This window comes from Sus scrofa, chromosome 2 (assembly GCF_000003025.6).
Source record: "Sus scrofa isolate TJ Tabasco breed Duroc chromosome 2, Sscrofa11.1, whole genome shotgun sequence".
Taxonomy (NCBI): Eukaryota; Metazoa; Chordata; class Mammalia; order Artiodactyla; family Suidae; genus Sus; species Sus scrofa.
The window spans coordinates 54304487-54448665 of NC_010444.4; the positions used below are offsets into that span (position 1 = coordinate 54304487).

Consider the following 144179-nt stretch of genomic DNA (forward strand, 5'->3'; position numbering starts at 1 on the left):
TACTTTATATTTACCCATTCTTCAAATATAAAACCTATAATTAAAACAGCATAACAACAACAACAACAAAAGACCAAAAAAAAAAAAAAAGGAGTTCCCGTCGTGGCGCAGTGGTTAACTAATCCGACTAGGAACCATGAGGTCGCGGGTTCAGTCCCTGCCCTTGCTCAGTGGGTTAACAATCCGGCGTTGCCGTGAGCTGTGATGTAGGTTGCAGATGCGGCTCAGATCCCGCGTTGCTGTGGCTCTGGCATAGGCCGGTGGCTACAGCTCCGATTCAACCCCTAGCCTGGGAACCTCCATATGCCGCGGGAGCGGCCCAAGAGATAGCAACAACAACAACAACAAAAGACCAAAAAAAAAAAAAAGACAAAAAAAAAAAAAAAAAAACAGCATAGATTAATTTTAAAAAGCCAAACATCAGCAGTACCCATTGTGGTTCAAATGTAAGGAATCTGACTAGTATCTATAGGGACACAGGTTCAATCCCTGGCCTCATTCTGTGAGTTAAGCAACCAGCATTGCTGAGAGCTATGGTGTAGGTTGCAGAAGGGGCTTGGATCCTGTGTTGCTGTGGCTATGTTGTAGACTGGCAGCTGTAGTACTGATTTGACCCTGAGTCTGGGAACTTGCATATTCCAAGTTTATTTTTGTGCATGGTGTAAAGGTGTGTTCTAGTTTCTTTGATCTGCCTGCAGCTGTCCAGATTTCCCAGCAATACTTGCTGAAAAGGCTGTCTTTTTCCCATTTTATATTCTTGCCCCCTTTGTCAGAGATTAATTGACCATAGGTGTCTGGGTTTATTTCTGTGTTCTCTATTCTGTTCCATTGGTCTGTATGTCTGTTTTGGTACCAGTATCACATTCTTTTGATGACTGTGGCTTTGTAATATTGCTTGAAGTCTGGAAGAGTTATGCCTCCTGCTTGGTTTTTGTTTCTCAGGATTGCTTTGGTGATTCCTGTTTTTTTGTGGTCCCATATATTTTTGGATTGTTTGTTCTAGTTCTGTGAAAAATGTCGTGGTTAATTTGATAGGGATTGCATTGAATCTGTAGATTGCTTTGGGTAGTATGGCCATTTTTACAATATTATTTTTTCCAACCCAGGAGCATGGAATATCTTTCCATTTGTTTATATCTTCTTGAATTTCGTTGATTAATGTTTTATAGTTAAGCCCTTTCCCTCCTTGGTCAGGTGTATTCCAAGGTATTTGATTTTTTGTGGTGCAATTCCAGCTGCATGCATATCAATGAAACTAGAACCCACCCTCACACCATGAAAAAAAAAAAAATTCAAAATGGCTTAAAGACTTAAATGTAAGACAAGACACCATCAAACTCCTGGAAGAGAACAGAGGCAAAACATTCTCTGACATCAACATTACACGTTTTCTCAGTCAGTCTCCTGAAGCAACAGAAATAAGAGCAAAAATAAACCAATGGGACCTAATCAAACTAAGTTTTTGCACAACAAATGAAACCAAAAAGAAAACAAAAAGACAATTTACAAAATGGGAGAAAATAGTTTCAAATGATGTAACTGACAAGGGCTTAATCTCTGAAATATGCAAACAACTTATACAACTCAACAGCAAAAAAGCCAATCAACCAATGGAAAAATGGGCAAAAGACCTGAATAGACATTTCTCCAAGGAAGATATACAGATGGCCAACAAGCACTTGCAAAAATGCTCAACATCCCTGATTATTAGAGACATGCAAATCAAAACTGCCTTGAGATACCACCTCACACTAGTCAGAATGGCCATCATTAATAAGTCACAAATAACAAGTGCTGGAGGGGCTGTGGAGAAAAGGGAACCCTCCTGCACTGTTGGTGGGAATGGAAGCTGGTACAGCCACTATGGAGAACAGTATGGTGGTATGTTAGAAATCTATACATAGAACCAACATATGACCCAGCAATCCCACTCTTGGGCATATATCCAGAAAAAACTTCTCTTAAAAAAGACACATGCCCCTGCATGTTCATTGTAGCTCTATTCTCAATAACCAAAACATGGAAACAACCCAAATGTCCATTGATAGATGATTGAATTAGGAAGAAGTGGTATGTATACACAATGGAATACTACTCAGCCAAAAAAAGAACAAAATAATGCCATTTGCAGCAACATGGATGGAAGTAGGGACTCTCATACTGAGAAATAAATCAGAAAGAGATAGACAAATGCCATATGATATCACTCATATCTGGTATTTAATATACAGCACAAACAAAGCTTTCAACAGAAAAAGAAAATCATCGACTTGGAGAATAGACTTGTGGTTGCCTGGGGGGGAGAGGGAGGGAGTGGGAGGGATTGGGAGCTTGGGTCAATGGATGCAAAATCTTGCTCATGGAGTGAATTTATAATGAGATCCTGCTCTGTAGCACTGAAAACTATGTCTAGATGCTTACAACACAGCACAACAATAGGAGAAAAAATTATGTATACATATATGTGTAACTGGGTCCCCATGCTGTACAGTGGGAAAAAAAGTGTGTTGGGGAAGTAACAATAACGAATAAATTAAAAAATTAGGAAAACAATACATGGATAAAGTTTTATGTCTTTGTTTTGGATCAACAAAAACAAATAACAACAGAAGAAAACAGAAATTCTGGAGTGAAATTATATAACAACTGAGCTGAAAATTTAATACAGAACTTCTATAGCAGATATGATCAAATAGAAAGAGGAATCCCTGAGTTCACAGAGAGATGATTTAAAATCATTCAATCACAGGAACAGCAATAAAACAAGTGAAAGAAAATGAAGAAACTCTATGTGATTTAGACATATATCTCATTGACTATTTTGAGAATCATAAAAGGACTAAAGAAAGAGAAAAGGGAAATGTTTATTTAAAGATGTCATGAGAAAAAATGTCCCATATCTGAAGGGAAATAAGAATATCCAGATTAATGAAGTCCAATGAACTCCAAATAAGCTTATCATCAAGAGATGTTCACATAGACACATTAGATTCATTTTGTCTAAAGTTAAAGGCAATAAACTATCTTGAAAATTGTAGCAGAAAAGCAACCTACCACATCAAAGGATGCCCCCTTAAGGCTATCAGTGGAGGTCTGAAAGAAGAACCTGGCAAGCTAGGAGAGCATGAGATGATAATTCCAAAGAACTGAAAGAAGGAAAAAGAAAGTGCCTGCCAATAAAGAATACTAGCTGAAGCTCTATTTAAAAAATGAAGGAGAAATATTTTCCCAAACACATAAAAGCTGAGAAAATTTAACACCACTGACATGACCTAAAGAAAATGCTAAAGGGACTTACACAAAGTGGAAAAAAAAGTTTACTATAGAAACCTGAGCACATGAAAGTATTAAACTTACTGGTAAGGACAGTATATAGCCAAATTTAGGACACTCTAATACTGTAATGATGGTGCATATAAATTGTTTTAGGACAGGTATGAAAGTTAAACCACAAATTATTAAAAAGAACTATTTTCAATATTCAATAATTTAGGAATGTTTAAATATTAGAAAATATTTGAAATAGTGACATCAATAGCGTTAAATATTAAGGGGGAAAAATTACAATATTGTATGCAATTAATTTTCTTAGTTTAAAATAGACCATTCTAGTATAGATAATTTATGTACATCTCGAGGTTATCACTAAAAAATACATACATAAATATTTATAATTTAAATATATACATCATATATAATATTCATATTTACATATGCATATGTATATCATATTTAATACATATATATACATATTTATATATTTTATGTAGATAAATAAGACTAAGATTAACGAATCAAAGCCCTCACCAAAAAATAACATAACATGATAAAGACAGTAATAGAGGCAGAAAGAAATAAAGGCACACAAAAGCAGTTAGGGAAAAATTTTAAAAGTAAGCATTTACATCTCAATAATTACTTAATAGATTCTATTGTCATATTAATAAGCATACAAAGAGACTGAATGGATAAACAAACAAATACAGAGTTCCTGCTGTGCAACAGTGGGTTAAGAATCCAAAGGCTGCAGCAGCTTGGGTCAATGTGTAGTTGCAGGTTTGATCCCTGGCCTGGTGCAGTGGATTAAAGGATCCAGCATTGCTGGAAGTGTGCCTCTGTGGCTCTCTTTCAAGCCCTGACCCCAGGAAATTCAAATCCCATAGGTGTGGCCCATAAAAAAAAAAAAGAAGAAAAAGATTCAAATGCATGTGGCCTAAAATAAGAGACTTATTTTAGCTTTAAGGGTACATGTTTGCTGAAAGTAAAAGATTAGAAAAAGATAACCCATGCTAACATTTTTTTTTAAAAAATAGGGCAACAGTGGCAATACAGACAAAATCATCTTTAAGTTAAAAGTGTCACAAGGGACAGAAATTATATAATGATAGATGTATCAATTCATAATGAGGATACAAGAATGGTAAATATATAGGTACCAAATATCATAACACAGAAATATATAAAGCAAATATGTCTAAAGGAAACATATAGAGAAAAATGATAATAACAAGAGATGACAGCCCCACTCTGAACTTAAGAAAGATCAATCAGAAAGAAAATCAGCAAAGAAACATCAGACATGAACAAAGCTATACATGAAATGGACCAAAAATCATATGCAAAACATTCCATCCAATAGCAGATGGACAAATCTGCAAGCTACATCATAGGTTAGGTCACAAAATAACTCTCATGAAATATAAGAAGACTGAAAAATATTCCTATTTCAAACCACAGTGTTATAAAACCAGAAATAACAAACAGAAGGAAAATAGAAAAAAAAAATCACTGACATAAATCACACACCTCTGCACTAGCAATGATTCAAGGAGGAAATCATAAACAAATGGTTTTAAAATGTTGAGACAAACTGAAATGGAAACATGGCATACCAAAACATATGGGATACAGTGAAAAGAATTCTAAGAGGGGAGATTATCATGATAAATGCCTGCATTAAGCAAAAAGAAGGGATCTTAAATAAACTACCTCACTTTATGTCTCAAGGAACTTGCAAAAGAAGGAAAAACAAAGCCAAAATTAGAAGAAATAAACATAAACTTTTGACTAGATAGAAGTGAAATGGAAAATTAAAAAAACACAATACATTATCAACAAAATAAATTATTTTGAATATGTAGATCTTTAGCTAGATTAATAAAGGAAGAAGACAAACGTAATAAAATTAAGGTGAAACAGGAAAACATTGTAACTGATGAAATTTAAATGGTCCTGAGGTATCTATGAACATTTACATTCCAATAAACTGGAATTACATTTTATTAATGTAATATACACACATATTCAATTAATGTACACAATTGCATTCAATTACCTACAAGAGAAGAGTTTTCTCAGAAAACTCAGTGTAGAATTGTCATGTGATACAGCAGTCCCATTCATGGGCATATATCCAGACAAAACTTCCATTCAAAAACATACATGCACCCCTATGTTTACTGTAGGACTGTTAACAGTGGCAAAGACATGGTGGCAGCCTAGATGTCCATCAAAGAATGATGTATATTGGAATACTAGTCAGCCAAAAAAGGAACAAAATAATGCCATTGCAGCAACCTGGAGGCAACTAGAGATTCTCAAACTGAAGTTCCCACTGTGACACAGCATAAACAAATCCAAGTAGGAACCATAAGTATGCAGGCTTGATCCCTGTCCTTGATCAGTGGCTTAAGGATCTGGCATTGCCATGAGCTGTGGTGCAGGTTGCAGACTTGGCTCAGATCTGGCATTGCTGTGGCTGTGGTGTAGCTCCAATTAGACCCCAGCCTGGGAACCTCCATAGGCTGTGGTTGTGGCCATAAAAAGTGAAAAAAAAATCTTATGCTAAGTCAAATAAGTGAAATATGTCAGAAATAGAATAGTGGATACCATTCGATATCATTTATATGGGGAATCTAAAATCCGGCACAAATGATCCTATCTACAAAACAGAAACCAAATCACTGACATAGAGAATGGACTTGTGCTTGCCAGGAGTAGGGAGCAGGATAGATCAGGAGTTTTGGAATTGTAGATGCCAACTATTACATAGGCATGGATGGACAGATGGGGTCCTGAAGTACAGCACAGGGAACTATCCAATCTCTTGGGATAGAACATGATAGAAGATAGTATGAGAAAATGGATGTATATATGTCTGACTGGGTCACTGCACTCTACAGAAGAAATCAACACAACACTGTAAATCAATTATACTTTAAAAAACAAACAAAAAACTCCTACACCTGAAAGCTCAGGAATGAATACCATTACTGGTAAATTCTACCAAATTTTTAATGAAAATTTAACATGAATCCTTTTAAAAATCTTCTAAAAATATGAAAAGAAAGAAATATTTCCAAACTCTTTTTTTGATGCTACCATCACTGTGATACAAAAGGCAGTCAAGGACTCTAAAAAAAAAAGGAAAATTATAGACCAATATTCTTTACGAGCCTAAATGAAATATTCCTCAAATAACACTAACAAAAAGAATTCAACAACACTTTAAATAATCATACACCATGGTCAGGTGAGATTTATCCCTGGGAGTCAAGCATAGCTCAACATATGCCAATCAAATGATAGATACATTAGCAGAAAGAAGGATAAAATATATAGGATCATCTCAATGGATGAAGAGAAAACCTTTGACAAAATTCAACATCCATTTATGATAATAACTCTCAGTAAACTAGGTAGGGAAGGAATGTACCTCAACATGATATAGGCCATATGCAACATACATAGCTAAATATTTCTCAGTGTTTCAATATATTATTACTAAATATCTATTGTCCAATAAGATTTGATCTAGACATTGAGGTTCTAAAGTTCTTGTTCAACATAAGCTGTATTTGATCATTAAATTATTTGGTAAAATTTACTTAAATAATTCACAATGTATTCACTCTCTTGTTTTATATATAGATAAATATTTATAAAACATTGTTTGATATAATTATATATTCAGTAATTACTGCCAATATAGTTTATAACACTCTATGTTTAACCTAGACAAAAATCTAAAGAAGTGTTTATCAGAAGTCATAAGACTGTATTTCTTTTATTAGATATGTGAATACTTGTATTTTATGTAATGGAGTTCACAACATTTAATATCACAAGGATAAATTCACATGACCAGCTTAGAATGAAGTGAATATTTATGTTAACAATTATCCCACTTATTTGTATTTAATAGTAACACAATGACTAGATGATTATAATTTGTATATTATGGTTAATCACAAAGTTAGGTGAAATTGAAGATTCAGTTCTGAGAAAAATGTGTTTTATGTCTTTCCTAATCTACTTATCTGTATTTAATTTTTGATCACTTTATTTTCAATTTTGTAGCGTTCTCATTGTGGCTTAGTAATAATCCTGTCTAAGATCCATGAGGATGAGGATTTGATCCCTGGCATTGTTCAGTGGGTTAAGGATCCAGCATTGCCATGAGCTGTGGTGTAGGTCGCAGATGCTGCTCAGAACCCATATTGCTGTGGCTGTGGTGTAGGCTGACAGTTATAGCTCCTATTTGACCCCTATCCTGGGAAATTCCACATACCACACCTGTGGCCCTAAAAAGGAAAAAATATATATTTGTTATTTCTAAATATCAGTTAACCTTTAGCTGAAGAGTTATCTATAAGTGGAATGGTCTCTAACATATTTAAAATGAAATAAACTCTCCAAAATGTGAATATTCTTAAGCATAAAGTATTAGATTTCACCAATTTATATCACATTGCTTGTCAATTTCTAACACAAATTTAATAAAATTAAAGCTTTTATTATAAAAATCGGAAAAGCTTAAGAAAGCATATGTATGTATTTTTACTCTTCTATTTAAAAAATGTGGGTGCACATTTACCACTAAATATTGTTTTCATCCATCTTTTTTTGTCTTTTTGTCTTTTAGGGCCACTCCTGTGGCTTATGAAGTTTCTCAGGCTAGGGGTCCAATCTGAGCAATAGCTGCCAGCCAATGCCACAGTCACAGCAATGCCAGATCTTAGCTGAATCTGCAACCTACAGATCACAGCAACACTGGATCCTTAACCCACTGAGCGAGGCCTGGGATCAAACCCGCATCCTCGTGTGTGGTAGTTGGGTTTGTTAACCACTGAGCCATGATGGGAACTCCTGTTTTAATCCATTTTAAACACACTAGAAAGCTGGGGCAATGATAAATATCACTCTTTAGCTTACTAAAATATTGGGTAGATTCTCTAAAACATGGGCAGGAATGTCTGCAGGAGTGAATATTGCACATGAAATGACAGTATCTTCAATAAATGGTGCTGGGCGAACTGAATAGTTACATATAATGGAATGAAATTAGAACATGCTATTACAACATACACAAAAATACACCAAAAATTAATTACAGACCTTAATACAAGACCCTACCCTATAAAACTCTTAAAGGAATACAGAAGACAGATCACTCTTTGTCATAAATTGCACCACCACACACCAATCAGTGTGACCATCATTAACAAGTCTATAAATAAAAAATGCTAGAGAAGGTGTGGAGAAAAGGGAACCCTCCTTCATTGTTGGTGGGAATGTAAATTGGTACAACCACTATGGAAAACAGTAAGAGGTTCCTTCAAACCTGAACACAGAACTGCCATATGATCCAGAATCCCCTCTCTTTGGCATATATCCAGAGAAAATCATAATTCAAATGTACACATGACCCTGAATAAAGCATTAGACCAGATGGACATAATAGATATTTATAGCAAATTCCATCCAAAAGCTACAGAATACACATTCTTCTCAAGCACACATGGAATATTCTCTAAGATGGATCACATCTTGGGTTACAAATCAAATATCGGTAACTTTATGAAAATTGAAATCATGTCAAGCATCTTTTCTGAACACAATACTATTAGACTGGAAATCAACAATAAGAAAATAACTGCAAAAAACACAAACACGTGGAGACTCAACAACATGCTACTAAACAACCAATGGATCACTGAAGAAATCAAAGAGGAAATTAAAAAAATTACCTACAAGCAAATGACAACAAAGATACGACACTCCAAAACCTATGAGATGCAGCAAAAGCCATTTTAAGAGGAAAGTTTATAGCAATACAAGCCCACCTAAGGAAACAAGAAAAAGCCCAAATAAAAAAGCTAACTTTACATCTAAAGCAGCTAGGTAGAGAAGAACAGACAAGACCTAAAGTTAGTAGAAGGAAAGAAATCATAAATATCAGAGCAGAAATAAATGAAATAGAAACAAAGAAAACCTTAGAAAAGATCAATGAAATGAAATGCTGGTTCTCTGAAAAGATCAACAAAATTGATAAACCCTTAGCCAGACTTATCAAGAAAAAAAGAGAGAAGATGCAAATCAATAAAATTAGAAATGAAAAAGGAGAAATAACAACGGACATCACAGAAATACAAAGGATCATAAGAGACTACTATATGCAACTATATGCCAATAAAAAGGAAAACCTAGAAGAAATAGACAAATTCTTAAAAAGGTACAATCTTCCAAGACTAAACTAAGATGAAATAGAAAAGATGAATGGACCCATCACAAGAACTGAAATTGAAACTGTGATTTAAAAACTTCCAACAAACAAAAGTCCAGGACCATAAAGCTTCATAGGAAAATTCTACCAAACATTTAGAGAAGAGATAAGACCTATCCTTCTGACACTATTCCAAAAATTTGCAGAGGGCTGCTCCGAAACTCATTCTATGAGGCCACCGTCACCCTGGTACCAAAACCAGACAAAGACTCCACAAAAAAAGAAAACTACAGGCCGATTTCACTGATGAACATAGATGCAAAAATCCTCAACAAAATACTAGCAAACCACATCCAACAATACATTAAAAGGATTGTACATCATGATCAAGTGGGATTTATCCCAGGAATGCAAGGGTACTTCAATATCCACAAATCAATGAATGTGATACACCACATTAACGAACTAAAGAATAAAACCCATATGATCCTCTCCATAGACACAGAAAAAGCCTTTGACAAAGTCCTACACCCATTTCTGATAAAAACACTTCAGAAAGTGGGCCTCACATGAAAAAATGCTCAACATCCCTGATTATAAGAGAAATGCAAATCAAAACTACCATGAGATACCACCTCACACCAGTCAGAATGGCCATCATTAATAAATCCACAAATAACAAGTGCTGGAGGGGCTGTGGAGAAAAGGGAACCCTCCTGCACTGCTGGTGGGAACGTAAACTGGTACAGCCACTATGGAGAACAGTTTGGAGATACCTTAGAAATATATACATAGAACTTCCATATGACCCCGCAATCCCACTCTTGGGCATCTATCCGGACAAAACTCTACTTAAAAGAGACACATGCACCCGCATGTTCATTGCAGCACTATTCACAATAGCCAGGACATGGAAACAACCCAAATGTCCATCAACAGATGATTGGATTCGGCAGAAGTGGTATATATACACAATGGAATACTACTCAGCCATCAAAAAGAATGACATAATGCCATTTGCAGCAACATGGATGGAACTAGAGAATCTCATCCTGAGTGAAATGAGCCAGAAAGACAAAGGCAAATACCATATGATATCACTTATAACTGGAATCTAATATCCAGCACAAATGAACATCTCCTCAGAAAAGAAAATCATGGACTTGGAGAAGAGACTTGTGGCTGCCTGATGGGAGGGATCGGGAGCTTGGGCTTATCAGACACAACTTAGAATAGATTTACAAGGAGATCCTTCTGAGTAGCATTGAGAACTATGTCTAGATACTCATGTTGCAACAGAACAAAGGGTGGGGGGGAAATGTAATTGTAATGTATACATGTAAGGATAACCTGACCCCCTTGCTGTACAGTGGGAAAATAAAAAAATTATAAAAAAAAAAAGAAAGTGGGCCTAGGGGGAACCTACTTCAACAAAATAAAGGCCATATAAGACAAACCTAGACCTAACATCATTCTCAATGGTGAAACACTGAAAGAATTCCTGCTGAGATCAGGAACATGACAAGGATGTTGCAATTCACCAAAGAAGACATAAGGATGGCCAAAAAACACATGAAAAGATGTTCAACATCACTCATTATTAGTAAACTAAATGTCCATCAGCTAAGTAATAAAGAAAATGAGATACATATATATAGTGTTATATTCGCCATAAAAAATGTCATTTGTAGAATACCCAAAAATTATCATACTAGATGAATAAGTAAGGTGGAGCAAGACAAATATATATCATGAGAGCACTAATATGTGGAATGTAATAATAATGATATAAAAGAATTTATTTACGAAACAGAATCAGACACAAAGATTTCAAAATCAAACTTAGGGAACCAAAGGGGAGATATAGGAAAGAGGGAAAAATTAGGAGGTTTGGATTAAAATGTATACACTACTATATATAACATAGACAACTAACAAAGATGTACTGTATAGCACCGGATACTTTCCTCAACCTTTTATAACATAAATGGGAAAAGAATCTGAAAAACAGTGGATATATGTATATGTATAACTGATTCACTTTGCTAAACATCTGAAAGTAAGACAGCATTGTAAGTCAACTATACTCCATTATATTTTCAAAAGGCATACAAATTTTAAATAAATGAAAAACAAAAAAAATAGAAAAGTATTTCTGTAACAATCTGATGGTTTGGGCAAAAATGTCAAAATCCTCAAATAATACACATATTAAGCTTGATAGTAGAACAAATGAAGATAGATACATACAAACAGATATATAGATAGACACATCTATACAAAGAGAGAAAATAGACAATTTCATGTACAATGGGGAATATATACGAGTGTATGTGTAAATTTATGTGTGTGTGTATGTTTTTACAACATAATTTACAAAAGGTATGCTGTATATTTTATGCTAAGTGTTGATTGTTCTCTCAATATCTACCTCTCTCTATATATGTATAGAAACAAAGGAACTTAATTGTTAAAGTCTTAAGTACAAATTGCTTATTTTGGCCTACATGATCAATTGGATTTACAGTGTTAAGTGTCATGATGTAAACCCTAGGACTGTACAATTTTTATTTATCAATTATTCCTCAATAAAACTGTAAAAATGTTTTTAAAAAATAAAAAATAAAATTAATGTAAATAGTCTATTCAATTTTTGTTCAATTTTTATTTTTTGTCTTTTCAGTGTCGCACCTCTGGCATATGGAAGTTCCCAGGCTAGGAGTTGAATCAGAGTTGGAGCTACTGGCCAAAGACACAGACACAGCAATGCAGGTTCTGAGCTGCGTCTGAGATCTACACCACAGCTTAGGGCAACGCCAGATCCTTAACCCACTGAGCATGGCCAGGGATTGAACCTGCATCCTCATGGATGCTAGTCTGATTTGTTTCCCCTGAGCCACAACAGGAAGTCCCCAATTTTCCCTTCCCTTTTGACAGTCTTAGTATAGCTATAATTGAATAGATCCTATAAATATTTAGTAAAATAAAGGAAGTAAAAAATAAGATGTCATAGTATAGTAAGTGTTGTAGTTAGAAAGCCAGGAATTTAAAGCCCCTATAATGACCATTTTTCCCCCTTAATACCTTATGGGAGATCATTGAACTCACTAAGCCTTGGTTCCACATTCTTATAAAAACACAGACAATAAAACTCATCTTTAAAAATATTATGGGGAGGAGTTGCCATTGCAACACAGTAGAAATGAATCTGACTAGGCTCTGTTGGGATGTGGGTTCAATCCCTGGCCTCACTCAGTGCGTCAGGGATTCATCATTGCCTTGGGCTATGGTGTAGGCAGACAAGCCTCGGATGCTGTGTTGCTGTGGCTGTGGTGTAGGCCTGCGTCTAGAGCTCTGATTATACACCTGGCCTGCGGACTTGTATATGTTGTGGATGTGGCCCTAAGAAAAAAGAAAAAAAAATTTAAAAAGAACTATCATGGGGGAGTTTCCATTGTGGCTCAGTGGTAACGGACCTGACAAATATACATGAAGATGCGCGTTTGATCCCTGGCCTTGCTCAGTGGGTTAAGGATCTAGCATTCCTGTAAGCTGCGGTGTAAGTCACAGATGAGCCTGGGATTTGGAGTTGAAGTGGCTGTGGCATAGGCTGACAGCTGCACTACGATTCAAGTCCAAGCTTGATAACTTCCACATACTGCAGGTGTAGCCCTAACAAGCAAAATAATAATAATGATAATAATAATAATAATGTGTACTAATCTACAGACATTATGCTAAATTAACATCTAAAAAGTGAAGGCTATGATTAACATACATGATTGTCAGTTTTTGGGGTTTTTTTTTTGTCTTTTTGCCTTTTCTTGAGCCGCTTCTGCGCCATATGGAAGTTCCCAGGCTAGGGGTTGAATCAGAGCTGTAGCCACCAGCCTACGCCACAGCCATAGCAATGTGGGATCCGAGCCACGTGTGCGACCCACACCACAGCTCACAGCAATGTCGGATCCTCAACCCACTGAACAAGGGCAGGGACCAAACCCGCAACCTCATTGTTCCTAGTTGGATTCCTTAACCACTGCACCATGACGAGAACTCTGATTGTCAGTATTTTGAGGCGTCTAACTTTTGATAAAATATATAAATGTGGTCTTTCAGGATGATTATTGACCATTACAAGATTTTACTTGGAAAAACAGCAAAAAATTGTCATCTCAGCACCAGAATGATACACAGATAATTCATTTCAGTCTGTAAAACCTCAAAAGGAGTCCTTATCTATATTTTGGCCTTAATTTATTTATTTCTAGATCTCTGTAAATGGGATATTCAGCTAAATTGACCCTTATCAGATTCCTTATTGGGGAAAAACGTGGAAAAATCTTTAAGAAAATTTTCTCTACTCTAAGTATTCCATACTTTCTAATCCTGCTCTTTCCTTCACTTCCTCTCTCAGGTCCAGGCCCACAATACTGCAAGAACATTTTGTTTGGGTTCCCTAGGAAGTGCTAGGACCTCCACATCTGTGCTGATTCTTCTGACCCTTAAACAATGGACATCAAAATAGAAGAGTCCATTCATGCTTTCTCAACTTTACATCTTATTTGTTCCAACACAGTAAATGACTAAAGTTTAATTTTATTTTCATTTATTATGCTATTTAATATCTGTCACTTTATCTCTCAATCCATCTCAATGGAACTTTGACATATTCATCTGAATTTCTCTCACTTGAACATGACAGATATAAATAAGCATATTTTACCAAGTCAGTGATTGAGTTCATATCAATTGCCCAGACCAAGGCAGACGTAAAATTATCTGTGGTTGTTAAAACATATAATAATATTCCTGAGATCACAGAGCTACACCCAAAGAAAATATTTAATATTTAAGATGCAGGTGTGTTCCCTAATTATATTATTTTACTAAATAATTACTTATTTATACATATTTATTGGTAACATTCTTCCTAGCTCATCAACCCTTGCCTGCATTCTCTAATTGTGTCTCATTTTAATTGAATCTCAGTCACCTGTGCTCTAGAGATTGTTGCCTTCTTAAAATCACCCTTGGGCAACTGACCAAAACTCAGTCACAAGGATCATTTTCCCAGAAGATTTAAAGGTGATGAAACAGCTATGTCCATATCTTTAGACAAAACAGAAAGTGATTGGCCTACTTCCACAACCTAAAAATGGTACTTTCATCATATGAAGAGGTTCTCAAAGCTGATCTGCATAAGAAAATTTGGCTAAACCATCTTAAAGACCTTGATTTGGAAAAATTAATGGAAGAAATATTTGTTCCCTCATAGGTTAAGGACATACAATACTCAAGAGTAAGTCCTTTGTGATTACTATTTTTGTCAATGTCCTCTAATTTCCTTACTTTCTGGTCATACTCTGTTTTTTCATGGCATTTTTGCTTTGATTTGTAGTTTTATTTTTGTTTTAGAAATGGACCTGTGTCATAATTGAAAGTGTGCTTAGAGTATCAATGAAATGACCCAACAGATTTTATTCTCTGAAACAATGAATACTTTCATTAAATGAATAAACTGGCCCACTAAAAGAATAAGAACAAGCACAGAGAATTCGTATCAAATGTTTTATAGTAGTTGCTATAATTCCTAGTGTTAAAATAGTTGTATCAGGAAGTGTGATTGAATCATGTTTAACATATAAAAATGAATCATAGCTAGCAGTTTTTTTCTTTGTATTGTTACCATTGATTTAAAATTCTTATTTTCAAATCTTTATATATCATATTCTTGGAAAATCCTCATAACCATGTATACAGAAGTTCCAGAGGAGCTGAAGGAGGAATCAATACTAAGGTAAACAAATAATAAGTTAGCCTGATTATAGCTAGTATTTATCTGTGCAAACAGATGATTTGATATACATATCCATTGTAGATTGATTACCAAAATCAAGGTAAGTCATACATAAATCATTTTATGTAGTTGGCTTTTTTTTCTATGAAAACTCTTAAGATCTACTCTCAGCAACTTATAAGTATACAATAACACTGTTAACTATAGTCGCTATGCTGTACACTGGATCTTTAAAACTTCTTCTTATAATTAAAAGTTTGTACCCTTTAACTCACTTCACCCTGCTCTAGCCCTGGCAACCACCTTTCTATTCTTTATTTCTTTTCCTTCCCCCCCTTTTATTTTTGTCTTTTTTTCCTTTTTCTAGAGCCGCAGCCAGGGCATATGGAGGTTCCCAGGCTAGGGGTCCAATTGGAGATACAGCTGCCGGCCTACACAAGAGACACAGCAATGCGGGATCCGAGCCGTGTCTGTAACCTGCAACACTGGATCTTTAACTGGCTGAGCGAGGCCAGGGATTGAACCTGAAATCTCATGGTTCCTAGTTGGTTTCGTTAACCACTGAGTCACCACGGGAACTCCCTATTCTTTATTTCTATGAAATGTATTTTTTAATTAGATTTCACATGGAAATGATACCATATCTCATTTATCTTCCTATACCTGGTTTATGTACATAGTATAATTCTGTCCAGGTTCATTTATGTTATAGCAAATTGAAGGATGTTCTTTTTCATTTTCTTTGTATATATTCTAAGAAAGAATAATATTTTTAAGTGTAATTAAAATATAATTAAACCACATTTTTATTAAAATATGACAGTTTTATCAAGAAATTACATTCATATTTTATCTGTTGAGATAATGTGTGGTCTGAACTGAAAGTACGCAAAATAGTCTAGTGAAGAAAGGAATTTTCAAATTGTAATTTTGTTACACAAACAAGAGAGTGCATCTATTAAGGTCAGTTCAAGCTAGTGAGTAATTTATTAACTTCCACAGGAAAGAAAAATAGTTGGTGACTTAATGTATCTTTAGTTCTATGTCGCCTTGTAGATTTCAAAAGCATGTCTTACCTTCTCACTTAATATTTTGGAAAATGGTGGGGTCGTAGATTCTCTATTAATATTTTCTTTACAGTCATTATTTTCTGAGCTTTAAAAAGTATTCATTTGTGTTTTTAAGAATTATAATTTATCCTTATTGGAATCAAGTACTTAAAATAAAGCAACAGTTTGTTTCATTCACTGAAATGCCAGTGTCTGGAATAACTTTGAAATGGATGTGGATGATCACTTTAAAAACTTTACTGCTGGATTAGAAGTTCCCATCATGGCTCAGTGGTTAATGAATCTGACTAGGAACCATGAGGTTGTGGGTTCGATCCCTGGCCTTGCCCAGTTGGTTAAGGATCCAGGATTGCCGTGAGCTGTGGTGCAGGTTGCAGATGCAGCTTGGATCCTGTGTTGCTGTGGCTGTGGCATACATAGGCCGTCAGCTACAGCTCCGATTAGACCCCTAGCCTGGGAACCTCCATATGTTGCACTGCAGCCCTAGAAAAGACTACCTACCTATCTATCTATCTATCTATCTATCTATCTATAGCTACATTAACACAACTTATACTTCTCTCATGTTGGCATGAGTTTTACTATTTTTGAATTATATGAAATTTATTAATTTAAGGTAACTGATAAAAAACATAATTCCTTTTGGAGCTAGTTATCTCTAAAACAGCATTGAGAAGAATGCTAGCAGTCAGTTATCTTAGAATATGATGCATGCACCTGTAAGCAAAATTATAAAAAGTTCTGGATGTATTTTGGGATTCAGAAGGTCAATCTAATTTTACACAGGGGAAAAATGGAAAATGTAACATCATATAAGATTATGTATACATTTTGCAAAAGCACTAAAATTTCATATTTCTGCACAATGTAAAATATAAATACTTGCTAAGAATAACACAAACTTGGAGAAACATGTATTTTATGATATGCTCTAGAAAAAAATAGATGAGAAAAGTAGATTCTGGGTGGGGAGATTTTGGTTCACAATGTGAGATGATGTTTAGGAAAGAAACATTTAAGGAATATAGATGAAATAACCAGATAGACTTCTGGCAGAACTATAATTACTCAAAACTATTTCAGAAATGACATAATTTTTGGAGCTAAAATTACAATAGAAATTACAGATAATACATTTAAAATAAATTATCACAATGAGAATGGGGAAAAAAGCAATGAAAAAAATTCAACAAGACCAAGACAAACCACTTTCTAGCTGAAAACCTAAGCTACCTGTAGGTAAAAGCATTGAGACAAAGTCTTCATTAGTAATTGTTCATATTATTGGAAATACTTATTTTTTGTGTGTTAAGAATATTTTTCTATATAGAAAACTTACCAAATTATAGCATGTATTACTAATTTGCACATGTGATGTTAAAATGATAAAACTGTAAATCAACTGACTAATAATTTTTTAATCTGCTAAAATAGTAATAATGTGTTAGGGAGAAATAAAGGTAAATAATAAGTAAGTTATGATTAAAATGTAAAATTTTCAGATTTTTGTTATGTTAAAAAAAAAAAAAAAACTTCATGTGATCAGTACCAAAATTCATAGTAATTCTATTTTTTAAAATGGTACCACCCATGGCATTTGGAAGTTCCCAGGGCAGGGGCAGAATCCAAACCACAGCTTGAATTTCACTGTAGATGCAGCAATTCCAGATCCCGTAACCTACTGTGTTAAGCCAGGGATCAAAACTACACCTCCACAGTAACCAGACATGGTACAGTAAGATTTTTAACCCATTGTACCACAAGGGCAACTCCTAATAGTAACTTTATCTTATTTATTTATTTATTTATTTATTTATTTATTTATTTTGCTTTTTAAGTCTGCACCTGTGGAATATGGAAGTTCCAGGCTGGGAGTTGAATTGGAACTGCAGCTGCTGGCCTACACCGCAGGCCCAGGAATGTGGGATCTGCACCGCAGCTGTGACCTACAGCACAGCTTATGGCATTGTCAGATCCTTAACACACTGTGTGGGGCCAAGCATCAAACAGATGTCCTCATTGATACTTGCTGTGTTCATTACCACTGAGCCACTATGAAAACTTTTGTTATTTTTTAATTCATTTTCTATTAATTTCCATTCTGTTATTGGGCTATAGTTGATTTACTGTGTTATGTGAAATTCTGCTGTACAGCAAAGTGACCCAGTAATGCATATATACACATTTTTTACTCATACTATCTTCCATCATGTTCTACCCAAGAGATTGGATATATTTCCCTATGCTATATAGTAGGACTTCATAGCTTAACTATTCAAAATGTAATAGTTGCATTTCCTAACCCCAAAATCCATGTCTATCCCACTTCCTCCCCCATCCTGCTTGGCAACCTCAAGTCTGCTCTCATGTCTGTGATCTGTTTCTATATTGTAGATAGGATCAGTTGTGCCATATTTTAGAATCCACGTGTAAACAAAGCCGTGTGGTTTGTTTTTCTCTTTCTGTCTTCATTCAGTATGAGCATCACTAGGTACATTCATGTTGCTGCTAATGTCATTATTTGTTCTTTTTCTGGCAGAGTAGTATTCCACCTTATGTGTGTACCATGTCTTTTTAATCCCTTCATCTGTTGGTGGATATTTAAATTGTTTCCAGGTCTTGGCTATTGTAAAGAGTGCCACAAAGAACATAGCTGTGCATATATCTTTTATGAAATTAAATTGTGTTCAATATATGCCCAGGAGTTGGATTGCCAGATCATATGGTAGTTCTATATTTAGTTTCCTGAGGAATCTCCATAGTGGTTGTAACAATTTACATTCCCATCAACAGTAGAGAAGTTCCCTTTTCCCCAACATTGTGCAGCATTTGTTATGTGTAGACTTTTTAATGACAGCCATTCTGACTGCTATGAGGGGTAATTGATTGTAGTTTTGATTTACATTTCTTTAATAATTAGTGATATTGAGCATTTTTCTCACATGCCCGTGGGCCATCCATAAGGTGTTTTTTTTTTGAGAAATGTCTATTTAGGTTTCTGCCAATTTTTCGGTTGGGTTGTTTGCATTTTTTGTTGTTAAATTGTGTAAGTTGTTTGTATATTTTGGGTATTAGGCCCTTTTCTGTTACATTTTTGCAAAGATTTTCTCCCATTCTGTGTGTTGTCTTTTTGTTTTTTCGATTTTTAGTGTTTTTCTGTGCTGTGCAAAAACTTTTGAGTTTATTAGGAGAAAGTAATATTGAAAAAGTAAAATGGAACTGGAGGAATCAGGCTATACTAAAAATACAAAACAAAACAAAAAACAAACAAACAAAAAACTAGCATTGAAGTAGTATGGTCCTGGCTCAAAATGAGAAATATAGTTTAATGGAACAGGATAGAAACCCCAGAAATGAACCCATTTCAACTAGTCTATGACAAAGGAGATAAGAATATACAGTGGAGGAAGAACAAGTCTTTACAATAAGTGCTGCAGGGAAAACTGGACAGCTACATGGAAAAGAATGAAATTAGAACACTCTCTAACACTGTACACAAAAATAAAATCAGAATGTAATTAAGACCTAAATGTAAGGCAGGTACTATAAAACTCTTACAGGAAAACTTAAGCAGAATGATCTTTGACATAAAAAATAGCAACATCTTGTTTGATCCATATCCTAGATATAATAACACTAAAAACAAAAATAAACCAATGGAATCTTATAATAAATTTAAATAGCCATGCGATTGTATAAGAAGTTAAATTTCTTTTTTTTTTTTTTGCCATTTCTTGGGCCGCTCCTGCGGCATATGGAGGTTACCGGGCTAGGGGTCGAATCGGAGCTGCAGCTGCCAGCCTACGCCAGAGTCACAGCAATGCAGGATCCAAGCCGCTTCTGCGACCTACACCACAGCTCACGGCAACGCCGGAACCCTGACCCACTGAGCAAAGGCAGGGATCAAACCCTCAACCTCATGGTTCCTAGTCGGATTCGTAAACCACTCTGCCACGACGGGAACTCCAAGAAGTTAAATTTCTAAGATGAAAACTACATTCAAAAGATAAACACAGAAATACGGTTACAGTTGTTTAACTTCTACTATACAAGATTTAACAATATTTACCTAAGGTTGAATAGGAGTGTAGAACAATGAATTGCAAATGGTATACTGGTAAAATTTAGTCTCTATTTTTTTCACATTACTGTATACAAACTTTCTTTACTAAAGTTTAATTCATCTAGACCAGTGTCTCTTGAAATAAATACTATGAATTTTATTTTCCTCCAAATTTTTGAGTAATACTTTGAGATAAATAGAGTAAATTTCTAGAAAAGATACTTTAAAATGATGCTCAAAATAAAAGTGGGGAAATTTTTGGGGGGGGCAGGGAGCAGCTTCTCCCATGGCATATGAAAATCACAGGCTAGGGAGCAAAACGGAACTACAGCTCACAGCCTATGCTACCACCACAGCAATGCAGGATCCAAGCTGCGTCTGTGACCTAAAAACCTACAACATATGTCACAGCAACACCAGATCCTTAACCATCTGAGCATGGCTAGGAATCAAACCCACATCCTCTTGGGTCCTAATCAGGGTTTTTACTATTGAGCCACATTGGGAACTCCCAAAAATGTGGAACTCCTTAATCTCAGTTTGTATGCTTATTTTTGAAGGTGGATTTGAAGAAATTATGGACTCCTGCTGATCCACCATCACCATTTTATAGAACATTAAGCTACACTGCAACTGTGTGTCATTATCCAACAGAACATGGCATAAAACACACACAAAAAATATAAAATAATCTTAAAGACTATCATTGAGAATCGACTCTGAAATTTTTATGTCTAGCCATCTATGAATTGATGAAATAACTGATGTTGATGTATAATTGATGCTGTTAAATAAAGTGATAAAGCTACATATTATAATCAGAGGATAGGATTGACAAGCCCTATCCTTAGCACTTGTTAAAAACACAGTAGTGATCATAAGCTGAATAGATCCCCAAAAGAATAATCACAGACTTTCCCCACATACAAACCACTTTCAAATAAAATATTTAATTTCATTAATTATCTTTTAAGGAAGTTGCATATCATATTTTACCCTTTGTTTTTTCTTTTTTACTTTCCAGGTCAACCATCATTTCCAAAATATGAGCAATTCTACCATGGTGACTAAATTTCTCCTCATAAGCTTTGCTGATACATGGAAGTTAAGGGTCCTGCACTCCATGTTGTTCCTTTTCATATACTTGGCTACCTTGTTGGGTAATCTTCTCATTGTCACTGCCACCACACTTGACCAGAAACTTAACACACCCATGTACTTCTTCCTCAGAAATCTGTCTATTTTAGATATGTGCTACATTACTGTCACTGTACCTAATGCCTGTGTCTATTTTCTCACTGGTAACAGAACCATTTCTGTGGCTGCTTGTGCCACCCAGGTATTCTTGGTCATTTACTTTGCCTATGGGAGATTCTGTTCCTCACCATTACGGCTCAAGACCGCTATGTGGCCATCTGCCAGCCACTCCATTATACAATTATTATGAACAGAAAAGTCTGTATCCAAATGACACTTGTCTCCCTGCTCAGTGGGCTTGCCTATTCAGGTGTGCACACAGGTAAAACATTCCAATTGACCTTCTGTCGGTCCAATGTGATCCATCAGTTCTTTTGTGATGTCCCCTCTCTGCTGAGGATCTCCTGCTCTGACACCTCCAGTAACTTCATTTTACTTCTTCTATCTGCCATTATGGTTTGTGGGATCTGCTTTATCTTCATTACTGTGTCATATATTAACATACTTAGAGCTATGCTAAAGTTTTCAATTAGGGAGCAAAGAAAAGCCTTTTCCACCTGTGTCCCTCATATACTTGTGTTGTCTATCTTTCTCAGTTCCATCATCTCTGTGTACCTGAGGCCATCAGTAACATCAGAAACTATCAAGGACATGATTCTCTCTGCATTTTATACCATAGTTCCTTCATTTTTAAATCCTATCATCTACAGTCTTAGAAACACACAGATAAAGGAAGCTGTAAGGAGATTAGTATTTTAAACATTTTATTCTGGAAAACAATAAAAATCTACTTCAGTTGTATCTTAATGTCACTGAATGAGATCCAACCTTCTATAAAATAACCTTTTTTCTGGGTTTTATGCATTAGATTGCTCACTCCAAAATCATTCTAGTATGACCTGTGTAATTAAAGTATAATCACTGTGTTATATTAGCCTTTCAATTTATTCTCTATAAAATTAGCAACTCTATTTTAATGAATGAATATGATCCAAGATATTTGATGAGAATCAAATTTTTGATTATATAGGTTTGTGATTCCTTAACTACTAAAGTTATCAATATAGCTTCAAGGAATCCTTGGCAAGTAAAATATGGATGTAATTTATCTGAAGTCAGTCAGTGTAATTTGAAATAAGCATATAAATAATATGCTGCATAATTGTAAACACGTAAAAATCAAAAATAAACAATAGTCTATAATATATATGAAATGAAAACCAATATACTATATATCTGGAAAGTAAAGAAAAATTCCACAAAATATAAATGAAATGACCTGTGATTTTAGCATCAATTAATTATTGATAGTGGAATTTCCTTTTATTTGCTGTTACAGTGTAGACTTTAATTCCCTTGTCTTTGTCTTTTTTGCAATTACATCAGCAAATCCATTATGAATGATCCATTTTAGGGTGAAACATTTGTTGCTGGGTTAAAGGTAAAAGTTTCTTTCTTATGTTCTATATGTTATTATTTTTTTTTCTGTTGTGTGGTATCAAGTCTGGCAGTTCTGTGATATGACCCCTATTTTGTGGTCTAATTGTCAACCTATTTCAATTATTAAATTAATTTCAGTTTATTTGGAAATCATAACATAAAATTATATCTCTATTTTCTCTTAATTTTTTATAAATACTTCTTCATCTTGGATAATTTTTCCTACACTTTTTGTTCCTAAACTACTATATGCTTTTGCCTACTTGGTTCATAACACCTTTTGTACATACTCAGGATTAAATTGTCTAAGGAATTTTGTATAACGGACAACAGCCAAAAACCTATTTTATAAATTCATTAAGTTGTGGAAGACATGACAATTTCAGAAAATATATTTTGACACATCGGCGACAAAAAATAAATGAGTATATTACTTAAATACATCTTAAAATAGCCAAAATATGCTGCCGTATCATTCTATGCTTTGTCCCTATGGATTTAATTACTCTGAGTAATTCATACAAGTGGAATCATAGAGTATTTGTCTTTTTGTGAATGGCTTATTTCACTTAGTATAATGTGCTCGTTTCATCCATCCTAAAGCATATGTTAGAATAGTCTTCCTATTTAAAGCTAATAATTTTTCTTTGTATGTAATCCACAGTTCCATTATCCGTTCATCTTTGGTTGAGGCTTTGTGCTATGTCTACATTCTGATTATTTTTCTGTATTAATTAATCATGGTCCAAGAATGTGGACTGTATAATTCATACTTGGTGAAACACACTTAAATATTCTACGAGGCTGAAGAGTTTATATTCTGAGAAAAATTCAAAGCTTTCTATTAAGCTTATTTTTTAAGGTTTTAAATTTCCATTCCTCTCTCCTGTAAACACACACACACACACATGCACACATCTTTTTTTTTTAGAAGGAAATATCCAGACATCATTGTTATAGAGAGGTTTACGAAGGGACCAGTGATTTGTAATGACTGTGTGGGGTTGTCATAACATGCATAAGGGTCTACTTTTACTCTTTCATCTCAGGCAAGAAGATTGACTATATTGACCTAGTACATTTAAATTTATTTATATATCCATAATTTCTCTTGCCATTTGCCTTTGTTCTCTTGCAGTTGTTAAAAACAGAGAGGGAGTCGTTTGGTTAAATAAATTTCTACTGATATATAATTGTGTAACCAGAATATCTTTTACTCTACTCTTTATTTTTTTAAATTGAAGTAAAATATAGATAACATAAAATTTACCATATTAACAATTTAAAGTGCACAGTTGTGTAGCATGAAGTACATTCATACTGTTGTGAAGCCATTACCAACATCTATCTCCAGAATCTTTTCATCTTACAAAACTGAAATTCTGGAACCATCAAACAATGGGTATTTGATTTCACAGTTTCAGTTATCAGGGATAGGGTGCCCAGTATGTGGTTCAACCCTGCACTTTCCAGGGAGTGTCTCTGATATCCCATTCCTCTACTAGGAATGCAGATCCCAATCTAATCACATCACCTCCTTTCCTACTTGATTAAGTGTGGATATTTCTTTATACCCTTGGTTGTAGAAGAACCTTTCTGTCATTCTCCAGTTTGTTTTCAGCAAATGTTGTGCCACATGTGGATGAATTTTTTGATGTGTTCTTGGGGAGAGATGTGTTCAACATCTTCTTATCACAACATCCTTAGATCTCTTTTTTTCTAGGTTTGCTTTGACTGCTATTTATGAGAATTTAAAAATGTAGCATTTCTATTTGTGATCACTCCTCTTTTTTACTACCCCCTTTCCCAAGAAATAAGAAGCAATGAAAATCCGTTTCTTGATCTCTCGGGAGACTTGTTCATGTGTTCAACATGTACACAAATGAAAAAATATCATGTATTTTTAGAAATTACCAGTGTATAAGTGTTCGAAATTTGAAATACCATATAAGCCTAGCCTAGATGATAGGCTGCTTCCTCTTTCAAGGGCTTATAGTGTGGAACCATATTATCAGAAGCACCAACTCCAAATGTGATAGCTACTTCTGAAGGATCTTAGCATCTTCATATTCAAATGAATCTAAATTTACAATAAAAGAGACTATTAGACATGCAAAGGACATTTGCCTCAGGTGTTACAGTACTGTCTGCAATGTTTTGTACATAATTTACAAAAAAATCCTGTCCTTTATGACTGTGATAGTCATGTAATAGTTATAAACAACATTATTAACTTTAATACCTTTTAGAAATATGGCTAGGTTTGTTTAATTTTGCATATTTTCCCTCGAAATTGCTTGAGTAGTAAAATTAGTCTAGAAAATATCAGGATTATAAGTATTATTATCAATTGTGTACAAATCAAAAAGGGGGAAAATTAAAATTGTATCAAGAGGAGTTCACGTTTTCTGTGAGGATGCAATTTTGATCCCTGGCCTTCCTCTTTGTGTTTAGGATCCAGTGTTGTTTCAAGCTGTGGGGAAGTTCACCCTAGCCCGGGAAATTTGATATGCCACAGGGCATAATCAAGCAAGTAAATTTGGAGTTCCTGTCATGGCTCAGTGTTTAACGAATCTGACTAGGAAACATGAGGTTGCAGGTTCAATCCCTGACTTCGCTAAGGGGGTTAAGGATCTGGCGTTGCTGTGAGCTGTGGTGTAGGCCACAGACGTGGCTCGGATCCTATGTTGCTGTGGCTCTGGCTGTAGGCCAGTGGCTATAGCTCCGATTCGATCCCTAGCCGGGAAACTGCCATATGCCACAGGTCTGGCCCTAGAAAATATTAAAAAGAAAAAAAAAAAAAGAAAGTAAATCTGAAGCATTTCCAACTTATACAATCAATATAGGAATATCTTGAAATATTTTATCATAATTTTCTTGATTAAAATGTTATTTTTCACACATTTTCTTACAGACTCTTTTGTCTGCTGGTTTCTTAGAAAATGGAAGAAAGTGTTCAAGAAAACAGGAACAAATGAATAGAATACAGAATTTACCAGTGATAAGTAAGTTGGAATTTGGCTTTACATATATAGCATCAGCTGACAAAGGCTTTCACCACAATACTGTGAGGCACTTAAGTGGAAAACTTTTCTTCACTCTTTTTTTTTTTTTGTCTTTTCTAGGGCCACACCCACTGCATATGGAGGTTCCCAGGCTAGGTGTCTAATCAGAGCTGTAGCTGCCAGCCTATACCAAAGACAGCAACAAAGCCTTGTCTGCAAACTACGCCACAGCTCCCAGCAATGCCAGATCCTTAACCCACCAAGAGAGGCCAGGGATCAAATCTGCAACCTCATGATCCCTAGTCAGATTCATTAACCACTGAGCTATGATGGGAACTCCTCTTCACTCTCTTCTTGTTGGAAACTTACAGTAGAAAATTTGCAAATATAAGACATAATAAGGAAGGTAAAGGTGTCACCACAAATTTCTATCACAAAGGCAGGAATTACAATTTCATTGCTGAAATGGTCAGGGCAGGATAGTATGAAGAACAGTGGCATCTTGTTTAGACTGAGGGTTCATGATCACAGAGGAGTGGAGGGACCGCCAGATTGTCACTTTGTGGTCATAGGCCATAACAGTGAGAGAAAGAGATGTTCAAGTTTCAAAGTGGAGCAGAGAGTAAAAAAAATCCTTTCTACCTGTGTCTCTCTACATCCGTGTGGTGTTTTTCTTCCTCAGCACTGGGTTTTACATACACCTGAGGCCATCTGAAATCTCTGCTGTGATTCAGAATACGTTCCTTTCTGATTTTGATTCCATAATTCCCCACTCTTCAGCACTATTATATACATTCTTAGAAATAAATAAATAAAATGTTCAATTAAGAAATTCATAAAATGAATATTTAATTCAAGAAATATGATGGAAATTGAAGCGGATCCTCCTAATTTATTGAGCAAAATTCTTGTTTTAGGTAATAAACTGAGATCAAAGTTTGGGATTATATTTGAATAATTTATGCCAATTAAATAGTGTCATTATCACATCTCATTTATCAAAATCTTTCCTTTGGAATGTTTTGAATTTTCTGAATATGCCACTAGGTAAAAGATCCTCTGTTGCAAATAGATGGTCCCTTTTTAACAAGTGGATAGCCCTCAAAAAACTTTTCAGTCTGAAAAAAAAACATTCTTAGAAATATTTATGTTAAGATTCTGCTTTATATTTTCAAATATATCTTCAAATATAAAATATATATCAAATATAAAATATATATCAAATATAAAATATATCTTCAAATATAAAAGCTTTTAATTAAAACAGCATAGGTTAATTTCAAAAAGCCAAACATTGGGAGTTCTCATTGTGACTCAGAAATAAGGAACCTGACTAGTTTCCATGAGGACACAGTTTCAATACCTGGCCTCACTCAGTCAGTTAAGGATCCAGCATTGCTGTGAGCTATGGTATAGGTTGCAGAAGTGGCTTGGATTCTGCAGCTGTGGCTATATTATGGACTGGCAACTGTGGCTATGTTGTAGACTGGCAGATGCTGTTCTGATTCTACCCCAAGTCTGGGAACTTCCATATTCCAAAAGTTGCACCCCCCCAAAAAATGAAAAAAGCCAAAGGTGATATTATAGAAGAGATTAAAAACATTTTCACTTAGTTGTTCATGAGTACATGTGAAGGAATTCCTTCCAGCTTGGATTACTTTTATTTATTTATTTTTCGATTGCTGTTGTATGACTTCCAAAACTATATTAAATAGTTTCATTAATATATTAAATAGTTTCATCAATAAATGGAAGTATACATTTTATATACATATAAAATATCCCCACATATCCCATCATAATAAAAAGAATACATGAAAAACAGCTAACATCATCGTAGGTCATGAAAGATGAAAAATCAGCTGATAGTCTTATAGGAGTTAACTTGTACACGACTCTTGGTTTTTCTATTGCTGTCCTTAGAATTCTCTCATTGTCTTTAATCAATAAATAAATTAATATTGTTAAAATTGCATCTGGAGGAGTTCACGTTGTGGCTCAGTGGGTTAAGAACATGATATGGTGTCTGCGAGGATGCAGGTTTGATCCCTGGCCTTGCTCAGTGGGATAAGGATCTGGTGTGGCTGCAACAGTGGCGTAGGTCACCCTAGCCAAGGAAATTCCACATGCCACAGGTGCAGCCATAAAAAGAAAATAAAATACAAAAAAATTGCTTGTGGTTAATATTTTTAGTAGAATATCATGATAAATAAATAGGAGTATTCCGTAGTCTAGAAAAATGGGTCAAATTCCATCTTTATATATATATATATATATATATATATATATATTTGAATATAACTAAGGCTTTACTAAATAATAAATGAGTAACTTCATGAAGGATTTGTTATGACTAAAATAATCAAAAAAGTAAATGTAAAAGTAATATGTGAAATGAAAAACAAATTAAATGTTAACCACCTAGCCCTATTAATGACCATCAGTCTTGATTAGAATTTTGTATATTTTAGTCTACTTTGAGATGTCTTATCCTCTTTTTTTTTTTTTTTTTTGTCCTTTTTGCCATTTCTTGGGCCGCTCCTGCGGCATATGGAGGTTCCCGGGCTAGGGGTCGAATCGGAGCTGTAGCTGCCAGCCTACGCCAGAGCCACAGCAACGCAGGATCCGAGCCGCGTCTGTGACCTACACCACAGCTCACGGCAACGCCAGAGCCTTGACCCACTGAGCAAGGGCAGGGATCGAACCCGCAACCTCATGGTTCCTAGTCGGATTCGTTAACCACTGTGCCACGACGGGAACTCTGAGATGTCTTATCCTAATGGAACTTGTAGCATCAGGAGATGGGAATTACAATCCTGTAGCAAAGGCTTCCTCACTTTATTACTCATCTGACCTTAGAGAATGCAAAACCCTTGAAGGTGACTCCTCTGAAGGCAAAGAAAGAGAATACCAGAAGAAAATTAAATGTTAAAAGACCTTCGCTATATAACGTCACATAATTTTTACAGTTTTTTAAACTGAATCTTTTAGATGAAAGATATTTTCAGGGATTACTAAAATATTTATTATATATTACATAAACAACACTGATTTTTACTTTTACACAAAGACTTAGCTTTTATTTTTATCAACATTTCAATTATTTTATTTTTTTATAAATAAAACTCATGGAAAGTGATATTTGATGGGCCAGTATTGGTTCTTGGATATTTACAAGATGAAGGGCACCAATTAACAGCAAGAAAAAAAATATTTCTGACCAATTTATAAGCACTAACCCATACTCACTATTGTCATTCAAATCAAATACTAATGATTCGTGTTATACCAAAATACCTCTATGATATTGTCTCATGGTAGAGGTTTGGTATCTCTGTCTATGATTCCTCTGTATCAGATGGCAACACTTATCGTAGAAAGTTCCTTAAGATAATGCAGTTTTTAAAAATAGCTTACTTAGGAGGAATCCCTTGTAAAATATTCCAAGGTTAAAGAACTCCATCTTTAAACTCTCTATCTGTGGATAACTGTATGATTCGTACAAAACTGGATAATAGTTGTTATTGTATTACAAATAGGAATAGATTATCCTAGGTGTCACCGGATAAGATATTTAGACTTTGTGCCAGGTTGTTGGTTGTGGTGATGTAAACAGGATTTATGCAAGCTTACTCTTAGAACATAGAGACAAGCTCATCAACAACTCATGGGCTGCAAACTTCAGGTACAAGATCAATGAGGAAATGACTGCTCCATGGCCTCCACCCCAACTGCAAGTTCATCGAGAGACAAAATAATGAGTACTTGATTATTTCTGGGGCTGATATAGAGTATGTGGTACAAATCTTAGATTTTAAGTGTGCAATGAAATGGAAGAGTGGAACAAATCTTCCTTTCTATAAATATTTCTTTATGCCTCTCTGTGCTTAATTTTAGTAAAACATTTACTCCTTTTTCTTAAAAAAAAAATAATAGTTTAAGAAAACCTTAGATGGAATAAGGACTAAAGGGCTAAATGAAAAACATGCACTGATTTTTATGGATGAAGACACTGAAGGCTGAAGAATTGGAGGTACTTGCCTTAAGGGAACATAGGCAGACTTGAGTAGGTCTTGTAACTTATAGCCTTGCTGTCAGTGGTGCAAGCATTTTACATATCACTTTTCTGTAAAAATTATAAAAAATACATGGGCACCTGCGTTCCTTGAATCCACTCTGCAAATTATTTACAAGCAATGTTTTTGTGATTGCCATATTGAAACACAGAAGAAACTCCCATCAGAAACAGTGGGTCTCCCTAGTCGTGGCGCTTATTGAAGTATGTGATTTCTTTAGGGGTCCTGGCAGGCAAAGTATATGGTTAACAAAAGGATTTGGTTCTGAATGAGTCCCTGGAATGGTGTCCCAGACAGTAATGAATATTTGATGAAACTGACTAACTGCATTAGCATTTTACTATCTAATAATTGTGTGATATATTTCCCTTTGATTTGATCATTCCAGCTTTTTGAAATGCTAACCACAATTTCACAATACAAAGAAGATGTAGAGACATATGTAAAGGTTTGCATTTATTTTCAAAATTGAACAAGCATAGTTAGGGCTTGCTTGAGAACGTCTCATGAGAAAATACAACTGAAGCTATAATTTGTATATAATGAGCAGACAGTGTAACAAGTGTGATACAAAAACAAAAAATATTTCCAGAGTATTCTATTCTGGAAACTTTGGCCTAGAGTAATCTTTTGAAACGGAGATATTGCATTTTAAAAATAGACATTGCCAAAGAGAATCCTAAATTAATACCTGAAACTTCAGTACTTTGAGAAGAAATATATAGATTAATGCACATAAGAATTGAAAAGCACTTTCTTATATAAAAAAGGATGCAAAAAGACTCTGTAGTCCTGCTCTCATTATGAAAGCCTGGATGTCAAAAATGGAAGAAAGGATTTCCCGTTGTGGCTTAGTGGTTAATAAACCCAACTAGTATCCATGAAGAGGCGGGTTCTAACCCTGGCCTTGCTCAGTCGGTTAAGGCAGCTACAAATCCGATTCAAGCCTGGGAACCTCCATATGCCATGGGTGCTGCCCTAGGAAGACAAAAAAAAAAAAAATTTTAAAAATGGAAGAAGTTGCCTCTGAGTGTTTCTAGAGGGCAAACAGAGGAGGTTTTACAAACAGCTTTTAATCCAAGTGAACAGAGAAATTCCTAGTAAAGGGGCTGTTGCACTGAAGTAGCATGGATCACACTCTAATTTGTCAGAAAGTTCACCAGTGTTATAAGCAGGGGAGGGCTGAAGATACAACCTTGAGATTCCATTGTCACTTGATTTAAAGTCTTAGGCAGAAGTTGCATCCTTCTCACTTAAAGTTGGGTAGGAAAAAATGATTTGCAACTATCCCTTCTCAATCAAATTTGTATTCCTTGACAAAAATAGGAGATACTGTTTGCAACTGTTTGCAAGCATGCAATAAATATATCACTTTAACTTAGTATGTGGTATAGTATAATAAAAAGTAATTTAAGTAAGCTTAAATATAATTTCACTAAATAAAATCATGTCAAATTTGCCCAATAACTTTTAGTTTTTTGTTACGGTCTCACAATTTGCAGGCCAAGCATAACTATGCTTTTCAAAGCCATTAGGTTTTCTCAAACTTAAATGTGATGCACGTGTTTTTCTGAGAATTTATACAATAAAGTATTTCCTTCCAAAAAGGAATATCTTGGGGAAAATACAGAATCTAAATGCTGAATAATCTCCACCAGGAGCGCCAGAGTTTATAGACCAGATATTCAAGAGGTATCTGCCAGAGTTTATAGACCAGATATACAAGAGGTATCTGCAATTCAAATTCATAGATTTTACTTGGACATGTAAATTGCTTAGTGAGAAATTGGGACTTTTCTCACATTTACCAGTAGTTTTGAAAGAGCAAATATGTATGTGTATAGTATTAGCATTTTACTTTACATTATATAAAATATTTTCACCTGTCATGCTGAGTTTCTTATTTGATCTATAGAGCTGTCTGGAATGTTATATCATCTAAATTTAATATAAATGAAAACTGAGGCTCAGAGAGTTTAGGGAGAAAAGCCAGTGTCACAGAATTGATTTATGTCATAGCCAGGAGAACTTATTTTTGCTGATTCAAAAATTTTTTTAGGGTGTACCCTTGGACTCAGCAATAACGAACCCATCTAGTATTCATCAAGATGTGGGTTCCATTCCTGGACTCGCTCAGGGGTTTAAGGATCTGAATCTGGCATTGCCATGAGCTGTGGCGTGGCTTGCAGACACAGTTGAGACCTGGTGTTGCTGTGGCTGTGGTGTAGGCTAGTGGCTGTATCTCCAATTGGATCCCTAGCCTGGGAACTTCCATATGCCCTGGGCGTGACCCTAAAAAAAAAAAGACAAAAATTTGTTTTACTGTGTATCTATTACATCATGTCTGAAGCAAATTTTTGATAAAGTCACTGAATCATTTCAGACACTTTCCAGTAATTCTCATTTGTACTAAATCATAGCAAAAAGCAATACAATCTGTGCCCAGCATAAAGTCAAGCATATCCTTCTCAAAATATCCCCCCATAATGAGATAGCAGATAAAATTAACCTAACTGGGCTTACTCTCATAAATTAGAGTTTTTATGTATAGTCAAGAAGGTAAGACCAGTTAGCTGCAAAATGTAGAAGCCTTTGTTATTACTGGAACTATAAAGCCAGGTAGGAAAAAAAAATAGTACGCCAGAAAAAAATGTTAAAGATTTAGGAATGAATGTGAATGGACAGCAAAGAGAGTTATTCGATTTGTAAAGCAATATACAATTTTCCTTCTGTTAGTGGTGACTTAGAACATGAAAAAATTAAACCTTAAATGTGGGAGGTGTGGAACTAATTAAAATATTAATATTTGGCTATTCCATAAATTGCACAGGATTTTTCCTTTAGATTCATATTTTAATGAGATCTATTAATTGAAAGTCAAACAGCAAAAGAAAAATGAGGCAGGTTGTAAATGATGATGAAGTTGTACATGGTGTCAGGCAAATTTGTGAGACCTGGTGCAAAGATTCTGAAATTATCCAAATAAAAAGGATAGATATGAAAAAGAGAGTTGTTTACTCTCAAAATCAGCAGTCCAGGTTATAATTAATGTGGTATTGCCTGATTCTGACTAATTTCACTAGTCACATTAATGATTACATATAATTAAAAATTTAACTATACATGTTTAATGATTCACACTGTTGGCATGTTTTATTTTATAATCACAATAAATGTCTAGTCATTTTTCTGGGCTATAAGAGCAAAAAATTATATGAGATTGCTTGGTCCAAAAATCCCTGCCATCAACAGCCTGTATGACCATGGGAATATTACTCTCAAATATGCCATCAGTGAAAGAGGGTTTTATAACTCATCACTTAAGTTTACTGTGAAACTCAATGTGTCAAGAGACATGAAGCACTTGGCACAAAGTAAACTCTCTGCAATATCATAATTGTTCTTAATAGTAATTTTTCTGTGCACTTGGCTCAAATGCTTTTATTTTAAATGTATTTAGAGGAGTACAGACTAGTTTGATCAGTTTAACTTCCAAACATATTGGTTGGAAAACCAATATAGCTTGCTCTGACATATTTAACATTAAACATATGGAAAACCATCTTTAACTTTCAAAAAGTTTGTTGTGGATTTTTTTTTCTTTATCATCATCTGAGATTGTATAAAACACAGTCAATGAGTTTTTCTTAATTACAAATTACTATGATATAATTCCAGTTTCCAAAAATAATAGATATAATATATATGTCCTCATGATAGTATCTCTGGATCTTAATTGTTAATGATAAATGCTAATGCCTACCATAATCCTAATGCTACTTACACATCATCCTAAAATGGAAATGTCTTTTAAAAAAATAAACAAAAATAATTCTGGAGCACTGAAAACCTCTTGTATATCTGGGTTTGCAAGAGTAATTTCCAATCCTCCCTTCACTTCATTCAATTTTGTCTGCCATGTAAATTAACATATAGCAAGAGAACATTGCCAGACAGTGATTTGTAGCTCAAATACGGTAATCCAGAAATACGGTGTATCACCCATATTTGTGGCTAAATGGCAGACATAAATATAATCAACAGCTAGTCCTGACATGTGAAGATGGAGGTGATAAAGATAATAAAGATAGGTGGAGAAGGATACCAGTTTAAAAGAATCCAAAGTAGTATGTTTGCACACACAGATGCCCACAGACTCTAGACAAGGATATATTTCACAACTTTATAGCATGATGTTCACCCTTAAATGTTGTTAACATGTATCACTGTAGTACAATATCATCTGCTGACATTATCTTGTCCAATGATTTTAAAGACTTCTTGATTTTAAATTATCAGTTTTACCTAAAAAACATACCAGGATAAATCAGTTGCTAAGTATCAGTAGCAAAGTAATACAAAAACATTTTTTAAATGTTTTCTACCAACTTTTAGAAATTTACTTCCTAAACATCAAATTCTATGCTCTCCTAATTCCCTGCAAAAATCATTTTTTTATGGAAATTCTAGGTCACAGATGTGGTATCATGGGATCAATGGAAGGGTACAACATATCTTCCGTGGATTTTACCTTCATGGGGTTGTTCAACAGAAAGGACATATCAGGCCTTCTTTTTGCCATCATCTCTACCATATTTTTTACCGCGTTGATAGCCAACGGAGTCATGATATTCTTGATCTGCACAGACTCACGCCTCCACATCCCCATGTACTTCCTACTCAGCCACCTCTCCTTCATTGACATGATGTACATCTCTACCATTGTGCCCAAAATGCTGATGGACTTTCTTCTGGATCAAAGGACCATTTCCTTTGTGGGGTGCACAGCTCAACACTTCCTCTATCTCACCCTTGTGGGAGCTGAGATTTTCCCTCCTTGGCCTCATGGACTATGATTGCTATGTGGCCTTCTGTAACCCCCTCCACTATCCTATCCTCATGAGCCGCCGTGGTTGTTGGATGATTATAGCAGGTTCCTGGTTTGGGGCCTCTTTGGATGGATTCCTTCTAACCCCCATCACCATGAGTTTCCCCTTTTGCAGTTCCTGGGAGATTAACCGTTTCTTCTGTGAGGCACCTGCAGTCCTGAGATTGGCTTGTGCAGACACAGGTCTCTATGAGACAGTGATGTACGTGTGCTGTGTTTTGATGCTGCTGATTCCTTTCTCAGTGGTGATTGCTTCCTATGCCCAAATCCTAACCACTGTCCACCGCATGAGCTCAGTGGAGGGGAGGAAGAAAGCATTTGCCACCTGCTCATCTCACATGACAGTGGTGACCCTGTTCTATGGTGCTGCCATGTACACCTACATGCTGCCACACTCTTACCACAGGCCAGAGCAAGACAAAGTTTTCTCTGTGTTCTACACCATCCCCACACCCATGCTTAACCCACTCATCTATAGTTTGAGGAACAAGGATGTGACTGGAGCTATGAAGAGGGCACTGGGCAGGTTCAAGGGTAAACAAAGGGTGTCAGGGGATACCTTTTAACACTTGGCTCTTTACCATGCAGATGGTCGTTGGAAGCCTCTGTGGTCAGTGTGGCCATGCTCTCAATGAAAAATTAAACTGGAAGGTAGGCTTAACTGTGCAGAAAACTATTATTTATAAAAAGTGTGTCCTCTTGGTATCCTTTCCTGTATCTCTTCTTTCCTTTTTTAATATCTTCAATTTCTCCTGCCCCATTCACATGTATTCGAAATAAATGCTCAGTGATTTCCAGAAACACAAATTAAAATATATTGCTCTGCTAGTTTGCCTTTTGGAGAGGTAAAATAAATTGCATGTCATTTTAAATGGCATGAACTATGTTAAGGAGTGCAGGAGGATGTACATTGAGGGTGTATGATACTGCTGTATAACTCTAGTTCACTGTTTAAGGCTAAGAAAATTATTTTTTTCTATTTTTTAGAGAAATACTCTGATCCAGCAGTTTAGGAAGACAGTTGAATAGCTAGCTATATGTTCCAATTTGTCAGGTGATAGGAAAGTCACTGAATGTATTTTTCTTGAAAACTTATTATTCTCATGACAATCGCTAGGTGATTTTTAAATTTTATGTAGAAACTCAGTGTATAATTTTGTTGTTATTAACACATTAGTAAAAAACATTTTTCAGATAAGTTAAAATTGGTGGATGAGAGCGAAGGATATTGCCCAGAGGAAACACCATGACAGGACTGGTGTCTGAAAGCATTTCGAAGATGTTGGAGAAATATACAGGGGTGTGAGTTGGGAGAATACTAAAATAATTTTCAAATATGTCACAAAGTCATCTAGGTTAAGCATAAATTAGCCAGGTGATAGAAGTTAGTTCATAGTTTATATCCTTTACCCACATGGATCCAGGACTTGAAGACAGAAAAGATATGGCAAATCATGTTCAATGTCCTATTTGATTATGTCAGATGTTCATTTTTAAGATCATAATCATATTGGCCAATCTGTTTAAAACTTAGCAATTTAAATACCTGTCCCTAGCAACTTCATTGTAAATAACGCAATTATTATGAGGTCCAATTTACTGATGAGAACAGTGAGGGTCAGGGATATAAGGGACTTCTTTAGGGTATGTTTTAAAATTATTTCCTTAGATTGTAGGTTTTTAAGAAATGCGATTGAGGGAATACTGCATCTTTCAGACACGGCTTCCTCATTCATTCATTCATTCATTCTTCATAACTATGAGAAAAATAGAGCACCTTCCACTCAATAAGTTTACATTACAATAGTGGAAAGACAATGAAAAGAAAACACAAGCAAAAAAACAAGCAAACAACTATTTTGTAATATCGTATGTAACAGCAACTATTAAAACTGAACATATCCATAACTTGTGCCATAGGAGGTACACACTTGAGTGAATTTCTAACAGACATGTATGCATAAGCTTCACCAAAAGCCATGTGATAAAAAAAATCAAAAGCTACCTCAAAATTCACCTGTGGTAAAATGAAAAAATAAATCATGAAATAATCAATACAATAAGAATAGATGTTTAAATATTACTAGCAGCAGTGGACTAATTTCAAAAACAATGTTGAAGCTAGTCAAAAAAGAGTGTTTATATAAAGTACAGACTCAGCAAGACAAACCTATTCATTGGGAAAATTAGTAGCTGAAAGGGAGCATAGAAAGTCTTCTGGGGTTCTGATAGTTTTCTATTTTCTTATGTGGATACATGATACACTCTTTACTTTGAAAAAAAATGGTCAAGTACAATTTTTTCTATTTCTTTTTTTTTTTTTTTTTTTTTTTTTTTTTTTTTTGCAATTTCTTGGGCCACTCCCGCGGCATTTGGAGGTTCCCAGAATTGGAGCTGTGGCCTCTGGCCTACGCCACAGCAATGTGGGATCTGAGCCACCTCTGCAACCTACACCACAGCTCATGACAATGCCAGATCCTTAACCCACTGAGCAAGGCCAGGGATCAAACCCACAACCTCGTGGTTCCTAGTCGGATTCGTTAACCACTGAGCCATGACAGGAACTCCAATTTTTTCTATTTCTGAGGATAGTGGGAAAGTTCCTTTTGGTTTTTTGTTTGTTTGTTTGTTTTATGGCCTCATCCAAGGCCTGTGGAAGTTCCCTGGCCAGGGATTGAATCTAAGCAGCAGCTGCTACCTATGCTGCAACTGCAGCAACTCTTGATCATTAACCCACAGCACCTGGGCTTGGGATTGAACACACCTCTGCAATGACCTGAGCCACGGCAATCAAGTTAACCCACTGTGCCACAGTTTGAACTCTAAGTTCCTCCTGATTTTGAGAGCTACTGTCTGTGTCAAGCTACTGATTTAAATGGCTTTTCAGTCCAGGGAAGGTCAACTTGAGCTAACTGAAGCTTCTGCATCGAATCCAAGCCCCTAACCCTCAGTTCAGTCTGCACTTTCCCATTTGATTGGAATCCTCAGGCCTTGGTTCTGTCCTCAGACTTCGCATTAGGGTTTGCTGGTAGTTCAGTCTGCAGTATGGAATTTGATTGGAATCCCAGTCAAAGTCCCATTTTTTGTAGTCTGCAGATTCAGACCATTTCTTAGTCCCCATTTCCACACTGGAAATTGCTAAGGGTATGCATAGGCCTACTGACTGGTCAATTCACAGTAATCTCCCTTTGGTTTCTGCTCATTTATTAAATGCACACATGAGGTAAGTTTGTTAGAGTGGGTCCACCTATTACTCAGACTCTTTGTTATGATAAGTTGGTAATGGAATGGGTTAAATTGACACAAGGCCACTGCCACCTCAAGAAAATTCCTCTGCAATGATGTATACTATAAAATATCACAAAATCCTCAACCTAATGTTATATGCTGTTTAGGTATTAGTTTGAGTTCAGTGCTCAGAGACTCCAGTCTTAACTAAGGAATTGGGATCCTCGAGCTGCAAAGACCTGAGCATGCCACTTTCCAGCACACCTGTTAATTTATGTCTAAGAACTGTGGTCCCAGAAGCTGTGGGTATCTACAGCAAATGATGATATCTTGTGAGAAAATCAAAAAGTACAAGGCCATTATAAGGAAGGTTCTGATGAGACAAGATCTTTCATTTAAGATGTGTGCTTAAAAACCAAGGACTCCAAAGTAAAATAAAGTAAAATAAAATAATGTTATAGCAATTCTGTTAGCACACAGACGCTTCCAAAAAGCTTCAAAACTCCAGAACTTCCCATGTGGCTTGCAGCAAAAAGCTTTAAAACTCCAAAATAGCTTCATTGAAATATTTGCTGCAAAACGCTAGTTAAAAATTAAAGATAGCAGTACTCTTGCGGGGAAGTGGGTTAAGGATCTAGCTTTATCACTAAGCAGCCCTGATTGCTGCCATTGTGCAGTTTTGAAATCTGGCCAGGGAATTTCAACATGTCATGGGTACAGCCAAAAAAAGAAAAAAAAAAAAAAATGCAGACAAATGTAGTACCTAAAACAAAAGACTGTAGAGTCATGTAATGCCTACTCCTTTCCTCTATCCTCCTTTACTTGAGTAACTCAGTCTACAGTTAAATAACAAAAAATAACTGCGAATTTTAAATATCTAATTGGTTTTATTCAGTGATTCATGAATCAAGCAGCATACAATATCATTTAGCTGATAGAAAGGAGCTCAGAAAATGTGTGCAAAATTAAAGATTTTTATAGGCAAGAGCTGAGGCAAGAATTATAGCAAGTAAGAGTAGGTAGTTTAGGGTGAGGTCACATTCCTTTAGGGGCCTGTAGCTCTCTCAGGCAGCTTACCTCACTAGTGTTGACCAAATGATTCCAGATTGATTAGTTTAAAATCCCATTCCTGGGAAAGGCTGAAACTATAATCAAATTAGGTATTAAGCTGGTGAAATGGGGCTTAGCATAAGTGATATCATTTGTTGTCTCTCTCTCTCTCTTTTTTTAAACAAATCCTATTACTCTGCTTAACTGAAGGATGTGATCAACATTTGAGACACTAACACTACTCCCAGCTACTGGCCGGATGTTCTTACAGATTTTGCTGTACTTCTGTGTGGTATTCACAGGCCATGCCCTCTTTTTTATTTTATTTTTTTTTAACTATCTGTGGTATTCACACACCATGACTTCAGGTTCATGTGTTTTAAGTCAGTCACTGTTCTTGTCCTTTTTCTAAGAGATAATTACCACTTCGGTGAGGTCTTTATTCAAATTATTTGATTTTGATTGACTTCAGTCTTTGGGACCATGGATCCAAGGTGTACCCCAGACACTGGGAATTATACTATTATAATAACTAGTCTCTCTGGTGCACTGTAGTCTCTCAAAAGCTTTGAATACAGGTTTGTGGCCACTAATAACTAAGAAAATAATCCTTCTAATACTAGACTATCAGAAAAAGGACACAGCCCATTTGAAAGGTTTGATTCTGGATAGGAGCTGAAACACTTCCCAACCAAAAGCAAGACTAAATGTAATAAATTAGGGAAAAATAAAATTGAAAATCTTTAATAGTTGCCTCATTTCCATTATTTCTGCTATCTATTTCATCATTGTTTTACAGCTACCTGTATATTGCTTCTTTCAACACATTCTTAACAAATGGATTGCTATTGTTGTGCAGACGCTGCTTACCAGAGCCAAATATTGGATGAAAATTTTTATCATCTCATGAAGCTGCCTAAACTAAAACTGTATATAAGATTGATTTAAACAGATATATGTAAACATTTCTAAATTCCATCAATTGTAAACTCCTAAGTTTTTTGACACTTTTCCCTTCTGTTTTTGACTGACGTCTCATTTTCTGGGTATTCAGAGCAAATCTCACATAATTGAGGGAACATGATGGGAGATAATATGAGAAACAAAAAATGTATGTACAAGTATAACAGGGTCACTTTGCTATACAGCAGAAATTGACAGAACACTAAAAATCAACTGAAATATTTGTTTTTTAAATCTCACATAATCTGCCATTCATCTACAGTGCTGTTTGGTTGGAATTTCTGAATTTCTGTCTTCCTGTGGTTAGCATCATTCCAGAAGACTGTGATGGTTGGCTAAACTGTGTCAATACACACAGAATAATTCTTTGCTTTGGTCTGAGGAGATTGGATATGATCTGGCTATCTGATGGCCAACTAGTTTTCCTTTTTGTTTTAATCTTCATAGCAATATCACTTAGATATATATATATACACCCCTAAAATAGAGCTCATTAGTGCCTATTTTTGAACTTAAAAAATAGTGTTACACTGAATATATTGCTTTGGCATTTGTTTCCTCTGCTGCATATTACATTTGTGATAGTAATCACTTTTTTGGTATAGATATTTATTATTTTTTCCTTAATCTTTGGCATTCCATTGAACAACTATATCCCAGTTTTTATATATATATATATATATATATATATACATTCTATGATTATTAGGTATATGTTTTGTTTATAGTTTTTGACTACAGGGAATGATTTTGCTATTTACATTTCTATACCTGTGTCCTCGTACAAAAATCAAAGAAAAACAGGGGGTATTCTTAACAGTAAAAATGATGGAAAACAAAGTTATCTCACCTTAAAATATATTACAATCTATAGTTCAAAAAAGCTATATCAATTTGTACTCCCTCTATCAGTGCAGTCTGCATTTGACCAAAATTTGGTATTAAATAAGCTTTTATTTTTTGCATATGACTTGGGTATAGAATACCACCCAGTATGATTTTAATATCTATTTTTGGATTTCTAATAAGGTTGAGTAAATTTTCAATGTTTTTTCAGTCACTTAGAATTCCTCTTTTGTAAAATGCCTGGTATTTACTCATTTTCTATTAAATTTCTACATATTTTAAAGATGCATAAGAATGTAAAAAGTAAATGTTTTTTGTTTTTTTTGTTTTTGTCTTTTTTTGTTGTTGTTGTTGTTGCTATTTCTTGGGCCACTCCCGCAGCATATGGAGGTTCCCAGGCTAGGGGTTGAATCGGAGCTGTAGCCACAGGCCTACGCCAGAGCCACAGCAACGCAGGATCCGAGCCGCGTCTGCAACCTACATCACAGCTCACCGCAACGCCGGATCGTTAACCCACTGAGCAAGGGCAGGGACCAAACCCGCAACCTCATGGTTCCTAGTCGGATTCGTTAACCACTGCGCCACGACGGGAACTCCGTAAATGTTATTTATTTTTATTTTAGTTCATTATACAATGTGCATTTGTGACACAGCCTTGTCTTTAAAATCTGTTTTATATAAATAAAATTATCAATATTTTGTTAATGTTAGTGCTTTCTGTTTATTGAATAATTCATTTATAACACTAAAGTCATGAAGATATTCTCTTATATTCACATTTTCCTCTTTAACCACCTAGACAGATTTGTATAATACAGGAAACATATTTTTAATTTTCCACATGAACAAATTTTCCTGCAAAATGAATTAATGCATTTTTCATTTTCTCTAATAGGCCGTGATGCCTTTGTCCCTTTTGAAATCACACTCTTCAAAAGTTTTCTCTCTCTTCTTGATGTCAGCCATTTCTGACCTCCAATTTTTTATTTTTTGGACTGGTTTTGGATTCGAGTCATCTGAAAACTCAGAATCTTTCACTACTAGACCACCAGAATTCCAGTCCCCCCATTCTTTCACATGAGCTCTCTATTCAGGATTCACACCTGATCACTTCAGTGACCTTCTTGTGGGTACATTCAATGATTAATTCTCAGTCTTCGTTGTATTTGACCCTTCCATAGCATTTGGCCATCAGTTAAGATGTGGGTGTTTTGTTGGTATTTGTTTCTGTTTAGTTTGGCTTCAAGTACACCAGATAGAGATGGTTTTATTCCTACCTCACTCATTCATTGTCTACTTTTCATTCTAATTTTTTTTCCTAAGTTTATATATTCCAGCTTACTTTGTAATATTGGAGTGCCTCCAGTTCAGTTATAGACCCTCTTATCTTTTCTGTATCTATTTTCTGATACTCTCATCTAGGTTCTTGGTTTATTTATATAATTTCCATAGAATGATGAATCCAGTTCAGACTTCTTTCCTGAACTCCAGACCTACCCATTCAATTGCTTACTTGATATGACCACTTGGGTGTCTACTGTCTTTTCAATTATGCCATTCATCACACTGAATAGATGTAGATTTTCCTAGGCATGCTGATGGCAGCTAATTCTTTCTAGTTTCCCTATGTGACCTCTTTGGAGTATCACTGAAAATTTTCCTTCTCTCTATACCCACATCCGATTAGTGAACACATTTTTTTAGTTCTATTTTCAGAAAACATCTAGTCTCTAGCCACTTCTGAAATAAGCTCCAGTTTTCTTAGTCTCCTAAGTGCTATTTCCAAGGCAGCTGCTAATGTGATGGCAAATCATATCATGTCACTTCTCGGTTGAAACAGTTTGCTGTTTTACTGGGAGTGCAATCTAAAGTCCTTGTGATTAACTGCAAGGACCCCTCCAATATGCCCTTTTACCATTATCACTTGATACCTGCTTCTGCTACTCTCTCCATCACTTACCGTGATCCAGCTTCCTGGTTGTATTGTTCTTTCTTGAACAGGCTAAGCACTATCTTACCTTGGGATTGTCCCATTGGATTTGCCCTCTGCCATTCTCTTTTCCCAATTATCTTCATGATGGCTATATTCCTTACATCTTTAAGACTTTGCTAAAATATCCCCCCTAAAATGCTGTCAATATTTCTATTTATTTATTTTTTTAGGGCCACAACGTGGCATATGTAGATTCCCAGGCAAGGGGTCAAATCGGAGCTGTAGCTGACAGCCTATGTCATAGACACAGAAACACCAGATTCAAGCAGTGTCTACAACCTACACCACAGCTCACAGCAACACCTGATCATTAACCCACTGAGTGGGGCAGGAATCTAACCCTCATCCTTGGGTAAATTACCAATGAGCCACAATAGAAACTCGTGGATAATAGTTTTAAAAGCAGCAAATACTACCTCATCCTCAATAATTCATTTCCTCCTTTACTCTGTTTTTTTCTTTTTTCTTTTTCCATAGTATTTAAAACTGTATATCACATTATACTGTTTTTGTTTGTTTTGTTTGGTTTCTTTCTTTCTTTCTTTCTTTTTTTTTTTTTTTTTTTTTTTTGTCTTTTTGCCTTTTCTAGGGCTGCTCCCGTGGCATATGGAGGTTCCCAGGCTAGGGGTCTGATCAGAGCTGTAGCTGCTGGCCTACACCAGAGCCACAGCAACTAGGGATCCAAGCCTCATCTGTGACCTACACCACAGCTCATGGCAACGCCAGATCCTTAACCCACTGAGCAAGGCCAGGGATTGAACCCAAAACCTCATGGTTCCTAGTCAGATTTGTTAACCACTGAGCCATAATGGGAAATCTTGTTTGGTTTCATTTTTATAGTTTTATTGAAATATAGTTGATTTATTATCTTGTGATAATTTATGCTGTACAACAAAGTAATTCCATTATACATGTGTACACATTCATTCTCTTTCAACTTCATTTCCCACATAGGTTATCCCAGAACACAGGGTAGAGTTCTCTGTTCTATACAGGAGGTTCTCATTGGCCAATCATTCCATATACCTCAGTGTGCATATGTCAATCACAAACCCCCAGTCCATCCCTCCCCCTACCTATCCCCTTAGGTAACCATACATTTTTTTAAAGAAGTCTGTGAGTCTGTTTTTGCTCTGCAAATAAGTTCATTTGTAACTTTTTTTTAGATTTCACATATAAATGATCTCATATGATATTTGTCTTTCACAGTCTAACTTCACTTAGTATGATAATCTCTAGGTCCATCCATGTTGCTGCAGATGACATTATTTAATTCTTTTTATGGGTAATATTCCACTTTATATAGAAAATTACAATTTGAAAAGATACATGAACCCCAGTGTTCATTGTAGCACTATTTATAATAGCCAAGATATGGAAGCAACCTAAATATCCATTGACAGAGAGATAGATAAAGATGTGGTACACATATACAATGGAATATTACTCAGCTATAACACTATTTTGTTCACTTAATTTAGAGATTTGTGTGGGCAAGGATTTCTGGAAGTGAAACCAATATCATGGGGAGAAAAAAGAAAAAATAGCTAAATAGGACTACATCATATTTTTAAACGTATTGGTATCAAATGATGCTATCAACAGAGTAAAGAACCAATGCACAAGATGAGAATGTTGATTTAAAAAAATGCTAAGATGCATCTGACCTGACTTCTCCAGGATCTCTTAGAGGGAATTTCCAGATAGTCATGGTGACCGCCAACACAACAGATCATCTTAACACTGGCTCTCTCTTTTTCTTGCTTTAACCCTCACTTCTCTTTCTCCCTTTGGTTCCCTGGATTACATTCTTCAAGAGAAACATTATAACTCAGTTTTTATTTTATAAGATCAAATTTCTGACAAGCTCAGGTGAAGACAGGTTATATATGAAACTAATTTAATAGCAGTTATCTCAAATTGGACCACAATTCTGAAAATGTAGAAGATACAGAAATTTTATAAAGTATCAAAATTAATTATAAAAAAACCCTCAGCCAACCATACTAGAATAATTGAATTATCTTTCTCTTTTCTTTATAGAAAACACCATTGTCTTATAAAGTGCAATCATAAAAGTTCCTGTCACAGCTCAGCGCTTAACGAATCTGACTAGCATCCATGAGGACACAGGTTTGATCCCTGGCTTCTCTCAGGGGGTTAAGGATCCAGCTTTGCCCTCAGCTGTGGTGTAGGTCACGGACAAGGTTTAGATCTGCATTGCTGTGGCTGTGGCTGTGGCCATTAGCTACAGCTCTGATTGGACCCCTAGCCTGGGAACCTCTATATGCCATTGGTGCCACCCTGAAAAACAAAACAAAACAAAAAGTATAATCACAGAATATGCAGCCAGAAATTGTTGGAAAAACGGTTATTAAAGTCATGTGTCAAACAATTAGATGGCAATATTATGTTGGTTGGGGCATTTATTAGCTTTTTCATTTTAAAATTTTATTGGGACATAGTTGACTTAAAATGGTGTATTAGAGTCAGGTTTACAGCAAAGTGGATCAGTTGTACATATATATTACATAGACTTCAGGCTCGGAAAATCTAAATTCCAACATTTATTTATCTACAAGGCACGGAGCATAAAATATGAATTGCATAATAAAGAGTCAACAGATAATGCAGAGTGAGAACATACAACACAGCCCCTTGGCCAAAGATATTTTTTCCCCCAAGGGTAGAGTGTAGGCACTTGTGAGAATATTGGAAAAGAGTGGGAAGGGAGCTTTATATTTTAAATAACTCAAAGATTTTGTTTTCTTATTGTTTTTAGATGTTTCAGTTATATATTTTGAATATATTTTATATATTTTGAATGTTTTTCAGTGCTAAAAGTTGCCTTATAACTAATTACAAGTTAAGGTAGGTATAAAATGTAGCATCTTTACCAAGAGAGTACTGCTTAGGCTGGATTTTTCTCCTTAACCGTGGTAAAGAGGAATGCATAAGGATTTGAAATGTAAAAAGTGAAGAATGGTCCAAAATAATGCCATGAAAAAAGGTTTTTTTTTTTTTTTTCTTTTAAGGTAATTAAGTGCAGAATCCCACAGCCTGATTTATCTAAGGACCACTTAATAACTGCAATTTGTTTGAAAATTTAAAGATTACAATTTTATGAATTAAAAAAAAAGATGAATGAACTTCTCACACTTTCATAAACTGTGTAACAGTAGATTAGGAATAAAGTGCCCCAGGGACTGATATTCTGATGTTAATTATTCTTCCAAATGAGAGTACTGATAATTCAAGCTCTCATTTAAATTGCTTGATTTTTTCTTGTGCCAGCCTACATAATGTAGCTGGTGCCAACTTTCCTTGTTCCATCTTTATTAGCCATTTAAGGAATTGGTTTGACCATCTCTAGGTTCTTAATCTATTTGCTTATTCTTGTCTGTTTGAAAGTACCTCACATTGATTGGGACTGGCCCCTAACCAAGCTAATGTAACATTTTGGTTGTTGAATCCATAGCCATTTGTGCCTTCATATACTTCCTTCTCTTCTTTGCTTCCATTCTGAATACCAGCTCTCAGATCGAAAGTTCTGATTAATGTCTCTTAGTTACCCACACTTACTTAAAAATTGCTGAGAAATTCCTACTTCAGTTCTGTATGATTTTTCTCTGGACAGTAGGTATTTGATCTTCAGTTCAGACCATCAGATCTGGGGAAGACTACAGTGTGAGGTAAGTAAATTTGAGGATGTTTTCATTAACTAATTATGTGATATTTGCAATAGTATCTAATTCTGGACTTACTGGGAAGCTATTTAAAATTAGGAGCCTATTAGGGAAACTTGAGGTTGATAGAACTCAATATTCAAATTATAGGTACTCGAATCAGTGTACTCAGAAATTTTATACCTTTTGATCTGATTTCTTTTCACAGACTCAATTCTCCATTGTATACATTAGGATGTAGGTGATTTCTCTGCTCAAGAAAATTCTATACAGATTCGTTTCACTGTAAGCCTTTAAGAAAGTTCACATTGTTGAAAAAGTTTATTCATTTATAAATTTTTGAAGTATTTATAAGAATAGTTTATCTAATTTTTTTCCACTATTCCATATCCTCAGGTAATTTATGAATATCTTTAACAATAATTTAGATAGTAAAATCTTCCATATTCTGCACTGAAAAACTGACCCATTACACTTTCTTATTTTATACATAGAAATTGAGACAGAACAGAAAATATGAGTGGTTTGCTCAATATCCATAAGTTTATATATGAAGATAAAGACAAGATGTGAAAACATGTTTATGATCCCAAATATTTTTTTTAATGTATACACTATTACACACAAAATGCCAAGAAAATAGATTTCAAGGGTGAGGATAGGAGAATGGCATCTTCTTCTATCTATTTTAATTTTTCTTAAGATTTAGTTGAGAAGGTGTTTAGGGCATTTTGGTCTGCTTTCAGAATAAAGGATATCTTTTGCTTTTATCAAAATTTCTCTACCTTTCTAAAGATTCTAAATGATTTCCCTTTAGAAGAAGGTTAAACAAGTTAGGAAAAAAAAAAAAAGAATTCCACAATTAAAAGTGAGGCTTTATATGAAAACTCTGCTAGGAAAGAAACATAATGGATTAGATTATAAAGAGGATTAAATGGCTTATACTGAGCACCAAATTTTATCTCTGTTTTCTCATAATTCCCATTTATGCCAGCTGTCATTATGGTCTATATGACTTAAACTCTTAGTGCTCTCAAACATCTTCTGAATTAAATGATCACTTAGGATTTTTCCAGTCTTACACAGAGTAGAGTTTAAGAAGAAGGTGGCAGTTTGAAAAACAAAACAAAACAAAAATGTAGCTATGTTCTATTGGATCTGCTATTGTTGGAGAGAAAAGATTTGGAAAGCACTGTGTGATATTTCAGAATTTAACTGTCACTGCTGTTACAGTTTTGCTTAAGACTAACCTAAAACACATCTGTTTTTTAAATATCCATATTTTATGCAAACATTTACATATGCAACATGGGTTGAAATCTGTTTCATTTGCATGTTGTTTCCTTTATCAGCAGAGAGAAGTGATGGACCTCAGTGAGATCATGCTTATTCTTCATTTGCATTTGGACTCCACATATTTGAATAAGTGGAAATTAGGGCTTCATAGCAAGATCTGAAAGGACAAATTTATATATTTGGCCTTGTAGAGAAAACTATAGTCCTAAAGTTTCCAAGACCAAAATAGATAATATTTTTATTAAAATACTTCACTTTGAAACATTTTGATAGCTTGATAAATACAATTAAATATATCTTAATCACAGACCTGTATCAGGAATAACTTTTGAAACAAAACCCAGTGGTTAAAGAGACAAAATCAATGTCTTAAGTAAATATTTTTGCACTAAAAATCAAATAAAGTAACAATTGCAAATAGTGGTTTGGGCACAATTGTTGCAATAAGTGTTATAGATGAAAGAATGTCCTTACCTATAGAGAAATGCTGATTTTGAGAAATCTCCAATATAGAAAAGGGCAAGGGTCATGAACAACGAAATACCAAAGGAAGTGATAGAAAGACAAAATATATGTACCTTAAGGGTTTTTTTTTTTTTTGGAACAAAAGAGTCACATTAAAGCAAGTTTAGATACTATTAGTGAATGCTGGAGGATATGCCACAAGTGTGTTCCATTGTTGTTCTTTCAGCACCATTGCTCACCAGCTTAATAACAATTTGGTGACAGACTTCAAAAGCCTAATAACCCATTTTCCATGACCTATGTCCATAAAATTAACCCCACAGTATTATACATCATAATCAAACTTAGAAACATTGTGAATGGCAACCAAGTGAGAAATAAGTAGCTAGCTGCATATTACTTTATTCACCATAATGATAATCTGTGTGAAAATAGCACTTTGACATAGAGAGGTATATTTAATAGTATAAAATACCATTAATATTTAATAGTATGTTGGTATTAATATACTATTTTAGTAATAATATGATGTTATTATATGTTAAACATACATATATGAATAAATTGAAAGTATACTAAGGTAAAAATTATGCATAGACATGGAGATAATAGAAATACTTATTATATGGGGGAATCAAGTGTTCCTGATGATTCTTTAATATTTTCTTATTTTCAAATATTACTTTATGTAGTTATATGCTTTGCATTTTTTTAATTTCAGGGAATTAGTCAATACTAACAGATTAGCACAAAATTGCTTTTAAAATCCAAGGAATTCTAGAGATGCTGAAATTTCTTTCCCTTTGTGAAGAGTGCTGGGGAAGATCTCTAGAGCCTCATTAGTGAGTTTCAGTGCTAGAAATAATCATGGTCAAGGCTAGGGATACCTGTGCCCTGAAAGAGAGATTTTGGGGCCCATTTGTCCCCCTCGGGCTTTAACATTTCCCATGGACCAATAGCAATTACCATGCTTAGTTTCTAGTAACCATCTACCGTCTTCTGAATTTATGGTGAAATAATGAGCCGAGTCCTCTAAGGAGCTTGTTCTTATTAAACTTCTGACAAGAAAGGCTGAGTGGGCATTTCCTTCTCTCTCCATGATACAAATTGCTGCTGAATGCTTGCTTTTAATTTTCCCAGTAGTTTCACACAATGAGGCCTGGGGAAGAGAGAAACAGAAAGACACACATCAAAAAGACAGCTGATAAAAACACTGATATAAAACGTGTAATATTTCAAGAATGAAAAAATCTACAATACAATGTGGGTCACATCAATAAGCCTGGCTAGGAATAGGCTTTAATAGTTATAGGGATATCCATCATGACTTAGTTTTGGTGAAATGCACAGAGCGTCCTTGGTATGAATTTCTCATGAAGCAGCCATTTAACTTTCATCACTTCCATCAAACTCTTGTCATAATAATCTGCCTTTGTCATGTCCTCCAATTATACACCAGTTGAGGAGAAGTCAAAACTATAAGCTTCTAATCAAAGGCATTCTTTTTTTTTTTTTTCTTTTCAGGGGCCATGCCTTCAGCATTCAGAGTTCCTAGACTAGGGGTCTAATCAGAACTGCAGCTGCTGGCCTATGCCACAGCCACAGCAATACTGGATCAGAACCACATCTGTAATCTATGTAATGCCAGCTCCTTAACCCACTGAGTGAGGCCAGGAATCAAACCTGCATCCTTGTGGATACTAGTTGGGTTCATAACCTGCTAAGCCACAGCAGAAACTCCCCCAAACCATTCTTAGAGTGTATCTGTGGACATATCTACTGCAAAGATTCTTATTTACCTCCACTCTAAGCTCCTGGAAAGAAGGAACCATGTCATGTACATTCTTTTAGGTCCTTTCACAACTTAAAACTGTGACTCGGTTCCTGCTATAGCTCAGTGGGTTAAGGACCCAACATTTTCTCTCTAAGGATGTGGGTTCCACCCCTGGCCTGGCTCAGTGAGTTGATTGAGGATCCAGCATTGTCACAAGCTGCGATGTAAATCACAGATGCACCTCCAATCCAGTGCTGCTGTAACCGTGGCATAGGCCTCAGCAAAAGCTCCAATTCGACCCCTATCCCATGGACTTCCAAATGCTATAGGTATGGCCATAAAAAGGAGAAAAAAATAACCATGACCCACACAGTGTGCCTCAAGAAGTATTTGTTAAATGAACGAATTTATATATACTTTAGATTATTGGAAAATAATGTAGCGCTCCTGCACTGCCACTAGTTAACTATAGTTCTATAACTCTGAAAAAGTCTCTTAATCTCTTTAAGTCTTACTTTTTTAAGCTATAGAATGGATGAATCAATCAGTGTTGCATAAAATTGTTGGAGAAGGCAAATTAATATTTATGGATTCATCACTAAGCACTGTTATGAATGTGTTCTTACCGCTTTCTTCTTTTTTTTTTTTTTTTTGTCTTTTTGCTATTTCTTTGGGCCCCTCCTGAGGCACATGGAGGTTCCCAGGCTAGGGGTCGAACTGGAGCTGTAGCCACCAGGCTACGCCAGAGCCACAGCAACGCGGGATCTGAGCCGCGTCTGCAATCTACACCACAGCTCACGGCAGCGACGGATTGTTAACCCACTGAGCAAGGGCAGGGACCGAACCGGCAACCTCATGGTTCCCAGTCGGATTCGTCAACCACTGTGCCACCACGGGAACTCTCTCTTACTGCTTTCTAATTTGCTATTATACCTGAACTTTTTGTTAAGTTCTTTCTAATATGGATTGTATTGGATTTTGGTGAACTTGCTTGGATGGAGCTATTTGGAGCCATCATATGTATTCGGGAAAAGGAAAAATCTTATAACAATGCTCTGCATTAGAAATCTGTGTTGGGAGCCACAAAGGTGATTTTAAATTTTCTAGTAGCCACATCAAAAATGTAAAAAGAAACAGGTTAAATTAATTAATTTAATCAATGTTATTTATCAAAGTAAATACAAAATATCATTTCAGCAAGTAGTCAATATAAAAATATTAATGTGGGAATTCCCATTGTGGTGCAACAGAAATGAATCTGACTAGTATCTATGAGGATGCATATTCAATCCCTGGCCTCACTCAGTGGGTTGGGGATCTGGCATTGCCATGAGCTGTGGTGTAGGTCCCCAGTGAGACCAGATCGCACACTGTGGCTATAGTATACTACAACAGCTATAGCTCTGATTCGACCCCTAGCCTGTGAGCTTCCATATGCTGTGGGTGTGGCACTAAAAAAGCAAAAAAATACACATGCACGCACATGCACATACACACTTATAAATGTGGTATGTTGCATAACTTTTTTCATACTAAGTCTTTGATTCTTAATATAATTTGTACTTGTAGCATATCTCCATTCAGAAAAGTCATGTTTGATATCCTCAACAGTCTCCTGTGGCTTGTGGTATCCTACAGGACAGTGCAGATCTGTATGATACACATAGAAAATGTCAAAATTCCCTATCAGATTATAAGTGTGTTAAAATATTATTTAAGTATAAATTTATATTTATATTTGCATATTTAATCATCAGGTTTAAATGAAAAGCCCCTCTTTTGGGAGACAAGACTCTCTAGTTATTTAAATCAGATTTTGCACCATTTTTTTTCTATTAAAACTATATATCAGTTATTGCTTTCATCTGTTTAACCATAATATGAGTTGTGTGTTATCATTCATTAGTTTTCTACTGAGAAAAAGGAAAATGAACACCATTTGACTCTACAAATTTGTGTTTTGATTGTCTTTCTTCTAATAATTTATGGATTATTTCTTAGACTTCAGAGATCTTTTTTTTCCCCTTTCAATGTGGAATCATTATTATTAAAATATCTAACACCTAATAAATATAAGCTAAACACTCAAATTTTACAATGTAGAAATATGTCAAGAATAATGTTAGGTTAGGTAAAATGAGCCAAGGTTATTATCCTCTTATATTCAAAGTGTATGATCCTGATTGATAGTTTTCAAGAACTAGACCCTAGTATAGAAGAAAAGTATATAATGTGGATTCCCCACTGCTTACATACCACTGTATTCTTATTCAATCATACAACTTTTATTTTTATCTTTTAAGACTATTATATGTTTCTATTGTACAGAATTATAGTTCCACATCTGTATACACTATATAGTAATCATTGCCACAAATCTAGTTACCATCCATCATCATTTAACTTTCCATACAACCTCCTTCTCTTCTAGTAACCACTAGTATATTTGCTTATGAGTTTGATTCCACTTTATTTGTTCATTGTGGGTCTTACAGATTTTATATATGAGTGCATATATCTTTCCAAATTAGTATTTTGTATTCTTCAGGTAAATCCTCAAAGTGAAATAGCTAGGTCACATGGTAGTTCTGTTCTTAAATTTTTGAGGAATCTTCATATTCTTTGCTATAGTGGATGCATCAATGTACAGTCCTACCAACAATGTACAAGGATTCTCTTTTCTCTGCAATCCCCCTACTATTTTTTATTCCTTGTATTATTGATAGTAATCATTCTAATAGGTGTGAGGTAATAGCTCATTGTGGTTTTGATTTGCATTTTTCTGATAATTAGTGATGTTGGGCATCTGTTCATGTGACTGTTGCTTATCTGTATCTTTGGAAAAATGCCTATTTAGATGCTCTATCTTTTTAAATTTGGTTGATTTTTTGTTGTTTGTGCTGAGTTGTATGAGTTCGTTATTTATTTTGGATATTAACCACTTATCAGGTACATGATTTGCAAATATCTCCTATTCAGTAGGTTGCCTTTCATTCTTAAGATGATTTCCTTCACTGTGCAGAAAAATTTGACTTGCTATAGTCCCATTTGTTTATTTTTTGCTTTTTTTTCCCTTGCCTTTGGAATCATATCCACAAAACATTGCTAAAACTAAAGTCCATAAAAGTATTGCTTACATTTTCTTCTGGGAATTTTATTATTTCAGGTTTTACATTCAAGTCTTTTATCCATTGAGTTAATTTTTGCATATGGTGTAAGATAGCAGTCTAGTTTCATTCTTTTCATGTAGCAGTCCAGTTTTCTCAGCACCAATTATTGAAGATAATGTTATTTCCATATTGTATTTCTTTGCTCCTTTGTCGTAGATTAATTCTCTATACATGTTTGTGTGTGTGTGTGTGTTTTCTGGGCTCTTAATTTTGTTCCATTGATTTATGTATTTGTTTTTTGTGGCAATACCAAACTGTTTTGATTACTACAGTTTTGTAATATAGTCTGAAGTCAGGTGGCTTGATTCCTCCAGCTCTGGTCTTCTCTCCCAAGATTATTTTGGCTATTTTGGGTCTTTTGAATTCCACATAATTTTTAGAATTATTTGTTCTATTTTTATGCAGTATGCCTTGGTATTTTAATAGTAATTGCATAAAAATTGTAGATTGATGCAAATCTATATTGGGGTAGTATGAACATTTTTTTTTGTCTTTTTGTCTTCTTTAGGGCCACACCTGCAGCATATGGAGGTTCCCAGGCTAGGGGTCCAATTGGAGCTGTAGCCACCAGCCTATGCCAGAGCCACAGCAACACAGGATCCAAGCCGTGTCTGTAACCTACACCACAGCTCATGGCAATGCTGGATCCTTAACCCACTGAGTTAGGCCAGGGATTGAACCTGCAACCTCATGGTTCCTAATCAGATTTGCTAACCACTGAGCTACTATGGAAACTCCAACATTTTAGCAATATCAATTCTTCTAATTCATGGCAACACAGGATCTTTTCTTTTTATGTATCTTTTATAATTCCTTTCATAAATATCTTACAGTTTTTAGTGTACAAGTTCTGTACCTCCTAGGTTATACTTATTCCTCTTTATTCTTTTAATTGTGATTACAAAAGGGATTTATTTCTTTATTTTTATTTTCAGTAACTTATTTGTGTATAGACATGTTACTGATCTCTATACAGTGAATTTATATATTGGAACTTTACTAAATTTATTTATTAGTTCTAACAAATTTTGGTGGGATCTTTAGGGTTTTTAATAAACAATATAATATAATCTTCAAATAGTGACCATTTTACTTCTTCTTTTGAAATTCAGATTAATTTTATTTCTTTTTCTTGCCTAAGTGCTGTGGTTAGTACTTCCAAAACTTCATTGAATATAAGTGATGATAGAGGGCATCCTTGTTTTGTTCTCGATCTTAGAGAAAAAGCTTTCAGCTTTTCACCATTGTGTATGATGTGGGTTTATCATACATGGTCTTTATTACATTGAGGTAATAAACTCTACATACTTTGTTGAGACATTTTTATCATAATGAATATTGATTTTTTTCTACATCTATTGAGATCATTATATGGTATCTAGCCTCCATTTTGTTAATATGATGTACCAATTTGATTAATTTGAAAATGTTGAACCATCCTTGCATCCCTGGAATAAAGCATAATTGATTGTGGTGTATGACTGTTTTAATACATTGTTGGATTTAGCTTGTTAACACTGGTAAGGATTTTTGCATCTATGTTCATAAAGGATATAGGTTTTCAATCTTCTTTCTTCAAGTGGTGTCTTTTATTTTGATACCAAGCTAATGATGGCTTTGCAAAATTTGCTGGGAAATTCACTCGTGTTAAAAGTTTTGGAAGATATTGAGAAGGATGGTTGTTAAGACTTCGAATTTCATTTTTTAGTAAAACCATCTGGTTTTGGGCTTTATTTTATTTTGTTGGGAGATTTTAGTTAGTGACTCAATAATCTTACTAATAATTGATTTGTCCAACTTTTCTATTGCCTCCTGATTCAGTCTGAATATTTTGTGTATTTCTAAGAGTATTTTCATTTTGTTTTAGTTTTTGCAATTTCTTGGCATGTAATTGTTCGTAACAGTCTCTTGTTATCTTTATATTTCTTTAGTATCAGTTGTGATTTCTTTTCTTTCACTTCAGATTATTTATTTATGGTCTCTTTTTCTTTGTTAGTCCCATATAAATGGCTTGTTAACTTTATCTTCTCAAATAACCAGTTCTTAATTTTACCAATCTTTTCTATTGTTCTTGTAGTCTCAATTTCACTTACTTTTACTCTGATTTTTATTATTTCCTCCCTTCTACTAATTTTGGGATTTATTTGGATTTCTTTTTCCTGTTTCTTTAGGTATATATTTAGAATGTATATTTGGGATGTTCTGCTTTTTTTTTTTTTTCTTTTTAAAAATTAAAGTACAGTTGATTCACATTTTTTCTTCAATTTTTGTTTTACAGCAAAGTGACCCAATCACACACAGTTCCCTATAGGATCCCATTGCCCATCCATTCCAAATGTTAGAGTTTTTATTTTTTGCTTCTTTAGATAACAGCTATGCTGTGAACTTCCATCTCAGCTTTTGCTATATCCTATACATTTTTAAGTGTTGTATTTCTGTTGTCTTCTGTCCTTAGCTTTTTTTTTAAATGTCTCCTTTATCTTATTTGATGGTGCATTGTTTGTTAAGTATCATATTGTTTGTTATTTTTCCACATTTTCCCCTCTTTCTTTTCTTGTGAATAATTTCTAGTTTTACTCCATTGTGCTAGAGATGGGAGTTAATATGACTTCAATCTTAAGAATGTTGAGACGTGACTCATGACCTAACATTTCATATGTCCTGATGAATATTGCAGGGGCACTTGAGAAAAGTGTGTATTTTGGTGCTTATGGATGAAATGTTCTATATATATATTAAGTGTATATGGAAAAATGTGAAGGTTAAGTCCACTGTTTTCTTACTGATTTTTGGTCTGGATGATTTTTGCATTGATGTAAGTGAGATGTTAAAATTTACTGCTAATATTCTATTGTTTTCAATTTCCCTATTTAAGTCCATTACTATTTGCTTTATATATTTTAGTACTCCTATGTTGGGTACATATACATTTATAAATGTATTTTATTATTGGATTGATCCCTTTATCATTATGCAATGCACTTATTGTCATTTACTAGTCTTTCTTTTAAAGTCTGTTTTGTCTGATATGAGTATAGGTAACCAACCTTCACTTAATTTCCATTTATATAAAATATTTTTGCCATCACTTCACCTTCAGTCTAAATGAGTACTTACTTCTGAAGTGAGTCTCTTCTGTGTAGCAAAATCAATTTTTTAAATAAAATATACTTACTTCCATTTTGTTAATTTTTTTCTGGCCACAACCCCAGCTACTGCTCTGGTACACTGGTGAGCCGGGCTGCCCCTCAGAGTGGCTGCAAGTTATGTCCATGGCAACTTCAGGGTGCTGGTGATTGATGTTATTGGTCAGCTGTCTGTGAGTTCCAGCTGAGGCCCAGGAGTGTGTGGGGCCCTCAGTAGGCTATGCCCACAGGTAATAACAAGTTAGATGAGAATTTATGAAATGGCAACTGCCAGCACCAGGATAGTCTGAGATCACAAAAACTGGATTTCACAGATGTTTCAGTCCCCCAGGTGTATCCCAAATATCTCCTGCCTCTCTGGTACATGCTTCAAGATCAGTAATAAAAAGGTCCATCCAATTTTCAATATGGTGGCTTTGGACTGTTTTTTGGATTGCATCTGCATGCAAGTCCTTTAAGAGCAAGCTTCCCATTCCCTGTAGTTATATAGTTTTCCTTGAGGTATTCCCCATTTTGGTTTTTAAAATCAAGTATTTGGGATGGGGCTTCTCTGTCCTATGCAAGATCTGAGGGTTGGGATATCTGATGCAGAGATAAAATTCCTTGATCCTCAGGAAAAAAAAAAAAATCTTTGAGATCCAGCCTGATGGTTGTTTGCTACTGCTGAGATGTGGTTTCTTTCTTTGATGTAACATTAATCTGTTTCTCCTGTCCATCTCAGTGATTTCCTTCTTTTTACCTTTTGCTATGGAGACTCTGTTCATCTAGTTTTTAGGTACCTCTCAAAGGGATTTATTCCACATTTGTTTTGCCCAGGAGAGGAGATGGGATTAGAATATCTCTATATTTCCATCTTGACCCCTCATTGTAATCTGTTTTATGTATGTCTACCTCAATGTAAGATTGTGCTTAAACAAAATTAAATAAATAAATACTCTGAGCCAATGGGAACACTTCCAAGTTAAGAAATAATAGTAAATCAAGAATATCATCCTTAAATGAATGATGGTATGGTGTGACATAATATAATATTTTTGTGGATGTCCTTCCAGGAAATGAAAAGTTTTGAGCTTCATGAATGAAGGTGGGTGGTCTACTTAGGAACCAAAGTTAAAAACTAATTTCTTAAAGAAAACTATAATGGGAATTAACTACAGGAAGTATTAGAAAAGTGGGCTATTACCCAATGAGAAGTGATTACTTTGTTTTGCTTTCTCTGTGGCCTCATCCCATTTTAAATAAACCTAATATTTTTCTTTTGGCACAGCTTTACCTACCATGTTTATCTCTTTTGTGTAACCTACAGTTATGGAGTGGGGCAATATAGTCCTGGGCTTGTTCAGCAATACTCGTTTCCCTTGGCTTCTCTTTGTCTTCATCTTCCTGGTCTTTGTCATCTCCGTAGCCAGCGACACCATCATGATCATCCTCATCCATGTGGACTCCCACCTTCACACTCCCATGTATTTCCTGCTCAGCCAACTTTCCATAATGGACATCCTGTACATTTCCACCATTGTGCCCAAGATGCTGGTTGACCAGATGGTGGGCCAGAGGGCCATTTCCTTTGCAGGATGCACTGCCCAGCATTTCCTCTACTTAACCTTGGCAGGGGCTGAGTTCTTCCTCCCGGGACTCATGTCCTACGACTGCTACATTGCCATCTGCAACCCTCTGCGCTATCCTGCCCTTATGAGTCTCAAGGTCTGCTTGTTGATTGTGTTGTTGGCCTGGCTAGGAGGGTCCATAGATGGCTTCTTGCGTACACCAATCACCATGCAGTTCCCTTTCTGTTCTTCTCGGGAAATCAATCACTTCTTTTGTGAGGTACCTGCCCTTCTGAAGCTCTCCTGTATGGACACATCAGCCTATGAGACATCCATGTATATCTGCTGCATTATGATGCTCCTCATTCCTTTCTCTGTCATCTCAGCCTCTTACACAAGGATTCTCATCACTGTTTATAGGATGAGTGAGGCAGAGGGGAGGTGAAAGGCAATGGCCACTTGCTCCTCACACATGGTGGTTGTCACCCTCTTTTATGGGGCCGCCATGTATACCTATGTTCTGCCTCACTCTTACCATACCCCTGAGCAGGACAAAGCTGTGTCTGCCTTCTACACTATCCTCACTCGCCTGATCAACCCACTCATTTATAGCCTCAGAAACAAAGATGTCACAGGAGCCCTACAGAAAGCTCTGGGGAGCTGCTTGTGCTCAGCGTAAATAACCACCTTCTAAAGAAACTATATTTGCTGCTAGAAGTTTGAAGAAAAGAATATAATATTTATTTTCAATCTTATTTTTTACTTTTTCTTTTTGGCCACCCTGCAGCATATGGAGTTCCTATGCCAGGAATCAGATCCAAACTGCATTTGCAATCGAGGCTGCAGCTGCAGCAATGCCAGATCCTTAGCACCCTGTTCTGGGTGTGGGATCAAACCTGTGCCTCAGGGCTTCAGAGAGGCCACTGATCCACATTGCACCACAGAGAGACTTTATCATCACCTTTGGATTTAAATATACTCTGCCTAAAAATAATGTCATCCTCATGTTAGCAATTGTGAGGCATTTTGGGATTTGGAAAGCTGACAGTGGGGTTTTTGACTATTTCATTATTTGAAAGCTAAGAGTGTTTTTAACAATAGATGGTTTTTAATTGAATGGGAATAAAATAGGTGTTTCAGTAACCATCTATCTGATTTTCAAAAACTCTGCCTTCCACTGGAGACTATGCAGTTGTCTGTTTCTTGCTATGTTCAGTCATAGGAAGAGAAATACTCATTTCTTCTACTCTTCTATGTTTTCAGCAGTCTCTTTTTAGATACTCTACACACTGACCACTTCAAAAACAACAAAATGTCAAATATGATTTTGATTGTATTTTGAATGTTATTTTACTATCTAATGGACTATTCTGCAAATAAGGATTATGGTCTTCCAAAACATTTAATTCAATCAAACTAGTATTGGCATAGTCATTATTTAAATAAATTTGGTTTGACTCTATGTAATTAATTTTTTCAACTGAATCCCATTAATGTGGTTAGTAGATACCAGTCATCAATTTTTGGAGTAGACTGGCACTTTTTTTTTTTTTTTTTTTTTGGTTTTTTCGCCTTTTCTAAGGCCGCTTCCGCGGCACATAGAGGTTCCCAGGCTAGGGGTTTTAATCAGAGCTGTAGCCGCCAGCCTACACCAGAGCCACAGCAACACAGGATCTGAGCTGCTTCTGCAACCTATACCACAGCTCGCGGCAACACCGGATCCTTAACCCACTGAGCAAGGCCAGGGACCAGACCTGCAACCTCATGTTTCCTAGTTGGATTCGTTAACCACTGCGCTACAATCGGAACTCCTAGACTGGCATTTTTACTTCTTCTCCATAAAATTTTGAGAAAACCATCCCATACTGGTGGATCCATTGTTAAAAAAAAAAAAAAAATGTGATTTTGAGGCTTTTGTTAACATAGATGGTTCTACATTATCATTCTTCTCAATAATCTGATTTAATAGGTACAATCAGGACAGTTTTAAATCACATATTTTTCAAGGTATTTAAATTGTCCAGTGGCCTAATATATCTCCTTTTCATAATAATGAGACTCTTTTGAGAAAAAAAAGTTTGATTTATTCTTTTGAGAATTAATATTTCTGTCTTTTTTTTAATTTTTGCTTTTTAGTGCTGCACCTGTGGCATCTGGAAATTATGAGGCTAGGGGTTGAAACGGATTTGCAGCTTCTGGTCTACCCCACAGCCACAGCAATGCAGCATACGAGCCACATCTGTTACCTAAGCCATAGCTCATGGCAATTCCGGATCCTTAATTCACTGTGCAAGACCAACATCGAACCCATAACCTCATGAATACTAGTCGGATTCATTTCTGCTTTGCCACAACAAGAACTCCAGTATTTTCCATTTGATATTTATTTAGCTTAATTTATTTAATCATTTGAATGGTCATAAGTAACCAATATACTTCTGAAGTAGAAAAAATGTATTTTTTTTTCTTTTCTATGCTTTTTCCTGCTTGACTAAAATCATTCTAATTTGTTCCTTAGTCTTTCTGTCTTCCTACCAATCTTGGAGTTTATTTATCTCAAACTTCATTACCTAAGAAGTAAATATTTTGCATTACAAAAATGGAAATATAATTATATATAAGCTCATTTAAAATATATGCATTCTGGAGTGGTTTAAAAATGCATAAATAAGTTAGCTGGGAAATGACATATGCTTCAGAAAATCCAATGCTTCCACATCTTGGAAAAGAAGAGGAGAGACATCTCATTATAGAAATTTCAAAGGCACCTTATTTTTCTATCTTGCATTTCCATATTGGTAAAAAATAAGATTTTTAGTGTCATTAAATATAAGCATCTGTCCTATTTTCCCTCAAAAACACACATATTAGAATCAGAATTTAGAATCAAATTTTAGATTCTACCATCATGCTTCAAAGTCTTAGGATATCTCAACTCAATACTTTAGTCTCTTTGAAATTTATTTTCTATCACCTGTGTCATGGAGAGAATGATTCAGACTAGTTTTGGAAGTTTTGGCTTTTTCTGATGTAGAAATAGTGAATATGCTTTTAAGTGGATTCTGGATAGGAAGGAAATACTGATATAAGGAAAATTGCGTTCTCATTAAAAAATGCTTTGGCATTATAACTCTTGTTAAGCTTTAACTCTATGCAGACAAATTTACTATGTCAGGTTTAGCAAATTAATTTAATTTCATGAAACCCTTCCTGTCAATGTATTAAATTATTCTAACCTAGCTTTTTTCCTCAGAGGCATACTTTTAAGAGAATATTAAATAATAGGTTCAAAGCAAATTTAGTTTTGGAAGGTGCTATCTGCCATAAGGTATTATTATAAATAACTCACCATTATAGAAAAGGGACAGTGAAACATCCTTCACTTACCTATTTCTAGTCCAGGAGTGGTCTTGCCTCTTGACTTTGAACTTAATGCAGAATTCTCTCTTGGAGAGCTGAGGCTACAGAAGTGACTGATATACTTTAATACAAGATCTTTGATGAAACATACAGACGATGTTTCAAGGACTAATGTTAGTCTGTCCATAACACAGCATTGTGATAAAATAATAGTCATTGACTGGTGTGTATTATGAAGGGCTTTATATCATAAGATTACTTGACAGTAATTTCTACATAACTTCATAAACTGAAGAAAACAGACAAGAACACCCTAATATAAAAAAGTATCTTCTTGGAATGAAACAATGTAACCACTTGTATAGAATTTGACATTACTCCTTTCTCACCCAGCTAATTAAAAGGGACCACATGTATATTTGCGTTTTTCTCCAGCTTAGTTTTAGACATACAGTTTTCAGTCAAATGATAAGTTGAATAAATAAAATAAATATCACATTTTTAATACTTTTCAACATCAGCTGTATTCTACCCTCTAGAGTAGTATTAAGCAAATCAAAGGCATATTTGCCTTTAGTGGGTTCTTATTTTCCTCAATTTTAGCTTTTTTCTCCCTCTTTTCTCTATACCTTCTTTTGTCTTTCCTGATTAATATCCCCCTACTCCTTTCCTAACAATCCATACCTCCCAATCCCTTTATTTCTTCTCCTTTACTCTCCTTTGCTCTTGTTTTTTACCATTCCTACTTTTTTTTTCCTGTTATTTTGACTATGCTTTAGCACTCACTGATGATGTTCTTCTCTAGTGCAGCATGGGATGTGAATTTTGCTAGATTGCCATGATATCTAGACACTTAGGAATTTTAGGGTCTTTTATTTATTTTTTGAAATTTACTTAATTTTTTTTTATGGCCACAGTGTGGGATGGCTAGGTGTCAAAAAGAAGCTGCAGATGGCAGCCTTTGCCACAGCCACAGCAACAATGGATTTGAGCTACATCTGTAACCTAAGCAATGCCAGATCCTTAGCCCACTGAGGGAGGCCAGGGATCAAACCTGCATCCTCATGGACGTTATGTGGGATCCTTAACTGGCTGAGCCACAATGGAAACTGCTAAAGGTCTTTTAAAAACAGTCTTCTGCAATGTCTTAATAATAATATGAGAGAGAAAAAAAGATGAAACTTTAATGTAGAGATGCTTTTAATGGAAATATACTTAACATAGATGTGTTTGTCTTGGTTAGATGTGCTTAGTTATGGCCAGAAGAATGTTTGAATAATGGAAAATGTAGGCAAATCTAATACTGCCTTATTAATTGTATGCTTGACATTCCTCTTTGGTTCTGCTTTATCAAAATAAATAATTTTTAGTTTAAAATAGATGGATTTTCCCCAACATTTATAATCCACTGTTCCATAGTGAGGCAGATAAATTTAGAGATTAATATTCCCATCTCTCAGCAGAGACCTTATTCTCAACATTTGATTATGCATCCCTCTATCTTGGGTGCCTGATCCTATATCTGTGCTTTGGATAGGTTCTGTCATTGCTTATGACTGCTGCTTTGTTATTTACATCAACAATTTTATTTAAAATGTAGACTTAAGTTTTAGTGATTCCCAGTCTTTGTTTAGAGATATTCCAGAGCACCTTCAATAGCTCAAGAGAAGTATTTTAAACATGATTTTATTCACTTTATTATTTGTAGCCAATAAATATATTAAACCTACCTTGGATAAGTGATAGGTTTCTTGTAGATGAAACAATCAGAATAAACAATGAAAATTTTAAAAAAAGGAAATATTATTTAAATTCTGCATTTTGGAAAATTGGGGTTTGCTGTAACCTTAGAGACGATTGTGCCAAACCTTTGTATTAATGATGAAAAAACAATCTCTGAGAAGAAAATCCCACTTCCAAAGACATACAGAAAATGGCAGAAGCATGGCAGTAACCCAGGTATCCTTCTTCCAAGTTCAGGATCTTTAGCACATCCCCTGAGGCTTTTTATCATTCCTCCAAGGAGATGCTTGAATTATATAATTTATGAGTCATTGTTTAGAGTTGATATTCTATCATCTCTGAGATTATTTCCTCCCAGTTCTTTGTGTCTCCATGGTTTTTACTTTCATGTTTGAGGTTTCAGTTTGGAAATCTAATATATGTCTCTATCTTTAAGGAAAATTAGAGTTAAACTCTTTAGAAAGGTAGAAGGAATTTCCTAAGAATATATTAATTTAGGACTTAATAATAAAAAAAAAAAATAGTGAGGATTTTTTCCAAAAAGAATGTGATCAGGATAGAGTAGGATAATCAAATAGTTTAAAAATCCCACTAGGGAGAGTTCCCACTGTGACACAGTGGATTAAGAGTCTAACTGTTGTGGCTCATGTTGCTGTGGAGGTGCATGTTCAATTTCCAGCCTGGGGCCAGTGGGTTGAAGGATCCAGTGTTGCCACACCTGTGGTGTGGGTCATTACTGGTGCTCAACTTCAATCCATTGCCTGAGTACTTCTATGGGCTATGGATGCAGCCATAAAAAAAAAAAAAAAAAAATTCCACTAGGGCATTAAAGACAGAAAAGAGAATTTTAAGGGAGTTTGGGAGACTGCTGTCAGCTAATGCCCATCCAAGAAAAGAATTCAGTAAACTAGCAAAAACACTACCTGTAAGAAAGCCCAAGTGCATCTAAATGCCAAACACACTCAAGCCACAAACCCTGACAGTTAAAACACAAGACAATAGATATGAGGTCTAATAAATATTGCTAGGGATACCATAAATGGTCCACAAAAAAAAAGTACGACTGTGTTCCTGGAGTATTAAATTTAAAGTTGTCATATGCTCACTGGGATAAACTGGGATGGCTGTTGACTGATAAATCAACCTCTTGGTAGCTGTAGCTGCTCAGGTATTATCAAACTCATTTAGGACTGAGAAGACCAATATCCAGCTGATCTTGGTGGGACTTTAGTGAGCAGTGTCACACTAGAAGGAAAAGTATATTCAATGCTATTTCATATCTAATTGAAAGACTTTTACATTTATAGATAATTCCAATAAAAAATCTTTAAGAAGAATTAGCTAGTTAATGAATAGTATTCTAAATTGTTGGAATTTTTTCATCTGTAATACAGAGGGTATGAGGTATAAGATCTATGCTAATAAATTTCTGATGTTTAGAAATTGTATAAGTAATATAAAGCTTGGGAGGTGAGGAAACAGAAGTATATATCCTATATACTCTAGGATTATCCATTCTATAGTATATATAGGATGGATAATCAACAAGGTCCTACTGTATGGCACAAAGAACTATTTTCAATACCCTGTGATATACCAAAATTGAAAAGAATATGAATGTGTATATATATATATATATATATATATATATATATATAAAAAACTGAGTCACTCTGCTGTACAGCAGGAATTAATATATCGTGAATCAAATATTCTTCAAAAAAATTTAAACATATAAGTAACATATCCATCAGCAGGCCTAAAGTGTGAAAACCATTCTATCATGATATTTATCATCATCATAGAAATTATTATTAGTTAAGCTGCTTATCTTTCAAAAAAGACCACTTACCTTTCTAGAGAAATTAAGTGATTTTGTTTTAGAAATTTTAATTTATCACATCTTTAATATCTTAATATGGTGATGCAAAATAACTTTTAGAAAACATGTTTTGTTTTACTCCATAACGTTTCTTTCTTCTTTCCCCTTCCTTCATGTTTCCCTCCCTACTTTCTTCTCTTTCTCTGCCTTTTCTTTGTTCTTTATAATGTCTCCTTTATTTCATATTGCATACAAATTCCTTCTCCACTACTCACTAGATGAATGACTACGAAAAAACAATTAACCTCAGTATTAAATACACATCTTTAATATAACTGTCCCCAAACAAAATAGGACAATGCCATGAAAAAGAGGGATTTTTTTTTTGTTTATCCCAACCCATTTTAGAATTTTAAGCTTTAATTTTAAACTTAGAATGAATCTTATTGTCATATCCATATTATATTTTTTTTATTATTCTGAGAGATGCCAGGATTAGGTAAGTAATTTTATGAAGAATTATCAATAAATGATTACAACCTTTCCCTTGGGAGAAGAAAGAACAAACTGACACCACTGGACTTTGGCTGATCCTCCTCTAATGAACAAGATGAACCCAGGAACCATAGCTTAATTACTAAACTAGGGATTGCTCCTGCAGGATGCTGAAATCCAGTATTAATTAAAAGCTTACTTTTAACATAGCCCCACCTCTATATTCAAGTATTTAATAAGTCTGCCATTTCACTTTTGCCTAACTAAGGCTTGGGCTCAGCTGCTCTGAGGTAAGAGCTAATGTTTTCATGGAAAACACATAGAACTTTTCTTACAAACTGGGATTTTTTTTTAGGCATCATTCTGTGACTATTAGAATGAATCATCAAGATTAAGAAGGATAAGTTTGATTAGGAAGTACAAATTTATACATTCACCTTTGGAAAGAGGATACATTGATTTGATGCCAGAAAGCTAAAGAGAATCTGGTAATAGTGTAGAATGGCTTGAATGTATTTAAAAAGAGAAAAAGTGTATGTAAGAGCTCATGACTGGAAAATGCCATATTTTTAGACCTTAATGGTTTGGATATACATTTCTAAAGGAAAAACAAGAATTGCCCTCTGTATAGGGCAAGTGTTATCCTCTTTGTACGTAGTTAGTTGTAGGTGGAGGTTTTTTGCATCGTTGGGAGGAAATGAAAATGCACTGAATTATTTATTTTTTTTCTGATTATCTTCTAAGTTCCCTTTTCCCTTTCCTACTCAATATGCACACTTATGTGTTCTAAGAGTGCCCCCAAATAACATATCTTTGTTTTTTGTAGACAAACAACATTTCTTAAAAAAATCTCCTGAGAATCTTCCTACCATGGGTATATCAGAGACCATTGAGCTGAGAAACTGTAGTGGAATGGCCTTATGTCTACATTTCAGATATTTACTTGTACCATGCAATCATAAGCACATTATATTAGGAGCCAGACATGTCAGCTTCTTATGATCCTCTGTCACTCCTAGTTTTATGCTGTTGTTCTTTCCCTCTGATCCTTTACTCATTTATAGCATTAGTATAGTGGAGTAGATTTTCACTATGGCTGATTCTTTTATTTCTATTTATCATTGCACAAACTGATACCACTGCTCATAAGGCTATATCTCTGAATCGAAACAGTAGCTATCCTTCTGGCATCTGACAACTTTAAATTTAATACTCCAGGAACACAGTTGTACTTTTTTTTCTGGACCATTTATGGTATCCTTAGCAATATTTATTAAGTAAATTGATATCTGACTTTAGAACACATGCTGTTTCTACTGAATTAATTCTTGGTGCCATATATGTTCAATGAATGTTATCTACATGCTACTATAGTTTAAATTTTTAAGCAAGGAAAGGCTTCTCTCTTTTTCATATTTGATTTCCCATTTTGAGTATTTCCAAATTGACTGTGAGAGTGGTAAGGGAAAGTAGAGGGTTAGTTTCCATTCCATTGATTAAATCAGTTACCATCTGAATGAACAGAGCAGGCCAAGGGTATTTATGGACACATATGACTATGAGCATTAGAGATAAAGTATGGAAAAATAAACAAATTCACATCATTGGATACTAAGTTTCATAGGGATAAACAGGGAGAATCTGATTATTCAATAACTGAAACAATGCCCAACAATTTCCTAATATATAAAAATAGATAAATGAGTATAGTTCTAAGTGGTGTAGGTAAAGAAAAAAGAAAAAAAAAGTAGTTCACTGGTCACAGCCTAGTGAGGCTTCAAAGAAATTATTTACAGTGTATAATATTAATCAACTTGCTTTCAACCTTATAAAACTGTCATATACCTTTACTATTTCACCATGTATAATGGCTTATCAAACAACTTACATTTGTATTTAATTTCCAAATGAATCAAAAATCTCTCAGCCTTCACTTCCAGCCCCAGGATAAGCCAACCCCAGTCTATTCCACACACAGTAGCCCTCCAAGGCACCCTTTAGCTACAGTTATACTGGGCATTTCTTTACACATTTATGCCATGGTAATTCTTGTTTGCTATCTTTTTTCTGACATTGTTTACACCATTGATGATGCTTTTCTCTCTCCTTTTTAAGCCTCAGACTTTAAAGTCAGCTCAGCTTCCATCTCTGATATTGTAGTTTTTTCTAACCAAACTTATTCCAACCTTCTCTTGGTTCTTATTGTATACTACCATTTTTAAAGCAGTTATCGCTTATGTGCTCATTAAATGTTTCCTGCTTTAAAGTTTTATAAATCTCAATCTGAGTCTCTTTCTGCTTGAGGTGGAGAATTACACAGAAAGAACAGCCAGCTTTTATCCTATATCTATAGCCATGCTTGATTCCTGGCAGGGGGTGTATTTTGCATTTTTCCATGAGATGGTCAATGAAGTGTGGCAACTGGAGGAGACAGAGGAGAGATTCAAATAAAAATAAAATTTGTTATATTCAAGATCCTAAAGACAGGAGCCACAGCATACCAAACAAGGGCAGGAAAAGTCACCAGGATAGTTGGAGGCAGAAGGCAGGAGCAGGGAGAAAGCACTGGGCCACAGCCATTATTGGGATTTCCACTGAAAAAAAATAAGGCAGGGCAGTGGAAAGAGTTTAGGATTAGATGGTTTGAATAATTTTGGCTGGCTTCGGAGTGATTTCTGTTTTCCAGGTACTTAGTTCTGGAATGATTCAGGTAGAGAAAATTGCCTCCAGGGGTGCACAAATGCCAGCGAGGAGGTCTGTCTCAAAACTGATAAGTCTGCACATCAAAGACATGCTGAACACTTCTCTATCTCTAAAAACTGGCTAGCCCAGGGAGGGCAGTCTCTCCTTAGGTAAAACTGTTTTCTAAGATGTCAAAACATCATATGATACAGATGATTTAAATATGTACCTATAGTGAATAAGGTCCCAAGACCTCACCATCTTGGACATTCCTTCTCCCTGGTAGGATATCACCTAATTCTTTTTATAAGATCTCTTTTTGCAAAAATGCTCTAGAGTCTGAATTGTGTGTGGATTCCTGTAGCTTCTCCCAGAATAATTCCAGTACTACTGTCCTAAAAGAGGCAGCTTCTACCAGGTGGGCTCTGCACAGAGACCCTCTTTGACGTCCTTACCTCTTCTCACCACGTGGTACATCAGAGACTAAATCAAGGTGTCTTGAAAAACTTGCCCATTCTTTCCCATGACAGAGATCCAGAGTTTGGATCTTCCCACACCCCATCCCCTTCCCTACCACCAGTGACTATGTAGCTATGGTGGGTGATTTTTTGATTAATCCTGGAGGTCAGAGGATTTTCTGACTTGAACAGTAGAAAAGCCTATGACTGAGATCATGAGATACAAGTTTGTTCATTTTCTTTTTTTTTTTTTTTTTTTTTTTAAGAAGGGCTCTAGTTATAGAGTGAAATAGGAGAAGACTCAAGAGAAGGGAATAATGATAATAATGATGATAGTAGTAGAAAGATTACTGATGGGGAATGGAATCCTGGATCTTGTATGTTAAAATAAATCAAATCACAAAAATCACACATCACATAAAACAATAATAATGACACTAATGTTAAAATTAGATGCTGGAAACTTATGTACATGGAAGTAAATAATAAAATGTTATTTTGTTCATAATGTGGATATTGTCACCGCTAAATTATTGTGTCAAATATGCCACAGCACTATGTTAATTTTATGTTTAGATCATGTGTCAGTGGTTTTATATATTTGATTAATTGACTAAAGTAAAATATGAACCTCTGTATTCAAGCCCCTTATAGTGCTATGACTTTCACAGGATCTGTTTCTTTCATGCAAATATTCTGTCCCTTACACAAACACAGACATTCACACACAGACCCACACACACATGCACATACAAACACACACACTCCCAACCACCCTGTATCCAATGTGTGGTTCTTTTATTAACTGAGTCTCTGGTTGTTTTAAAAATAATGAAAAAGTCTTTCTAAGGTTCTTTTTTCTGCTTCAGCTTTCATATTCTATTAATCTACGATCTACACTGAGAGAGGATCTAGTAAAGTAAAAGCAAAAAAAAAAAAAATATGCATTCCAATATTTTTTTTCTCAGAAAAGCTTTTTATTTTATAATTTTTATTTTTCTATTATAGTTTATTTATACTATTCTATCAATTTTTACTTTACAGTAGAGACCCAATCTCATACAGATATATATATAATTTTTTCATATTATCCTCCATCATGTTCCATCACAAGTGACTGGATATAGTTCCTTGGGCTGTACAGCTGGATGCCATTGCTTATCCACTCCAATTGCAAAAGTTTGCAACTATTAACCTCAGACTCCCAGTTCACCCCACTCCCCACCCCTTAGTCAAAGATATTAAGGCAATGAGAAAGTTTTAATTTGTTTATTATTTTGTGGAGTCCAATCTGAATGTTTCTATGAAATAAAATCATTTGGCCCTTTTTTTTTTTTTTTTTTTTTTTTTTTTTTTTTTGTTATTTCTTGGGCCGCTTCCACGGCATATGGAGATTCCCAGACTAGGGGTCTAATCGGAGCCGTAGCCACCAGTCTATGGCAGAGCCACAGCAACGCGGGATTCGAGCCGCGTCTGCAACCTACACCACAGCTCAGGGCAACACCGGATCGTTAACCCACTGAGCAAGGGCAGGGACCGAACCCGCAACATCATGGTTCCTAGTCGGATTCGTTAACCACTGCGCCACGACGGGAACTCCCATTTGGCCCATATTTTGATTGTAAAGCAACTTTATAAATTTTCTTAGGCAATTTTCCAAATATTTAGTTATTTCAGTTTTTCAGTGTATTTGTAAAATGACAGTTAGGACTGGATCTGATATAGTGTCATTAAGTGACATATTAAATCTCTATTATCTCTAACAGGAAAAATAAGATCATTGGTCAAGGCAAAGTTATTGTCTACCTACATTAATATCTTTATATCCAACCAGTTGTTGCAGAATCTTACAAATATAACTTTAACCATATCTTAAATTTAGTTTTTTATTTATGATTCAGAGCTGTGACTGTCAGAATTAAATATTTCACATATTAAACAAAGGCAAAAGTTGCTAACCTTCACCACGCTTGTTGATAGCCAATATTTGATATTTAGGTAAGTTTTATTAAGCTTGCAGGCATTTACTTTTTTCCCCCTAAACTGATTAAAATTTAGTTTCAGCAGAGAAAAACATAAAGTTGCTTTTTATTTTTGCCTTCTGGAATTTTACTCATCTAGAATATAACTTATAATTAACTCCATTTTGAATAACACTCAGAAGAAAAAAGTCTATTTTTCCAAATAGTATTCCTTCAGCATAAAAGAGAATTTATTTGTTCTTGATATCTCAAAGGCTGTGTCTTTGAATATACTTTGTTAGGGAATACATTTAATGGAAATATATTGCTTCAGTAATTCTGTCACTGAAATGGGGAAAGAGATAAACTACAAAATAATAATAAATCATAATAATAATACTAAATTCATCCTTCAATGTCCCAGAACATATCTAATTAAAGTACATTTATATTTCTCAAGAATAAAAATTATAAAAATGAATTCCATTTATTCAAGGGAATTTTAATATTACTGTATTTTTCCCATCTGGAGTTACCTTTATTGATTAACATAAAGGATCAGTTAACAACATAAAGCAATAAATAAGAAATTATTTTTAAGGCAATTAGCAATGAATTCCTAGGAGATTATAACATTTTGATAACTTCAGAATGTCAGAGAAACTCTATTGAGTTTGGCTGAACAATGATTTAAGAGTAGCTTAAGTCTCCATGAAATTATATGAGGCCATACCAAGTCATAAAATCTGAACCCGCTCAATGGAGTCAATCAGAAATACCACCCTGACGATGAAGGCAAAGCCATGCTTGTGTAATAAAGTTAAGGTGGCCCTCACTTGAGATTTATAACACCAAATGATCTTGTGAAAAAAACAAATCCAAGTTCACATTTTGAACTGTGCCTAAGACTTGAGCTTCCTTGGTAAAACAATATCTGACTACAGGCCAGTGATTCCTGACCCTTAATTAAAGGTTATATTACTGCCTTGTTAATCCCTGATGGAGGGATTAACATTTGCAGAGCAGCTTAATAACAACAGAATCCAAAAAAGATGAAATTTATCTATACTTATTGGCTTCATGTGTCTTTTCTATCAATTTATGAAATAACAGATGGATGTCTATGTATTATATTTTGATTAATACATAAATTCATGAATTTCTGAATTTGGTTAATTCATAAACAACAACTTTCGGTCTTTGCAGCTCTAGAGCTAGCATGTGACATGAACATGGTGGCATTTCACCAGAACTCCACTGACTTCATCCTCTTGGGCCTCATCACACATCCTACATTCCCAGGGCCTATCTTTGCAGTGGTCTTCTCCATCTTTTTGGTGGCTGTAACAGCCAATGTGGTTATGATTCTGCTCATACACACAGATTCCCGTCTTCACACACCCATGTACTTCTTGCTTAGCCAACTCTCCATCATGGACACTGTCTACATTTGCATCACTGTCCCCAAGATGCTGCAAGACCTCTTCTCCAAGGAAAAGACCATCTCCTTCCTGGGCTGTGCAGTTCAGATCTTTCTCTATCTGACCCTGATTGGAGGGGAGTTCTTCCTGCTGGGCCTCATGGCCTATGACCGGTACGTGGCTGTGTGCAACCCTCTTCGATACCCTCTCCTTATGAACCATAGGATTTGCTTGCTAATGGTGGTGGGCTCCTGGATTGGTGGTTCCTTGGATGGATTCATGCTAACTCCCTTTACTATGAGTTTCCCCTACTGTGGGTCCCGAAAGATCAACCACTTTTTCTGTGAGATACCAGCGGTACTGAAGCTATCATGTGTTGACACATCACTCTACGAGACCCTCATGTATGCCTGCTGTGTGCTGATGCTGCTTATCCCTATATCTGTCATCTCTGTCTCCTACACTCGCATCCTGCTCACCGTTCATCAGATGAACTCTGCTGAGGGCCGGAGAAAAGCCTTTGCAACCTGTTCCTCCCATGTTATGGTGGTGATCATTTTCTATGGGGCAGCCTTCTATACCAATGTGCTGCCCCATTCATACCACACACCAGAGAAAGACAAAATTGTATCTGCCTTCTACCATCCTCACACCAATGCTCAACCCACTCATCTACAGCTTGAGAAATAAAGATGTGACCACAGCGCTAAGGAGGTTGATGGGGAGATAATGCTTCCTCCCAGAAAGTCAGAGTGGAGAATGTGCCCAGGAAATACTAGAGGAACCCAGGGACAAACATCCTTGATGCTGTGGCCAACAGAAATTGAAGAGAAGATGCTTTTAGTTCTGAAAAATATCAACTTCACAATTCTGAATTATATCAGGCAAAATTATCCTTTTGTTAGCATCATTTAAGAATTACAGCTGAAGATAGCCAGCATCTGAGGATCAGCCAATTTGCTTCTCCAAATTCACTGGCAGACATCATCCTGAAAGCATTCTCTTCAAGTAGCATTATGTATACTATCCAAGGCCTGGAATTCTCTGGTGGTCTAGCTGTTAAGAACTTGGTGCATTCACTGTCATGGCTCCGATTTCTGCTCTGGCTCAGGTTTGATCTCTGGCCCTGGGAACTTCTGCATGCTGCAAGCCATGGCCAAAAAAATAGCATCCCAGGCAGGCCAAACATCCTATCGAATGTCCTAGGTAGATTTTTTTATGTGTAACGTGTTCATGTATCTTCTCTGTCTGTATTGCTGACAAGTTTTTGAACAGAAACTGCAAGGAACAACTGCCATGTCCTTGCTGATATAATGTCAAGATCCAAAATAATTTTTTTTTAGTGATAATAGTGGAACATCTTTATCTTAAAGACTTTTGTGAAGACAATTGAGTTTGGAGTTCTGTATTCTTATTTACCTATTATGTAAGTCTGAGTTTTCTAAACTCTGAAATTAACCTATAGGTAGTTATTTACATGGAGTCCATCATGTGCATGGAATTCTGTAAATATGCACTGATTATTTAAAATTGATTTCTATTATTAAGACAGTAGCATTGCTCCAATCCTTAAATAACTTTCAATCATTACCTAATAATATGAATGCAGATGAACATAGAATGAATAAACCAAAAGCTTTCATTGGTTAACTCAGCTCTCTTGGTTAATTCTCCTGTCCTTCAACACTCCATCAAAAGGGCTGGTAGACAAATATTTCTTCTCTTAATTAGCTTTTGGTTAAATGTCGTGTTTTGATAGACTCAGGATTATGAAAGAATATTTACTAAACAAAGACTGCACTCACTGAGGATTCTCCATCTATTTACCTAATTTTAACTTCCCATTGTGTGTAAGATATTGAAATATGACAAATGAAGTTTTTATTCACTCAGAATTTATTTTGTCTATCAATAGGAGTTAGAATGTGTTGGAATCATGTTTTAGTGCTTTTGCAGTTGACAAAACACCATGGAAATGTCATTCACCATTATGTTATTCTAGGGTCAACAGAGAGTGAAGAATATTTCCTCCATAGCTGATCAGGCAAGTCAAACACACTCTCATCCATATGCTAGTTACAGGATTTGTTTTGCCTTGGAAAGCTCCCCCAAACTTGATCTTACCTTAAAATGAAAAAACAAATAGAAAAGAGATGGAGGAATGACTTGTATGAAGTGACCTCTTCAAGTAGAGTAACTACTAGCCAGGATTCATTTATAAAATACCCTCAATGTCATTTCAATTCAATTTCATATTCTTAATTCCTTTGAATTTCTGCCACTAATACTTACTACTTTCTGCTTCTTGCCTCTGTTAGCACCTCTCCTCTTGGAGAGCACTGAACAGCTGAACTCTACAGAAGGCAAATATCTGTGGATGCAGAGTTCTAAAGTACAAGGTCTCTTTCAAAGACAAGATAGTCATGTTATTCTATAAACAATTTAATCAACTGCACTATATCCTGCAGGTACCCCCTTTGATATCACTAAGAAGATAACCTCAACATTGCCTATGCCTGTTCTTGCCCACTAATCTTGTCACCTTCCTTAATCCCACTAATAATAATCTCATCACTTTCCATATTTATCTCATCATCTTCCTTAATATGTCATGTGAGCTAAAGCCTATGCTTTGTTCTGTGGAACAGAGTGCCTCCTGGTCCCCCTACTTTCTAAATATAAAGTAGTCTCGTGTGTTTTGTTATATTGGCACAATCCTCCTTCCAGTATTCCCCATTTCCCTGAAGCACTGGATGTGATATCTCCTGGTCTCTCTATCTGTAAAATATTTCACTTAATAATTCCCATTTCCCTTCTACCCTGAGCATGGGTGTCTTCTTTTTCATTTCCTCTGAGTCAGTCCTGCCAGATCTGGGTGGCCATCTGGCTTTTGTTTTTGCATTTCCTAGATGAATCACCTTCATGTTTAACAAGGACATTTAACATGGGTTATTGATAAAGAAGTAATTAAAGAACAACATGTAGGAGAGATGCATTTGCTTCCTAGGGACATCAGAAGAATTAATGATTGGGGCAAAGGAAGTATGGACTTTGAGCTTTTATTTAAAATGAATAAGGACTCATCCCCAAAATTACTTGAACTGATCAACAAATTCAGCAAAGTAGCAGGATATAAGATTAACATTCAGAAATCGATCACATTTCTGCATACTAACAATGAAATATTAGAAAAGGAATACAAAAATACAACACCTTTTAAAATTTTATCCCAAAATATCAAATACCTGGGTATACACCTGGGAATACACGGTAAAGGACTTGTATGCTGAGAATTATAAAACATTAATCAAGAAACTCAAAGAAGATACAAAGAAATGGAAAGATATCCAATGCTCCTGGGCCGGAAAAGCTAATATGATAAAAATGGCCATACTACCCAAAGTGATCAAAATATTCAATGCAATCCCTATTAAATTACCCATGACATTTTTCACAGAACTAGAAAAAACAATCCAAAAATGTGTATGGAACCACAGAAGACCCAGAATTGCCAAAGCAATACTGAGGAACAAAAGCCAAGCAGGAGGCAAAACTCACCCAGACTTCAGGCAACAGTACAAAGCCACAGTCATCAAGACAGTATGGTACTGGTACCAAAACTGACATATAGAACAATGGAACAGAATAGAGAACCCAGAAATAAACCCAGACACCTATGGTCAATTAATCTTTGACAAAGGAGGCAAGAACATAAAATGGAAAAAAGACAGGCTTGGCAGCAGGTATTGCTGGGAAACCTGGACAGCTACATGCAAATCAATGAAACTGGAACACAACTTTACACCATGCACAAAAATAAACTCAAAATGGCTTAAAGACTTAAATATAAGACAAGACACAATCAAAGTCCTAAAAGAGAACATAGGCAGAACATTCTCTGACATCAACTTTACAAATTTTTTCTCAGGTCAGTCTCCCAAAGCAACAGAAAGAAAAGCAAAAAATAAACCAATGGTACTTAATCAAACTGACAAGCTTTTGCACAGCAAAGGAAACCAAAAAGAAACCTAAAAGACAACTTACAGAATGGGAGAAAACAGTTCCAAATGATGAAATGGACAAGGGCATAATCTCTAGAATATACAAGCAACTTATACAACGCAACAGCAAAAAAGCCAATGATGCAATGGAAAGATGGGAAAGACCTGAACAGACATTTTCCAAGGAAGATGTACAGATGCCAACAAACACATGAAACAATGCTCAACATCCCTGATTATTAGAGAAATCCAAATCAAAACTACCACAAGACACCACCTAACACCAGTTAGGATGGCCATCATTAATAAGTCCAGAAATAAATTCTGGATGGGTTGTGGAGAAAAGGGAACCCTCCTGCACTGTTGGTGGGAATGTAAGCTGGTACAACCACTATAGAGAACAGTATGGAGGTACCTTAGAAATCTGTACATAGAACTACAATATGACCCAGCAATCCCACTCCTGGGCATATATCTGGACAAAACATTCCTTGAAAAAGACACATACACCTGCATGTTCATTGCAGCCATATTCACAATAGCCAAGACATGGAAACAACCCTAATGTCCATGGACAGACTATTGGATTAGGAAGAAGTATATATACACAATGGAATACTAGTTGGCCATAAAAAAGAACAAAATAATGCCATTTGTAGCAACATGGAAGGAACTAGAGACTCTTATTATGAGTGAAGTAAGTCAGAAAGTGAAAGACAAATACCATATGATATCACTTATATCTGAAATATAATATAAGGCACAAATGAAGCTTTCCACAGAATAGAAAATCATGTACTTGGAGAATGGACTTGTAGTCACCAATGGGGAGGGGGAGGGGGGTGGATTGGGAGCTTGGGGTTAATAGATGCAGATTACTGCATTTGGAATGGATAGGCAATGAGATCCTGCTGTATAGCACTAGGAACTATGCCTAATCACCTGTGATGAATCTATACATGTATGTGTAACCAGATCACCATGATGTGTAGTAGAAAATTGACAGAACACAGTAAACCAGCTATAATGGAAAAAAATTAAAATCTTTATAACAAATAAATGAAGTCAAAGAAAAAAAATATAAATTTTAGCAAGCATTACAATTACATGATAGTTTCATTAAAATATTTTCAATGTGGCAAAAAATAAAAAGGATAAGCAATTATATCCTAATGTAAAGCACAGGGAACTATATCCAGTCTCTTGGGATAGAACATGATGGTAGATATTACCAGAAAAATTTTATATATATATATATATATATATATATATATAGTTGTATTTATGACTGGGTCACTATGTGCTACAGTGGAAATTTGTACAACACTGTAAATCAAGTACCCTTTAAAAAAATATTAAAATTGGCAAGAACAAGTGTCTATTCCCCACCTCAGGGGTTGTTGCATGGGTATTTTCATTTTGATATGATTTATCTTGCCACCTGTTATGTGTGTACTTCACTATTGTATGGTATACTTTAATACAATTTAAACAATTCAATCACATCATACATAGTGCATGTCCTCTACTCTCACTCAAGAGACACATCCTATTTTATAAAAATGATTAGGGACTTTTTCTCAGTTATGGTACTAAGTTCATATATAAGAAAATTCATCATACATAGTGCATGTCCTCTACTCTCACTCAAGAGACACATCCTATTTTATAAAAATGATTAGGGACTTTTTCTCAGTTATGGTACTAAGTTCATATATAAGAAAATTTATGGTCATCACACTCTGATCTTTATTAAAAATGTAATTTGTTAATATGAGAATGGAAATAATAAATTATAATTAAAATCAATTTAATTTTTTTTTAATTTCATTTTTATTTTTTATTGCTATTTCCCCAATACAATTGTTTTTTCTACTGTACAGCATAGGGACCCAGTTACACGTACATGCACACATTCTATTTTTTCACATTATCATGCTCCATCATAAGTGACTCGACAGAGTTCCCAGTGTTACACAGGATCTCATTGCTAATCCATCCCAAAGGCAATCGTTTGCATCTACTAATCCCAAGCTCCCAATCCATCCAACTCCCTCCCCCTTGGCAATCACAAGTGTATTCTCTAAATCCATGATTTTCTTTTATGTGGAAAGATTCATTTGTGACATATATTAGATTCCAGATATAAGTGATATCATACATGCACCCTCATGTTCAATGCAGCACTATTCACAATAGCCAAGACATGGAAACAATCAAAATGTCCATTGACAGATGATTGGATTAGGAAGAAGTAGTGTATATACACGATGGAATACTACTCAGCCATAAAAAAGAATGAAATAATGTCATTTGTAGCAACATGAATGGAACTAGAGACTCTCATACTGAGTGAAGTAAGTCAGAAAGAGAAAGACAAATACCATATAAAGTCAATTTAAAATACCAGTTGTATACTCTCAATATATCAGGTACTATTCTTGATTATAGGGAAAAAAACTGATGCCATTTTTGAAAGCATATTCACCTGCATTAACACATTTTGATTCTGATCTTCAAAGAGTACTACCAAATATTTTGAGAAGGAATTCACTTCATGGGAGAAAGAGAAGGTGATGTTCAGAGCAAACTATTGCCCCTCCCAGGAAAGAAAGAGGAAGATGAAAGCCTCAGAACTATGCCTTCAGATTTCTGGTTGTGGTTTTATGCCAAATCTTGCTATTAATTTATTGACAATTTCCAAAGGAGGGAAACATGTGGCACAATATGCAGCTGCCAGCTTGTTAATCCTGGTAATGACCTGGGGATAAACGTCCCTCTGAGAGTAACATGTTGATAAAAGTCTTTGTTAGGGAGTTCCCGTCATGGCGCAGTGGTTGGCGAATCTGACTGGGAACCATGAGGTTGCGGGTTCCGTCCCTACCCTTGCTCAGTGGGTTGACGATCCGGCGTCGCCGTGGGCTGTGGTGTGGGTTGCAGACATGGCTCGGATCCTGCGTTGCTGTGTCTCTGGTGTAGGCCAGTGGCTGAGGCTCCGGTTGGACCCCTGGCCTGGGAACTTCCATATGCCGAGGGAGCGGCCCAAAAAATAGCAAAAAGACAAAAAAAAAAAAACTATGTTAATTTTCTTTTGTATGTCAGCTAGGCTGGTCTACCAAGGATTTGACTTTCCACATTGAGAGGCAGTTAGACCCCCTCTGGGTCTCTCTACAGGTGTGAGATATATGTATAAAATTAACTGAACCATTTCTTCCACATATTTATTTCATTTACTTAACAAATGAAATATATATGTATACAGTATAAAATCGTAATAATGGATGATATAAAGTCTACATGATAAATATTTTGTTAAATAATTCGTTGAATATCAAGAAGGGTTTCAGACATAAAAGAATGATAGTCAATACTGAGAATATTTGGGAAATTATTTAGTGTGGAGGAGAGAGTGCAGATCTCTATTGCATAGAAAGTGACAACACATCCCTGACAAGTAAAACTAATCAAAATGGACAAAGTAAGATTCCTGTTAACAGGTCTGATAAATATGTGAAAATTACTTGCCTCTTTAAAGAGTTTCTTTCTGGAGTTCCCGTTGACTCAGTTTTTAACCAATCCAACTAGGAATCATGAGGTTGTGGGTTCTATCCCTGGTCTTGCTCAGTGGGTTAAGGATTGTAATTTTTTCCAAACACTGACTTGTACATGAGGCATGGCAGGTTCTTCTGTTTTCATATCACCAGCAACTTTACCTCTTCTTTTAGAGCAAGGCTTCAGGTAGACAATTACAACTAGACATTTATTTACTCTTCCTGAGGCAAGAGTTAGGAGGGCTCCAGCAGGAACTTTTACAGCATATACAACCAGCCACCAATCTATACCCCAAAATAACAATAGTCATAAGGCAAATAACTCATCTTCTGTGAACTGTTAAACGATGGTAATGACAGGATCAACCCTGCTTGGACATAAGAACAACAAAAGCCAAATGTCTTTTACCTGAAGAGGAAACAGTGCAGACTTGGACAATCTCTGTCTTAAGAAGCCTTTCTTCTTAATTGTTTTAACTCCTAACAAGAGAGAAAACTGAGCTCTAGTTAGATAACAGGCCCAAATATATATATCTCCAAAATTTTAGAAGCCAAGATTCAAACACCAATGATTTCACTACAAACCTATGACCTTAAGGCCACACTAATTTGTAGCTGAAATTGGTGTATAAGTTGAAAGTTGAAAACATATTAAAAAAACCAAGAAAAGAACATTTTATTTTTAGTACCTCAGATACTAAACTCATAGCTATTCATGATGGCATCTGAGACTTTATATTTCTCCCCTTTATCCCTAAATTTGCTGATTTATCTCCATAGGCATGAGAAATCTATAAATTTAAAACAAAAACAAAGAAACAAACAAAAAGTGATTATTTTCAGATTCTACTTAGGTCTCCATTAGGTATAACTTTGGGGCCAAAGTGCCATCAATCATCCTTGTACCTACCACCTTGTGGACACTTAACAACATGACATTACTCTAAAACTGCATTATTATCCTTGGTGTATACTTTAAAACAGCATACATGATTAGGGGAACAAAACAAACAGACGGAACCAAAAAAAAAAAAAACCTCTGAAAAATAACAATAAACATGACTTTCAAAGGTTGATATTGATTTTGCTTTGCATATTTTATTAAATATTTTTTGCTTTGAGCAGATTTTTAGTTAAATCCTCATCATTATGAGTCAATAATTTGTGTTTAATAGCACAGATAAGCATCTCAACCCCAACTTTACCAGTTACGGCTTGAGGAATAGCAAATTAACATCTCTGTGACTCAGCCTCTTCATTTGCATAAGCATTAGTGTGTAATAGAGTTCTCGTTTTAGTTATTATCATCAGCACCATCATCATTATTATTGTCCCTAACACATAGGGTACACTTGTATTACATACTCAAGCTCTGAGACATCTGAGTGTAAGTCTCTTGGGATATGGATAGTTAATTGCCCTGGATGCCTTAACTCCTTATATAAACAATTAGCTCATTACAATATCATTTCAATGGATAGGGGAAACAATTAGTTGGAAAAGTGATGTGCTTAATGGTTCTATTTTAGAATCCAGATTTGTAAGCTGACATTAACCTATTATGATATTGTGTGCAACTGCCCTCTCCATTAGTCTCTGATCTTTCATATTATGTGTCATTTTTAATCCATATCATTTTAGAAGAAATTAGGAAGTTATAATCATATGCTTTCTTTTTTTTTTTTTTCCCAGATATGTTGCTGTAATTACTCATTTAAGTTCAGGGTATTAGTTTAAGTACATTTCTAGGGAAATTCCCTTCATTTTATAAAATTAAAAGAAAGATAGTTACACAAAGTCCTTCTCCATCACAGGGAAGGAATTTTGGGGGTACATTTATTTGCGACACTTTTCCATAAAATTTTAATTTTTTCAAAAATTTTTCTTGAATTCTTCATATTTATTGTATTGCTTATCATTTAGGACATCATTAAACATTGCTTATAATTTTGAAAGGATGTACATTATTTCCTTTCATAATAAAACACCATGTTAAACTCTAAGATTTTTTCTCATTTATTATAATGTCAGTGATTAATATTTTACTCAATATAATATTTATTAAGTAAGTTTTATCCACTTGATGCCAGGAAAGTCAGTAGTCTCGAATGGAGACTATATCCTAGCTGATGACCAGTCTTGGAAAAGAAGATTCACAGGCCCTGCTGCAACAGCAGTCATACTCTGCAAAGGTGGCAATGGGGCAAGAGGGATGTGATATACACATGCAGGTTTCATTGCTAACTTCCTCTGGCATACAGTGAGAGAAACAGATAGGTATACAGAGCATATACCAAAGTACACCACTTAGAAAGCCAGTTTAGAAGTCAGGATTATAATGACCTTGTTGACTAAATGGCACATGAGTAGAGTTTCTGGGTGTTAGTAATATTTTCTTTCTTTCTTCTTTCTTTCTTGCTTGCTTGCTTGCTTTTGTTTTATGACCACACTCTGCTGCATTTGGAAGTTTCCCAGCTAAGTGTCAAATCCAGATCATTAGCCCACTGAGCAAGGCCAGGGATTCTCAAACACATCCTCCTAGATACTATATCAGATTCTTACCTGCTGAGCCACAACAGGAACTCCATTATTTTCTTTATTTATATCGAGCAGTAAATAAATGAATATGGACATTTTCTTTTAATTTATGCATATAACCAACATATTTGGATTTTTTTACAATGTATTTTATAGTTTATTTAATTTTTTACATAAAAATTCTTTATAACAATGCTTAGTTTAATACCTTAGTAAATTGTCTTGCATAATTGAAATGTGCAAGTACATCCCAGAAAAAGAGTAAATATCATGCTGGTTTTCATGGAAGTTCACAAAGCTGCCTTTGACTAGGATGAGGAATACTTTGCTCTAAAAATGTTGGATAAGAAAGAATAAGGTATATATGTACAATATAAAGTATACTAAGTGATATCTAGACTACAAAAAGCAAGACCTAGGAAGTGACAATAGGGATCTAAATCCTCTGGGAATTCACAGAAATCTAAGAGGAAGCATTTACCATTATAAATGTTGGGAAACCAGAGATTTTAATTTATTTCACTTTTTTTCTTTTATGGCCACACCTGTGGCCTGTGGTAGTTCCCAGGTGAGGGGTCAAATCAGAGATATAACTGCCAGACTGCACCACAGCCACAGCAACATCAGATCCAAGCTGCATCTGCAACCTGTGCTGAAGCTTGCAGCAATGATGGATGCAAAACCCCCTGAGCAAGGCCAAGGACCAAACCCACATCCTCATGAATACTAGTAGGATTCTTAACCTGTTAAGCCACAATGGCACCTGTTGGAAATCAGTGATTTTAAGCCAGCTTATCTAGACATTGAGTTGGCATCACATCTGTGTGCTATCATGAATAAAGAAATATTCTTTTATCCAAGAGCTACTTTTAGTAACCAGTCAGTCTGTTGATAGTGGATATTTTGAGGGTTTTATGATATCATTCAAAGAGTGTGTGTATGAGTTGTATTAGTTCTAAACAAACTTAGCCAATAGGTGTAGATAGATGGATAGAGAACAGATATTATAAACATATATAAATCAATATTATATAAATACATATATTATGAAGATATTACATACATATCCAGGGAAAGAGACAGAAAAGAGTTAATATAAGAAATTTTCTCATATAACTATGGAGGCTGAGAAGCCATACAGTCTCTCATACAGAAATCATAGTTCTAAGAGAGTTGGTGGGAAAAATCGTAGTCCAAGTATAGCTGGACACCAACATCCTAAATCAAATAGGCAGTCTCAGGCTATGTCCTCATTTTACCACAAATAAAACTTAACTCACAACTCTCATGATGCGCACTTTTTTAAGTCAGCAGTGACTAGAAACAAAAATAATTCTGCATGCAGGATCAGCTATTTGGACATGGAGACTGTCCATTAGCACAGTTGTCCATCATGAAATGGTCCCCATTCTTGCCTTAATGCCTAATATCAATGTCTTGAAATTATTAATAGTTTTAATGTATTTTATTTTATTGGCTGCACTCTTGGAGTATGGAAATTCCTGAGCCAGGGAATTGAATCTTGGCTTCGGCTGCAACGCATGCCACAGTTGCAGCAACAAAGGGTGTTTAACCCAAGCACCTGGCTAGGGATCCAACCTATGCCTCAATAGCAACCTGAGCTGCTACAGAAACAACACTAGATCCTAATCCACTGTGCCACAGCAGGAACTCTTAATAGCTTTTTTTTTAATTTTGATTAAGGTATTGTTGATTTACAATGTTTCTTCAATTTATTCTGTATCACTAAATGACCCAATAGCACACAGGTCTCTTATTCCTAATCTTGGAGGAAACATTTTCAAATTTTCACCATTAGGGAGTTTCCATTGTGGTGTAGTAGAAACTAATTTGACTAGTATCCATCAATACCTGGCTTTGCTTATTAGGTCAGGGATCTGGTATTGCCGTGAGCAGTGGTTAGGTCATGGATGAAGTTTGGATCCCACATTGCTGTGGCTGTGGCATAGGCTGGTAGATGTAGCTCCAGTTAGAACCCCAGCCTGGGAAATTCCATATGATCTGGGTGAAGCACTAAAAAAATATATATGTACATATATATTCACCATTTCATATGATGTTAGCTGTGGGTTTTTCATAAATGGCCTTTTTTATGTTGACTTATGTTCCCTCTATGTCTACTTTCTGAAGAGTTTTTATCAAAAATGGGTGTTGAATTTTATCTAAAGCTTTATCTGTATTGATTGAAGTGTTCATATGGTTTTCATTCTTCAAGTTGTTAATATGGTGTATTACACTGGTTGATTTGCAGATATTGAGGAATCCTTGCATTCCTGGGATATATCCTAGTTGGTTAAACAACTCCTATAACTCAACATCAAAAATAACTAACTAAATAATTGAATAAAACACAAGCAACTCAATTAAAATGGACAGAAGAACTGAATGAACATTTTTCTAAAAGGAAATGCAGATGGCCAAAAGGGGTATGAAAACAAACTTAGCATCAAGCATCACTAATTGCAAATCAAAACCAAAATGAGATATCACCTCATACTTGTCATAACGACTATCACCAAAAAACACAAATAAAAAATGTTGGCAAGAATGTGGAAAAAATGGAATACTTACACTGTTGATGTGAAACAGTCCTACCACTGTAGAAATCACAGTAGTTCTCCAAACATGATATTTCTCAAAAAAATAAAAGCTGCACTATTATATCAACCAGCCATTCTACTACTGGGGTGTATCTTAAAAAAACAAAAACAGTAATTCAAAAAGATGCATGCACCTCAATGTTCATAGCAGTATTGCTTATAATTGCCAAGATATAGAAGCATCCTAACTGTCCATCAACAGATGAATGGGTAAAGAAGAAGTGGTTTACATCTCTATAATGGTATATCACTCAACTATAAAAATTAATGAAATTTTTCCATTTGCAGGAATATAGATGGACTTGGAAGGGATTTTCCAAATGAAATAAAGCAAATAAAGAAAGACAAATACTGTATGATTTCACTTATCCATGTAATCTAAACAAACACAGCAAACTAGTGAATGTAAAAAAAAAATAAGTAGGCTCACAGATATAGAAAACACACTGGTGGTGAAAAATGAAGGAGGTACAAACTATTGTTTGTGAGATATATTCGAGGATACATTGTAAAATATGAGAAATATAACTAATAATTTGCAGTAACTCTATAGGGAGATTAACCTTTCAAATTTGTATCAATAATAAAAATATAAAGCTTAAGTGAAAAGACACTAATTAGTAACATGATATCATTAATGTATCATATTCACAGATAAAATTTACTATATAGCCAATTTTCAAAGACTCTAACTCCAGTGATGGTGTGTGTATTACTTTAACCTCTAGTATATTGATTAAAATGAAAGTGTGTTGAAAATATCTAAAACAACTCTATTATATTAATAGATACACAATATAAAGAGATTTAAATTGAGATTATAACATAGATTATGAGAGGAAAAAGAAACAATGTCACAAGTTTTATGTAATTGATAAGTTGTCATTAGATAATATTAAACTGTTATTACTGTGAGACATTATGAAGACATAATAGTAATTATAAAACAACAATTTTATAAAAGGTAACCACATAAATAAGATCATAGAATCAAAGTATGACACTAAATACAAATCAGCAACTACATAAAAATAGGCAACTAACAAAGACAGCAAAAGTGAAAAAAGGGGAAAAAATAACTACAAGGCCATCAGAAAATATTAACAAATTAGTGATAGTAAGAACTTAACCACCAATGATTGCTCTGAATTCAAATGATTTAGATTCTCCCACACTAAAAATGTAGCTGAGTAAAGAAAAAAAAAGATTCAAGTACAGGCTGCCTTCAAAAGACTCATGGAAGGATTAGACAGCTCACAGGAAAAAAGGGAAGGGACGGAAAAGATCTACAATACAAAGGGAAGCAGAGTAAGAATATCTTGTATTATTTCATAGGAAACATGACTAATTCACAAGCTGTAACAAGACGCAAAGAAAGTCATTACGTAATGATAAAAGTGTCAATACATCAAAAAGATATAAAAATTTGTATACAAATTAACATATCTGAAGGCAAAAATAGACAGCAAAGAAATAATTGTAGAGGATTACATCATCTCATTTTCAACGATGAAGAGATCATGCAGAGAGAAAACCAATAAGGATGTAATAATCATTATGTGCACTTTAGATAAAATGGACATAACAGGCATATACAACACAATCAACCCCAAAGAAGGCATATACATATACTTTTCAAAACAACGTGGTACTAGCATAAAAATTGGCACATAAACCAGTGCTAAGGAATAGACAGCCCAGATATAAACCTTTCTGTGTATGTTCAAATGATTGCTTTTAAAGAATACCCAATAAGGAAAGTAAAATCTCTTCAATAAATGGTATTGGGAAAGTTGAATATCCCCCTCTCTTACACCACCCACAAACACCAACTGGAAATGTGTAATAGACTTAAATGTAAGATGGGAAAGTGTTAAATCCCTAGAAGAAAACAGGAAAAAATATCCTTGACATGGTTCTAGGCAATGATTTCTAGGATAATATGAAGGACATAAGCCTGGGCCTTGTTAACATTCCACAGCTCCGGACATAGGCCTGGGTCTTGTTGCTATCTGCCTCTTGGGTCTCTGCTATCCTCAAGATTCCAACTCCCATCACAAAGAAACAGGTGTGAGAATTCCTGGGAGCAGTAGAGTACTGCCACCTCTGGATCCTACATTTTGAAGAATTGGCAAAACCCCTGTATTTTGCCACTGCTGGGGGAAACACCCCGTTAATATGGACAGAGGCTCAACAACAGGTCTTTGAAAACCTAAAGAAAGCCCTAACGTCAGCTCCTGCACTTGCCTTGCCTGATACAACCAAGCCCTTCCACCTATACATAGATAAAAAAAAGGGCATAGCTAAGGGAGTATTAGTGCAAGCTTTAGGGCCTTGGAAGCTACCAGTGGCCTATTTCTCGAAAGACTGGATCCAGTAGCCTCTGGGTGTCCAGCATGCCTATGTGTGGTAACTGTAGCAGCCATCCTAGTTAAGAAAGCTGATAAACTAACTCTTGGCTAGGACTTGCTCCTCACAGCCCTACACGCTGTGGAGACCCTCTTAAGAGGAACTCCCAAAGGTTGGTTATCAAATGTGTGGCTCACTCAATATCAGGCCTTACTTTTGGACCAACTGTTATTGAAGTTCCAAAAATCGACAGCCCTGAACCCAGCCACTCTCCTACCAGATGATGACCCACTGCAGCCCATCCACAACTGTGTGGAAATCACAACTGGCCTAGAAGGATTGCAACCAGATCTGAGTGACATTCCACTGGCACAACCTGAGAAGGTATTCTTTACAGATGGGAGTGGCTTTTTAAAGGATGAAGTCTGGTTAGCAGGAACTGCAGTCATCAAGAAGGAGGGAGAAATAATATGGGCTCAGGCTTTGGGCCATGGGAGTTCAACTCAGAAGGCAGAACTGATCCTCTTGACTGAGGCCCTGAGAAAGGCAAGAGTAAAAACTGTTAACATTTATCCTGACAGCCAGTATGCATTTGCTACAGCACATGTACATGGGGGCCTCTAAAAGGAGAGAGGTCCCCTAACATCAGAAGGAAAAGACATTAAAAATAAAGAAGAAATACTTGGCCTCCTAGAAGCCATCTGGCTACCGGCAAAAGTTGCTATCATCCATTGTAATGGCCACCAAAGAAGGGACTCTCTAGAGGCAAAAGGGAACTGGGCAGCTGATGTGGCAGCAAAGGAGGCAGCTAAAAAACCAGTGAGGAAAGCTATGGCCCTGACCACATTACCCACCCTTCCACCAAAACCTCACTATACACCTGAAGAAGAAAGAAGAAATCATCAACAAGGTGGAGGCCTGGACCAGCAAGGATGGTGACATTTGCCAGAAGGACACATCAGTGTGCCCCAAGCCCTGGGAAAAACTCACTGATCCAACAGCTGCATGGTGGTACACACCTAGGCACTTGGAAGACAGCTGACCTCCTCCGGAGACTCTACTACATACCCAACCTAGATGATATGATCACAGACCATGTGAGCAGATGCCCAGTTTGTGCACAGGTAAACCAGAAGGGGGGACCCAAATCCTCCCCTGGCGTAAGAGTCAGAGGAGCATTCCCCAGGGGAATATTGGGAGGTCGACTTCACAGAGGTAAGAACAACTGGAGGCTACAGGTACTCGCTGGTTTTTATAGATACTTACTCTGTTTGGGTGAAAGCCTTCCCCACCAAAAAAGAGACTGCTCAAGTTATCTTCAAGAAACGACTCTGTGAGTAGGTGCCTCGATTTGGCCTTCCCTTATCTTTGGGGTCAGAAAATGGCCCAGCCTTCATGACCCAAGTCTCAAAATTAATAAGTAAAGCCTGGGTTTAAAATGGAAACTTCATTGTGCTTATCACCCCCAAATTTCAGGACAGGTAGAAAGGATGAATAGAACTCTGAAAGCAACCCTGACTAAACTAAGGCTTGAAACTGGCCATGGTTGGATAGAACTCCTGCCTTTCACCCTGCTAAAAGTGAGATGCACCCCCTATAAAAGGGGATTCACATAATATGAAATCATGTTTGGAAGACCTACCCCTTTGTTACCAAGGGTAAAGGATCCTGAGACTCTGGAAATTTCTAACCATAACCTATGTAGGTCCTAAAAGGCCCTTCAACCAGTCCAGATGGAAATCCATCAACTGATTCGAGAGGCCATACCTAGGGCAGAAGGGACTAATGCCCAACACACCTTCCAGCCAGGAGACCTTATGTGGGTGAAACAATTTTCAACCAAGGCCCTGGAACCCTCCTGGAAAAGACCTTACTCCATTGTCTTCACCACACCTACTGCAGTGAAGGTCACTGGGAAGGACCCCAGATACATCACTCCAGGCTGAAGCCAGCTCCTCCAGACAAACCAGATCAGAATGGACTGTCCAACGGTCAACCAAGGACCCACGAAAGATAAGACTGGCACAAGTTACCTCTGTTTAACCTTTTTATTTGCCTCCCTCTTAACACCTGGGACTGCTCAATTTGTTTGGGAATGGAGGGGTTATGATGGAGGAGGAATGAGCCCCACTCAATCACCCAAAAGGACCACAACTAAAAAGGTCCAAGAACTCCGGACACCCCTTCCTGAGCTGTTCAAAACAGGAGTCAGAAATCAGGGTAACTGGCTAACATATATCACCAAGGTATACAAAACACTTGACAATAGCAAGAGCCCATTAGCAAAAAACTGTTGGATCTGTACCTCCCCTTCTCCTGGCTTAATGCCTATTGAAGATTCTGAGGCCAAACATTTACTAATTTAAACTTGACCATTCCAGACTACTCCCTAATGGGCCACCTTCCTATCCCTAAAAAACTTACTAGATGTTATGTTCACAAGGGCTCTATTCCTTTAAAGGCACTGAGAGTACTCTCCAATGCCTCTTAATGTAACCAGACTGCTACTGTCCCTAAAAATACTCCCTGTACCACCACAGGAAAACTCTTTTAATGTGGGGATGTACTATATCACTGCCTCCCCAAAAACTGGGATGGAATATGCATCATAGTCTGGGCAATCCTGAATGCGTCCCTCATCCCTGGAAACCAAATGATTCCCATTCCAGTATACTGAGGGGATTGCCCCGGAACACAAATCAAAAGGGTGTTTCCACTCTTGATTCCTCTTGTGGCAGCTCTGAGCATCACAGCAGGAGTAGGCACAGGAGTGGCTGGGATAGTACATAGCATGGGTCTGTCTGAGCAAGTCCAGAGCGAACTGGATATAGTCATGTCAACAGTACTTTCTTTACAAGATCAGTTAGACTCATTGGCAGAAGTTGTATTACAAAATAGAAGGGGCCTAAGTCTCCTAACAGTGGAAAAACAGGGTCTTTGTACTTTCCTGGGTGAACAATGCTGTTTCTATGCAAACAAATCTGGCATAGCTCGTGATATCATACAACAGTTAAGCGATCAGATAACAAAGAAACAAGCCAGATATAAAAATAATTGGTCATGGGACAGATTTTCTGGATGGCTCCCCTGGCTCCTCCCTATGTTAGGCCCAATAGTCACTATAGGACAAATTTTACTTTTTGCACCTTGTCTCCTCGGATGTGTTACAGGATAAAAGCTTTTACTAATCAGATCATCTCACAGTTGGTCCTAGATAAATATGGGCCTGTGCCTAACAGTGAGTCAATGATTTGACTCAAAGGAGGAAGACAAAACCAGTGAGGAATGAAGAACATAGCCTGGGCCTTGTTATCATTCCACAGTGTCTGTGTAATGTCATCAACTCCACACCTGAGCCTCTGGCTGCTGCCCACTTCCTTAGAGAACAAACTTAGCTGATAAGGAGAACTGCAGTTGCTACATGGTTACTCATCTAATCACCTCTTTGGCGCTGGCATAAGCTGCCTGCTTGAAGTCAGGAAATATGGCCCTTGCCCCAGATCATTACTATTTAACCTAAACACTATTACTAGTTAAGGTTTAAAGTAACTTAACCGCTGCTTTGCTTCTGTACCCCTGCTTATGCATGCATACCCCCTCCCAACCAGGATGTAAGTTTGCCTTTATAAACAGAATGAGTTTCTTTGTTCAGAGCTTCAACCTCAAGCTGCTTTTAGGCAGTGTGTGGCCCTGGCCAGTAATAAAGACTCCTAATTTGCCTTTTTCTCTGTTGGAGTGTTCTCTGTTCTTTCACCGCATAACAATAAACCAAAGTAAAAGCAGAATAACCAAGTAAGACTGCATAAAGCTAGATAGCTTCTGCACACCAAAGGAAATAATAAAAAAGAAATCCTTGAAAATCCACTCAATGGTGAAAAATATTCACAAACCCTATATTTGATAATAGGTTAATATCCAAATATTGGAATAACATTATACAGATCAAGGAAAAAATAAGAAATTATCTCGTAAAAAGGAGCAGAGAGGGGTTCTCATTGTGGCTCATCCTGTAAACAACCCAACTAATGTCCATTCGGATGCAGGTTCAATCCTTTGCCTCACTCAGTGGGTTAATGATCCATTGTTGCCATAGCTGTGGTGTAAGTCCTGGACATGGCTCAGATCCTGCATTGCTGTGGCTCTGGTATGACTGGCAGCTGCAGGTCTGATATGACCCCTAACCAGGGAAATTATGTATGTCACAGGTGCAACCATAAAAAAACAAACGTACAGACAACAACAACAAAAATATTAGCAGAGAATACATATAGGCTTTTTTCCAAGGAAGACATAAAAATATCCAAGTATATGAAAATTTGCTGAATGCCAGTGATAATCAATTAAGTGCAAATCATCACAATATCTCTTGGCAAGGATGTGGAAAAAGCAGAATTTTTGTATCCTGTTGTTGGGAGTGTGAATTTGTACATCCATTATAGAAAATATTATGGTTGTTTTTCAAAAAAAATCAAAAACTGAAATACCATATGATACAGTAATCCCTTTTCTAGGTATATATCCATATGAATTAAAGTCAGTGTTTCAAAGAAATATCTGGACACTCGTGTTTTTTACAATATTTAGTTTTTAACAATAGCCAAATTGGCCTTATTTACAATAGCCAAGAACTGTGAACAACTTACATGTCCTTTGACAGATGAATAAAGAAAACATGATTTGCATTTATAATTTAATCTAATATGATTAATATATGTTAATATTATTATATTACATATATTATAATATAATGACCATGGGCCAGAGGTACTGGAAAATGTGGTAATGTAACTCAAAATGTTCGAGTTTTCAGTTATAAGGCAATCTGAGGATCTAATACATAGCATGGTAGGAATAATGATATCATACTGAATACTTGATAGATGCTGAGAGTAGATCTTAACGGGTCTCACTACATATACACACAGTCAATTACAGGTATGAGCTGAGGAATAGGTTAATTACCCTGATCTCAGTAATTATTCCACAATGAATATGTATCACACATGATAATGTACACTTTATATACGGTTATGTTAGAGATAGAGTAGAATAATTAAACAGCTAGTTTTTTTTTTTTTTTTAATTCCTCTATGGGATTAAAAACAGGGATTTTAAGGGGATTTAGGAGACTGTTATAAGTTAATGACCACTCAAGAGAAGAATGGAGTAACCTAGCAACAATCTACACTACCCTGGAAGAAGATCAGGTAGGTCCAAACATCCATCACATTTAAGCCACAAGTACTGCTAGTTAAAACATAAAACAGTAAGTAGGAGGTCTGAAACTTGTTACATGAAGTCAGGGAGTAAATAGTCCTTGTACATATAGCCAGGAAAGAAATATAAGTGCAAGGAGAAAGAATCTATGTGAAAGTGGGCATTATATCAAAACCTGAAATGAGTTACCATACTTTAGTATATGTTGCCACAATTTTGCTAATGAACATATGATTTAAATAGTGCTAAAACAGTCCAGTTAAACCATCAAGGGTCAAAGGAGGAAATGGGATAATCCCATCAAGGATTCTTGATGTCTTCCAAAGAATGAGAATGGTGGTATTCTTCTCCACCCCCTTACTTTTCTTTTGTTTGTAAAAATAGAGTCCTTTCAGTCCTCAGGGTAGAGCCCTCTTGCCTGCCCATTTGTATTTCTCACAAGCACCCTACGCTAAAAACTTCTCTGCATGTCACTTTGCCTCTCACTGAATTATTTCTGCACTGCAAAAAAATAAATAAATAAATAAACTGAGCTTCAGTAATCCTGACACTGGGTTTTAATAAAAAAGACAGTGGATTTGAGTTTCCGAAGTCAAGGAACATGGGGTCAATTCCCAACTGAGAAGTGTGGTTTCAGTTATGTTTGTCAGTTATTCCTCAACAAAATTACAAAATTATTACAATTAAATATTTTCATGTAATTAAAAATCTTTAAAATTTTTCTAGTGCTCTTTTATTCATATCCTGTTCTGGTTTACTATTAATTCTTATATTTTATCTCTTGGAAAAGATAAATCATAGTTCCTTTTGAAATAGTACGTTTGTTCCCTCTTTATTCTTTTTTCTCTTTGTTTCTATCTATATTTTATTTTAGACAATTTTTTAAGTTAGTTGGTCCCTGCTGTTCTGCTGTTGTGAAGGTCTTTGAACAAGAGTAAATCTTAATAACCATGAGTTTTACTGACCTATGGTAAAAAAAAAAAAAAAAAAAAAAAATCCATTCCTTTGGGAAGCTCTATCTTTGGACATGTTCTTTGGAATAGTTTCCTCTGAAAATTCTCTAATAGGTGTTGGAGGCATAACTGGCTGACAAATTTCTGACAGCCAAAAAAAAAAAAAATGGGAGCTGGTGGAATATTTCACAATTCTATATGTAAACATCCCAGTTACTCATTTATATTCTGTCAATTTTTCCCCAAATCTAGAATGCCTTAGTGATCTATATATCCATAAAGTAAAGGAATAGTGTTGTGCCACTTTGGGGAGACACAACTAAACAAAGTAAGTGTGAAGATCTAAGATTTAAAAGACTTCCATACAGATTTTTCAGCTAAGCCCTCTGTTTTAGTACCAAATATGATGTTTAGAAATGAAATGGACTATTAACTCAGGTCAGTCAGTGTAGGAGCATAGGCTTGGATGCATTCTTTGATAAGGCTATTGATTTATATTTATGGTTTAAGAGTTCCAGAGAGTAATTCCACACAGGGCTTGTTTTATTATGGGATGTGTGCCTTCCCCACAAGGCATTGTTTACTATAGAAAGTGTACCTTCTCCACAGGCCTTGTTTACTATGGGAAATGTGTCTTCCTCACAGGGACCTTAATCTCTAACCCACTCCTCAACTGATAGAGAAGGAATGAGAAGAATGAGAAGAGAAGGACAAAGAAACCCTAAAACTTATAGGACATTTCCACCCCTAACACCCCTATTGGACAAGGACTGATATAGGTAACTGGGCAAAGCCAAAGGAAAAAAAAACAAAAAACAAAAAAAACCACACATGTTTTCTAGACCCCATGTTGGTAGCCCCCCATCTTTAAAAGATAAAAATCCCTAAAGGACAATGGAGAAGGTGGGCATTTCTCCTCCCTCCCAGGAACTCTGGTAGCTATTTTCTTTCCCTCAGTAAAGACTTTGCTTGCTTGCTGGCTGTGTGTTCACAGAGTTCATTCTTTGACTATGTGAACAAGAAGCTGGATTCTGGTAACATCTTTCTGGCATCATCTTTAGGGGGCTCATCCTGGATCTGATCCAAGACACCAGCACTCATAAGGTAAGCAGCAGAAAGCTGGCACTTTCTATATTTTTCAGCTTTGTTTACCTCTTAAGGAGGGTGAGTGTGTGAATGACCATGCAAGCCTTAGAGGTGTCCTGGACATGAAGCAAGTACAGAGCTCTGATCCATGGTTCCATTAAGCTCCTGAGAGAACTCATGTGGCTAAAATTCAGCCATCCTGAGTCCACTTGGGCTAGGAGTCCAGTTGGGGGTTCATACCATCCTGCCATATGCAAAGAGGCACCAAAATTGGTGTCCATTGAGGGAAACACCCAGAGTTAGACAAGCGAGTGACAAGGCAAAATTTTCTTCCTATTGCCCCCCAACTCCCAAATCCCTATGTACTCTATAGCCTTTGTAAAGCATTTGGGAGATCACAGGTTACTATATTTCTGAAGGTTAGCAATTGTCAAAAGACGTGAGGAACAAAATATGTTGTTTTTGTGGATTCTTAAATAGTGATAAAGGGTTTAAAGTAGCTGTCCCAAATCCCTTATGAGACTCTTATCTCCACTCTCCCTGCTTCCTACAGTATGTTAGGAGCCAACATTTTACAGTAAATGATGTTAGTCCAAGGCCCAGAATCCAATTTTGATGGAAATCTATCTTTTAGTGGCATCTCTAAGAAGACTAGATGCAAGGAGACACCCTTTACTGTGGGAAGAGGGAAAAAAAAAAAAAAAGGTAAGGGCAAGGGTCTCATAATCCAGTTCTGTAAATTTAGGGAGTTCCTCTTGAATTATAAGTCCATCCCAATATATCGTACTTCTGGTCTTTAACCCCTCTCTAATTTTTTAGCCAGTTCAACCTCCCTTGGGCTTTAGGCCAATTATTATCACCTCTTACACAATTTCAGCCTTGCCCCAATGCTGGGATCAGCCATTGTTATATTCTTCTCATCAAACAATGCCCTATTTCCTTAGAAGTTTTTTAAAGGGCTCCACTAATCCAATCCTTTATCATTTCCTTTGCTACTACCTCAAATGGAGCCATGGGTGCAAAGGAAACAGACCTCTAGATGTTAAGATGACCCTGAGTTGTCTCCCTGCCTATGGGGAGAAGGAGTTCATAATTAGTATTCATCCAAATTAGGCCAAATGTTTAGTCTCAGAGCCCAAACATGGTCAGTTTTGCTTTTTGCTATTTACTTTCACCCTGGTCGGAGAAACTGGCAGCTGGTTCATCCAATTTACCCATTAACTGTGGCTTAGGAACTTTCCTAATATTAATAGGGGACATGTCAAAGTGAACATCCTAGGAATCTGAAACTCAAGACAATAACTACATGTGTGGGTTTCTTCACCTCTGTCCAAAAGCATGTAAAGGGCAGGCATGACAGGAAAATTGGCTACACTGGTAAGGAGTGGTTAATTCCAGTCAGCCTAAGATTGGATGGGATGACTGACCATTAATGTCTAGCTGCTCTGTACAAGAGAGGGGATGCCCTCGCATAACTGAGAAAGGACAATAAGTGATGGATACTGGTCTTTTATCTTTTTCAGATGGGAGCAACATCCTCAAGCCTGGTGCATGGCTAAATAGCAGCTCTTCTGACTTGTGCCTTAAAGAACTGAAAAAAGTTTGACCCTGAGACTCTGAGAAAGAAACATTCAATTTTCTTTTGTACAGAAGACTTGCCACTATATAACCTGTCAGATGGGGAGTGATGGTCATTTGAGGGCTCTCTACATTATAACACTATTCTCCAATTAGACTTATTTTGTAGAGGACAAGGGAAATGGTCAAAGTTTCCTTATGTTTGGGTTTTCTTTATAATGAGGGAAGACACTAAACTGAGGAAGGCTTGTGGATTTCCCCAGTATGCTATGCCAACTCCCTCAGGACCCAGGTGCCCACTATGTTTTGGCCCAATTGGGTCAGACACTCCAGAAGTTAATCAGTCTTCTCAAATACTGCCAAAGGCTCCTCTTCTCCCACCTCCAGTGCCAAAGTTAAATCCCTCTTTACACCCTTTGCAAGAGGTAACAAACAGAATTGGTAACAACACTGGTCCATGTGCCTTTTTTGCTTTAGGATGTAAGGCAGATAAAAACAGATTTGGGAAAATATTCTGATGACCTAATGACAAAGTTCATTGGCTTTCTTAGAAAGACTCAGAGAGGCATTGAGAAAACATACACCAATGGATCCAGAATCAATGGAGGGCCAACTAATTCTTAAAGCTTGGAGCCTGTTTCCTCTGTGGAAAAGAGGGACAATTTAAATGGGTATGCACAAGGCTCAGACCCAACCACCTAGGCCATGTCCCACATGTTGGGGAGATCACCAGAAGAGGGACTGCCCCTGAAGATGAAGGCCCCCAGTGTCCACCCCTCAAGCCCAGGATCAAGATTGATGGGACCCAGGGTTTTCCATATTGTCTCCTGTGCTTATCACCATTCAGGAACCCCAGGTGACTCTAAATGTGAGAGGACAGACTATTGACTTCCTCATGGATACAGGAGCCACTTTTTCAGTCTTCTTCTCCAAACCTGGGCTCCGCTCAAATAAATCTGCCACATTTCATGGTATTTCTAGCAAGCCAGTTACAAAATCCTTTACACAGCCTTTGAATTGTAACCGGGAGTCCATTTTCTTCTCTCATGGTTTTCTGATTAGTCCAGAGAGCCCCACCCATTTAGAAAGAGATATTTTGTCAAAGGTTAAAGGTTCAATTCACATGACAATGGAGCCTAATCAAGATTTATGCCTGCCATTAATGGAAGTAGATATTGACCCAGAGTCTGGGCCAATAAGAGGAAAGATAGGAAGAGCAAAAAATATACAACTGGTGGAAATAACTCTTAAAGATCAAAACTTATTTCCTTGCCAAAAGCAATATCCTCTGAGACCTGAGACATGACAGGGACTTAATCCCCAATTATAAAAAACCTAAAGGAACAGGGATTATTAATGGACTGTAACAGTCCTTGTAATACCCCTATATTGAGAGTGTGAAAGCTTATTGGGGATTGTTTCCTAGTGCAAGGCCTTCATCTAATAAATGAGGCAATGGTCTCATTACATCCAGTGGTGCCCAAACCCTACACTCTCCTCTCACAAATTTCAGAAACAGCAGCCTGATATACTGTATTAGATTTAAAAGTTGTATTTTTCTACATTTCCATGGCTGTGGCTTCATAATTTTTATTTGCTTTTGAGGACCCCTCAGACTCATCCACACAATTAACTTAGACTGTCTTGCTACAAATGTTTAGAGAAAGGCCTCATTTATTTGGAAAAACATTAACCAGAGATCTGGCAAACTTTAGGCTTCTAAACTTGTTAAAGTTATTCAATACCTGGACATATTCTTATCTGTGCTTACACCAAAGAACAATGTGGGGTGGTTTCTTGTGATCTCCTTAACTTTTTAGCATTATGTGGTTATAAGATATCCAAGTTTAAAGCTCAGATTTTCAAATCTGAATTCAAATATTTGGGTTTAAAACTGTTTCATGAGACTAGAGCTCTAAGTGAGGAAAGGATCAGGCCTATCCTACAGTACCATTCCTGAGTATTGTTAGACAACTCAGAGGATACCTAAGCATTACTGGATACTGTAGATTATGGATTCCTTGTTATGGAGAGTTAGCATGCCCCATGTATAAGATGTTAAATAAAGCTCAGCACTCTAGTACCCATACCCTACGGTAGGAACCTGAAGTCAAAAAAGCCTTTAAGGTGCTTCAGCAGACCCTTCTCCAGGCCCTAGCTCTTAGTTTGCCTACTGGACAGTATTTCAATTTCCTCATAATGGAGCAATCTGGAGTAGCTCTGGGGTGTTAACCCAACCAAAAGCAGAATCTCAACAGCCTGTAGCATACTTAAATAAAAAAACTGGACTCAGAAGCTCAAGGTTAGCCACATTGTTTATGAGTATTAGCCTCAGTGGCCTTACTAACCTCTGAGGCCATTAAGTTAACAAAGGGCCAAAACTTACCTATATATTGCCAAAGAGACTAGCTCAGCAGGACGGGGCTGAAGAACTGGTGCTGTGGAACTTAAGGAAAAAAAAGTTAACATAAAACAAGATACAGAGACATTTATCTTAAGTAAAAGTGGGAACCAGGGGACTCAAGGTCTCAGGGACCAAGAGCCCTGTCTCAAGAAACCACACTGCTTTTATTGTGCTCTTGAGGATTATGTCAAGTGAAAAGGTGGTTGTAGGTGCAGGATATAGGCTTTTTTTTTATTATTTTATAAGTTCTTTTATTATTTTAAAAGTCTCTTAGGTGGTAGATTGTTAAACTTTTACTCTAAACTTTAGGCATTTAAGAATCATTAGCATTTGAGTTAGCTATCTATGCATAGCATTTCAGAGAATCCTCACTGTGCTTCTGCAAACAGCATGCCTTTAGGTCTTTGTTCTTAAGCTTGTCATTTACCAACACTGTGACTGTTTCTCAAGCAGGAAGACAGGACAAAGTGAGGAAGGACAAGATGGAGTTTTCAGCAAAGAGGCTAAGAAAATATTATAAAAACATGTCTCACAACAATATATCACATGACCTAACAGGTACTCTAAACTCCAAGGATGGACTTTGGCTCTCAGATAATCAGCTTATCAAATACCAAACCTGACTATTAGAAGACCTATAGCCTGGCTAAATACCTGCTCAACTTTAAATACTGTGACTTTCCTTCCTGACTCGCTAGATCAAAAAGTTGAGCATGATTGTCACTAGATCTTAGCTGTTAATTATGCAGCCAGGGAGGACTAAAAGGTGAGTCCTTATCCAATCCTGATCTTACTATGTTTACAGATGGCAGCTCTTTTATTGAAAAGGGACAATGCAAGGTAGGATATGCAGTCGTAACTGTATATGAGATCCTAGAGAGTGGACTTTTGAGACCAGGAACAAGTGTGCTCAATTAACAGAAGTAATAGCATTAACTAAGGCATTGGAATTGGGGTCAGGGAAAAGGATAAATGTTTATGCAGACTCCGAATATGCATATCTGGTCCTCTATACACATACAGCCCTCCAGAAGAAATGAGAATTTCAGACCTCACATGGAAGTCCTATTAAATATTTTCAAGGAATTAAGCATTCCCTAGATGCCATCAAGACTGCCTCTAGAGGTAACCATAATTCATTGTTGAGGACACCAAAAAGATTTCTCTGAGACAGCTGAGGGAAATTGAAAGGCACATCAACAAGCTAAAAGGCTGCTACCCAATCCTAGGATCTAGAAACCCCTCTCCTCTGGGAGGGGATCCCAGAAGAGATTAAACCCACTTACTCCCCTGAGGAACTTCAATATTCCCTTTCTCAGGGAAATTTACTTTACTTCCCTCAGGCTGGCTGCAGACTACCAATGATAAGCTGATGTTACCCTCTAGTGTCCAATGGAAGGTCCATAAGACTTTACACAAAAGTTTCCATTTGGGGATTGAAAACACCTATCAGTTGGCCAAAAATTTGTTTAAAGGTAAAAACAAATAGTTAGGGGATGTTAGAATCAAATAGTTAGGGGATGTGAGAGATGCCAAAAAAAAACACCTCAAATAATAACCAGTCTAGACCCCACAGGGACTGTGAATCAAATAGTTAGGGGATATGGGATATGCCAAAAAAAAAAGAAAAAACCCCAAAGAATAACCAGTCAGTCCCCACAGGCTTACAGCATACTGGAAAATATCCAGGGGAGGACTGGCATTTAGTCTTTACTCATATGACCAAGTCCAAAATATATCAATATCTGTTAGTGTAGGTAATATATATATTTACTGGATGGGTAGAGGCCTTCCCATTGTTGAACCAAGCAAGCAAAGGAGGGCATTTAAACCTTAATTCATGAGATTATTCCCCATTTTGGTTTGCCACAAGGAATTCAAGTAATAATGGATCAGTTTTTAAGGCAGCCATAACCCAAGAATTCTCCCATGCTTTAGGAATAAAATACCATCTACACCATGACTGCAGACCACAATCATTGGGAAAAGTAGAGAAAACTAATAACCTGATTAAACAACACCTACAAAAGCTATCACAAGAAACTCATCCTCCCTGGTTATCACTCCTTCCTTTGCCTTAATAAGAATAGAAACACTTCTATGAGTCAGGTGCTTAGTCCGTTTGAAATGTTATATGGATAGCCCTTCCTTAAAAATGATTTCCTGCTTGATCAGGAAACTGCTGAACTCACTAAATATGTAAGCAATGTGGCTCTTTTCAACAGCAGCTTTCAAGCTTGAAAAACAGTCTTAATCAGAGCACAAAAGATAAGGAACCTCTTTATTAACCAGGAGATACAGTATTAGTTAAGTCTCTCCCAAACAATACCCCCTCACTGAAGCCTATTTGGAAGTGACCCTACACTGTCATCCTTTCCTCTCCCACCGCTGTTAACATTGCAGGAATTGATGCTTGGATTCACCATACACAAATTAAAGCCTGGAACCCAGAAAAAGAAGACACCCCCTTTCCAACCACTGAGGAAATTTCCCCTAAATATCAATACACCCCTCTGGAGGGACTCAAGGGTTTGTTCCAACAAACAGGATAGAAATCAGAATGGAACAAATAGTCTGTATAATTGCTCTTTTCTCCTTTACTATGGGAAATTTCCCCACTACCTTACAATGGGTGCAAGATAATATTTTTATCTCCTGGGCTCACTCCTATGCCTATTTCCAAAACCAATCAGACAGCTGGGTCTCTGGAACATTACCTATGTCCTCTGTAGAAGAATTCCTTTGGTGGGTATCTCCTGTACAGGAAAATGACTATTTACAAGTATGTGGATTCCTACTCCAGGCATGTGAAACCACCTCTTCCTTAAGTTCTATATTAGACAAAAACCTCACCACTCTTAATTGGTGTCATAAATCATACTTCTCACAAGGACATAAGGTAACTTTTAATTATAAGCTGACTAAGGAAATGACACACAAATATGTCATGACCAGCAAGAGAAACCACAAAAATCATACAGGTTATAAGTATTTTAATCAATTTTATCAAATATGGAATAAATATATGTGAATCACTCCTGAGAAGGATTATTTAACCCAGACCACATCTATTTGCTGGGAACAAAATAAACATTATGTTGGATTTGGGGGGCAACCCCCATCCTCTAATGAGTTAAAATCTTTAGGATATTTAGAAACTGAACATTGTTTGCAAACTATCCAAGTCACATACAATCCAGATAAGACTCCCATATGGCTTGGAACAGACTGGGGGTTTAATCCTGGAGTACATTAGCTAGCCACAAATAGAACTTATTGGCTATGTGGAACTAAATCTATGTCTTTGGCTGCCCCAGGATGGGTAGGGCACTACATTTTGGGATTGGCTTTTGCTCATGGCCAACATTATGAAAACTCTGAGCTGAGCACCAGCCAATCTTCTCTATTTACATGTCAAATGGGTCAGATCAGTGTTCCACTGGTATGATTACTTAGCAGCAATATTTGTGCCTTCATTAGGAACCACTGATATAATGCTGCAGGTAGAAGCCTTTACTAATTTTATTCAACAATCTCTTAATGATACTGCAGAAGCTATTTCTACCCTAAATGTGGAAAAAATAATAAATTTGAAAAGTAGGGCTATAAAACTGAATGGCCTTAGATATATTCACTACAGCTCAGAGAGGTACCTGTGCTATTATAAAATCTGAATGTTGTATCTATATTCCAATTATTCACACAATGTGTCTGAATTCCTGTGAGATCTCTGGCAGCAGATTCATAAGATGTCGGATCCAGCTCCAGCTTTTGGAGCTGCCCTCTAGAACTGGTTGACTTCCTCCTGGTGGAAGTATTTCCTCACCATAGTCAGCATTGTGATCTTGACACTTTTATTAAGATGCTGTATAATTAACTGTATTTGTCACTCCATTACATCATGATTAATAGCTAGCAACATTGGAGTTCCCATTGTGGTGCAGCGGAAATGAATCCAACTAGGAATCATGAAGTTGCGGGTTTGATTTCTGGCCTCACTCAGTGGGTTAAGGATCTGGCATTGCTGTGAGCTGTGGTATAGGTCACAGATGCATCTTGGATCTGGCATTGCTGTGGCTATTGTGTAGGCTGGCAGCTGTAGCTCTGATTCAACCCCTATCCTGGGAATCTCCTTATGCTGCGGGTGCAGCTCTAAATATCAAAAAAAAAAAAAAAAAACCCAAAAAACAAAAAACAAAAAAAACCTAGCAAACTTCAAATGTTGTTAGAATGGGTACCTGATGTAATGTATCAAAGCCAAATTGACCATTCCATGAGTGGAGACTTAACTGTGTTCCCCTAACAATGCCCCTTTTCAGCAGGAAGCAGTCAGAGTGGTCATTGCCCCTTATCTCTGCAGTTAGCATCTCCAACTCTAGAGGCAGGGATTGAGACAGAATATTAACTCATGTAGTCAGTGTAGGAGCATGGGCTTGGATGCATTCTTTGATAAGGCTATTGATTTATATTTATGGTTTAAGGGTTCCAGAGAGTAATTCCACACAGGGCTTGTTTTATTATGGGATGTGTGCCTTCCCCACAAGGCATTGTTTACTATAGAAAGTGTACCTTCTCCACAGGCCTTGTTTACTATGGGAAATGTGTCTTCCTCACAGGGACCTTAATCTCTAACCCACTCCTCAACTGATAGAGAAGGAATGAGAAGAATGAGAAGAGAAGGACAAAGAAACCCTAAAACTTATAGGACATTTCCACCCCTAACACCCCTATTGGACAAGGACTGATATAGGTAACTGGGCAAAGCCAAAGGAAAACAAACAAACAAACAAACAAAAAAGCACATGTTTTCTAGACCCCATGTTGGTACCCCCCCCATCTTTAAAAGATAAAAATCCCTAAAGGACAATGGAGAAGGTGGGTATTTCTCCTCCCTCCCAGGAGCCCTGGTAGCTATTTTCTTTCCTTCAGTAAAGACTGTGCTTGCTTGCTGGCTGTGTGTTCACAGAGTTCATTCTTTGACTGTGAGAACAAGAAGCTGGATTCTGGTAACATCTTTCCAGTATCAGAAATGCCTGGTTTTGCACACTGAGGTATATGGAATGAATGGCCAATTAGGATCTTTTGTATAGCACAGAAAATTCCATCTAATATTCTGTTATAATCTCTGTGGGAAAAGAATATGAAACAGAAGGGATGTGTGTATCTCTATAACTGAATTAATTTGTTGTATGGCAGAAATTATCACAACCTTCTAAATCAACTATACTTCAATAAAATTAAAAAAAAAAAACTTAAAAAAGACACATGCACTGGCATGGTCATTGCAGCACTATTCACAATAGCCAAGACATGGAAATAACCCAAATGTCCAATGACAGATGATTTTATTAAGAAGATGTGGTATATATAAACAATGGAATACCACTCAGCCATAAAAAATAACAAAATAATGTCATTTGCAGCAACATGGATGGAACTAGAGACTCTCATACTGAGTAAAGTAAGTCAGAAAGAGAAAGATGAATACCATATGATATCACATATCTGGAATCTGATATATGGCACAAATGAAACTTTCCACAAGAAAGAAAATATGGACTTGGAGAATAGACTTGTGGTTGCTAAGGTGGAAGGGGACAGAGTGGGGTTGATTGGGAGCTTGGAGTTAATAGATGCAAACTATTGCCTTTGGAATGGATAAACAATGAGATCCTGCTGTGTAGCACTGGAAACTTTTCTAGTCACTCATGATGGAGCATGATAATGTGAGAAAATAGAATGTGTACATGTATGTGTATCTGGGTCACCATGTTGTACAGTAGGAAAAAAAAATGCATTGGGGAAATAATTAAAAAAACTATTAGAAAAAAAAATGCCTGTTAATCCATCTTCAAGCTGCTGGAGGGTTTCTTATGTCATGATTTAACTTGCATCTTAGATCGTTTCATATGTAGTTTAATTACCTGCTTTTTAAAATCTAGTAAGTTAAATACTGGTTATTCTTTTACTTTTCAGCTTACAAAATGTTACTGCAGTGGTCTTCGGTCCCAATCTGTGTATCCTTGTGTACTTATGCTTGAACTCAACAGTCCTTCAGTCAGTGGTAAACAATGATGTCCAAAAACATAATCTGAAAATATCTTGTCAGCTAACACACAAAAAGAAATATTTCACATAGTCCCACAATTCTTCCTTCTATTAAGTATTCTTAGGCTTTAACAACAACAACAAAAAACCCTACAAAAACAAAAATACCCACCCTTTCCATGATCGTATTTTGAAAAAGAAATTCTACATCACAAATGAAAAAAAAAAACTTCCTCCAATCTTTATTATTTTCAGCTGACTCTCTTTCCTGTTTGTGCTGTGCATTCTACTATTCACTAATACTCTGTTCTATTCCAACTGACTCATTAATGACATCTCACTACAAATAATATGATGTCAGGATATTCCTGTGTGTCACAGTTTCTTATAATTACATGGTATTTTTGGTGTACATAATAGCACTAGGGCCTATCAAAAAATTTAAAAAGCCTTAATGGAAATTACCAAATCAATTTTTGTTGCTAAAATTTGCTGGGATAACCATTTAATATCTGAGTTCTTTTTGTGAAAATCCACTTGTATTTTGGCTGAGTTGTGTTTTGCACAGCTTTACAGGAAAGAAAACAGGATAAACAACGTTTTAAAAACTATGTTTCATTTTAAAATAGCTTGATTTTTTTGTAGGTCAAAGAATAGATTTGACTAAATATTTAGGAGAATTTTAATTTAGATAAATTTGTAATTTAATTTGAAAATATAGAACAAATTGAGGGCAGTTTTCTTGTGGTGCAGCAGGTAAAAGATTTGGTATTTTCATAGCAGTGGCTTGGGTCATTGCTGTGACATGGATTCAGTCCCTGGACTAGGAAATTCCACATGCTGGGGCACAGCCAAAAAAATAAATTAATTAACTATGGGTTAAATTTAAATAACTTTACCAACATATTTTATGTATTTAAACACCTCAAAGGCACCTCACTCTTCTGAGCTCATCTCAAAAAATTTCAAGTAAAAGGAAAATGTAATAGAGTATATGCAAGGAACATTTCTTGTTTATACCTAAGATGTCATTCTCATAGTCAAATTAAAGAAGACAGACTTCATGCACAGAAAGGACTTAGGAAAACTCAAGGAATATTTACCTCATTTTAAGCTTGTCTAGAAGAAGTTGTGACATATAGTGCTTTCACATTTTTTAATTTTAAAACACATAAGATAATTTGTAAGTTATTCACTTTCCAATTTTAAAATGTTCAGCTCATGCTGCCAAAATTGTTTATGAAATATAAATTTTTTCAAATTTAATTTTGCAAATAGTATACCTCCACAGACAGATCTATTTTAAACATTTAATAGGTGGACAAAAAATTAATTTACACAGCCTTTTTTTTTTTTACAAAAGATAATTGTAAAACAATAGGCATAAAGAATAATTAATACATTTTTACCTTTGTCCTAACCCCATCTAGTTTTAAGGATAATTCAATGATTCTCTTAGATAGAGTGGGTGGATATCATTATTTGCAACTCATGTTCTGGTTCAAAAAATCATGTTTTTTCCTGATGCTAATTCCTTCTTCATCACCCTTTGCAAAGCACCCCTCATGTCTTTGTTTCTCAGGGTGTAGATGAAAGGGTTCAGCAATGGTGTGATCACAGTGAAGAAGGAGACCAACTTGCCACATTTTGAAGCAAACTGTTTCTTAAAGTCTGTGTAAACTATGGCAACTGCCCCATAATACAGGAAGACCACAATAAGATGGGAGGAGTAGGCGGCAATTGCTCTCTGCCTCCCCTCCTCAGATTGGATGTTACTTAAAGCTTGGGCTAAGTGTCCATAAGAAGTCAGGATCAATCCCACGGGCATGATGGTAAAGAGAATAGCAGAAACTATCTGCCACTCAGTAATGAAAGTGTCTTCTCAAATCAGCTGTATGAGGGATGGGACCTGGCATAGAAAGTCATCCAGACAGTGGTTTGCACAAAAGGGCAGCCTAAATATGAGGGAAGTTTGGGTAACAGATTCAGTCAGCCCAGACAGCTAGGACATAGGTACCAACTTCCAACATAACTGAGGATGCATGATGATAGGATAGTGCAGGGGCTGGCATTTAGCAATATAATGGTAAAAAGCCATCACCACCAGCATGAGGTCTTGTGAGGCACCAAAACAGAGCAATGTGCCCAGTTGGATGACACAGTTGTATAGGTGATGCTCTTATCTGGCCCCCACACATTGAACAACATTTGGGATACAATGGTTGTGGTGAAGCAGAAATCCAAATAAGAAATATGGCTAAGAAACAAGTACATGGGGTTGTAAAGTTGAGGGTACAAGCAAGAGAGAAAATGATAGTCAGTTGGAGAGAATGATCCTGGTGCACTTGATGATCACGATCCTGAAGAAAGCCATTTCTACCTGGGGAAATTCAGAGTAGCCAAGAAACATAAATCCCACTGGGAAAATCTTTTTGGTCTTTTCTGTTGCTTTTGGCATTGGGTTTTGGACATAACTATAAGTATGATTTAGTGAATGAGTTTTTTTTAAAAAAATACTTCAATTTATTTAGAGATGGTAAGCATTATTAGTTTTCCAAAGAGTCTTAGGAAATGGGATATATGATTACTTTTCCTTACCTTAGACCCAAGGATAAAATCTCTCTTCCATAATGATGTGAGTTTAATATGAAAGGGATATTTCAAAAAAAAGTTGAGATTTATCTCCCAGAATGTGTAATTACAACATCCCCAGCTGAAACCCTCAAACCTTAGATCCTATAAATTTTCCTCTTAGATTGTCCTTTTAGCCATGTATGCAGTAGCTGTCTAAAATACTTGAAATAAAATGATGAACACCATGTTTTCTCTTTGAACTATGTACTTCTCTAATTTATCAGGGTACCATTTGCCTTGTTTGGTGATATGAAATGGAGGATTTTTCCAAAACAGGGCTCTTCTCTTCTCAAGGTAGGTTCTAAACAGTGAGTCCTGGACAGTGACATGCAAATCAATAAAATTAGAACACACCCTCACACCCTGCACAAAAAACCCCCCAAAACTCAAAATGGCTTAAAGACTTAAATGTAAGATAAGACACCATCAAACTCCTGGAAGAGAACATAGGTAAAATATTCTCTGACATCAATCTTACAAATGTTTTCTCAGGTCAGTTTCCCAAAGCAACAGAAATAAAAGCAAAAATAAACCAATGGAACCCAATCAAACTGACAAAATTTTGCACAGCAAAGGAAACCAAAAAGAAAACAAAAAGACAACTTACTGAACGGGAGAAAATAGTTTCAAATGATGCAATGGACAAGGGCCTAATCTCTAAAACGTAAGAACATAAGAGCAACTTATACAACTCAATAGCAAAAAAGCCAACAACCCCATGGAAAAATGGTCAAAAGACCTGAATAGACATTTTTCCAAGGAAGATATACAGATGACCAAGAAGCACTGGAAACAACGACTATTAGAAAAATGCAAATCAAAACTACCATGAGATAGCACCTCACACCAGTCAGAATGGCCATTATTAATAAGCCCACAAATAACAAATGCTGGAAGGAGTGAAAAAGGAACCCTCCTGTACTGTTGGTGGGAATGTAAGCTGGTACAACCACTGTGGAGAACAGTATGCAGTTACCTTAGATAACTATATATGACCCAGCAATCTCACTCTTGGGCATATATACAGACAAAACTTTCCTTAAAAAACACATGTGCACCCGCATGTTCATTGCAGCATTATTCACAATAGCCAAGACATGGAAACAACCCTAATGTCCAATAACGGATGATTGGATTAGGAAGATATGGTATATATACACAATGGAATACTACTCATCCATAAAGAAGAACAAAATAATGCTATTTGCAGCAACATGGATGGAACTAGAGACTCTTATCCTGAAGGAAGTAAGCCAGAAAGACAAAGACAAATACCATATGATATCACTTATATCTAGAATCTAATATATGGCACAAAGGAACCTTTCCACAGAGAAGAAATCATGGACTTGGAGAATAGACTTGTGGTTGCCAGGGGGGAGGGGGAGGGAGGGGAGGGGGAGGAAATTGGGATGGACTGGGGGCTTGGGGTTAACAGATGCAGACTATTGCCTTTGGAATGGATTAGCAATGAGATCCTGCTGTGTAGCACTGGGAACTATGTCTGGTCACTTATGATGGAGCATGATAACGTGAGAAAAAAGAATCTATACATGTATGTGTAACTGGGTCACTATGCTGTATAGTAGGAAAAAAATAAAAGGTAAACAAATAAAAAACAGTGAGGCCTTGAACATAAAATAATTTTCTAGAGTCTGAAGAAGATAACTCTGGGTTTTGAGTGAGTTCCTCTTGTGGCTCAGTGGTTACGACCCAGACAAGGATGCCTAAAGATGCGGGTTTGATCCCTGGCCTCACTCAGTTGGTTTAGAATCTGGCATTGCCATGAGCTGTAGCATAGGCAACTCAGAGCCTGTGTTGCTGTGGCATAAGCCAGCAGTTATAGATGTGATTCACCTCCTAGGCTGGGATCTTCTTTATGCCATAGCTGCAGCCTGCAAAAGGCAAAACACAAACAACAACAAAAAGAGATTCCTGTCTTTAAAAAAAAAATGAAGAAGCATTTGAGTAGCCCATCTTTTTTTTTATTTTTATGGATATATATACGCATATTTTATTTATGTACATTTTAAAACTAACTGCAGTTAAATACAGTTTTCTTTTAGGAGTTTCTGGCTAATGATGTGGCTGGATGTAGTAAATGATTAGAATAAACAAAAATACCTAATTCTGAATAACTTTTCTTAAATAGTTTTTGATGTGTCCTTCCTTTTCTGTGAATAGAAATAAACATAAAATTAGGATTAGTACATTTTAGTATATCCATACTTTCACACTCGCTTGATTTCCTAAAAGTAGCCCATACTTCATATAAGCAAAATCATTTTCTGAGTGAAAAAATGATTCTTTTTTGAAAAAATTATAAACAAATACACATATCAATATTTTTATCTCTGCAGTTTTTTTTTTTTTTTCTTTTCTAGGGTTGCACCCATATGGAGGTTCCCAAAGGCTAAGGGTCTAATCGGAGCTGTAGCCACCAGCCTACACCAGAGCCACAGCAACGTGGGATCCAAGCCACATCTGTGACCTACACCACAGCTCATGATAACACCAGATCCTTAACCCACTGAACAAGGCCAGGGATCAAACCCACAACCTCATGGTTCCTAGTCGGATTCATTAATCAATGAGCCACAAAGGGAACTCCTTCTCTGCAGTTGTTATTTTAAATATTTTAATGGATCCTCAGGAGTGGCAATAATTAAATTTCAGTTCTTTTTCTGGAGGTTCAATTGAAACCCCCCTTTTTTTTTTCTTTATACACTTAGGAATGTCCTTATGTCCACAGAGACTTAGGTAATGTAGGTTAAGTCACTAATAGCCTGGGATGGCCACAAGCCAAATTGGGGAAGGAGTTCTGATTACTTCTGTAGAAGTTTTTTCTGGTGTGTTTAGATTCATTTCTTTGGTGAAAAAAAAAAACCAAAAAAACAAGTTATTTATTCAGATTCTTCCAGTATTAAATGTCTCTAAAATCTTTGGATCACATATTTTATGTATGTTTGTTCAGTAAATACACAGTAAAGATATGCCTGCAAATATTAATTTATTTCTCAGTTCTGATTATTTTGGCCAAAAATTAATAAAAGATATGAACAGAAATTCTTTAAATACCACACTTATGAGAAGCTAGCTAATTTATTTTAGGTTCACATGATTTCATATGTTCTCCATTTTTTGGAAAAAAACATTAAAGTAAAACAGATTTTTCATGTATTAAGCTAAATAGTGAAAATGATGATATTACTTACTTTGGTGCAATAACATTTAGAGAATGTTCAACAATGCAATGGTAATGCAGATTATAACTTAAGGGTTCTTATATTTGTCATAATTTTTACGAAGTGAATTAATTATACTTTTTACGTGGGAAAGTATACCATTGATCCAGTTTACATTTTAAAATGGTATTTTAAAAATATATGGTTTTTGAATTACAGTGTGTCTTAATGAAGACTTCATGTTTAATTTATTTTGTTTCGTTTGGGTTTCATGGACGTGGATGTTCATTTCCCTTCTCAGATTTGGGATTCTGTTGTTGCTGTAGTTGTTATTAGAAATTAGCTTGCTTTCCTCTTTTCTTTGCTCCTTCTGAGATTCCTATAATGCATATATCTCTGTCTTATAAAATCCCATAAGTAAAATGGTTTTTTTTCATTATTGTCTAATTTTTTTATTGTTGTTACTCTACCTGGATAATTTGAAATAATTGGTCTTCGATCTAACAGGTTCTTTGCTTGGTCAAGTATGCTATTTAGTCTGTATGATTTTTTTTTTATTTCACAGTATTATAGAATTGGAATTTCTGATTGGTACTCTTCTATGGTTTCAAATTTTGTTAAACTCATTTTGCTCTGATATTGTTTCTCTTATTTTGTTTAGTTGTTTGTATCCTCTTTAGCTAAACTTGTTTGAGATTAGATAAAACAAGAGTCTGAGATCTTTTTCAGGAGTTTTTTATTTTTTATAGTTGATTTAAATTTTTCTGTCAGTTTCTGCTATATAGCAAATTTACCCAGTTATGCATATATATATGATATAAGATAATCACATTATCTTCCATCATGTTCCATCACAAATGAATAGATAATAGTGCCCTGTGCTATAGAGCAGGGTCTTATAGCTTATCCACTCCAAATGCAAAATTTTACATCTACTAACCCCAAATTTCCAATCCATCTCACCCCCTCCCATATCCCATGGCAACCACAAGTCTGTTTTTCATGACCATGAGTTTATTTCTTTCCTGTGCATAGGTTCATTTGTGCCATATGTTAGATTCCAGATATAAATGATATCATATGTTATCTGTCTTCCTCTTTCTGTCTTACTTCACTAAGTATGAGAGTCTCTAATTCTATCCATGTTGTGCGAATGACATTATATTGTTCTTTTTTATGGCTGAGTCATATTCCATTGTGTATATGCACTAAAACTTCTTAATCCATTCATCTGCTGATGTGCATTTAGGTTTTTTCCATATCTAGACTATTGTGAATAGTGCTGCAATGAACATAGGGATGCAGATAACTTTTTCAATGAGAGTTTTGTCTATATGCCAAGAAGTGGGATTGCTGAATTATATGGGTGTTCTGTATTTAAGTGTTCCGAGGTACCACCATATTGTTTTCCATGGTTATTATACCAATTTACATTCCCCCAACAGTGAAGGAGGTTTCCCTTTTCTCCATATCCTCCTCAGCATTTATTTGTTGACTTGTTAATGATGGCCATTATGACCAGTGAAAAGTGGTACCTCATTGTAGTTTGGATTTGCATTTCTCTAATAATTAGAGATGTGGAGCATTCTTTCATGTGCCTGCTGGACATCTGTATATCTTCTTTGGGGAAATGTCTATTAAGGATTTTTGCCCATTTTTCAATTGGGTTGTTTGCTTTTTTGCTGTTGAGTTGCATGTGTTTTTTTTTTGTTTGTTTTGGTTTTTTTTTTTACTTTAGTGTTTAAGCCCTTTTAGGTAGTATCATTTGAAACTTTTCTCCCATTCTGTAGGCCACCATTTTTTATGATTTCTTTTGCTGCACAAGAGGTTGCAAGTTTGATTAGGTCCGATTGGTTTATTTTGTCTTTTATTTCTGTTGCTTTGTGAGACTTTGTGAGACTTTCTTTCTTAGACAAAGAAAACATTTGTATGATTGATGTCAGAGAATGTTTAGCCTATATTCTTTTTTAGGAGATTTATTGTGTCTCATCTATCTTTAAGTCTTTAATCCATTTTGACTTTTGTGTATGATTTAAGGGTGTCTTCTAGTTTCATTGATTTACATGCAGCTGTTCAATTTTCCATGCACCATTGGTGAAGAGACTGTCTTTTTCCCATATTATTTTCTTGCCTCCTTTGTCAAATATTAATTGATCATAGGTATCTGGGTTTATTTCTGAGTTCTCTATTCTGTTCCATTGGTCTGCATATCTGTTTTTATAAGAGTACCACACTCTGTTGATTATTATAGCTTTATAATATTGTCTGAAGTCTGGGAGAGTTATGCCTCATGCTTGGATTTTTTCCCCCTCAAGATTGCTTTGGCCATTCTGGGTCTTTATGGGTCCATATAAATTTTTAGATTGTTTGCTGTAGTTCTGTGAAAACTGTCATGGGTAATTTGACAGGGATTGTATTGAATTTATAGATTGCTAAGTGTAGTATGGCCATTTAACAATATTAATTGTTCCAATCCATGAGCATGGAATATCCTATTTTTTGAATCCTCTTTAAGTTCCTTGATTAATGTTTTATGGTTCTAATTATGTAACTTTTTCACCTCCTTGGTCAGCTTCATTCCTAGTTAATTTCTTCAAATGGAGTTTGTGAATTTTTTTCTTGTTTTGGAAATTTTCTGGAGAGGTCAGAGTGTTGGATATGGATATACTGGTTTGTGATGTTATGTAATTCTAATGTTTTATTTCTCCAAATTTCTCCCTCTTTGAGCTGAAGATAAGGCAGTAACAGAAATTTTTTGTTCACACTAGACTGTTACAGGACCCTGGCAGAGATGCAGCCCTCTGCATTGACATCGCAATAAAGAAATATCCAGCAACATGGCTGTGACAATAATGTGGTTATTGTGTCTGCATTCCTATAAGAGGTATTGAGGCTTTCACTTTGTAAGCACATGTGGCTTGTGCATTTCAAAATTAAATTATTTCTTTAATTATGGCCAAATTAAATATAATTTATTAAATTTTTTAACAAAAATTGTTCTTGTAATAATATTAACTAAGTGATATTAAATGCATATCATAGAGTGAATATTTAATAATAATACAAATGGTATGCAATGAAAAAAATATTCTTTTAATAATAATAAATAATACATTTAATTATCTTCCTGTTGCACTGAGATATAATTGACATAGAACTTTGATTACATTAAGCATAGAACATGTTATTTTGATATATGTATATATTACAAAAAGATTATCATGTTTAGTTAAAAGTCATCACCAAATATTACAATGTTTTTCTTGTCATGAGAATTTTAAAAATCCACTCTTTTAACAACTTTGAAAGATATACTATATAGTTTTTGGTTATAATCACCATGGTATTCATTATTTTCCTAGTACTGATATATCTCATAATGAGAAATTAGTACCTTTGAACAACCTCACCTATTTTGCCTATGAATATATATAAATTTTGATACCATTGAAATGTTTGAAATATAATCTTAACAGTTTCATAAAAATATGAAAATTATGTGGATCTCTTTCTCTCCTATATCTATCTATCTATCTGTCTATCTATCCATCTCTGTATTCTATAAAATGTGTTTGTATTATAAAATATAAATTTTTTGAATTTCTGTGTGGTTCAGAATTTATAAACCCAACCAATATCCATGAGGATGCTGGTTCAACCCCTGGCCCCAATCAGTGGGTTAAGGATCTGGTGATGCTGTGAGCTGTGGTGTAGTTGCAGATGAGACTCAGATCCTATATGGCTGTGGTTGTGGCATAGGCTGGTAATTGAAACTCTGACTCAACCCTACTCTGGGAAATTACATAAGCTGCATGTATGGCCCTAAAAAGAAAATAAAAAGGATAATTTTTACAAATTCTTACAATTTTATCTTGAGAAAATTTGAAGCTGTGAGCCATTGATTTTCTGCCAGTGACTTTGGTGATTATAATTGATACCATAGAACGAATGGTATATTTGGAAATATATGTCTCTACAAAACAAAGATCTGTGATAATTTTATTTATTATTTGCACAGTTTTGAAAACATCTACTTCTTTCCCCATTTGAAAAGATAACATTGTTTATTTTCTTTTAAGAGATATGAATAACAAATATGGAAATAAAGAACATGTATTTAAATAATTTTTATATTATTTTTATAGAGAAAATTATATCTGAGCATATTTTTCAGTGCGTCTAGAACATCTTTATTTCCAAAGCTATAGATAACTGGCTTGAAAGTGGGTGTCAGGATAGTATAGAATATTGCGAGGAACATAGCTTGGCCTGGAGTGTGGCACAATTTAGGTCTCATATATGTGAAAATGAATGTCCCATAGTACATGATGACCACAATCATGTGTAAGAAACAGGTAGAAAATGACTTTTTCCATGCTTCTGATGATTTCTTTTGGAAGACAGTAAGGAGAGTTTGACATAAGTGGAAAAGATTAGAGAGAGAGGGACAAGCAGGGAAATGATGCCATTTACATAAACACTTCTTTCATAGTGTGTTGTGTCCAGACAGAACACACCAACATGGCTGGGACTTCACAGAAAAGTGGTTAATGGCTCTTGAGCCACAGAAGGGAAAGTGCATTGTGTAAGCAGTGTGAACAGCGAAGTTGACTTTCCCCAAAATCCAGCTCCCTCCAGCTATGAGGATACTGACATAGTCTTTTATAAGAATGAGATAGCACAGTGTGTGAAAGATGGCTACACAGAAATCATAGGACACTGCTGCCAAGAGAAGGCACACCACTCAAGAAGTTTATGGACAGAAAAAATTTGGAAGCCATGACCTGCAAATAAAATAAATCTGTTGCCTGAGAGAAGGCCGGTGACCATTTTGGTAACAATGCTGGAAACAGGCAAGATATCTATAAAAGAAAGATACTTTGGAGTTTGTAGTCATAATTTCATGTGGATAAGGAGAATCATGACTGCATTTTTTGTTACAGTCATAAAACATGATGACTCTAAAGGAGAAGAAAATCAAACTTGTTTGGGAAGAAGAGAAGAGTCTCAAAAGAATGAAGTCACTGTTGAAAGTGTGATTCTCATGTCCTATCATGAATTCCCTATTTTACTTACAAATGAATTAATAAAAAATAATAAATAAATAAATAATAATCAATTAAGAGCTAAAGAGAAAGAAAAAAGAAATGTAAAGTTCAATACTCTTACATTTAGGTTCATAATAAAATGAGTCCCATCATTGCCCAGTGGTTAACAAATCCATCTAGGAACCACGATGTCGTGGGTTTGATCCTGGCCTCGCTCAGTGGGTTAAGGATCCGGTGTTGCTGTGAACTGTGGTGTAGGTCGCAGATGCAGCTCAGATCTGGCATTTCTGTGGCTCTGGCATAGGCCAGTGGTTACAGCTCTGATTAGACCCCAGAATGGGAATATCCATACGCCATGAGTGTGGCCCTAGAAAAGACAAAAAATAAAAAAATAAAATAAAATAAAATAAAATAAAATAAAATAAAATAAAATGAGTGTTAGTGACATATATCTTACAATTAAACATAAAGAACCCTCAGCCATCTTTTGATATAGGTATATTTTAGAATACGGATATTTATATGTTCAATCAATTATTTTATTTCTTTATGAAATAAACAAACCCTTTAATTCTATATTTAATTCCCTGGAATTTTAACATCTACTGCTGTGAGTGGCAAATTAAAAAAAATCAGCCTGTGAATGAGGTTTGCAGGATGTTTGGATGTTAAATTGGTCCCTATCTGCTTTGACTACAATTCAGTAAAATTTGATGTAGTCATAGATTCAGACTTCTGTCAGTGGGGCCCCTCATAGATTGGTCATGAATAAGTCTCTAAAATCAATGATTACTGACAACTTAAATTCAATATACTTGTATACAAAGTTGTTGAATTTCTCTCACTACCTGGAATAATTTTATCCTTCTGATTTTGCTTTTTCCATTAATGATGTACTTTGCTATAGCCATCCTGATTCAAAATTTAATAATTCCATTTTAGTATTCATAAGTATGGACAATATTTATTCACACTGAATCCCTGGACCATTGTAGGTTCTCAAATGCTTATTAGAGGAATTATTGCTTTATGTTTGTATGTCCTCTGATATCAAAAGTTTCCAATGATGCATCAAGTATAGTTACTGTTTTAGATTGTTTTGTTGTGTCCATATCATTTTTTATTATTTTGTCTTCAGGTATTGGAAGAAGTCCATCTGTCCATAATACTTTACTTAATCCTTCATGGGCTTACTTCTAACCCATTCTCCCAAACTCTATGAGGCACTTAAAGTTTTGACAACTCTCTTTTATAACTCTTTGCCTAATATATCAAGCAGGCATCTGGAACATTCACCTATAACACTGGAATGATTGACATATGTTTTCAATAATATCCAGGATCTTGAATGAAACATATTGAATCAAAAGAGAAATTATTGAGTTTTGAGCTTCCTAATTCTAAGATAAATAGTGGAGAAAGATACATCACATACCATATAGCCTCTTGCACATTTGTGCAAATCTTACTCAACATAAATTACCTTTCCATCTATCATCAATATTTACATATTTAACAACATTAAATGTCAGAAAAGAGTTGTAACATGTGGTTTACATCTCTATATCTTCTAGAGAATCTTGGCGCCTAATGAAAGAAAATGCTGTCATTTTTGGTGTTATTTTGAATTACAAACACAGCCATATCTCACTCCTTTTTCAGAGGAAATTGAAAACTTTTGTATTCTTGGTGAATGTACTGCTGTCTAATCATTCTTATCAATTTTCATTTACCAAGATTCTCAAAATGCAGAATATATTCACTAAATTTGTTGTAGCTAAATTCAAAACACTTTTCTTTTTTCTACAAAATCTGTCATTATATAAATTAATCAACTGAAGATTATTCAAATTTATATTTAACTGCAGGCAAATTATTCACTAATCTTATAAGACTGCACATTTATAGGTTAAACAAATATTTATACACTTTTAATTATTGTCACTATATTAAAGTTTTGACCATATGAAAAACAAACAAACAAAAAAACCCAAAATACCAAATCATTTTCTTTTGAACTGTATTTGTTTGTTTATTTATTTATCTATCTACTTTGCTTTTTGGTGCCTTGCCTATGTCATATGGACATTTCCAGGCTATGGATGGAATTGGAACAGCAGGTGCCAGCCTACACCACAGCCACAACAATGTAGACTCCAAGCTGTGTCTGTACACTACACCATAGCTCATGGGAAAGATGCGTACTTAAACTACTGAGCAGGGCCAGGGATTTAACCTGCATCTCATGGATGTTACTCGGGGATGTAACAAACTGAGCAAAAATGGGAACTCCTGAAAAATTTTATTTTGAGAAATGTTTTATTTGAAATCCTGGGCAGTATTAACTCTGAAGCTCACATTCCTATCTTATACTATTTGACTGTAATATTATTTTATGAAATTTCCTATAAACTTATCAACATCCCATTTAAAATGATTATGATCTCCATCATTTAACTTCATTTTATTTTGGTATTTCTTTCTTTTCTTTTTTTTTTTTTTAATCATTTAGAGCCACACCTGCAGCACATGGAGGTTCCCAGGCTATGGGTACAATCAGAACTGTAGCCACTGGCTTATGTCAGAGCCACATCAACTTGGGATTCAAGCCATGTCTACAACCTACACCACAGCTCATAGTAATGCTTGATCCTTAACCCACTGAACAAGGGCAGGGATCAAACCCACATCCCCATGAATCTTAGTCAGGTTCACTAAATGCTGAGCCATGATGGGAATTCCAACTATCATATAACTTCAAATATCTGACTTGATTGGTGTGAAAATGTCTCAAAAAAAAAAAAAACTGGTTGTTACTAATATTTCAATAAACTAAATGGACTTTTATTGAAGACACAGAAGTCAAACAATGAATTGCCCTAAAACTTGATAGAATAAAATCATTACTCATTTTTAATAAGTTGATATAGAATATAGGTACAAAAATATATGAGATATATAACCTAGCCTTGAGGTGTGTATGCTACTGACAAATAATTAGGTTAAGAAGGTAACAATAAAAAATATGTATATATACAGTGGAATACTACTCAGCCATAAAAAAGAACAAAATAATGCCATTTGCAGCAACATGGATGGAACTAGAGACTCTTATTCTAAGTGAAGTAAGTCAGAAAGAGAAAGACAAATACCATATGATATCACTTATAATGGAATCTAATATATGACACAAAGGAAGCTTTCCACAGAAAAGAAAGTCATGGACATGGAGAAGAGACTTATCGTTGCCAAGGGGGAGAGGGAGGGAGTGGGATGGATGGGGTACTTGAGGTTAATAGATGCAAACTATTGCCTTTGGAATGGATTAGCAATGAGATCCTGTTGTGTAGCACTGGGAACTATGTCTGGACACTTATGATGGAGCATGATAATGTGAGAATAAAGAATGTACACATGAATGTGTAGCTGTGTCACCATGCTGTATAATAGAAAATTGACAGATCACTGTAAACCAGCTATAATGGAAAAAAATGAAAATCATTATACAAAAAAAAAATAAAATAAAATTTACGGTGCCTTGAAAAGCTAAGAAAATATAGCAAAAATACACATCATTAAAATATTTCATGTTATATCTCATCATGATACAAAACACAAATCAGACATTAAGGTATATCTGCAATTAATTTCTATTCAATCAGGATGATAATGTTACCTGTCTCATAGGGTTCTTTAGAAAATTAAGAGAGAAACTATAAGAAACATTAAAAAACACACATGCATATATATATCCACACACACAGAACATATCAAACATTCAAACTAATGGTTATTGTTTTTTCTATTATTATAATTTTTATCTATAATTATTCTGTTAGTATTTCTAGAATGAAGGTATTATTATGCTGATTTCTTCATGTTGAAAATATGCATTTAAGCTGTTATATAACAAAGAGACAAAAAGAAAGAGAGAGAGAGAAAGAGAGAGAAATATTGGGATATGAGAGAATATAACAAAGTAAATAGAATTAAATTTCAATGAGGTGAATGAGAAATTTAGTTGTACTCACAATGAGTTTAAATTTATCCATAAGTCTCCCCAGGAGAGAAACAATCTCAGCATATTGAATAAAAATGGATGGGTTGGTTTCCTCACCCATATACACACATGGAGTCAGGTGTGAAAAAGTAAAGCAATGTTCCTTGTTGCTTCTTTTTCTGTAATCAATCAGCTGATCTCTTCATAATTACATTTTATGATATCAATGATAGTTTCATTTCAAAATTCTTGCCCTTCAGACTTCAAAGTACTGGATCATGTCCAAGGGAATTATTGATGGTGATCTTCTGCCTCTTTTTGATGATTCTCCAATTAAGAGAATCTTGTGATTAGTGTCTCACAGAGATATCAAATTCATCATGTGTAACAATGAGCTGCCAAGTAAGTCCTCTGAAAAAATAAATGGTATCACCATGTATAATTTTCCCAACCAGAAATCAGAAAAACATCCTGACCTCTCTTCATCTCTGCCCTCTTCAGTGTGCTAATCTCCAACACCATCTTCTACCTATTCCATGTGAAACTTCTCATAGCATAGCATATGTGGCCATAGTGGCTCTAAGGCTTTGATCATACTCTTATCTTTTAATTAAATAGATCTGTATGAGCACACTACTATCACATACTTCTCAACTCTCCTTGAAGCCAGTGGAGCATGGTCAATTAAGTACATTTGGACAGCAGAAAGATGTTAGGACTGGCAGCAACACCTTCTTTGTTCCTTCATTCTTATAATTAGAATCTGCATTTGATGATACTTGGTTCTGCATTCTTCCTGGAAGAGTTGCAGAGGGAACAAAATTGTGGTTTTCAGGAGCAGAAATCTGAGAGATGCCATGCAATTTACTATTGATCATCACAATGTAAGGGTCCTAGTATGAAATAACTCACCAAGTTTTTCCAAAAATTTGCCTGGAAAAAGGGCAAAAGCAATCAAATTTATTTGCTATCTATATAATTCATTTTTAATTATAAATTTTTGGAGGCAACAGATGTAGTATTATTCAAGTATATTTTATCCAAAACGAATAACAATTGTTTTATGAGATAGAAGGTATTATAATATAATAAGTATAATTAATTTAATCCTGTCCCTCCACCTTCTTCCCACATAAATATACTTTTTTGGTCCTATGTTAGTTTAAATGCAAATAATCCACTGGGCTACATTCCATGTCCATTAAATAAGCAAATAAATAAACTAAAATAATATCTTATCAATTCCTATTGCCTATAAACCAAATTATTCATTTTATGTAGTATTGCTTTTCTTATGTTCTTGCATGTCTCACCACCACACCTACAGTTTTTCTTCCAGAGAAAGTTTTCTCCTCCCTTTCTCAGGGCTTGGAGGTCTTCCACTCCATAGGATTTTATGTTAAATCTTCCTTATGGGCAAACTTCCTTGGTTTCCTTAGACATGTTTCCCATTCTTCTCTTTCTTGCTCAGAGCTACACTGCTCTGTCAGGACATCACATTTGTTCTACAACATCACTGTATGTGCTTAACTGTACTCTCTGCACATCTGGAGAGGGTGTGGAGTAAAGGGAACACCTTATATTGTTGGTGGGAATATAAACTGTTACAGATACTCTTGAGAACACAATGGAGGTTCCTAAAAATACTAAAAAGAGAACAACCACATGATCCAGTGATCCCACTCCTGGGCATCTATCTGTAAAAAAACACAATTTTAAATACACATGCCCCCCAATGTTTATTGCAGCACTATTTACAGTAGCCAAATGTGATAGTAATCTAATGTACACCAAGAGATGAATGGCTAAAGGAGGTACATGTATAAGTGTATGTGTTTGTATATACAAACACACACATGCATATATATATATATATACACACACACACATACATGTAGATATGTCTTGTATACATTTGTATATGTGTATATACACATAATAATAACACTGTTTTTCTTTCTTTCATGCATTTTTGCCCCCATCTATATTCTTTCTTCCACATAAACACTCTTACTTAATATTTATAAGGACTTTGAGGTCTTCTGCTCTTAAGATTCTTATGTTAAATTCTCTTTCCATGGAATCTTCCTTCATCTCCTTAGACCTCTCTTCCTTGCTTCTTTTTCCTACTCAGAACTAGATACCTCCGTCAGTATTCAGTGTTTGCTTTACAATGTCACTGTTTGTGATTAATTGTATTCTACACATATTGCACATAACCTACACACTCTTTCTTAACCTGGTGCCTAAATTCTCCCCATGGCCCATATCTCACTCCATTCAACTATACCAGTTTCACAGTACCCAGGACAGGACATTCTTGTTTTGTCTTTTCACACATAACACATTAGCCTGGCCAGTGCCTCAGAGGTTATGAGAAATATTCTCCTCAATGGTGACTAGCTTTTGCATACAAAATTCAGGTGTCTGCTTAATAGCACTGCTTTCAGAGTAATTGAGCGACATGGAGTGATGCCTCTCTCCAGGTATTTGCTTCAATGGAGCTAAGGGTTTACAGTGACATAGAGGAAAAACGGCTTAAGAGAAGTAAAGAGAAACAGACAGGACACCTACCTCTTGAAGTCCAGGGATGTGTGGCATCTACGAGAGGACAACAGCCACCATTTGATAAGGTGACATGTGAAAGTGTGTCCCCATGGGAGAGACAAAGAAGGAAGTAAAAGAAACATGAAGAAATAGTTTATGTGGAGAAAAGTGTGGTCACAGGGACAGACCATATTTTCCTCTGGATGCAAAAACAGAGGTCTGATGTGACAGGGATAAGGGAGTTAGTATTTGTCAGTTCTGCTTGTACAAAATGAGATTAAACATCTGATGAAAGATGGAAACTGTGTTTTCTGACCTCTTTCCCATCAGTTCATCCTTCCTAAGCATATTTTATTCCCAGTCTTCAGGGCTTGAGAATATAATGTCTCTTAAGTTTTCTGTGTATGACCTGTCTCTTACACTAGGTTTATGAATCAGAACAGACCACTTGGTGCACTTCATTTGCTGCTGTGTGGAAAATCTCCTGAGTGTTTGGGCATCGATAGATGAACCTAATTATACCACACATTCTCTACCACAGGAAGGACACTTAAAAAGATGGGCTTACTTCACCTAAGTGATTCTGCTTACTTTCCTTTTTGATCAATTCATGAATTTATAAAATGATATACAATAGACTGACAATATAAGTGAATGTAGCTAAAACCCATCAGCTAATACTTGCATTTGCACAACTATTTTCACACTCAAAATTTATTGAGTAATTTTTATTATTTTATTTTATTTTATTTTATTTTATTTTATTTTATTTTATTTTATATTTTGGCCAATGCATAAGTTCCCATGCCAGGGATCCAATCCATGCCACAGTTGTTAATATTAGTCACAATTTTAAGCATCTTGTATTTACTAGCATGTTACAATTTTTTTTGTTTTTAATTATCAGAGAACTCATGGGGTCTATAGATGTTAAGCAGCATTATCAATGTTATGCAGACTATCCAAAGTTTCAGGTCTTCTGTTCTTGTGTCAGAACTCACATTCTAAGTTAGCGCTTCCCTACAATCTTTAACTATTTTACCCTATATAACATGACACTATCTTGTTTTTTTATGAAAGGCAAAGGATGGTTATTTCATATATAAGTACATATTGTCAGGGATAGGGTGTGTTTCTCTAGTCTTATTTTTAAAATTGATCCTTTCTTGAGCATAAGCCTTTTTCTTTTTTTCATTAAAATATTGATTTGCAATGTTGTACCAATTTTTGCTGTAAAAACCGAGTGACCTAGTCATACATATATATTCATTTTTTTTCTCATGCTCTCTCCCATCGTGTTTTATCCCAAGAGATTGGATATAGTTCCCTGTGTTGTAGTAGGACCTCGTTATGTATCATTACTTATCCATGATAAATGCAATACTTTGCATCTACCAATGCTTTTCATCCCACTAAAGCATAAGCTTTTTAAAAATCAAACTACTGAGTTCAGAATTGTGAAAGATGGACAATAATTTTTTCCCAATATACATTTTTCAAAAATAAAACTGCTAAGATTGAACCTTCCTCATAAGATTAAGATATAAGTATTATAAGAACATGAAAATGAAATGGTAAGCAAATTCAGTGACAAAATAATTAATCAATGAAAAATATTTTGTATTCATACTATGTTTATTCTTGTTATTAATGTTATTTTATGATGTTAAATTTTGCTTACTTCATTTCAGTGAAGATGTAAATAATTTACCTAATGTACTTTAAGGAGGGTCTGGAAACAAAATATTTAATGAAAACATCCTTTGATTAAAATATGTTTAGGGGATCAAATAGGTTTAAAATACAATAAAATGATTGAATTTTGACAGAGATATCAAAATATTTTATTCAGGTTTAAGATAAATTCATCATCTGGTATTTGTTCTAAATCTCTTGATGTCACTTCCAAAATATCATAGAAACTTTCAAAACTGGTTCTATCCCATGCTCCTTGATATTTTCTTCTTTAGGTCATAATTTCCTTTTTCATGTGAGATAGGGAAAAGAGTTTGGACAAAAATATTAAGGAACAACAACAAATAAATGTTGTGAAAGGTGGGATTAATGTGCAAAACACATTAAATTTCTAAATATAATTTCTAAACAAGTTATTTTAATTATTGTCTTGCATTTGAATTTATTTGTCTTTGAAAGGTATGTGTATAGATTTACAAATATATAGATATATAAGTAAATACATATTTGTAACTATTTTCTTTGCAAAACCAATGATCTCTTTAAATTTGCCAAATTTGGAGTTCCCATCATGGCACAGTGGAAATGAATCCCACTAGGAAGCATGAGGTTGTGGGTTCAATCCCTGGCCTTGCTTAGTGGGTTAGGAATCTGGCATTGCCGTGAGCTATGGTGTAGGTTGCAGACAAAGCTCCTATCCCACGTTGCTGTGGCTGTGGTGTAGGACAGTGAGTACAGCTCTGATTCAAACCCTAGCCTGGGAAACTCCATATTCCATGGGTGTGGCCCTTAAAAAAATTGCCATATTTATTGGCTGAAAGTAATTGTAGGCATATACTCACTTAGAAATAAATAAGAAAAATATTGATAAAATAAAGTTCCTATTTTACAGCAATACAGGAAAAAATTGGGGCGTGAAATTTTCCTCTGCTCATTTGGACCTTCACCCATCCCTCCAATATTTATTGTGCATCTGCATTACACATTAATCAGACCTCCTCAAAGAAATACCTGCTCAAATATAAAGAGCTTTTCTTTGTCTTCTTCTGATGCCAGCTATGTAACTCCTTAGAAGATAACATTCCTTTCCCAATCTTTCAAGGAGTCATGATGAGCCACTATTTACCCTGTAAATATAGATATTTTTAGTAAACATTATATATGATGCCAAAATATTATTACCCTTAAAGATAGTAGTTGGTTCAGAACAGATTGGAAGAGATGACCTGGGAGATACCAAGCAGCATCTAATGGAAGTTCTTTTTTTTTTTTTGTCTTTTGGTCATTGTTGTTGTTGCTATTTCTTGGGCCGCTCCCGCGACATATGGAGGTTCCCAGGTTAGGGGTCGAATCGGAGCTGTAGCCACCGGCCTATGCCAGAGCCACAGCAACGCAGGATCCAAGCCGCGTCTGCAACCTACACCACAGCTCACGGCAACGTCGGATCGTTAACCCACTGAGCAAGGGCAGGGACTGAACCCGCAACCTCATAGTTCCTAGTCGGATTCATTAACCACTGCGCCACGATGGGAACTCCTAATGGAAGTTCTTAGCTTAAATACTTATAACCTTATTGATGTTACCTGCTATATTATTTGAATTATGCCTATTTTACAAGATTATTGTTTCTTGCATTACCATATATATATCTGAGCCTCTGACAATAGTAATGATGACTAGGAAACTTAAAACAAATGACCAAAGACATAGTTGTATAAGATCAATGATTCTTTTAGAACAACTTCAGATATGGTAAGACACACCAAGGTCGAATCATTTCCTGGATCATAACAGACTAGTAAGATAAGCAGTCCAGAAGGTTTTGGCTACTGTTAAAAGGTCAGTGTCCAGTGATAGTACTGTAACCTGGGAATGTGCATTCCTAACATAGTGCGACAAACTGATCATAAAATGCCTTCCAAAACTTGACCAATATAGCATCAAAAGGGAGCGAATTATCAACTAAAGAATGTTTTTCAACATCCAGTTGTACAAGAATCAAGTCATTAACTACTGCTTTTGCTGACGTACCCTATATCTTCAAAGGATTTCTGGGTGAATATCAGGATGTGGAACTTCGTGCCCTGGGAAAACTGCCAGAGCTGGCCCTCAGAGAGCTAGATTTTTTTTTCAGGAGAAAATTTTAATGAATGCAATTTCTTGCATCTTCCCGTCCTCCTATAGTGAGAAAAGCATTAAAATCTTTTTCTAAGAGGTCTATCCCTTGCAAAAGCAGCAAACTTCTACCATGATATTTGCTCGATTGAATGTATAACATCATCAAAATCATATATATATACTAATGTCAAACTTTACCTCATAGGATCAGTTCTCAGAGATCTCTGAGAAGTTATAATCCTAATATTGGCCTGAACAAAACTTTCTATTTCTCTCTTAGATTGACTATTAATTATTTTTTTTGTGCACAATATCTTGAGGGGCCAAACCATTGATTTTGTACCTATTTTTCATCTTCCTTCTTTAGGTGATGAGTACATGCTAGGAAAAAAATTTCAGTTTAAGAATAACACAATTGTACCAGTGTAATTGAAACATTTAATTACAATGCATAATTAAAACAAACAAGTTTACAATTCCAAGCCCAATCGAGGTGGTGGAGGAGATTATATATATATATATACACCCAGATCAAATAAAATAATTAATCTTCAATAATTAAATGGAAATATAGATGTTATAAAGCATAAAAAATTAGGAAATAACCCAGTACAATTTCATTTAAAATTTCTAATATTTCTATAGACATCATGTGTCTATCAATAATCATGTCTATTAATAATCAAGTTGTGTTTGCTTTAAAAGCACATGTATTTTTTTCTTTTTGCCTTTTATCAAAGTCTGAATGAATAATTTACAAAGGAAGACAACACAAATAGGCAATAAACTAATGCCAAATTTTGTATCATCAGTATGTATCAGGAAAATGCAAATTAAATCCAAATGAGTTACTACAGTAAATAGAATAGATAAAATGAAAAATGGTTTGTTTGTGGCCAATTTGGAGCAGCTGTTACGCATGCACTCTGCTGGTAGGAATTTAAAATCAAATACCACAGATTACTAAAAAGTTATTCATTTATCTGCCAGAAGAAGTAAAAACATGATCACAGGCAAAAAATATGAGCTTTAGGGATAACAGTTCCAGACTGAAAATAGCCCCAGATGTCTATCAAAAAAATCAGTGCATAAATAAATGGTGATGCATACTGACAAGAAAATTCTGCATAGCAATGAGAAAAACAAACTACCAATAAATGTAAAATTAAAAATATATATACTATGTTGAGAGAAAGACCAAAGATATATACAAAATTACCTACTGTATGTTTTCAATGATTTGAAACCCTAGAATAAATTAAACTAATAAAGAGAGATCTAAATCAGAAGAGTGGTTGTCTCTAGGTTGAAGTATTTTACTAGAAAAATGTCTGAGGGGCGTTTCTAGTCTGGCAAAGTTTTGTCTCTTGTTAGTGGGTGTAAACGCATGTACACTGCAACTGGTTGAAAGGCAGCCTTCACATCTGAGTATTCTAGTGTTTATAAATTTTAATTCAAATTTTAAAATGAGGGAACTTCAACATTATTTCACTACTTTTTTCATTCTTTGAACAATTATTTTTTGTGAGGTATGGTGCAGAAACATTTTAATAAGAGTTTGTGAATAACAGATTTTAGCAATCAACAGTTTGATTTATTGGTGGCTGCTTCATAAATAATCCCAAAGTTTGGAGATCCATAAGTATTCCAAAGTAAAATAGAAATGAGATATAGATATGTGTACATAACCTCCTTCAAGGAAATTTTGTATAAAAACCTTGTAACTCTGTATAGCTTTGAACTTTTGGGCGAATCAATGTAACCTTAATCACTGTTTAAAGCAACACACTGACCCATACATTTTCTGAGAGCTCCCTTGACCTCACTGTTCCTCAGACTGTAGATGAGGGGGTTCAGCACTGGGGTGAAGATAGTATAGATTGCTGACACAATCTTATCATGGTTTGCTGATCTGTATGATTTGGGTCTCATGTAGGTAAAAATGGCTGCTCCAAAAAAGAGTCCCACCACAGATAGATGAGAGGAGCAGGTGGCAAAAGCCTTCTTGCGGGCTTCATTAGAGCGCATCTGGAGAACTGTAGTAAGAATGAGACTATAGGAAATCAGGATGAGGGAGATGGGGACCAGGAGCATTAACACACAGCATATGTACATGACAGACTCAAAGAGAGACGTGTCAGCACAAGCCAAACGCACCAGAGATGGGGCTTCACAAAAGAAATGATTGATCTCATGTGAACTGCAGTATGAGAAGGTCAGGGTAGCAGCAGCCTGCATGAGTGCATCAGCTGCACCCAGGAACCAAGACCCCCAAATCATTCTCAGGCATATTTGCCAGCTCATGAGGACTGGGTATCTCAGTGGGTGGCAAATAGCGACATAGCGGTCATAGGACATGGCTGCTAAGAGGAAGCACTCACCCCCTCCCAAGGTGAGGAAGAAAAAGATCTGCAACCCACAGCCAGCAGGGGAGATGGAATTTCTGCCAGTCAAGTAGTCAGCAGCAATTTTGGGCACAATTGTGGAAACCAGCATCATGTCCATGAGGGAGAGCTGGCTCAGTAGGAAGTACATGGGCCTGTGGAGTTGGGGGTCCAGGAGAATCAGGAGAAGCATGAGGGCATTGCCCACTAAGGAGGAGAAGGCAGTTGTGAGAACCATCACAAAAAGAAATAGATGTGGTCCTGTGTGGTTAAGGAGTCCTAGGAGAATGAAATCTGAAGTGAGATTCCAATTTTCCATGATTTCAAACAAGAATGACACTGCAAATGAAGAAATAGATGAGGATTACACATACGTAACATACCAAAAATTATTAAAACCTCTTAAAATCAGATAAATTTGTTGACATGCATTAATCCATGGAAGTATTGTTATGTTCCAAACAACAAGAGGACTTAACTCCTTCTTCCTCCCCCCATATGAGGTGTGTGTAAATTCCCTGGCCAGTGACAAAACTAGCACCACAGCAGGAACCCAAGCCACTGCAGTGACAATGCTTGAACCTTAACTGCTGCACTACAAAGGAATTTCTTAAGTATTGAGGCTGCTGGTAGAAATATAACTTACTTTTAAATTGTTAATTAATTTCATTTAAACTTGCCAAACTATACATTGAAAATAAAAATGACCTTCTTAGAATAACCCCCAATGTAACATTATGATGCAAAATTTTATTAACAATAAAAGCATTCTGTGTAGAGTGAAGGTTTTCCTGAAAGTAACAGAAATACAACTTTTACTTGGTAAAGGCAAAAAAACAAAACAAAACAAAAGAAACTTTTATTTCTTCACCCAACCATAGAGATAAATTAATCTCTTCTTTATTTCCAAGAGGTACTAAGTCCTTAGAAGCATTTTCATCTCTGATATCCTGGAGTCAAAACTGTTGTAGCTTTCCAACCAGGGCTGGGGAAAATGGCTCCCACAAAGAAGGGTGGTGAGAAGAAGAAGGGCCGGTCTTCCATCAACGAGGTGGTTACCAGAGAGTCCATGATCAACATTCACAAGCGCATCTATGGCATGGGTTTTAAGAAGCGTGCCCCTCGGGCACTTAAAGAAATCCGTAAATTTGCCATGAAGGAGATGGGAACTCTGGATGTGCGAATGGACACCAGGCTCAACAAAGTGGTCTGGGCCAAAGGAATAAGGAATGTCCTATTCTGAATCCATGTTCAGTTGTCCAGAAAACGTAATTAAGATAAAGACTCGCCAAACAAGCTCTATACATTGGTCACCTATGTATCTGTCACTACTTTCAAAAATCTACAGACAATTAACATGGACGAGAACTGCTGCCTGTCAAATAAAAGTTGGTTGTAGAGGCAAAAAAAACAAAAAACAAAAAACAAAAAAAACTGTTCTAGCTTGTTAAATAAATACAACCATAGATGAAGAGATAAGGTTATAAGTCTTAAAGGTATGACATGATTCAATGAAGTTACATGGCAGAAGGAGTCTACCTCTTTCATGGTCACTCCCTTTACCACCACTTATTACATCCATCCCACATTAGACTGTCAATTAAGAAGGAGAAATTCTTTGAAAAACACTCACTCTATCCTTAATTCCACTGCTTGGGCATCATCATTGTACTGGCAGCATTCTAGCTGCAGGTTTTAGCTTTTTTTTTAAAGTTAGATATCATGGAAGTACACTTTCTTCTTGTCAAATGTATTTCAGATTTGCCAAAAGATGGTGATCTGCACATCTAATGTCTATGATATGCATTCTTAGCCACTAGTAACTACATGCAATTCCTAATTAGAGTCCTCAGCACCACTCTTCTTGAGGATCTCAGACCCTCTTCTATTATTGATTTGACTTCAGGCCTTATATTCTGTTACTTCCATCTCTTTTTATTGTTGATGATTGATAGAACTTTAAACTTGTTTAGAAATCAATAAGTAACTTAGTAACTCTTAGGCATTGTGTAATTTTTTTTAAATTAAATGTATTGTCAATGCAGTGTCATTAAATATTTTCATATTGTTGTGCATCCATCACGAATATTAATCCCTAGACTTCATCTTCTCTAACTAAAACAATTACCCATTAAAAAAAAATTCCTCATTACTCCTTTTTCTCAGTCCCTGGCAATCACTGTACTACTTCCTGTCTCTATAAAATTGTCTACTCTAGGGACATTAGATAAGTGAAAACATACAGCATTATTTTTTTGCTTTTTCATTAGTTTATTTCACTTGTCATAACATCATCAAAATTGTCCATGTTGTAACATACGTCAGAAATTCTTTCTATTTTAAGGATGACCAATATTCTTTTGTATACATGGACTACATTATACTTATTAATTCCATTTATGGGCTTTCATGTTGCTTCTCCTCCATTTGTGTATTTATCACTCTACTGGGTTTTTTGGTTGATGTTGTTGATGCACAGTGATTATTTTTAAATTTGTTGAAAAATATATAGCCCCCAAATATTAATATTTTAGATGAATTTTGCTTATACCATGTAAGAGAGGTTTATGTTTTTAGATAATAATTATAATTTACATAAATTTTCAGTTTACAAAATATTTTCTTAACATGAAATTTCTACTTGTGTTTAAGTATTTTATCATATATTAAATCATTAGCTCTTAACATTTCAACTGATGTGATATAACTGTGCACTGGTTTTTTAGGTGAAAATAAATGTATGAAAAACAAGCAGTTCATCATGAATATAAATGACTAGTGAGCATTCTAATAGGATTTAGATTATTTAATGGAAATATTAGCTAAATAGGTCAATTAAACAAAATGAGTGGAAATGATTTACTTGCTAAAAATGATAGGATATTATTTCTGATACATTGCTATATCTTCCACTTACTTCGGTAGACAATTGTCACTATTTAGAATGGAAACCTACGCAAAGGATTCTGAGGGAAAATTCTACAAAAATTATGATACAAAGTGTGTAAACTTTAAAAGATAATAACTATCTGAAATAAAAATGAAAGCAAATTATGTAAATTAAAAGCATTTATTATTAAATGGAGTAAAACACTTAATACAGTAAAAATGAATATTTTCTTCTTTCTTCACTATGGTTTCAGAACACTAGACATCTTCTATCTTTTCTTCTGTCTCTATAGTTGTTCACATAGGACGATGCTAAAATTGTGATATGTTTACTTTAAATTACAAACTCATCTCTTTTGCAATGCTACCAGAAGGTGTAAATATAACCCCTCTTTTTTTTCACAGAGTAATCATAAGACTATTTAAAACTATCTATACTTTTTCTTTCTATATTTTTCTGATCCTTTTTGCCCTCACAATGAAAACTATAAATTTTCCCCCCAAATACTGAGATAATTAATCAACCTATTCTATAAAAAAAAAAGAAGAGACAAATCACTTATTTGATGGAATTGGCAAGTTATTACAAGTGTTTTAACCTGATGACTTGGTCAGCCAACTTTTATTTAAATCCTTCAGATTGCAGGATAGTCCAATGGATTTTACTTGGAGGAAAATACAGAGGAAATGGTATAAATATGGACTTTCTAGAGTTCAAACACCATAAGCAAAACTAATAAATATTAAAAGATTAGTACAACTTACATAAGATGATGAACTCCAATAACTTGGATGTGCATCCCCTCTGTAGGACATCCTCCTAATGTGCCTCTGAGTGCACGAAGGCTCTTCTGGTCTTTCAGCCTCTGGTTTGCTCATATGAGTGTCTGCAGCGACCTCTTAAGGGGTGTGGCCTTTTGCCATGTTGTTCTAAAATTACTATCCTATTAAATGTCAGACCTGCATCAGCATGACTCTTTGGATTTCAGGGATGTTTAATTTTTAAGGATTTTTACAGATTCTTAACACTTCAAAATACAGCATTTCAGAATGTAATGATTCATTAAGATAAGAGAGAATTATTTACAAAAAATGTAAATAAATATTTGGAAAGAGATGATGTTGTAAAAATACACTAAGGAGGGGTCTAATCTGATTCTGGCCTTAGTTGCTTAAACTTTGATAAGGGTTAAAAGTGTTGAAAGACAACATATTGTCAAATCCAGGTAGAATTCAGCTATTATTTTTCCTTTTTGAACTTTTTGAGAGAATTATTGTATGTTGTAAGTTTCAATTAGTTTACATCTATATTTTATAATTTTACATGTATATGTTTGTGTTTATATAATAAAATGCATAATAATAGCAAGGACTGTTATAGCAGGTTCTATTTTCTTATACCAATAACTTTGTAGTTTTATTCTATCTGGGATATTTTTCATGATTTTATTATTATTTTACTTTACGTTTTCACAATCCAGGAAAAACCTGTTTCTTTGGCTCTATTTTCTCACTCCTCTGACCTTGTCTAGGAGTAAAGATGGTTTCACCTTTCACAACTGTAAAACTATATATATGTCTTTCTCATGGAATAGTTAGTGGGAAAATGTGCCTCTATAAAAACATGAAATATTGTAATTTCTTAAAGTGAGATGTAGTAATTATTATTTTGATTGTTTTTATTTTAGAAAGGGAGCACATCCTAGGATGCTGATTCTTATCAGAGTGTCAAATCATATTCTGATTTAGAACATAACTGACCACCTGAGTGTTATCTATATTTAAAGGCAAGCTGTATTATTTCCTGTGCAAAACCTCAGTCACCTAGCTAAGTACAAGCAGTACATCATGGAGAGGTAATATATCAGGTTTCAAATAAGACCTTCAGCAACAGCTTAACAATCACTTTCAATAGACTGTCATACATACTTTTTGAAAATTGCTTTGATTTGGTCTCAGATTTCCCAAAATGATGGCCTACTAACACATGGTTGCCACTATCAGGTGTTGTAAATAGAATTTAAGCAGTGTAGATCAAATGTTCTGTGGTTTGCCAGGGGTTATGCCAATCATCAGCAATACACATCCTATATAACTGGCAAAAATGGACATACCTCTCAGAAATCCATCATGAAACTGTAATTGCATTGAACCTCATTGTCATAATTGAGAGTAATATAGGACTACTTATAAATAGGTGGAAATAAACTAGGGAAGCCAAAGAAAAATTTATACCAGACCTTCATTTAGTAAGAACAGAATTTTTTCCCCACCTCCTCTCCAGGAGATATGTAGAAATGGAAGACTTTTCAAACTTCACTAAAACAGGCTATTTTGAAAAGGACATCTAACAGGTGCTCAAACTTGACTAGAGTGTGTAGTAAAAAGTCCCGCATACGCAGGAAGGAAGGGAAATGAATATCACTCTTCTGTTGCCCTCTCAACTCCCAGGGTTAAGGGGACACACTTGGTAAGTTGTGGGACATAGAGTCTGAGACAGAGATAGGCATGCAGTGAGTTTATTGTGGTGTGCCTTTAGGATCAACTCACTTTGAAATAAAGGAAACAGAATTGGGTAAGCATGATGTTGAACCATGATACAGTCACAAGTTCTCAGCTAACCCAGGAGGAATTCAAACATGAATTCAAGTCTCCTGCAGTAGGGTACATGGTCCCCTTTGTGTACTCACAGGAGCATTATTTGAATGTGACCTAACCCCAGGAAGGGAGCATAGCCTTGGGCTAGATAGTTTTTCTCAACCAAGAGCAATGCAATGAGATGGAGCAGCTGATAATGTCTGATGCTAGCACTTCTAGGTCCTAGAGAACAAATACTTCAGTACTGAAAGGGGACGGGGGGATAATTGATGGAATAATCCATAAGCCATACTGAATAATAATTCTAAGTGAAGGGGTCCCTTGATTGCCACTCATAGAGGTTGGTTTCCTGCAGCATATACCAGGTGAATCATATGATGGGGCTCACAGAACATACCTAATGAGTTGATGGGCTCAATAAAAATATAGTTTCCTTCCAGTGTAAAATTTCACAGTAGTTTGCAACCTGCCCACAAGGAGCATGCTGGAAGGAAGAGCTCAAAGCATCTTCTGGCAGGCCTTGCTTTTGATTTAGAGAGACTGCTATGTGCCTCTGATAAGTATATCAGTCCTAAACTGGGAACCTGGAATTCTATCCTAAAGAGATTAAAGTAAACTTAATAGAAAGTACCAATTGTAGTGAGTCAGTAGCAAGGGACTGCATTTCATTATAACAGCACATTTTAGGGCTAATTAGACTGTAAACAATCGCTATCAAAATGTATGAGGATTTTGCTTACCTTAGAGTGTCCATTCTCTATGCTATGGCTTGGATTTCATTACTATGTTGGATATCCTAAACCCAACTATGAAGGTATTTGGAGACAGGGTTTTTACAGGTCTCAATATAGCTAAATTAGACCATAAAGATAGGTCTTTGATCTAAGAAGAAGGAAACCAGAGTTCACCCTTTCTCTCTCTTCACCAACATTAAGGAAAGACAATGTGAAGACATGGAGATAAGGAAGCCTTCTATAAACTAAGAAGAGGTCTTACTGAGAACAACGTTACCTAGCATGTTGATCTTAGACTTGCAAACATCCAGAAGTCTGAGAAAATAAATATCTGTTTGTTTGTTTTTTCAATCTACCATGTCTATGATATTTTGTTAAGTAACCCAAGCTAAAAAGCTGAAAAATCCACTCTGGTGTATGGCCATATTTTGAGAAGGATCAATATACAATGAGCATATGAAATTATTCTTGAATTTTGACCCCTTTCTTCAGGTGAACTGGCACATCAGAAATGAGTCTGACTAGTAACCATGAGGTTGTGGGTTCAATCCCTGTCCTCATTCAGTGGGTTAAGGATCCGGTGTTGACAAGAGCTGTCATATAAGTTGCAGACCCGGCTCAGACCATGCACTGCTATGGCTGTGGTGTAGGCCAGTAGCTATAGCTGTGAATTGACACCTAGCCTGGGAAACTCCATATGCTGTGGGTGCAGCCCTAAAAAGCAAAAAAAAAAAAAAAAAATAAAAAGAAAGAAAGGCAGAAGCAGCTAACTTTCATCAAGCTTGTTGAGAGCCAATATTTGATAGGTAGATTTTATTAAGCATGCAGGCATTTATTTTTCTCCCCCTCAACTGAGTAAATTTAAGTTTAAGCACAGCCCAAGGTAAAACTGCTTTTTATTTTCCCCTTATGGAATTTTACTTATCTAGAATATTACTCATAATTTAATTCGATGTTTGAATAACTCACAGGAGAAAAAAGTCTATTATTCCTAATAGTCTTGCTTCATCAAAAAAGAGGGTTTATTTGTTCTTGATACTTCAATGACTATATATTTGAATATACATTGGTAGGGAATGGATTTTATGAAAATATATTACTTCAGTAATTCAGTCACTTAAACGGGGAGAGAGATAATCTAGAAAGTAATAAATAATAATTATAATAATACTAATAAATTCATCCTTCAATGTCCCTGAATATATCAAATTAATGGACATTAAATTTCTCAAGAATAAAAATTATAAGAAGTATTTCAATTTATTGAAGGGAATTTTAATATTAATGTATTTTTCCCCTCTACATTAAGGAATCTCTTTTCCATCTGGAGTTACCTTTACTGATTAACATAAGTAACAAGGTAGAACAATAAATAAGGAATATTTTAAAAGCAAACTAACAATGAATTCCTAGGACTTTATAGCATTTTGATAACTTCATAATGTCAGAGAAACTCTCTTAATGTTTGGCTGAACAATTATTTAAGATTAGCTTAAGTCACCATGAAATGATATGAGGCCATACTAAGTCATAAAATCTCAACCTACTCCATGGTGTCAATCAGAAAGACCATCATTATGATGAACCCAAAGCCTTGCTTGTGTAATAAAGTTAAGATAGTCCTCATACGAGATTTATAACCACAAATTATCCTGTGAGAAAACAAATCCAAGCCCATGTTGTGAACTGTGCCTTAAACTTGAGATTTCTTGTTAGAACAACATGTGTCCATAGGCCTGTATATCCTGCTCCTTAATTAAAGTTTGCATTACTGCTTTGTTAATCCCTGATAATCCAACCATTTGCAGAGCAGCTTAATAACAACAGAAGTCAAAAAAGATTAAATTTATCTACGCTTATTGGCTTCATGTTTATTTTCTATCAATTAATGAAATAATAGATGAATGCCTATGTATTATATTTTGGTTTATTCATTAGCTCCCAAATATCTGTCTTTGCAGCTCTAGAGCTAGCATGTGACAGGACATGGTGGCATTTCACCAGAATTCCACTGACTTACTCTGCTTGAGCCTCACCACACATCCTACATTCCCAGGGCCTATCTTTGCAGTGGTCTTCTCCATCTTTTTGGTAGCTGTAACAGCCAATGTGGTCATGATTCTACTCATCCACACGGATTTCCAATTTCACACACCCACGTACTTCTTGTTCGGCCCACTCTCCATCATGGACACTGTCTACATTTGCATCACTGTCCCCAAGATGCTGCAAGGCCTCTTGTCAAAGGAAAATTCTATGTCCTTCCTGGGTGGTGAAGTTCAGATTTTCCTCTACCTGACCCTGATTGTAGGGGAATTCTTCCTTCTGGGCCTCATGGCCTATGATTGGTATGTGACTATTTCATCCCTCTTCGATACCCTTTCCTCATGAACCACAGGGTTTGCTTGTTTACTGTGGTGGGTTCCTAGGTTGGCAGTTCTCTAGATGGATTCATGCTTCTTCCTTTATTATTAATTTCCCCTACTGTGGGTCTCAAATGTTCAATCACATTTTCTGTGAGATCCCAGCAGGGCTGAAGCTATCATGCGTTGATGCATTGCTTTATGGAGACCCTGATGTATGCCTGCTGTGTGCTGTTGCTGCTTATCCATATATCTATCATCTCTGTCTCCTACACTTGAATCCTGCTCACTGTGCACCAGATGAACTCTCTGAGGGCTGGCACAAAGCCTTTGCAAATTGTTCCTCCCATATTATGGTGGTGATCATTTTCTATGGGACAGCCTTCTATACCAATGTGCTGCCACATTAATATCACACACCAGAGAAAGACAAAGCTTTATCTGACTTCTATACTATCCTCATCCCAATGCTCAACTCTCTCATCTACAGCTTAAGAAATAAAGACATGTCCACAGCTCAAAGGAGATGGGTAGATATGCTTCCTCCTCAAAAATCAGAGTGGAGGATATGCCCAGGAAATATGAGCAGAGACCAGGTACAAACATCTTTGTGCTCTGAGCAATGGCACATATTCATTCCAGAGAAGATGTTCTTAGTTCTCAAATATAATAATTTTGACAATCCTGAATTACATCAGGCAAAATTATCTCTTTGTCAACATCATTTGAGAACTATAGCTGAAGACAGACAGTATCTGAGGATCAACCAACTTGTGTCTGAATTCACTGGCAGACATCTTCTTGAAAGCATTTTCCTCAAGTAGCATTGTAAATTATCCCAGGCTTGGAGTTCTCTGGTGGCCTACCAGGTAAGAACTCAGTGTAGTCCCTGCTGTGGCTTTGGTTACTGCTCTGGCTCAGGTTTGATCTCTGGCCCAGGGAACTTCTGCATGCTGCAAGCCATGGCCAAAAAAAATCATCCAGGCAGGCTAAACATACCTTTGAATGTCCTAGGTAGGTATTTTTATGTTACATGAGTTCATGTATCTTTTATGTCTGTATTACTGACAAATTTTTGAACAGAGACTGCAAGGAACAACTGTCACGTCCTTGCTGATATAATGTCAAACATCCAAAATAGTTATGTTTTTTTCTAGTGATAATATGGACCATATTTATTTTGAAGAATATTGTGAAGACAATTCAATTGATTTTGGGGTTCTGTATTCTTATTTATGTATTATGTAGGTCTATGTTCTCTAACCTCTGAAATTAAACTATAGGTAGTTATGTACATGGAGTCTACTCTGTGCCTGGAAATTAATAAATATGTACTGATTGATTAAAATTGATTCTATTACTAAGATACTAGCATTTCTACAGTTCTACTTAAGGAACTTCCATTCATTCCCTAATAAGATGGATGTAGACGAACAGAGAATGAATAAGCCAAGAGCTTTCATTAGTTAACCCAGCTCTCTTGGTCAATTCTCCTGTCCTCCAACATTCCATCAAGTAGACTGGAACACAAAAATTTCTCTCTTATTTATTTATTTATTTTTTTTAGGGCCACACCTGTGGCATATGGAAGTTTCCAGGCTAGAGGTCTAATCAGAGCTGTTGATGCCGGCCTATGCCACAGCCAGAGCAATGCCAGAACCGGGCCACATCTGTGACCTACCTGACAGCTCAGGGCAATGCTGGATCCCCAACCCACTGATTGAGGCCAGGGATCCAACCAACAACCTCATGGTTTCTAGTTGGGTATGTTTCCACTGGGTCAGGAAGGGAACTCCACATTTCTTATCTTAATTAGCTTTTGGTTAAGGGTGGTGTTTTGATAGATGCATGATTATGAAAGAATATTTATTAAATAAAACTGCAATTATTGATGATTCACCAACTATTTACCTAGTCTTAACTTCCTACTGTGTGTAAGATGTTGAAATACGAAAAATAAAGATGTTTTGAGTCACTTAGAATTTATTTTGTCTATCAATAGTAGTTAGACTATGTTGGATTCACTTTTTAGTGGTTTTGCAGTTGACAAAAGATTATAAAAAGGTTACTCACCATTATGTTATTCTAGTGTCAACACAGACTGAAAAACATTTCCTCCATAGATGTTGATGCAAGTCAAACATACTGCCATCAAAATGATAATCACAAGATTAGTTTTGCCTGGAAAGGCTCTCCCAAACTGGATCTCACCTTAAAACAAATAGAAAAGAGATGGAAGAATGACTTGTATGAACTGATCTCTTCAAGTAAAGTAACTAGCCAGGATTCATTTATAAAATACCCTCAATGTCATTTCAATTCAATTTCATATTCTTAATTCCTTTGAATTTCTGCCAATAATACTTACTACTTTCTCCTCCCTGCCTTTGTTAGGCCCTCTTCTCATCTCTCTATCCACAAAATCTTTCACTTAATAATTCACATGTCCTTTCAGCCCTGGGCTTGGTACCTTCTTTCTAATTTCCTCTCAGTCTGTCCTGCCAGATCTGTGTTGCCATTTGACTTTTGTTGTTACATTTCCAAGATGAATCATTTTCATGTTTAAAAGTTACAATTAACATGGGTTATTGATAAAGAAGTATTTGAAAAACAGCAAGTAATGGAGATGTATTTGCTTCCTAGAGATATCATAAAAGCTAGGGATTGGGGCATAGGAAGAGGGGACTTTGAGTTTACATTTGGAATGGATAAGCAATGAGGTAGAACTATAATGCACAAGGAATTATATCCAGCCTCTTGGGATAGAACATGATGGAAGATAGTAATTAGAAAATACTATGTATATATAACTGGTTCACTATGCTCTACAGCAAAAGTTGGTACAGCACTGTAAGTCAACTATACTTTAATTAAAAAAAAGAAATAAAAGAGGCCAAAACAAGAGTCTATTCCACATATAGGTGGTTGTTGCATGGGTATGTTCAATTTGTGATGATTTATCTTGCCACCTGCTGTGTGTGTACTTTGCTATTGTATGCTATATGTTAATACAATTTAACCAATTAAATCATATCATATATAGTGCATGTCCTCACTTCTCACTCAAGGGACACATTCTATTTTATGAAAATGACTGGGAATTTTTTTCTCAGTTATGGTACCAAATTCATATATAAGAAAATTTGGGGTCATCACATTTTGATCTTTATTAAGATATAATGTATTAATTTGAGAATGGAAGTAATAAATTATAACAATTTAAAATTAATTTAAAATACCAATTTTATACCTGCAAGATGTCAGGTACCATTCTTGATTTGTAGGAAAAAGATAGTTGCCATTTTAGAAAGCATAGTCAAATGCCTTGTCTCATTTTGATTTTGATCTTCAAAAAGTCCTGCCAAGGGAGTTCTCATCGTGGCTCAGTGGTTAAAGAATCTGACTAGGAACCATGAGGTTGTGGGTTTGGTCCCTGGCCTTACTCAGTGGGTTAACGATCCGGCGTTGCAGTGAGCTGTGGTACAGGTCGCAGATGTGGCTCGGATCCTGCATTGCTGTGGCTCTGGCATAGGCCAGCAGCTACAGCTCCGATTAGACCCCTAGCCTGGGAACCCCCATATGCCGTGGAAGTGGCCCAAGAAATGGCAAAAAGACAAAAAAAAAAATTCCAAATATTTCTATGAACATCATGTGTCTATCAATGAACATCCTGCTTTTATAAATAATCAATTTATGCTTGCTTTACAAGCATCCTCAATTTTTTGTGCTTTTATTCAAAGTCTGAATGAATTATTTACAAAGGAAAATAGACAAATAGCAATATGCTAATGCAAAACTCTGTATCATCAGTATGTATCAAGAAAATTCAAATTAAAGCAAATGCGCTGCTACAGTAAATAGAACAGATAAAATGAAAAACGTTAATTTGTGGTCATTTTGACAGCTACTCATGCACTCTGCTGGTGGGAGTTAAAAGAAAATATCCATTTTGAAAATGGATTACTGAAAAGTTATTCATGCAAGTAAAAATATGATCATGGGCAAAAAAATATAAGCTTTAATCATAACAGTTCCAGATTGAACATAGCTCAGATGTCTATCAACAAATCAGTGCATAACAATATTGATATAGCCTGGCAAGGAAGTTCTACTTAGCAAGGATAAAAACAAACAACTGATAGATGTATGAGTCTTTAAAAATATATGGTATTCTAAGATAAAAAAATACATAATACTATGTTTTCAAAGATAGGAAACACTAGAATAAGTTAACTAATGAAGAGAGATGTAAATCAGATCAGTGGTTGTCTCTAGGTGGAGGGATTAAACTGGAAAATGAATGAGGGGCCTTTCTGGTCTTGCAAATACTTTGCCTCTTGTTAGTGGGTATAAGTTACAAGTGCATGTATATTGAAACTGTTGGAAAGGCAGCCTTCTTGTGTGAGTGTTCTACTGTTTATAAATTATAACTCAATTTTAAAAATCAACAAAATTCATTATTTGACTACTTTATTCTTGGAACAAATATATTTTGTGAGGTATAGTGCAGAAATATTTTCATAAGAATTTGTGAATAATATTTTTCAACAATCTGCAGTTTGATGTACTGATGACTGCTTAATAAATAAATCTAAAATATGGAGATCCATATGTATCCCAAAGTAAAGTAGAAATAACAGAGATATAATGTGTATATAACCTCCTTCAAGGAAATTTTGCATAATCACTCCATATAGCTTTGACATTTTGGACAAATCAGTGTAACCTTAATCATGCTTTAAAGCAACAATCTGATGAATACATTTTCTCAGAGCTCCCTTGACCTCACTGTTCCTAAGATTGTACATGAGGGGGTTAAGCACAGGGGTGAAGATAATACAGAATGCTGACACAATCTTTTCATGGTTTGCAGATCTATGGGAGTTGGGTCTCATTTAGTCAAAAATGGCAGCTCCAATAGAGAGTCCTGCCACAGATAGATGTGAGGAGCAGGTGGCAAAAGCCCCTTGTGGACATCAATAAAGCACAACCAGAGAATTGTACTGAGGATGAGATTATAGGAAATTAGCATGAGGGAAATGGGGGCCTGGATCATTAACTCACAGCAGATGTACATGACAGACTCAAAGAGAGACGTGTCAGCACAAGCCAAGTGCACCAGAGAGGGGGCTTCACAAAAGAAATGATTGATCTCATGTGAACTGCAATATGAGAAGCTCAGGGTAGCAGCACCCTGCATGAGTGTATCAGCTGCACCCAGGAACCAAGACCCCCAAATCATTCTCAGGCATAATTGCTAGCTCATGAGGAAAGGGTATCTCAAAGGATGGAAAACAGCAGCAGAGTGGTCATAGGACATGGCTGCTAAGAGGAAATACTTGCAACCTCCCAAAGTGAGGAAGAAAAATATCTGCAATCAACAACCAATAGGGGAGATAGAATTCCTGCCAGTCAAGTAGTCAGAAGCTATTTGGGGCACAATTGTGGAAACCAGCATCATGTCCATGAGGGAGAGCTGGCTCAGTAGGAAGTACATGGGCCTGTGGAGTTGGGGGTCCAGGAGAATCAGGAGAAGCATGAGGGCATTGCCCACTAAGGAGGTGAAGGCAGTTGTCAGAACCATCATAAAGAGTAATAGATGTGGTCCTGTGTGGTTAAAGAGTCCTAGGAGAATGAAATCTGAAGTGAGATTCCAATTTTCCATGATTTCAAACAAGAGTGACACTGCAAATGGAGAAATAGGTGAGGATTACACATATAACATATCAAAATGTATTAAAACCTCCTAAATTTTGATAAATTTGTTGACATGCATTAATCCAGGGAGAGATTTTTACATTCCAAACAAGAGAATTTACATTCTTTTTTTTTTTTTTTTTTTTTGTCTTTTTCTCACACATGAGGCATGTGGAAATTCCCAGGTCAGTGATCAAACCAGCACCACAGCAGCAACCCAGGCCCCTGCAGTGACTACACTGGATGCTTTCCCTGCTGCACTACAAGGGAACTTAAAGAGGACTTATTTTCTTAAGTTTAAGACCTGGGATTACTGAGGCTGCTGGTAGAAACATAACTTAATTTGAAATTGTTGATGCATTTAGTTTAACCTTGCCAAGATGTACATTGAAAATGAAAATGAATTTCTTAGAATATCCCCTCCTCCCAATGTAACACAATGATGTAATCTTTCATTAACTGTAAAAGGCATTTTGTGTAGAGAGAAGATTTCTCAGCAAAGTAACAGAAATACAAACTTTACTGGGTAAAGAAGAAAAAAATAAAACTTCTCAATTCTTTGCCCAACCATAGAGATAAATTAATTTCTTCTTTAGTTCAAAGAGGATCTAATTCCTTAGAGGCATTTTCACTTCTAATATCCTAGAGTCAAAACTGTTTTATCTTGTTGAATAAATACAACCATAGATGCAGATATAAGGTTATCAATTCAGTCTTTAAATTAAGGTGTGATTCGATGAAGTTACATGGCAGAAGGAGTCCTCCTCTTCCATGGCTGCTCTCTTTACCACCACTTACTATCCATCACATGCTAGACTGCTAATTAAGAAGGAAGAAGGCATTGAAAAAGACTCTCAATCCTCAATCCTCTCTCAATCCTAATTCCATTGCTTGAGCATCATCATTTTATTGGCAACATTCTACTGTATTTTTTTTTCCAGTGGTTTTAAAGTTTGATATCATGGAAATCCACTTCCTTCTTGTCAAATGTATTTCAGATTTGCCAAAACATGGTGTTCTGCACATCCTCATATATCTAATATGCAGTCTGAACTACTAGTAACTACATGGAATTCCTAATTAGAGTTCTCAGCATCATTCTTCTGAAGCTCTCAAACCCTCTTAAATTATTTCTTTGACCTGAGGCCTTACATCACATTACTTACATCTCTTTTTATTGCTGAAGATTGCTAGAACCTTAAACTCATCGAGAAATCAATAAGTAGCTTAGTAACTGTAGGGTTTTGTGTAATCTTTTTAAGTTAAGGACACTGTCAATTAAGTACTTTCATATTGTTTTATATACATCACCAATATTAATCCCTAGATTTCATCATCTCTGACCAAAATGATTACCCGAGAAACAGCAATTCCTCATTACCCCTTTTCTCAGTCCCTCCAATCACCATTCCACTTTCTGTCTCTATAAAGTTAACTACTGTAAGAACATCAGATAAGTGAAAACATGCAGCGTTTGGTTTTTTTGTGTGTTTGTTTTTTCAGTAGTTTATTTCACTTATCATATTATCTTCAACTTTATCTATATTGTAACATAAGTCAGAATTTCCTACCATTTTAAGGATGACCAATGGTCTTTTATATGCATGGATTACATCTTACTTATTAATTAATTTCATTGGAGGTCTTTTGTGTTACTTCCACTCCAGTTGTATATTTAAACATCAATCTACTGGGAATTTTTAACATATAGTGTTAATTTTTAATTTTGTTAGAAATCATATATATATATGATTTCTAAAAAATTTAAATATATATATATATATATTTGTTTTT

At 35.7% G+C, this 144179-nt stretch overlaps 3 protein-coding genes and 5 pseudogenes across 3 annotated transcripts; 6 read left to right on the forward strand and 2 right to left on the reverse strand.

Annotated features, from left to right (window-relative positions):
- LOC110259742 lies at positions 21481-22391 on the forward strand (annotated as a pseudogene).
- Positions 34524-35607, forward strand: LOC100623502 (olfactory receptor 2T1-like). The gene is given in 2 exon segments (XM_021085482.1): positions 34524-34985; positions 34987-35607. Coding segments are annotated over 2 exon segments (996 nt in total). The 5' UTR covers positions 34524-34610.
- LOC110259589 lies at positions 35624-58899 on the forward strand (annotated as a pseudogene).
- On the forward strand, positions 72088-72837 carry LOC110259743 (olfactory receptor 2T2-like). Its single transcript, XM_021085484.1, has one exon. The coding sequence runs from the start codon at positions 72088-72090 to the stop codon at positions 72835-72837; it is 750 nt and encodes a 249-aa protein (XP_020941143.1).
- LOC110259744 (olfactory receptor 2T8-like) lies at positions 126980-128768 on the reverse strand. Its single transcript, XM_021085485.1, has one exon. It carries the CDS (start codon positions 128421-128423, stop codon positions 127485-127487), a length of 939 nt encoding a protein of 312 aa, XP_020941144.1. The 5' UTR covers positions 128424-128768; the 3' UTR covers positions 126980-127484.
- On the forward strand, positions 129099-129503 carry LOC110259590 (annotated as a pseudogene).
- LOC110259591 lies at positions 136312-137307 on the forward strand (annotated as a pseudogene).
- LOC110259745 lies at positions 141416-142374 on the reverse strand (annotated as a pseudogene).

Coding starts and splice junctions, on each gene's coding strand:
- LOC110259744 (XM_021085485.1), bottom strand. CDS start 128,423: ATGGAAAATTGGAATCTCACTTCAGATTTCATTCTCCTAGGACTCCTT.
- LOC110259743 (XM_021085484.1), top strand. CDS start 72,088: ATGATTCTGCTCATACACACAGATTCCCGTCTTCACACACCCATGTAC.